The sequence below is a fragment of the Colossoma macropomum genome, unplaced genomic scaffold (assembly GCF_904425465.1).
Source record: "Colossoma macropomum unplaced genomic scaffold, Colossoma_macropomum, whole genome shotgun sequence".
Lineage (NCBI taxonomy): Eukaryota > Metazoa > Chordata > Actinopteri > Characiformes > Serrasalmidae > Colossoma > Colossoma macropomum.
The window spans coordinates 200570-329248 of record NW_023495946.1 but is presented as its reverse complement, the minus strand read 5'-3'; the positions used below and the strand labels follow the sequence as shown (position 1 = coordinate 329248).

General features: G+C 40.7%; 1 protein-coding gene across 1 annotated transcript; it reads right to left on the bottom strand.

The window, feature by feature from the left end:
* Positions 1-44126: 44126 nt before the first annotated feature.
* med23 (mediator complex subunit 23) lies at positions 44127-124708 on the bottom strand. Its single transcript, XM_036564162.1, is given in 31 exon segments — positions 44127-44873; positions 46552-46683; positions 52342-52462; positions 61970-62184; positions 64410-64469; positions 64471-64483; positions 65055-65220; positions 66410-66646; positions 68275-68491; positions 73679-73849; positions 78564-78744; positions 83370-83575; positions 88381-88505; positions 89692-89855; positions 90472-90646; positions 92007-92149; positions 97189-97434; positions 99418-99563; positions 104185-104328; positions 107198-107398; positions 114598-114615; positions 115403-115498; positions 116995-117107; positions 117550-117619; positions 119290-119391; positions 119669-119767; positions 120180-120291; positions 121814-121938; positions 122075-122162; positions 122991-123022; positions 124526-124708. Coding segments are annotated over 31 exon segments (4161 nt in total). The 5' UTR covers positions 124577-124708; the 3' UTR covers positions 44127-44681.
* Positions 124709-128679: the final 3971 nt, after the last annotated feature.

The following is a 128679-nucleotide window of genomic DNA, read 5'->3' as shown; positions in this document are numbered from 1 at the left end:
GAAATCTGAGGTACGGAGCAAACATGGCAGAGACACCATGAGCTAAACACCACACACACACACACACACACTCACACACACACACACACACACTCACACACACACACACACACTCACTCACACACACACACACACACACACACACACACACACAAAGAGAGAAACACAAAGATCTAAAGAGACAAACCGAAGATCAGACAGCCGTTTAGACAGCCGGGGTTCAGAAGCGCCTGCTCATCCACTGGGTTTTGTTGCTGACAGTGATTCATAAAGAAACGGAGAAAAAGTGCATGTAGGAGAGAAAGAGAGGTGCTTTTGTCTCTCTCCTGTTTTTGTCGGTGCGTACTTTAAGGGAGAGATTACAGTCTGAACTTAAGCGACAAAGTAAGAGATGAAGCGATGAAGACGGAAACTACAACCTCCACATAGATGAAGACACGCAACTGCGTCATTCTACAGAAACGTTTAGAGACACACCGATCAGGCATAACATTATGACCACCTCCTTGTTTCTACACTCATTGTCCATTTTATCAGCTCCACTTACTGTATAGGTGCACTTTGTAGTTCTACAGTTACAGACTGTAGTCCATCTGTTTCTCTAATACTTTGTTAGCCCCCTTTTACCCTGTTCTTCAGTGGTCAGGACCCCCATGGACCCTCACAGAGCAGGTACTATTTGGGTGGTGGATCATTCTCAGCACTGCAGTAACACTGACGTGGTGGTGGTGTGTTAGTGTGTGTTGTGCTGGTACGAGTGGATCAGACACAGCAGTGCTGCTGGAGTTTTTAAACACCTCAGTGTCACTGCTGGACTGAGAATAGTCCACCAACCAAAAACATCCAGCCAACAGCGTCCTGCGGGCAGCGTCCTGTGACCACTGATGAAGGACTAGAGGATGACCAACACACACTGTGCAGCAGCAGATGAGCTATCGTCTCTGACTTTACATCTACAAGGTGGACCGACAAGGTAGGAGTGTCTAATAGAGTGGACGGTGAGTGGACACAGTGTTTAAAAACTCCAGCAGCACTGCTGTGTCTGATCCACTCGCACCAGCACAACACACACTAACACACCACCACCACGTCAGTGTTACTGCAGTGCTGAGAATGATCCACCACCCAAATAGTACCTGCTCTGTGAGGGTCCATGGGGGTCCTGACCACTGAAGAACAGGGTAACAAAGTATCAGAGAAACAGATGGACTACAGTCTGTAACTAGAACTTTGTAGAACTACAAAGTGCACCTATATAGTAAGTGGAGCTGATAAAATGGACAGTGAGCGTAGAAACAAGGGGGATATTTTCCCATTTGAGTGAAACATCAATAAGAACTCTTTTTGATGCTTATTATAGATTATAAGTAGATTATACATTTTGTACAACACTTTCTGATGGTGTGTGTTTTATACTATACTTAGATGAATTTGTTTCTCACCAAATGGAGTTTATTTCTTGGAAACTGCAAGATTACAGAGCCTGGATGGGAAAAAATGACCTCAAAAACTCCTCAAAAAAAAGGAAAGGAGTTCTGCCAGCTTCTGTCTGAGATTCAACTGCTGTTCTTGCTGCACTGCGGAGGAATTACGCTTTGAGAAAGCACTAGTTAAAAAGGCAGTAACATTACAACAGTGCTCAGGTTGGACCTGTTTTATTCATCAACATCAGCTACATGACCTAAATAAAGCTGTACACCAGAAAACATTTAACCGCTTAAAATCCCAGGCTTCTGACAGACTAAGGCTCATTATTCAATAACAACAGGGACCTCAATGAAAACTGGCTGAGCTGTTCTCAGGTTATAGAAGTGTGTAATAAAACTAGCCATTGAAGGGGGTAAAGTAAGGATGCTGCTCAGTCTAAACTGAAAAGAGGATTAAAAACATTGTACGAATGTTTAAATCTCAGAGTTGTCCATCTGTCTGACCTCTGGTTGTCTGGTCCTCTGAATGAACACACTTTTCATCCTTTATGCTTAGAAAACTGTTTGTCCCAGCCATTTTGGTCCAGTGTCAGTCCAGAGTGTGTGTCTGTCTGATCTCTTTGTGGATGATTTCTCTACGCTTTCCACTCACACAGCTTTAGTAAAGCTTTGGTAGCTTTGGTAAAGAGAGGACAAAAACTGGGGTACATATTGGATGAGAATTGGACAAAAGATTGAGCAAGAATTGGGATAAAGAGTGGACAAAAACTGGGGTATATGTTGGATGAGAATTGGACTACAGATTGGACAAAGATTTGGGTAAAGAGTGGACAAAAATTGGCGTACATATTGGATGAGAATTGGACTAAAGATTGGGCAAGAATTGGGATAAAGAGTGGACAGAAATTGGGGTATAAGTTGGATGAGAATTGGACTACAGATTGGACAAAGATTTGGGTAAAGAGTGGACAAAAAGTGGCGTACATATTAGATGAGAATTGGACTAAAGATTGGACAAGAATTGAGATGAAGAGTGGGCAAAAATTGGGGTACCTATGGGATGAGAATTGGAGTACAGATTGGACAAGAATTGGATAAAGTGTGGACAAAAATTGGGGCACTGATTGGATGAAAATTGGACAACAGATTGGAAAAGAGTTGGATAAAGAGTAGACAAAAATTGGGGTACAGATTGGATCAGAATTGGGCTACCAGTGTCACTGCCAGGTTGAGAGTGGTCCACCACCCAAAAATATCCAGACAAGATTGGCTCTGTGATCAGAAATTGACCACTGATGAAGAGCTATAGGATGGTCAACACGAACTACGCATTAACAGATGTGCTTTAGTCTCTAACTGGACACCAGCAAGTGACCAGTAAGAGTGTAATCCAATAATGTATTAAAGGGTCGGAATGGTATAATATCTAACTGGCTCTTTCTGAGCTGGCTGGGTTTGTGTTTGTAGTCCAGCCAGGCTAAGCTCATTTAGTGTGGTCAGCACACTCAGCCATGTTAATGACATCAAAAGATTACAGCCTCTCTTTCCAAGGTCAGACACAGACAACATCCCAGAAACTGCATCTCCACATCAGCAACTTTTCAGGAAGGCTTCCTAGGAATCAGCTATACGGTCATTTGGGTTCAGCCGCTTCAGGTTTTTTGGTCCTGGTGAATTGATAAATGAGAAAAAATGAAAGGCCACAAGTGTTTCCTCTAAAATGAAGGGTATTGATGGTGAGTTTGTCCTCCTTAAACTACTCTTCTGGGAAGGCCTTACTCTAGATGTTGGGACATTGCTGTGAGGATTTGATTGAGCATTAGTGAGGTCGGGTACTGATGTTGGATACTCAGTTCTGGAACTCCAACTCATCCCAAAGGTATTGGATGGAGCTCCATCACTCCAGAGAACACAGTCACACTGCTCTACAGCCCAATGCTGGGGGGCTTTATATCCCTCTAGCCCATGCTTGGCACTGGGCATGGTGACTTTAGGATCTCCAGAGCATCTCATTCTAATGGTCAATGCTTTTCTGTGGAGTTTATACCAGCTGAGTGCACCTTAAAGTAGCTTCATTCCAGACCTGTTTGACTTGGGAGACCCTACCAGGAGCATACTGCTCCAGACGACTTAGCTCGGAAGATCCCTAGACCACACAAGCCCTTCCGCCATGACAAGGCCCCGATCCAGGAAGGAATCCACAGCCCTATCTGGATTAAGTGGTTTAATAAGCTGATGATGATGCTGATGATAAGAAAGCACCCTGAATGGAACCGAAATAAAATTTTAGAGAAAGAGACAGTGAGAGAGAGAGAGAGAGAGAGAGAGAGAGAGTTACAGAAAGAGTTATAGATGTAATATAAGGGTGTTTATGCTAATGATGCTCTCGTTTTCTTCAGAGCATCATCTTAATCACTCCTAGTGCCAAATAAACGACCCCTCGCTGCGGTTTGGGTTAAAGTGATCTCATCTCTAAGTGTGCAAATCTCCATCTCTCATTGTCTGTGTAACTCTGTGCAATGCCAACTCAATTACCCCCCGTCTGCGCCTTTCACCCCCCCGCTGCCTGGCCTCCCGTCACCATGGAAACACCGACCAGGCAATTACAGCGGGCGCCTTTTCTGAATGCATCTATTTATTCATCCACAGAGTGAGGGATAGGGGAAGAGGAAGAGAGGGATGAGTGCAGGGAGGGAGGGATGCTGTGGGGTCCTGTGGAGAGAAGGATGAGTGTGGCACAGTCTTTCGCTTCACTAGTGTCTGAACGACAGACTGCAGTGTCATGCATTTCATCATCATCATCATCGGTATCACCATCATCATCAGCTGCAGCAACATTAGCATTAGCATCATCAGCCAAGTCAGCAGCAGCAATAGCATTAACATTAGCATCAGCATTAACATAATGATCACCATTATCATCACCATCTTGAACAGCACAAACTTCAGCATCATCTTCATAATCATCATCATCCTCATTACCATCATCCTCTACATCAGCAGGATCAGCAGCGACGCCATAATTCATCTCATCGTCATCTTCATTATTGTCATTAGTGTCATCAGTATCAGAACGAACGTCATCACATATCATCATTACCACACATCATCAGCAGCAGCCGCTCTATCAAAATGATCAACAACAGCATAAGCTACACCATCAGCAGCAGCAACACTATCATCACCTTCATGATCATAAGCATCAGCAGTAGCATCTGCTTCATCATTAGCAGCTCCATTTTTATGATTATCAGCAGCAGCATCAGCTTCATCATCATCATCACACAGCATCAGCTTCAGCTTCATCATCATCATCACACATTGCAGCATCATGATCAGCAACAGCATCACACATCATCAGTATCATCACAGCATCAGCATCATCACACAGCATCATTATCATCATCATCATCACACAGCATCAGCTTCAGCTTCATCATCATCATCATCACACATTAGCAGCATCATGATCAGCAACAGCATCATCACACATCATCAGTATCATCACAGCATTAGCATCATCACACAGCATGAACATCAGCTTCATCAGCATCATCACACATCATCAGCACAGCATCATCACAGTATCAGCATCATCACAGCATCAGCACAGTATCATCACAGCATCAGTGCCATTACACAGCATGAGCATCAGCTTCATCATCATCACACAACATCAGCACTAGCACCATTGCAGCATCAGCACCAGCAGCAGCATTACAGCATCATCATTGTCATCACACATCATCAGCATCAGCATTATCACATTATCAGTATCATCACAGTATCTTCACACATCATCAGCATCATCACAGCATCATCACATGTCATCAGCATCAGCATCATCACAGTATCATCACACATCATCAACATCAGCGTCATCACATTATCATCATCACAAAACATCAGCATCAGCGTCATCACATTATCAGTATCAGCATCATCACAATATCAGCATCATCACACAACATAAGCCTCAGCTTCATCATCATTACACAACATCAGCACTAGCATCATTGCAGCATCAGCATCATCACAGCATCAGCACCAGCAGCAGCATTACAGCATCATCACACATCATCAGTATCATCACAGCATCAGCATCATCACACAGCATGAACATCAGCTTCATCAGCATCATCACACATCATCAGCACAGCATCATCACAATATCAGCATCATCACACATCATCAGTATCAGCATCATCATCATCACACATCATCAGTATCAGCATCATCATCATCACACATCATCATCATCATCATCAGCAGCAGAATCATCTTATATGAATTCTGAACTTGATTGGGGATACCAGTATGACACCAGTGCTATTTTTCCTTCTTCAGTTTAAAATCTGCAAACCTCACTGTGTGGAATCACTTCTTTATGCACAGTAACATGAGGCTGAACAGAGTCAGAGAAAGAAAGTCAGAGAAGGAAAGTGGGTGAGACAGAGAAAGAGATTATTTCTGTGTCCTCAACAGAAGCTCTTAATGCATTACCCTGAGGACAGAAGGGACTCTAAGCTCTTTGTCTTTGGCCGGAGATTTCTCTGATGCTGATTAGAGACAGAACAGGCCCAGAGCAACACACTCAGCCACTGACTGCAAACAAGAACACAGTCTATCTCTGACCATCAGAAAAGAGGAAAAGAAACAGAACACAGAAAACACAAGGAAAATCTCTACAAGATAAAATCTCTACATGTAATGTGAAAACAGCCCACGCTGAGACCTTTGATTGTGCACACTACAGATTTCAATACACCATCGAAACATCCAACAAATGGACTGAATGAAGAATGAAGGGTTTCCGGCGTGATGGTCAGTCCTTGGTGATTTCCTGAGTGTCCATTGGTCAGTTTCACACAGAATGTAGACGGACACATGAATCCACCAGTTCCACACGGTGAGAGGCAGATGACGTGTATCTCAGCCCCTCTTCATAGGCTCATAACTCCGGATGTGAGTCTTGTATGATCTCGTGATAAGATGGAATGGAAAGGGTGACTCTACAGATTCAGGAAGTGTTTGAACTGGATTTCAGTGCTGGATCATCACAAAGATACAGAGATACAGAAAAGAAACATTGAATTTGACTCACGGGTGAGTTTGCAGAACCAGGTAAGTGTGAGGTACAAACTCCAAAGTACTTATTTAAACAAAGTAATTATTTGGAGTAACCAAGACAGTTTGACTAAATAGCCCTGACTTGCCCTGCAGGCTCTAGTTTTTACTATTATTATGTTTATTATTACATATTATTATATATTTATTGCTTTGAACAATGTCTAGAACCTTTTAGGTATTTCATTCTTACCTAGTTAGACTCTCTGGTTGCTTACCCTCCCATTTTACCCAAAATACTTACCCAACACCCTGTTCCACACACAAACCAGTGATAAGTAAAATAAAAGCCTGGAGACGAGACGGGGTGTGTGGAGTCAGTACAGCTTAGAACATATCATTTCAGTGGATTATGGTTCAGTTATGTTCCCTGACTAAAGGGACTGAGATGGACCCTTGAGGGTCCCACCAAGACCAAGACCAACACCTTAATAAACTCCCCATGTGTGTTCTGTACAATGCAGTGATACAAAAATACATATAGAACCTGAACATTGATGTATCATCACACCCAATAAACAGTAGTCCATAGTAAACAGTGTGGACACCGAGTGTAAAAGCCATTGCTTAAGCCTGTGTGTAGTTTATGTCTCTCTCCCTCTCTCTTATTTGCAACAGCTCAAATGTTTCACAACTACGCTTATAAAAAAAACCCTTTATAGCCAAACATAGTCTATAAAATGTCTCTCACTCTTTACTAAACACAACTGCTTCATTGTCTCCCTGAAACTGACCTCAGACCACCCATGAACACCTCATCGCTGTAACTATAAACAACGAGCAATTTGAGGCTTCTGCCAGGCGAATGGAAAGCTACAACTCTAAAAGCTATTACACTCCAGAGAGCAGTTTAGCTGTCATGCCTTAATAGCTCCATCGTAATTACTGAGCTGGACACAATTTATGTGGAGAGTCCCCTAGAGATTGCCAGCACATGCTGTCAGAACTGGCCAGGACAGGTCTGACCAAGATTCACCATCCTTTTTTAAAGACAGGTTTATTTTTTGCCAAATTATGTTATCAGAATCCTGCCTTCCGCTTAATGGCTGCTGGGATAGGCTCCATCTCCCCCCCACCCCCGCGACCCAGAAGGATAAGCGGCTTAGAAAACGTGTGAGTGTGTGTGTGTGTTATCACAAACTAAAAACAGCCAATTGAAAAAGAGCTCTTTGGAAGGGAGCTGGGAGGGAGTAATGCGCTCACCAGCTGCCAATTTAACTCAATTGCCACCAAAAATGTCACACAAGTACACTTTTGCCATGGGAGCTGAGTGAGATGTAAGCAAAGCAGTTCAGAGCAGTTTGGCGTGAAATAATCCATTGTAGATGTCTTTACAGTGGTGGTGATAGGAACCAGGTGTCGCCATGACTACAACAAAAACACAGACATTTAACCGCCTAAAATCCCAGGCTTATTACATACTAAGGGTTATTATTCACTTATTCCAGTTTACATTACTTGAGCTATTTTAGGTTACAGACGTTTGTGATAAAACTTTGGACCCGCCGGTGGACCTTGGCCATCGAAAGGGTTCATTTATTCACTAATTCATTCATGTGCCATAGCAATGCCCCAGCGGCACCTTAGCAACCACCTGGGTTACCTGGGGGATTTCATATTAAACGATCAAAAAGATTTGATTACATCTTTACTGTTTTGTTCTGCAGAAACGTTGAAAAAAATTCCCCTTTAAGGCCATAAAGAACTTGTTTGTTTTAACAGGTCTGTATGAATAAAATAATCTTACTTAATTACAAACTCCAGAGAAGTTTGCTGCAGATCTCTTTGCAGACTTCAGCAGAAATACAGCTTACATGTGAACCCTGAGAAAGAAGATGGCCTTTTTTTAGTTTTGCACTGGAGTTGTGAAGCTAATGTAGCTAACAAGTAGTGGAAGCCTATGTACACTAATTAGCCCGCTGCTCACTGCATGCCTGAATCATCACATACTGGCCTCAAACAGTGTGGAGCTGTTCAGTAATTATTAATTACGCGGTTTCTGACACTGTATGACTCATTTGTATGAACACAAACTAAAATTCAGGCTTTACAATGGCTGCTACTGTTTTTAGCAATGTGACATAATTGTGATCTCATTTATGATACTTTTGATCTCATTTATGCCTGGTTAGAACTAGATCTACGGCTGAGGATTAGGCTGGGCTTAACATTAAGTTTAAGGTTGAGGTTTATATAAAGGATTGTTCTAACTCCATATCTGAACAGGTAACACTTTATTTGAAGGCTGCCTACTTAGGAACTTCATAGCACATGCATATGCTTAAATAAAGCAATACTTGAATGTTTAAAAACAGCTTATGCCAACATTCACAAGAAGACATAAGAAGTTTTCAGAACTACATGTCATTGGATTGATATAAAGGGTCTTAAACTAAAGTGTTTGACATTTGTCCCATTTATAACGCTGTTATGAAGTAGCATTCCCAAGTCATTGGGGGCCACATGTCAGGAAGATTGTTCATACACATTTTTCCATTTGCATGAATGTACATAATCCCATACAAAACATCTGAAAGTAGAAATAACCTTGGTAAGATGTTACTTCAGGAAAAGGAAGCTTACTGTTTATTTCTACTTTACAAAAATAAAAAAATAAAGTTATGATTTTGGCTTGAAAAAGGTCTCTTACTTTTCTTCGGTTTATTATTTTATGGTTTTTGTTACCGTTTTTACAGGTTGCAACAAGCTAGAACCAAAAACTTTGCAGGATCGTAGAACCTACATAGCAACTGTGTGCTTGTGATTTTGGGACCGATCACAGTTTTAGTACAGTGTTCACTTAAGTACATTTTATGTCCCCACATAATAAAATGAAGGATGAAATGTTGAGAAAATTCAAAGTTAACTGGCACAAAAGATGTTACTCTCACACTGACCCTCATAGACATTAAACACAGACTCTCACACATACTAGCACAAATATATACACACATATTAGCAACCACCTGGGATACCATGGCAACAGCCTAACAAAACCTGAGCAACCACTTGGGATAACATAGCGATGGCTAAGCAACAACTTAGCAACCACATGGAATACCATAGCAATGCTGTGGCAACACCTTAGCAACCACATGGGAAACCATAGCATGACCTAGCAACACCTTGGCAACCACCTGGGATACAGTAGCATTGGACAAGCAACACCTTAGCAACCACCTGAGATACTATAGCAATGCCCTGACAACACTTTAGCAACCATATGGGGAACCATATCAATTACCTAGCAACACCTTAGCAACCACATCAGATACCATAGCAAAAGCATAGTAATATCTTAGCAACCACATGGAATACCATAGCAATGACCAAGCAGCACCTTAGCAACCAAATGGAATACCATAGCATTGCCCTGACAAACTTTAGCAACCACATGGAGAACCATAGCATGACCTAGCAACACCTTAGCAACCACCTAAGATGTAGTAACATTGGACAAGCAACACCTTAGCAACCACATGGAATACCATAGCATGACCTAGCAACACCTTAGCAACCACCTAAGATGCAGTAACATTGGACAAGCAACGACTTAGCAACCACATGGAATACCACAGCAAAGCCCTGGCAACACCATGTTGCATTGCAATTACCGGCATAAGCTGCTCATATTCAAGCACTGCTTTATATGTTGTTCAGTGCGTAGGAGTTATGAAGGCCCTTGTAGGCACCCTTCAGATAAAGTGTTGCCCCTCGACATCAGCAGTAATTAAGCAATGAGGAAGTTGCAGACACACATCAACACATACATTTTCTGCCTTGCTTGTCTTGAGCATCTCTCAGTGCTCCACACTTCCTTTCACCAACACGCTTCACTGCCACTCTGTTCACCTACAACAATCAGCACAAAACAAATGGCTCGATAATAACGAAGCTATTTTCCGGCAGCTGCCAGCAACTCGTTTGTGAAATTAAGCTTCGGCTGTGGGGGGGGGAGGGAAATGGATTTGACTCAAAATGACTCAAATTCAGAGTTAAAAGGGCAACTACTCTCCACTAAACAAACCAGTAACACAGAGGAAGAGGAGAGGAGACCAAACGGCAGCCGTTTCAGCGCTATCGGCTATGAATACTGCAACAGTACAAATGCCAAGCTGAGCAAAGCCAGAGTCTTTAATACGCCTGCATCCCTCAGGAAGAACCTGGTGACTCCAGTTTACACTTAAAGGAAGAAGATGTCTTATACAACACCAAGAAGAAGCAGAAAGCACAAGATAGGTTTCTAATAAAGTGGCCAGTTAGTGGAAGCACAAGTAGGTGTTTCTAATAAAGTGGCCAGTGAGTGGAAGTACTAGGTAGGCGTTTCTAACAAAGTAGCCAGTGAGTGGAAGCACAAGTAGGTGTTTCTGATAAAGTGGCCAGTGAGTGTGTTTCTAATAAAGTGGCCAGTGATTGGAAGCACAAGGTGGGTGTTTCTAATAAAGTGGCCAGTGACTGAAAGTAAAAGCAGGTGTTTCTAACAAAGTGGCCAGTGAGTGGAAGTACTAGGTAGGTGTTTCTAATAAAGTGGCCAGTTAGTGGAAACACAAGGTAGGTGTTTCTAATAAAGTGGCCAGTGAGTGGAAGCACAAGGTAGGTGTTTCTGATAAAGTGGCCAGTAAGTGGGTTTCTAATAAAGTGGCCAGTTAGTGGAAGCACAAGGTAGGTGTTTCTGATAAAGTGGCCAGTGAATGGGTTTCTAATAAAGTGGCCAGTTCTTGGAAGCACAAGGTAGGTGATTTTGATAAAGTGGCCAGTTAGTGGGTTTCTAATAAAGTGGCCAGTTAGTGGAAGCACAAGGTAGGTGTTTCTGACAAAGTGGCCAGTGAGTGGGTTTCTAATAAAGTGGCCAGTTAGTGGAAGCACAAGGTAGGTGTTTCTGATAAAGTGGCCAGTGAGTGGGTTTCTAATAAAGTGGCCAGTTAGTGGAAGCACAAGGTAGGTGTTTCTGATAAAGTGGCCAGTGAGTGCAAGTACAAAGTATGTATTTCTAATAAAGTGAACCAGCATAAACGTCTACTTCCACCAGCGCTGTCCAGCAACATGCATTAGTCAGTGAACTGGCTGTCTGCAAATGGCACCTCAGATGACACAAAATGGTTCTGGCTGAATCCCAAATCTAAACTGGGCAGAACAAGGACACTCCGGGGCAAAGACATTCCACAGAGCACCTCATCATCCGCGCAGCGGAGCAAAGCACACATTCCACTGAGCCGCTTATTAGAGTGGAGGCAGTGAGGACTTGTTTTGGAGCGACCGGCTCGCTCAGTTTGCTCTTCCTCTGACATCGTACACTTTAGAGGACGCTGCACTGAGCCCCTGGGGCTTAGGGCTTAGCGTAGCTCAGGGCTACCTTAACGTCAGCTCACCCTGGGCAAAGCTTTAGGCTAAGCGTCCTGAAAATGTTACTCATAGAACGGATCTAAAACTATGACCAATCTGACGTCGGCAGCAGTGCTGCTGATCTTCAGTGAGGACAGTGTTGAGGACTGCAGTAGCAGTCAAAGGTACAGGCGCAGCTCATTTGAATGTAGCCTTAATCTTAAAGCTGTTTTCATGTCAAGGTTTATACTTAAATGATTGAAGCTGATGTACAGGGGTGGATCCAAGGGTGGGACCCAGGGTCAAAATCTGATTGGCCTCTTAAGTTCCCCTCTGCTATCTTTCACCACTTACAAGAACGTCACTGATTGATATGCAAACTTTTCCTTTTTTGGCAAAAGTGACCATTTTGAATGTTGAACATGCAACTCGTGAATCGTGTAGATTGGACAGAATTCTGAAGAAGGATCGCCATCTCCCAGCAGTGGATCATGCTCTTTTATAAATATAGTAGTTTTAGACGTGTAAAAAAGTGGTAAAGTTGGTTTCATTTTCACAAATATGATTTCTTTCTTCAATAACTTTTGAATGGCGGTGTAAAAATGTTCATATGTGTATGAGATCATCATTTACAACCAAGACAAGCAGCTACCGCTTCGTTTTTGTCTGAAGTTGATGTCAAACATGTTGGCATTGTTATCTGGAGTGTCTGCTGAGAGTAACTGTCTACAAAGTACATCGCAAGTGGCAATCATCGGGGTCCAAGCACAACTTGCCTTATGCTGTCAGTATAGGTCTGTTGGCAGGTAGGACACCAATGGTGGGTGGAGGTTTTACTATGGCCTCTATTTTTTATTTATTGTTGAGGCAAAAGCAGATATCTGCCAAATTTTGCACACACTGACCTATTAAGTTTGGGTTGATAAGCAATAGGTTTTTAACAAAAAAGTCTAAATACCTGGAAAGCGACATTTTTTTACTTGACTTGTACTGGCATAGCTGTTGAACTCAACAAACTGAATTATTCTACCGAAATTACTTCTTTACCTGTATTTTATTCCCAGAATGCATCAGACTGCTGCTTAATTTTCATGTTTTCCCTTAAATGGCCAGTGCCCACAGACTGGCCCAAAGTTTTATTACACACTTCTATAACCTAAGAATAGCTCAGCCAGTTTGCATTGAAGTCCCTGTAGTTACTAAATAATAAACCTGGGATTTAAGGGGTTAAAATGTTCTCCTGGGGCACCAAGTCTCTAGAACCAAAAGGAGAAAAACAAAGATGGAGAATCATTACAGAGTAATACATAGAATGGGCTCTAACAGTGTGGTTGATGCTTAATAAGGTGTTCTCTTTATATGTATAGAGATATTATTGAGATAACAAATGTATTCATGGAATTATGGAGCTCCCTGAACTTGAAAGCATTTATTTGGCCCCTGAACAGAAACTATGGCCCCTTATGGTCCCATCTAAACACAAATTCTACAACCGTCACTGCTTATCTCTGAATTTATTTCTGAAGTTGATTGTCTTAATCAGGGCTGCCCAAAATGTACAAAATGTAGTTTGATTTGGCTGCCAAAAGATCAGAACAGACATATTTTCATACTACATACAACTTTTTAAATTTCTATTTCCCTTTTAAATTGTACTTTGGAAGCATTTTAGTAGCAAAATACAACATAATGCTATAAAATACATTTTAAAAACATTCTTTTGTGCATCCTATATACAATCAATGAGTGTGTATACCACATATAACCCATATAGTCAGTGAATGTATATAACATATATCTGATTGTCAGTGAGTATATATATAATATATATCTTATATACAGCCAAAGAATGTATATATCATATATATCTTATGTAGTCAGTGAGTGTATATTTCATATATCTCATATAGTCAGTGAGAGTATATATAATTTATATCCTATATACAGTCAACAAGTGTATATATCATATATATATTATATATATACAGTCGGTGGTTCAGCTCTCCTTAAATGGTGCATCAGCCAGAATCTTGTTCGAATTTTCCAGTTCCACCTTAAATGGTGCATCAGCCAGAATCTTGTTCGAATTTTCCAGTTCCACCTTAAATGTTGCATCAGCCAGAATCTTGTTCGAATTTTCCCATTCCACCTTAAATGTTGCATCAGCCAGAATCTTGTTCGAATTTTCCCATTCCACCTTAAATGTTGCATCAGCCAGAATCTTGTTCGAATTTTCCCATTCCACCTTAAATGGTGCATCAGCCAGAATCTTGTTCGAATTTTCCAGTTCCACCTTAAATGTTGCATCAGCCAGCTTCTTGTTCGAATTTTCCCGTTCCACCTTAAATGGTGCATCAGCCAGCTTCTTGTTTGAATTTTCCCTGTTCCACCTTAAGTGAATTTGTTCACAAGCGGATCTTGACCTTTCCAACATGGCAGACGCGTAGACGTATCGCCTCAGATAGAGAACAACAGGCAACGTGGCATCCAGGTATGTATATCTATGGGTCAAAGGGTCAAACTAATTAGGGTGTTGCTAAAAAGCTAAAGTTAGCATCCATTATAAAAGTACAATGCGAACTTTGCTATGCAATACAGATTAGCCTTGTGCTAGTGTGCCATAGAAAACAGAAGAACCCACAGTGCCTGGAGGAGCTCATGGCTGGATCTGCAGACTGAAGTGAAGGTGAGGTCAGCTCATGCACTGATTGCTGCTCTCCTCAAAGGTGCGTTCAGAACTCCTCACAGCTGATTAGCACTTGATGCCAATCACCAGCGCCATTCAGAGCCTAATGAAGAGACGCTCCGTTCACATGGAGACCGATTAACCAGCCTGGACTACAGAGACCCTCAGATACAGAGGAACCAGCATCCACTCCACTGTCCACATCTGGGGCAGCTGTTGAGGTGTTTGTGGGGCTTTTGTTGGGGAGAAAAATCTTGTTTTATATACAGTCAAAAGTTTGGACCCAGCTGAAGCAGCGCCAGGTCCACCAGAAATCAGATGGTTCTTCAAGGGTTCTTTATAGTAAATGGTTCTATGTAGAACTATGTACACTCAAATAACCCTTTGCATGATTAAAGGGTTCTTTGCATCATGACAGAGTTCTTCAGATTGATGGAAAATGTGCATAAATGTGCTATAGATGGTTCTATGTAGAACCCTTTTGAAAAGGGTTCTATGTAGCACCAAAAATGTTGGGGTGGAGGTAATTATAACCAATAAATGCGAACCTAGATGTATATCTGGGTCAGAACCTTGTTATATGTACACACCTGAAAAATGGTTCTTCAAGCGTTCTATAGTAAAGAAAATGGTTCCATATAGAACCATGAACACTCAAAGAACCCTTTGCATGATAAAGGTTCTTTGCATGATGAAATTGTTCTTCAGATTGATGAAGGATCTATTGCATATGGTTCTATATAGAAACTTTTTGAAAAGGGTTCTATATAGCACCAAAGGGGTTCTTCTATTGTTAAGATGTCAAGCTTCACTCTTAAAAAAGATGGTTCTTCAGTGGTTCTGTAGTAAAGAAAATGGTTTTACATAGAACTACGAACTCTCAAAGAACCCTTTGCATGATTAAAGGGTTCTTTGAGTCATCAAATGGTTCTTCAGATTGATTAAAAATGTGTATGAATGTGTTATAGACAGTTCTATATAGAACCTTTTTGAAAAGGGTTCTATATCGCACCAAAAAGGCTTCTTCTGTTGTTACAAGCTTGACATCGTAACAATAAAAGAACGATTTTGGGTGCTATATAGAACCCTTTTCAAAAAGGTTCTATATAAAATCTACAGCACATCTCCATCAGTCTGAAGAACCCTTTCATGATGCAAAGAAGCCTTTAATCACGCAAAGGGCTCTTTGAAGGTTCATGTAAAATGGTTCTATATAGAACCTTTTTCTTTACTAAAGAACCCTTGAAGAACTTAAGTGTGTACTTATAGTGCATGACAGCATTCACATGTACAATGTTCTTCTGAATAGATATCATAATGCGTCATGAAACCTGACATTATGAAGTTACTCTTGTTTTACAAAGTGTTATGCATGTAACATTCTAAGGAATTATGCACACTATGCCAAGCATTATGAGGCATTATGTTTGCCATGTAAAGCCTTATGAATGCATTTATTAAGCATTATGAATACAGGATTCACGGGAAGTGTTACTGAAACACATTTGTTTCTCTTAAGAACTTTTTAATCAATGGTTCTTTTTTTAAGTTTAAGGAAAATCCACATAATGTGAAGGCCCTAAACCAATTGAATGGTTTTCCTAGAACCCAGTGTTTTGTAGAATATTGTTGCTGTCCAATGAAAACCATGTATCTCCATTTTTGGTGATTTTTACTTTTCTGCATCATTTGAGCTCAACGGATGTCTGTTACATTGTATGAAAATGTTTATGACCATTGTACCAATAAAAATGCCCCAAAATTCCTTAGAATAAAATCTCTTTTCATTGACTTACATTGAAAGTAAAGAGTGTTTTTGCCTTCTCCTGTAAAGTTACTATTTTGGAGATATTTGTTTTTTGTAGGACAGCAACGATATGCAAACACCTAATATACAAATGATCATCTCATATAACACTGTTTTGTCTGTATTTTAATATATTAAGGCTGTAAAAGACTTTGGCTCAACGTTGGTTGTTTATTTCAGACTCGAGAAGCTGCAAACGTCCTTGCAGACATCAGCAAAAATACAGCTTATATGTGGAGCTGAACTGACCTGCATTGGTATAGAGATTCGAGTTAAACTGCTGAGTGCAGAAATTGCTTTGGGAATGTGCTACTTTCAGAACTACAAACTCAAAAAAGTTGTGTCTACAAAGACAAGATCTTTAATGTTTTCAGTAAGTAACTTTATTGTTTTTGTATATATACACCGATCAGGCATAACATTATGACCACCTCCTTGTTTCTACACTCATTGTCCATTTTATCAGCTCCACTTACTATATAGGTGCACTTTGTAGTTCTACAGTTACAGACTGTAGTCCATCTGTTTCTCTGATACTTTGTTAGCCCCCTTTTAGCCTGTTCTTCAGTGGTCAGGACCCCCATGGACCCTCACAGAGCAGGTACTATTTGGGTGGATCATTCTCAGCAGTGCTGCTGGAGTTTTTAAACACTGTGTCCACTCACTGTCCACTCTATTAGACACTCCTACCTTGTCAGTCCAACTTGTAGATGTAAAGTCAGAGACGATAGCTCATCTGCTGCTGCACAGTTTGTGTTGGTCATCCTCTAGTCCTTCATCAGTGGTCACAGGACGCTGCCCACAGGACGCTGTTGGCTGGATATTTTTGGTTGGTGGACTATTCTCAGTCCAGCAGTGACACTGAGGTGTTTAAAAACTCCAGCAGCACTGCTGTGTCTGATCCACTCAGACCAGCACAACACACACTAAACACACCACCACCACGTCAGTGTTACTGCAGTGCTGAGAATGACCCCCCACCCAAATAGTACCTGCTCTGTGAGGGTTCATGGGGTCCTGACCACTGAAGAACAGGGTAACAAACTGTAGAGCTACAAAGTGCTCCTATACGGTCAGTGGAGCTGATAAAATGGACAACGAGCGTAGAAACAAGGAGGTGGTCAGAATGTTATATATGTGTATATGGAGGTTAAAGCATAGTTCGGAGACAAATGAATGTAGCTAACAAGTAATGACAGCTTATTAACTATGTAATTAGCTATTTACTCTGAAGTAGTGAGGCTGTGCCAAACACTAACAAAACTGAAGACCTATAATATTATAATATCTATGTTATATAGATATATTATATCTATAGCTATAATGTACCTGTATACCTAAAATGATTATGCACACAGTGTTAGAAACCGCATAATCAACAATAATGTGGTGTAAATTTGATCGATTTTGTTGCAAAACTGTTACTTTAAGGTCTGATTCTCACTGCAGGCTGGATGGGCCGCTCTGAAAATGTGTTTGCTCTCTAAACTAATTGTCCACTTGCAGCGGCCGGTCTGTGTGGGGTCGAGTGTTCGAGATAAAGTCCTGCTGCTCTCTCTAATCCTCAGATCTGAGCAGATTGTCCTCAAGCTTTCATCAAGATCCTGACGAGGACCTTCACACAGAGCCTGGCAGCTAACATCGATCAGAACATGCTAATTCACACTGTCCAGCTCTCTCTGCCTCCCCTCCACTCCTCTCTCCCTGACCTGTCCTGTCATTTCTCCCTCGCCCGCTCTGCACACCTGACACTAATCACCAGCTGCTCAGAATCGACCTGCACACAGTCACTCACTCTGAGAGCGAGAGCGACAGTGTGTGTGTGTGTGTGTGTGTGTGTGTGTGTGTTGGCCCGGAGCAAAGCACGAGATACTAAAAGCAAACAGCAGACACACGCTCTTCACGATGCTCCCTGTTGCCATGGATACGCTGACAGGATGGAAAATGAAACACTAAAGGACGAGGGGGGGTCGCACTTTCCCCGTTTCCCATTCAGACTGGAATAACGGGGGTGGAGAGAGAGAGAGAGAGAGAGAGAGAGAGAGAGAGAGAGAGAGAAAGTTAGTGAGAGGCGAGAGAGAAAGAGAAAAGGAGAAAAGAGAAGACAGAGATACACAGAGAGAGTGTGAAAAGAGAGACAGAGGCCGAAAAAAGGGAAAGCGAACGAATGAGTGGAAATAGAGAGGGGTGGAGAATGTTGATGAGATGAGAGAAAGAAAGAGAAGAAGAGAAAAAAGTGAAAAAGAAAGAAAGAAAGGGTGAAAGAGAGAGTGAAAAGAGACAAAGGCAGAGAAGAGAGAGAGCAGAAAGAGAAGACAGAGAAAGAGAAAGTAAGTGAGTGAGAGAGAGAGGCAGAGAGACAGAGAGAGTGATACAGTGACAGACAGAAAGAAAGAGACATGATAGCGATGATGATGATGGCGATGATGATGGTGATGAAGATGATGGTGATGATGAAGATGATGGTGGTGATGGTGATGATGATGAAGATTATGGTGATGATGATGGATGATGGTGATGGTGGTGGTGATGGTGATGATGATTATGATGAAGATGGTGGTGGTGGTGGTGATGGTGATGATGATGATCATGCTGATGATGATAGTGATGATGATGATGATGGTGATGAAGATGATGATGATGATGAAGATTATGGTGATGATAGTGATGATGGTGATGAAGATGGAAATGATGAGGTGATGATGATGGTGATGATGGTGATGATGATGAGGTGATGATGATGTTGATGATGATGATGATGATGAGGAGCGACCTAAACTGCGTAAAGTCAACTCAAATCAGTTTAAAGCCACGTGTCTGAACTACAGACATCATCTGTCTGTCTGTCCGCTGTCTGGGATAGCTGCGTCTGCCTCAGACATCATGACTAAATAAATAAATAAACGATAAATAAACAGACTCAATGTGTCTGATGAAGTGGCCCTCACATCCTCACACATGTTGCCAGGTAACACGACCTGTCAGCATCTGAGACTGAACAACAAGAGAGGAAGACAGAGACACCTGGCCAGACCCAGAGAGAGTCAGAGAGAGAGACAGAGAGAGAGACTGTTTCAACTTTGTTTGCTTGTTTGTGTAATACATCTTTTGGTATTTGTGTGTGTGCTTACACAAATACCAATATTAAAGAGAGAATGGCGTTTCAAATAAAGTGGCCAGTTAGTGGAAGCACAAGGTAGGTGTTTCTAATAAAGTGGCCAGTTAGTGGAAGCACAAAGTAGGTGTTTCTAATAAAGTGGCCAGTTAGTGGAAGCACAAGGTAGGTGTTTCTAATAAAGTGGCCAGTTAGTGGGAGCACAAGGTAGGTGTTTCTAATAAAGTGGCCAGTTAGTGGGAGCACAAGGTAGGTGTTTCTAATAAAGTGGCCAGTTAGTGGAAGCACAAGGTAGGTGTTTCTAATAAAGTGGCCAGTTAGTGGAAGCACAAAGTAGGTGTTTCTAATAAAGTGGCCAGTTAGTGGGAGCACAAGGTAGGTGTTTCTAATAAAGTGGCCAGTTAGTGGAAGCACAAGGTAGGTGTTTCTAATAAAGTGGTCAGTGAGTGGGAACACAAGGTAGGTGTTTCTAATAAAGTGGCCGGTGAGTGGAAGTCTTATGATGATTAATAATCTCGTTGACATTTTTATTGTTCCGTTTCTGTTTCTATTTTCGTTTCTTCTCCTACTTATGTTTATGTAAATAACTTTGGCAGCAACACAGCTCATAGAATTCATGCCAATAATGCATAAAGCACTGAGAGAGAGAGACAGAGAGAGACAGAGAGAGAGAGAGAGAGAGAGAGAGAGAAATGAGAGAGATTGTTTATCTCCAATCAGTCTCTCTCAGCCGTTCTTTCTCTAATCTCTCTCTGATCCTCCAGCTTTCTCAGCCTCTCTCTCTCATACCTCTGATTCTTCTGAGTCTCTGGGCTTTAATCCATCAGATTAACGTCTCTTCCATCAGCCGCAGATTACAGCTCTAAGTCTGCCTTTACTCCCTGAAACTTTCATGCAACTTTAGCTGCTTTGTTTTGAAACTCAGTGTCATGTAAAGCCTCCTGCAGTTCACTTGAATCAGGTGTGACTGAATAATTAAAATCTCAGTGTGTGAAACAAGCAGAGACGCTGGAGGTCAACTATACAAGAAGCAAACATTTTTCAAATGTCACGGTATGTGCTGTGTACTAGGGGTGGGAATCTCTAGGCACCTCACGATTCGATCCGATTACGATTCAGAGGCTGCGATGCGATTATAAAACGATTATCGATGCATCTTAATTCATCTTTTTTCAATACAAGATTTTCTTACTGTCTGACTTGGTAGGTTTAAAGCAAAGTATTTGTAATGATCCATAATGAATTTACTTCCAATATCTTTTATTAATAAATCAAATGGAAGTGATGCGGTAAGTGAACTGGAAGGCTCTCATTCACTACTCTTGTTTGGGGCACATGAGACGCTGCTGCCACTCATCTGTGATAAAATGCGCTGTTAGGGTAACATAAGATCCAGTGGTGATGGACGACCACACAGCGCGTTACAGCCGTCCTGCCAGTTTTATTCAGTGATTCCATAACTTCGGTTTTGGTCTCGTCCGTGGTAGAGACGAGAAGGGGGGTCCGCTGTGTCAGTAAAATATCTTCGAGACGGGTCGTGTGCAGCATAGCGACTGAGAACTGGCAGACTGCAGGTCACCTAGCAACGATGCGTTATTCGCATTTATAAGCAGCGCAGTTGATTCCTGGTAAGTTAAATCTGCAACAAGAGACTCACACACAAAAGTTGTGAAGATGACGTCAGCTTCTCTTTCAAATTCTCCCGTTCCACCTTAAATGGTGCCGCATTTACATTCAGCGCCTCAGGCAGAATTTAAGGTGGAACGGGAAAATTAGAACAAGAAGCTGGAGAAGGAGAAGCGACTTCAGCCTCGGAAAACAGTCGAACGCTGAAAGACATTTTACGAGAAACTGATCTACTTCTGAAGAAACGTTTTCGGGCGGAGTTGGGAGGAAAGCGGCTGTAGCTAAAGCTTAAAGCACAACAGAGTAAGTCTGTGTTTTCGTTTATATTGTTTAGTCTATACTAGGACATCAGCACACACTGAGACATACTGGACATAAGTGTTGTGGCTGCCAAGGTGGTTTGATTTTTGTTGAAAGGTCAAAATGTCTCTTCTTATCATTTGTGCTGTGACTCCTGACCTAACCTGGCTTTAACGCAGAGGGAGCCAGTCGGATTTCTCGCTCATCCAGTAGTGTTTTTGTTATGTGCCCCACAGACTGTCCGGGCGCTGCACTTCCCCACTTCCAGTTCCGCCTTTTGCGTTCCGTCAACATTACGATATAGATCAAATATTTAGAAAATCGATTTTGACATTTGTGAATCGATTCAGAATCGTTCACGTCCGCATCGCGATGCATCTAAGAATCGATTTTTTCCCTGCACCCCTACTATGTACGTCTATTATAAATCTGCAGTATTGACATGCTGTTTAATACCTTTTATTACAGAGTGCTGAACTGCTTCCTTCTCCAACTGTTGGCTGATCTATGGGCTCAGATCTGGGTGTCCGGAGTGAAAGTGAGAGCAGAGCTGTGGCTGTTTCTGATCCTAGAAGTGGCCTAACATTATTTTGGTTGAAAAAATGAACTTACCTAATAATTTATCAGGTACTGAAAATGTTATTTGTTGGCTTCAACCACTTCATCTCCCACTCAGTGTGTTGGAGAGTTGAATCTATAGCTTGACCACAGCACAACTAGTTTACATGCACCACATATCAACAGCGATTATTATTTTTTTATTAATATTAAAATTATTATAACAAATACATTAACACGTCCTCTACAGAGAACACACTTAAATGTGGTATTTTTCTGCACAAGTTCTATTTTTTGCTGAGTTTAATATATTGGAAAAAATAAAACATAAAATCTAAAATGTGCCACAACTTTTTCACAGGCCACATGTTATGTTTTATTTTTTGCCCAGTATGTTACATTCAGTAAATAAACAGTAATTGTGTATTAAAATGTGCAGAAGTGTGTGTCTGCGGAGGACGTGTTCAATCAATAAGTCAACAACAACATGGAATTCGAGCAGGGGCGTGCAAACTTTGCATATGACTGTAGGCTAAATATTCAAAGTTATGCACTTTTTTTGAGTTTTGAGTTTTCAAATTATTCCAAAAAAACATTTTCATTTTTATTCACTTGTAAATGGCATGTATGTCTGATAAATAAGGTAAATAAATAATAATAAAAATAAAAAATAAATAATGACCAAAAATAAATAATCAACAAATAAGATAATGCAAAAATTAAAATAATGAATTTGATAAAAATAAACAATTTAAATGAGCAGTTTATAACATCATTATCGGCCACAATAAGGTGTCTATAATCAAAAACTCCACATCAGCTGTATTTGTGCTGGACTCCTGGGAATGAACGTGGTTGTATACAAGCAGATGACCTTGATCAGGGCCTTCTCACTGAGCCGGATCACAGCAGCGCTGAGGATAATCTAGACTTAATCAGGGTCTAAATTACAGCTCTTTCCCAGCATGCACAGCCTTTAGATCATGTTAAGTGCAGCAGAGAGGATTCAGACGAAGCTGTCTGTTAAGAAGCGTTTTTGGATATCAGTGATGGACTGTAATTAATGCTGGACAGAAGCTGGCAACACTTACAGTACCTTAATTCTAGGTGTTAATTAGGTAAATATGAGGTACCGACTTCAAAGTACTAGTTAGTTATTTAAAGTAGCATGTTGGCAGGTTCCAAGACAGTCTAACTAAATCACACTGGAATGTCAAACAGGTTCTGGGTGGTACATGTGGTACAAATTCCACAGTACTGTTTAATTTTTATGTTACATGGACAAAAGTATTGGGACACCTACACATCACACCTACATGGGACTTTTATGACTCCCATTCTAAATCCACAGACATTAATATGGAGTTGGTCCCCCTTTGCAGCTCTAACAGCTTCCACTCTTCTGGGAAGCTTCTACAGATGTTGGAGAGTCTGTGGGAATTTTTGCCCTCATCCAGAAGAGCATTTGTGAGGTCAGACACTGATGTTGGACGAGAGGTCTGGCTCACAATCTCTGTTCTAGTTCATCCCAAAGGTGTTTGATGGGGTTGAGGTCAGGGCTCTGTGAGGGTCAGTCAAGCTCTTCCTCACCAAACTCACCCAGTCAGGCCTTTATGGAGCTGCTTTGGTCACTGGGGCTCAGTCATGCTGGAACAGGAAAGGTTCTTCCCCAAACTGTTCACACAGAGTTGGAAGTGTACAGTTGTCCAAAATGTCTTGGTGCTGAGTCATTAACATTCCCCTTCACTGGAACTAAGGGTTCTAGACCAACCCCTGAAAAACAGCCCCATATCATCATCCCTCCTCCACCAAACTTTACAGCTGGCACAGTGCAGTCAGGCAGGTAACGTTCTCCTGGCACTCGCCAAACCCAGACTCGACATCAGACTGACAGGTAGAGAAGCTGATTGATCACTCCACTGAATACGTGTCCACTGCTCCAGAGTCCAGTGGCGGCGCTTTACTCCACTCCATCCGACGCTGGGCATTGTGCTTGGTGATGTAAGGCTTGCATGCAGCTACTCGGCCATGGAAACCCTGCCATGAAGCTCCTGGTGCAGTGTTTGTGCTGATGTTGATGCCAGAGGAGGTTTGAACTCTGCAGTTATTGATCAGCAGAGCGTTGGTGACTTTTATGCTCTGTGCTCCTCAGAACTCAGCGACCCGCTCTGTAACTTTACATGGTCGGACACTTCGTGGCTGAGTTGCTGTGGTTCCTAAACGCTTCCACTTTTCAATAACAACACTCACAGGTGATCCTGGAAAATCTAGGAGGGAAGAAATTTCGCAGACTGACTTGTTGCACCGGTGGCATCCTGTTACAGCACCACGCTTGAGTCCAGTGAGATCTTTAGACCCATTCTTTCACTAATGTCTGTAAAGGCAGGCTGCATGGCTACCTGCTTGATTTTATACACCTGTGGCAATGAGACTGAATGACACACCGGAATTCAATGATTAAGAGGTGTGTCCCAGCTTGTTACTGGGAGGAGTTTCTGATTTACTGTCCTGCTTAAACATGACATTACAGTGAAATTTAGTGTATGTTTGTACTGACCACGCTTTTACTGCAAATATTTTTGATATTTTACTGTCCTTTATCATCTTAATATCTAGAACCTCTATTTCAGGGTAATTTCCCATCATCATTTACCAAAATTGTTACCTTGATTAATACCAAGAACTTAAGGGACTGTAAAAGAGAGCTTTACTGAGTAACTGTGACTGTAATAACTTCCTCTAAATCTCAGTCAGTAAACACACTATAAAGAACTGATGCGCTTTGTTTCCACACAAATAAAACAGATACATCACCGCAGTCACAGCCATAAGGAAGCCCGAAGATTATGCTGATGTAATATATTGTATTCATGTAGAAATGATGTACAGATACGAGTCAAATCCATTCCAGTGAGTGTGGCTGTTGTTTTGAGCGTCTGAGACTCGGCAGTGAAGCAGACAGTGAGAGGTTAGGCTTGAGCTCCACGTTCACTATTGATCTAATCTACACTTTCTGACATTTCCCAAACAGAAACAGTCGGAGATGGAATCGTGGCTCAGCGATAAAGCAGCCCTGCACATTTAGAGGAGAAATAAATGAAGCTGTTTAAACTCTGACAGAAATAGCAGCTCAGTGTGAATCCAGGATTACACCATTCAGTCACAGCAAGGGTCAGTCTAACAGCCTACACCGACTGGACTGGACATACACACTGATTTGCTTTAATACAATGTTGTTGTATATATATCAGTACAATGTTGTAAGTATCAGCACTTCATTATGACCACCTCCTTGTTTCTACACTCACTGTCCATTTTATCAGCTCCACTGACCGTATAGGAGCACTTTGTAGTTCTACAGTTTGTTACCCTGTTCTTCAGTGGTCAGGACCCCCATGGACCCTCACAGAGCAGGTACTATTTGGGTGGTGGATCATTCTCAGCAGTGCTGCTGGAGTTTTTAAACACTGACGTGGTGGTGGTGTGTTAGTGTGTGTTGCGCTGGTATGAGTGGATCAGACACAGCAGTGCTGCTGGAGTTTTTAAACACCTCAGTGTCACTGCTGGACTGAGAATAGTCCACCAACCAAAAATATCCAGCCAACAGCGTCCTGTGGGCAGCGTCCTGTGACCACTGATGAAGGACTAGAGGATGACCAACACAAACTGTGCAGCAGCAGATGAGCTATCGTCTCTGACTTTACATCTACAAGGTGGACTGACAAGGTAGGAGTGTCTAATAGAGTGGACAGTGAGTGGACACAGCGTTTAAAAACTCCAGCAGTACTGCTGTGTCTGATCCACTCATACCAGCGCAACACACACTAACACACCACCACCACGTCAGTGTTTAAAAACTCCAGCAGCACTGCTGAGAATGATCCACCACCCAAATAGTACCTGCTCTGTGAGGGTCCATGGGGGTCCTGACCACTGAAGAACAGGGTCAAAAGGGGGCTAACAAAGTATCAGAGAAACAGATGGACTACAGTCTGTAACTGTAGAACTACAAAGTGCACCTATATAGTAAGTGGAGCTGATAAAATGGACAGTGAGCGTAGAAACAAGGTGGTCATAATGAAGTGGCTCATCAGTGTATATGTAATAATATGTCCCATATGTATTATATATGTATGTAAGCATCTATGATAATGTTACTTATATAAATTTAATATAACTATCTATATGTTATAAGAACATGCCCCATATGCATTATAGGTATCTATATGTAGTAGCCTATATGTATATATATATATATATGAAATACCTACATGTAATAATATAGATAATAATATATACTAACACACACACACACACACACACACACACACACACTCCCAATGGTGTCTGAGCAAATCTCTTTCAGTAGTTGGTCTGGTGGTCAGCAGGGTAACCATGGCAACAGTGTCCGTCCAGGGCATTTGGGTCGCTGATGCTGCTTAGTGGCTTCTAAAGAGGAAGCCGGTTATTTTCTGATAAGGCCTGTCCAGACACGGCACGCCCACCACACACACACACACACACACACACACACACACACACACACACACACACACACACACACAACAGACTGCTAGTGTGGGAAGATAATTATAACTTGGCGTATTGTTTGGCAGGTCAGTTGTGTGTGTATCATAATTCAACTTACAGGGGAACTCCACCCAAACAGCAAATTTTGTTTTTTGAAGAAAAAAAAAAATGATTTGAATATATTACTGCTGTCACAAAACCTGCCACTGTATCTTAATAGGAGAAAAGAGAAAGCACTGAGTGCGTTCACATGCACTTAATAATCTGATAACTGCAGAAAATCAGATTTTGTCAGTAATCCAATCAGCGCGTTTATATGCGCTTGAGAAATTGGATAATGTGAAACTCCAGGTCTACATGAGTCAGACAGTAATCAGATTTCTGCTTACCACCAGCCAATAAACTCACAGAAGAAGACGTGACGTAAACATAACAACAAACTCAAACTTCATGCCGCGGCTTTTTTTAAAAAAACATCGAATCACTTTACTGAAAAATATGAACAAACATCATCTAGAAGATGAAGAATATTTAAATTCCTAATTTTGTCAAGCATGTATTTGGTTTCAGCGTCGCTCCAAAAGTGTTTTGCTGCGTCTCACAGCGATGCTGCTCGCTTTTTCCGGTACTGCCATCTGTTTCACACATGCTCAGACTGAGAAATCTGAAAGAAATCAGAGTAGGAGTTCACTAAGAAATCTGATTACTGAGCTCAAATCCAGCCTCGGATTTCTGAATCAGATTTCTAGACCTTACTCTGATGTGAGAAATCAGTGTGTGCCATTCACATGACCATCTGAAGAATTAGATATCTGCAGAAATCTGATTATAATCAGATTATAGAGTGCATGTAAACGCACTCATTGTTAACTCTAATGTTAGGAGAGGTGGAGACGTTCACAAGGTGTATCAAGTGAGCCTGAGCTGAGTCTGAGTCAAGTCTCGAGCCTCTGGGGTGCGAGTCTGAGTCTTGCCACTGTTTCACATTGATTTACCAGACCGCAGTTACAGTTACGACTAAAGCCGCCCGTGAGGGGCAGCTGCAACATTTGTACTCGTCGCTTTTGGCTGAACCGTTTATAAAATCAGTTCATTTTCATGCTATTTTGCACAAACCAAACCGTGTTAAGTTTGTGCCACAATAACAGTCGATGCTTGTTGGATTATGTAGGTTTATGCCACTTGTCGTGAAAAGCTTATGCAGGGTGTCGTGTAGCCTAATGAATGACACCCTTCAATAAAGTGTTGCCCAATTCTCAGTGTTTAACTTCTGATCATATTCTACTTAAACCATTTATCTGTCATAATTAACCTTAATTTAACGTTCCAAAAGACTTACAGTGAACGGTTATGAGTTATGATCTTTCAGCAATCTTCAGCTCCCAAACTGCTCTATTACCATCACAACAGCAGAAGCTCATTTAAAGCCATATGGGGAGACGGCGTGTAATGCCACTGTAGGCCAATGGCATTTTAAATAGTGCGTGAAAAACATTTGCATTGGCTTTGGAGTGAAATCTCAGGGGGAGGATAAATTAGCAAACGTGTCCTTTTAATAAAGCTTCCCTCAGGACTGTGTGGATGGCTGCATCTCTCTCTCTCTCTCTCTCTCTCTCTCTCTCTCACAACACAGGCCCAGTCTTCGTTCTACAGCAGAGGTTCAGTTCTACAGTGATTTGTTTGCTCTTTAATAATAAAGGGCTTCACTGTACTTGAGTCAATGTAACGCCTCACGCTGCTGAGGTTAAGTCCGTGTTGCTGGGGTTGATGACAGTCTGCAGCCAAAAAAATCCAGCCAAGAACAGCTCTGAGGTCAGAAACTGACCACTGATGAAGGGTTACAGGATGACTAACACAAACTGGGCGTCAATAGACAGACTACATTCTCTAGACTCCAGCAAAGGAAGGGTTTCTAGTAAAATGACCAGTAATGGGAACGGAGAAGAGGGAAGCTGTACACCAATGATCTCAACCTCAAGTTACCTGGGGGTCTCTAGTGAGGTGGTCTTCTCCAACATACGCACTTATTTAAGCACATCTTAGTCACTGTTTATTAGCCATTCTTCTGGTCACCACAATCTGTTATTATTGTTAGTATCACACAAGATTTTATTATTATTATGATTATTATTTTAGTAGTAATAGTAGTATAAATACATAATGTGTAATTTTATTTGATTATTTTAGTACTCAATTTAATCTAGTATACACACTTAAAAAAAGAAAAGGTTAAATGTAGAACCATGAACATTCAGAGAACCCTAGGTATGATTAAAGGGTTCTCTGCATGGCAAAATGGCTTTTCAGACTGATGGAAAATGTGCTGTAGATGGTTCTGTATGGAACCTTTTTTAAAAAGGGTTCTATATAGCACCAAAAAGCGTTCTTCTACTGTTACGAGGTCAGGCTTGTTACAACAGAAGAACCCTTTTGGTGCTATATAGAACCCTTTTTAAAACACTTCAGTGTCACTGCTGGATTATCATCTACAAGGTGGACCAACAAGGTAGGAGTGTCTAATAGAGTGGACAGTGAGTGGACACAGTGTTTAAAAACTCCAGCAGCACTGCTGTGTCTGATCCACTCAGACCAGCACAACACAGGCTAACACACCACCACCACGTCAGTGTTACTGCAGTGCTGAGAATGATCCTCCACCCAAATAGTACCTGCTCTGTGAGGGTCCATGGGGGTCCTGACCACTGAAGAACAGGGTAAAAGGGGGCTAACAAAGTATCAGAGAAACAGATGGACTACAGTCTGTAACTGTAGAACTACAAAGTGCACCTATATAGTAAGTGGAGCTGATAAAATGGACAATGAGCGTAGAAACAAGGAGGTGGTCATAGTGTTATGCCTGATAGCAAGTGTTTCTGATAAATTGGCCATGTGTGTAGGTTGGTTTACCTAATAAACGGACAACTCACTGTAGTCCGAGTGCACGGCATCCAGAAAATTCTTGTCTTTGACCTTGAAGTGCTTTCAGTCTGGAAAAGAGAGCTTTATTAGACTCGAGAATCGATACACTCTGGGTGCGATCACGAAACACACTGTCCCAGTTTATACTCTCACGCCATTCTGTTCACAGAGAGAGAGAGAGAGAGAGAGAGAGAGAGAGAGAGAGAGAGAGGGAGATTGATTGGCAGCGTGTCTATGCTACACTGCACAGCCTCTAAGCTTTACCTTGTCATGCGGACAATGTAAACACTAATGAGCAAACAGGCCATGCAAATGGATTTCCAAGCTCCAGTGAACTCCAGTGTGTTTACGACGGGTTGGGCGGGGCTTATTTTTGATGTTTGTACTTCTCTTTTTTTCTACACAATGACTGAACATATTACACTGCAAAACATGGCGTCTTGTCCAGTAAAATTATCTTAAATATAGTCAATAAATCTAATATTTCTCCTGTTGAGATCATTGCAAGATTATTTAACTTATTTCTGCACATTTTGTGATTATTGTAAGTAATTTTATGAAGTAAAATGATCTCATTATACTGGCAGATACCTTTGCTTGTGCTTGAAACCAGCAAAATGATCTGACCGTGTATAATTCGATCATTTTACTTCATAAAATGACTTAAAACAAGCACGAAAATGTCTAGAAATAAGTTAAACAATCTTAAATTAAGCTTATAACAACCTCAACAGGAGAAATATTAGATTTATTGACTTTAAGATAACTGTGCTTGACGATATACCATTTTTTGCAGTGTAGTCTGTAACAGGGCTGTAAGAGTCCAGCCCATAGATGGTCACTAAATACCAAGCCGATAAGTCACAATTCATCTGCTGCTTATTACTAGTTTATTAAGCAACATCTACAGTGAAATAAGCACTTTTTATGTCCGCTTTCCCCAAGGTCTCCTCCAGTCACATGATGCTACCAAGCTGGGTGGCTCGATGCTAACACATGCGTCCTCTAAGGCACGTTAAGCTCCACCACTTCTTTTTAATATGTAAATCGTAGCACACTTTCATGTCACTGGCTGTGTTTACATGCAAAGATGTTTGCCAATTCCGAGTGAATACATCCCGATTATAGATTAAGACTGAGGTGTTTATTCTCACTCTACTCAACACTCTGATGAAAATCTTCATTTACATGTTCACTGCAACTGCTTTGTGTAGATGTTACCATGACAACGAGCATCATGTGAGTCCAGTCAGAGTGAGATGAGCAGCAGTGAGCAGCGCTTGTGTTTGTAACTGCTTTAAAATGATGTCAGACTCAGGAAAAGGAGAAATGAACTTGAATGCAACTACAGGACTAATTCTAAACTTATTCTTCTAAAAAGCCAGAGATTCTGAACCCTTTAACTCTCTGGGGTCCACAAACTCACCCACACGTCAGATTTGATGATTCTATCTCTGTTTCTGTATCTGTGTGATGATCCAGCACAGAAATCCAGTTCAAACACTTCCTGAATCTGTAGAGTCGCCCTTTCCATTCCATCTTATCACGAGATCATACGAGACTCACATCCGGAGTTATGAGCCTATGAAGAGGGGCTGAGATACACGTCATCTGCCTCTCACCGTGTGGAGCTGGTGGATTCGTGTGTCCATCTACATTCTGTTTGAAACTGACCAATGGACACTCAGGAAATCACTAAGGACTGACCATCACGCCGGAAACCCTTCATTCTTCATTCAGTCCACATCGGAGACTCATGTGAAACGGCATGCAGAGAGTTTACAGCTGCTGAAGCTGCTGCAGCGGTTTTGGAAAGTAGTGATGAAGATAACGGAGCATTTTGATATGAAACATATGAGGATCATGTTGTATGAAGAGCCTTTAAAGGAGAGTTAAAGAAGAGATGAACAAATTGAGAAGGTGCTCTCAGACCCCAGAGGGTTAATGACTCGTGAAGGTCATTCCACATTGACTGGACGTCACACAATAAATATTTTAAGGCAGTAAAGGTCAGTCTGCCTCTTATTTTTAGCAGTGATGCTTCAATATCAATACGATTCAATTTTGTGAATTGGGCTCAGAGCAAAAAGGTGAAACTTACAATTGAGATTTGAGTCCCAGCTGTGCCACGTGACGTCAAGGATCATCTTTGAAATAAATAAAACTAAAACTTGGCTACCAGTGGACAACAGTGTCTAGGATAAAGCAGAGTCAAGTAACTTGATTCCTCTTTCTGTGAGGGAGCTTTCAGAGGTGGACGTCTGGTTCCTATCACCACCACTGTAAACAGTTCTGACTCAGAATAACTTTGCTTACATCTTAACCGTTTAACAATAAAATGAACAACAGACTGTGAAGAAATAACAGTTTTGACGTCATGTCAAAGACGTCTCTGTATCGTGTTGTGGAGATATCTACTGAAGTTAATATGCTAACCAGGTAGCACCGGCCCGTGCTGTCTTGTAATACCACTTTGTACCTTAGGAGGCGATAGCGAGCCACTGTAGCATCGAGTAAATGCAACAGTGGCTGAAGCTCTTGGTAAGTGACCATTAGCTGCGTTCCAAAGCCTGGGCTGCAACCGAAGTAGGACTCATCTCTAGTAGCCGATTAGTCACACAAATGGAACAGTCCTAACAGCTGTGTGGTGATGTCACTAGAAAGGCCCCGCCTCTTGGAATTGCAGCATGAAACTGGTGAGGAAACTGGTGAGAGAATACGGAACCCGTTGCATTGAGGTTTTTGCTTTTTTCATTTCTACACGTAATTGGAGGTGATGTTCTTATGTACTACGATAAACTACATACATACAAATACTTATAAATACAATACAATATATGGACGATATACAACAGAGGTCACTAATAGGCGGACCACGGTCCGAGTCCAGACCCAGACGCTGTCCTATGCGGACCTGGGTCTATAACCGATAAACTAAGAAGAATTATTTAATTTTGGTGGGGTGGTCCTATTTTAATCGGCATAACTTTTATAGCATTTACAGCAGATTTAGCGGCCCAGGAGACTCACGGACCAATCGCATGCATTGTAAAAATCACATAACGCTACTCAGCCAATCAGATCTGATGAGCACTGAGACTCCAGTGAGTGGCGCACACACAGGGGAGGGACGAGGCGAGAAACAGCAGTCAGAGAAGAAAGTGAGTCAGAGGGAAGTTATTTCACACGTCGTGCTCTAAAAAGAGAAAACTGACAGTAAATATTGTTGAAATATGACTGAACTGTACTTTATTTGATTTGACATTCAGTTGTTGACTGTATAAGATGTTGATATAACTACTAGGCTACTTCAGTAAACAGTATATGGCACTGAATCATGATGTAAGTTAGACGTTATGATGTTCTGGACCTTATTGAATTTTAATTAAAGCCCTCTGATATACAATATATGTATGAATGCTTTAATGAATCATTTTACACTGTATAAGGTAACGAAGACGAATTCAAGGACGTGAACAACTTACATTTTAAAATAAGCTCTTCTCCAACGTCTCCGTCTTCCACCATTTTCGTGGTGCTGTTTTTTTTCCGCATAGAACTGTGGGTAACCGAAGGCCTGGAAGGATACATCTGTTGTGTCAATCAGAATGTAGGCTGCATTTCTAGGCTGTATATGAAGGGTGCTTCACTTTGGAATGGCCTTCTATGACACAGTGGCTGAGAAGTGCAGCCCAGACTTTGGAACACAGCTAGCATCAGCACCACCACCAGCTCCTGGCGAGAAACCACATTCAGCAGCAAAGAAGTGACATAAATAGAAGCAAAACAAGAGTTAGCATTGGCGCTGCTTTCCAAAGCTGGAGCCTGGAGCTCTCAGTGAGTAAAGGGATGTGGTTTGATGTTGAACTTCTTCTAGACTGGTAAGTAAACAGTTGTTAATGCTAACATTACGAAGCCCTGCTGGTGACATCCCATATAAGTAAAAATAACGTGTGGCCACACCTTATTAACGCGTGGAAACGAGATCCTCATGCGTGGCCACAACTTAGTAAGGCATGGGAATGAGATAATTAAGTCGTGGCCATGACTTAGTAAGGCGTGGGAACAAGATCATACCCTACTACGCATTAGGATCTCGTTCCCAAGCCTTACTAAGTCGTGGCCATGCATTAGGTTCTCATTTGAATGCATTTGTTAAGGCGCGGCCATGACTTAATTATCTTGTTCCCATGCCTTACTAAATCATGGCAATGAGTTGTTTTTATTTATACAGGATGTGACCAGTGGGGCTCCGTAAACGTTGGCTATTTAGTGATAGCAATTCAGCGAGGAGTGACGAGGGAGGATGGAGGACTGTGCATTTCCACGTTTCTTACAATACGGGGGTCACCACAGCTTTCTAGTGTTATGTCGCCCCCTATTTGTTTGGAGTGTGGAGTATGAACTTGACATGCTGCATCATCTTACATATTACTCCTTGAACATTATATTGAGATATGTTTGAGAGATTCTGGTTTTGTTGTGGCAGTGACAATATTTACAACGCAGATTTATGCTACTGATGTAAGATTTCCTCTGCAGGATCAATAAAGTTTGTCCATTAATCAAAGAAATCTGTTCATTTTGACAAACTGCACCGTCAGCTCACTCACCACTGCGCAGTAGCAGTGAGAACCAAGCCCAGCTGTCAGGGTCAACACCTAAAGTTCCAGCAGGCGTCAGTATAAAAGCTTCTAAAGGGAATAAAAAGCATCTGAGTTGTAATGAGTTTGCTTTTCAGACCTGATCTTCCTAACGCTGAACCCAGAGCGCTCTCCTTCTCTCCACTACACAAAAGGAGACACTAATTACCTACAGAAACTCAATAAAGCACTCAGCCCCATTAATGGTGCTCTTGTTGAGAACAGGCCCGAACACCGGTCAGCCTCATTGTGCTCCCCACGCACTCCCCTACGCTAACGCTCAAACAGCAATAACCGTCATGCTCTGATTGTCCTCACTTAAGGCCGTATTCAGTCAGACGCTGGAGTGGCTGGTACAGACGCTGGATTTAAAGGGCTGAAGCACTGAGAGATTAGCTACGAAGCTAATGTAACAGAACTCTGTGACATATAAAAGATTTTGGGTTACATAGACTTTCATCACTTGTTAGCTACTTTAGCCTCGTAGCTTCAGTGCAAAACTATAGAAACTTCAGACATCAAACATATCCTGGCTGACCGACTATACTTGGGCTAAAAGCTGAAAACTGTGTAGATTTTTCAGTGAACTGCCCCTTTAATCAGAGCTGCTTTAGGCCTTCAGCAAACTGTCTGAAATAAACACCAGTGTAGGTTTATACTGGATATCAAAAGTTTGGGGACATAGCTTTTCAAAACAATTTAATATGTGAACAATTTCTTTGTCAACTTGAACTTATTATTACTGTCTTAAATTATTCAGGTGTTAAATTATTATTCAGACCAGGTACAGTTAGGCAGCCAAATGACAGATTTCCCTTGTAGAACCAAAAAGTACATAATTTAAATCAACTAACCATTATAAATTTAAAAATTCAGTAACTCTTATGAGTTATTCAGTATACAATATAAATTACTCAGTGACATAAATTATTATGTAACTCTTATGAATCAGTCAGTAAATTATAATAAATAATTTAGTATCCACTATGAATTATTTAGTATCCACTATGAGTTATTCAGCAACTAATATATATTATTAAATAACTACTATAGATTATTCAGTATCAACAAAAAAATATTCAGTATCTACTATGAATTATTTAGTAACACTACAAATTATTCAGTAACCACTATGAATTATACAGTATATATAACAAATAATTCAGTAACCGCTATGTATTATTTAGTATCTACTATGAATTATTCAGGATCTACTATAAATTATTTAGTAACCACTATAAATTATTCAGTATCTACTATGAATTATTCAGTATCTACTATGAATTATTCAGTATCTACTATGAATTATTTAGTAACACTACAAATTATTCAGTAACCACTATGAATTATACAGTATATATAACAAATAATTCAGTAACCGCTATGTATTATTTAGTATCTACTATGAATTATTCAGGATCTACTATAAATTATTTAGTAACCACTATAAATTATTCAGTATCTACTATGAATTATTCAGGATCTACTATAAATTATTTAGTAACCACTATAAATTATTCAGTATCTACTATGAATTATTCAGTATCTACTATATTTTTTATATCTACTATGAATTATACAGCAACTAATATGAAATATTCAGTATACACTACAAATTACTCAGTAACCTCTATGAATTATTCAGTATCTACTATGAATTAGTAATACAGTGCCATTCATTAGTGATTCACCATTGGAAACTCTGTTCAGTCTAGGATTAGCCCTAATCTAAGATCCTACCACATGTACTGAATTAGGAAAACAGGCTTTCAGATATGCTGCATCATCTGCCTGGAATTTGTTATAAAAACGATATTACACATGTAACTATTTGTAACATTATTAGTGACCAAAGGCCTCATTTTATCACCTTCTTGTGATGTCAGCACTATCAGCACTCACATCTTTCAGCTGTTTGCACCAAAACAAAAATTACACCATTATTTTAGGCAAAACCTGCTTTTCATAGGATGAAAGACACTTTTCTTACTTAACTGAAATCTTTCAATCATTAATCTGAAAAATGTAGGAGTGCGCAAGGTGTCCCCAAATGTCTGATGAGCAGTGTACCTCTATCAGAAAGCAAGCTTTAGCTAGCATCAGCGTAGCGCCTGCAGCACGCTGCGCTCTCGTTCTGGAACTCAGAGACTCTTCCTTTCAAACTGTGGACGTGCTACATCAAAGGAGAGAAACGGAGAGAAAGTGAGGCAGCAAAAGAGAAAGAAAAAGCGAGAGAAGAATCGATGACTCTGAGTTTTCAGAGCACGAATTCATGTGTATTCCTGCAGTGCTAAAGGCCTTGATCTCCACCAAGGACCTTCAGAGAAGCAGCACCGTCTGCGCCTCAGCACTGCCAGCGTTTCACCCTGCATACACGCACAACCCCCCTTTAGAAACCTCTCCCACTGAAACCTACATCTCTCAGCAAAGACTAGCGCCCAGTTTAATCGGCTTCAGATTAAGGGTCACTTTTCTTACCTAAGGGAGTTAAAGACGTGTAGCATAAAACGTTAAATACTTGCCTTAAGTAAAGGAAAACAGTGTTTTACTGTGCTTTTCTCCAATTGTGAAGAACACGGTTAGCTTGATAGCTCACACAGGGCTTTTGTGCTAATATTTACAGTTGAGCTACATTAAATAAAACATAATTAAGGAAACATGTTATTTATTAAAAAAAATCATTTTAATTGCTTACTTCTCTGGTGCCGAGGTCGTCTTCATCATCGTCCTGTCTTTCACACTCTGGAACAGGTTTAAAGTTTGCAAAGGACAGTAAGTAACGCAGTGCCCTGCAAAAACCCATAGAAACCATTAAGTGTTTCTGTTGGTTCGTGATAGTTTTGTAATGTGTTTTGGCTTTTTTAATGGGTCAATATTACAGTGTAAAGAATCCTAATGGTTTACCAGGAGACCAATGGCTGATTCTGAATGCATCTAATGGTTTCCTAATGGGATCTAAAGGTGTTCTACAGGAAACTAGTAATCTCTATTGGAAACCATGACGCCAATACCCATTAGAAAGCAATACCATTAGGCTTTAATCAGAAGTTTAACGCCACCAATTCAGCCTACAGTTGTTTAGCCCTACCTATTCAGCCTACAGGAGTTTGGCCCCTCCCATTCAGACTACAGTTGCTTAGCCCCACCCACTGCACACCCATTGATGACTGCAGCCTTGCAAAGTGGTTGGAGTTTATTTTTTCCCATGTCCATTAACAAAGTCTGAACACCCCTGCTCAAATCACATCAGATTTTTAAGTGGAAAAAAGTTGATATAAACTTAAATATGGTCATTTTCTGTAAAGTTTTCAGACCACAGGACACTTTTCCACTTCACCTCAGTCCACCATAAATGAGCTCTGGCCCAGAGAAGGTGGCGGCGTTTTGGATCCTGTTCATATATGGTTTCTTCTTTGCATGGTAGAGTTTTAACCTGCATTTGTTGATACAGTGACAACTTGGAATCTGACCAGGGAGCGCACAAACTTTTGCATTCGACTGTATATCAGCCTTAAATGTACGCTAACAAAAACTGTTTTCTACAGGATAAAGAGAGGACAGAAAATGATCAGTTATGACTTATGTGATACTTAAAACCACACAAACGTTATGAAGGGAATTTAATATGAGAAAAAGGTTATGGACCCTTTTAAGGCCTCTTTGTGCAACAGCCTTAACTCTCGAGAGTTTTCTTAATGGAAAATATAAGATGTTCTACACAGAGCTGCAGAGGTTATGGATTTCCATCAGGAATGTCTCATCTCCCTCTGCTTTGTGTGTGTTTTTGTGTTCACCTCTGTTTCTCCAGTGCAGCAGTGGAACAGAAACATTGACCTCACTCTGAACTGGCCTCGACGGCAGAGCTGAGTGTGTTTGTGTCTGGCCAATAAAACACAGCCATCTGGGTACGACCCTGAGCGACCAAGGCCTGGACACACTTACATAAACACTGATCTGAACGGAGGGACCCACAAACAACAGCAGCACAGACTGCACAAGCGCGTGAACACGGCGTCACAATGGGAGAGTCCATTCACATGACAGTGAAGTTGGACACAGTACCATTACTGCTGACGTTTAACTGCATTCTAAACAGTTCCCTACACCCTATTCACTACACTGGAGTTCCTTACACCCCATTCACTACACTGGAATTCCCTACACCCTATTCACTACTCAGGAATTCCCTACACCCTATTCACTACACTGGAGTTCCCCACACCCTATTCACTACACTGGAGTTCCTTACACCCTATTCACTACACTGGAGTTCCTTACACCCTATTCACTACACTGGAATTCCCTACACCCTATTCACTACACTGGAGTTCCCTACACCCCATTCACTACACTGGAATTCCCTACTCCCTATTCACTACTCAGGAGTTCCCTACTCCCTATTCACTACACTGGAGTTCCCTACACCCTATTCACTACACTGGAGTTCCCTACACCCTATTAACTACACTAGAATTCCCTACACCCTATTCACTACTCAGGAGTTCCTTACACCCCATTCACTACACTGGAGTTCCTTACACCCTATTCACTACACTGGAATTCCCTACACCCTATTCACTACACTGGAGTTCCCTACACCCCATTCACTACACTGGAATTCCCTACTCCCTATTCACTACTCAGGAGTTCCCTACTCCCTATTAACTACACTAGAATTCCCTACACCCTATTCACTACTCAGGAGTTCCTTACACCCCATTCACTACACTGGAGTTCCTTACACCCTATTCACTACACTGGAGTTCCCTACACCCTATTAACTACACTAGAATTCCCTACACCCTATTCACTACTCAGGAGTTCCTTACACCCCATTCACTACACTGGAGTTCCTTACACCCCATTCACTGCACTGGAATTCCCTACACCCTATTCACTACACAGGAGTTCCCCACACCCTATTCACTACACTGGAGTTCCTTACACCCCATTCACTACACTGGAATTCCCTACACCCTATTCACTACACTGGAGTTCCCTACACCCCATTCACTACACTGGAGTTCCCTACACCCCATTCACTACACTGGAGTTCTCTACACCCCATTCACTACACTGGAATTCCCTACACCCTATTCACTACACTGGAGTTCCCTACACCCCATTCACTACACTGGAGTTCCCTACACCCCATTCACTACACTGGAATTCCCTACACCCCATTCACTACACTGGAATTCCCTACACCCCATTACATACACAGGAGTTCCCTACTCCCTATTCACTACACTGGAGTTCCCTACACCCTATTAACTACACAGGAGTTCCCTACACCCTATTCACTACACTGGAAAATCACATTGGAGATCCCTACATTGAAGCACTATAGAACACTATTATACGGAACTGAAAAGGTCCCCTAATCACTATTCCCTACATTTGACACTATAGAGAACACTATTATAGGGAACTGAAATGATCCCCTTCTCACTATACCTTACACTGGAGCTCTACAGAACACTATTATGGGGAACCGAAATGGTCCCCTAATCACCGTTCCCTACATTAGAGCACTATACAGAACAATACTATGAGGGATTCATGGCTGAAGTACATTTTTTTTTTTCATACATTAGCATCATACCACATGCCATTGCTACAACACAATGCATTATGGGTAGTGGAGGCCTAAAACTGAGACTACTTAAACTGTCGAATGCTCTAAATGTGAGTTCTTCCCGTTCCAGTGAAGCTTTCACAGTGCAGTACCTAAACACGGTCGGGTCAATAAAGCTCACTGAATTGAATTACTGATGTCAGCCTGCTCAATTTTATCCGCGCTGAAGGTGCCTGGATTTGGTCTAATTTAACTGCGGAGTGGATTGGAGGGAAGTTGAATGGTGGACTGGCCGGAAAAAGCTGCCAATCCAATATCCGCCGGAAATTTGATTTGCTGGAAGAAAAATCATTTCAGAGCAATTAGTATTCCAAACAGCTTTCCCAAAAGCCATAGCCGACTCCAGTCATGTGCAGATTATTCTGATGCATAAAACGTCACGATATCAGGCGCTAAACCTGAACACTATGGCCTGCTGTGAGATATTACTGCTTTAGACTTGATTGAAATTACATAGTTACATAATCAATCAGTCACATAATGGCTTACATTCTGTATCAGCAGATTTAAGCCAGCACTCCTGACATTTTCTGTGTTAAAAAGACAAAAACATGGCAAAAACATGAAGAGTGCTTTTAATAAAATACCTCCTCTTCTTCACTTTAATGTGAGATGGGTTAAAAGAAAAGGCATCAATGTACATCAATGACGTCAGTGAGCGCGAACAGCCAATGAGCTGCTCCGCTCACCAATCATCACGCTCTAGCAGTAATGCCCCCCTCCTGCTGCCCAAAACCGGTTTTCTGTAGTAAAAAGGAAACATACTGGTGAGATTTCTTTGTTTTTTTAGTGAAATTCATTCTTCTACTTTCTAAAATTAAAGAAAGTTCTGGTTCAGAGATTAGAAACTATTTTAACTTTTCGTTTTTAGCCATTGAGCTCCATTCACTCCCATTCATTGAGGACTGTGAATTCTACTAATTCTTTTACTGTTCTAGTAAAGAGATTTTTCGAAAATGTCATTTTTCTGATTGCTTATTATAGTTTTCATTAAATACTTTATTGATATTTTTTGCCCGTTTTCTATTTGAGTTTCTTTTTGTCTTGATGATTTTATTTTGTTTCAGTTGGTAAATTTCATTTCAACCTTTTCAATCCTTTGTAATTTGCTCGGCTACATTGTAAATGAGGGTCACCCTCAATGTATTTCCAAGTCAAAATAAAGGTTGATTGATTGATTCATTGAAAGCGCGTTAGATCTGGACATCAAAGACTTCAGAGTAGGGCTGAACGATTCATTTATATATTCGTTTATATATCACAATTTAAAAGAGTGCAATTTTCAAATCGTAAAAGCTGCGATATTTGTGGGGAAATTTAACCTAGTAACACAGAGCCTGTGATTGGTCTAAACCTCCAAGTGTTGTGACATCACAACCACAGCTTCCTGGCAGTTTGGCGCACTATATTCAGGGGTCGAGCCTCAAGCCAGAAAAGGCTGATATTCTGGTCTTCTTGGCCAAAAACAGGCCTGAACCTCAATTTATAGAAAATAATCGCCATTTCAATCGCAACGTAAGTGAGAAAAATCGCAATTAGATATTTTCCCCCAAATCGTTCAGCCCTACTACAGAAAGCTTGCCTGAAAGACGGACATCTGAACTGCTTCATGATCTTATGCTCTTGTGCGTTTGGGACGTCTCAAGCCCTCTTTACTCTATTACTCCTGGAAAAAAACCCAGATTTTTACTTTATCAAGACACTAGGCAACAACACACCTGACACAAGCTACAAATGTTTTTTTTTTATTTAAAAAAGGCAAAAAAAAAATAGCAAAACAACAAAATATTCCAAAAATAACACACCACACAATCGTCTCTGCGTGTCTCATTTTCTCGTTTTCCTCATTTTTAGAACATCAGTTAACTGTCATTTATAACTGAACACTGTTTAAAGAAATAGTTCACCCAGAAAATGCGAGTGGAATTGCCTTTGAACAAGGATATGCACTACCTGACCTGATCCAAACAGCTTTCATTCATTATTAGCGACGTTCCAGGGGAAGTACACCTTTAAGGAGTTCATCTTCACAGCTAAACTGACCAATGTGATTCATCGTAACTGCCCAAGAGTCTCGATTTCATCCATGATTTCTTCTTGACCGGCGTTCTTTTGAGACAGTGGGGCAGAACTGCCTCACCAAAGCACCGAACTGAATCCATGCTTTTCCATAAAAACATCACTGGAGAGCTGAAGCTAATATAGCAACAGCAGCTGGGACTTTCACCTGGAATTCGAGATACAAACTGCCCTTCTAGTCTGCTTACTTAACCCCTTAAACTGGCTACACTCTTAAAAAAGATGGTTCTTCAAGGGTTCTTTAGTAAGGAAAATGGTTCTATATAGAACCATGAACACTCAAATAACCCTTTGCATGATTAAAGGGTTCTCTGCATTGTCAGTGTTCTTCATATGGATGGAAAACGTGCACAAATGTGCTCTACATGGTTGTATAAAACCTTTTTGAAAAGGGTTCTATATAGCACCCATAGGGGTTCTTCTACTGTTACAAGCTTGACATTTTAACAACAGAAAAACTCTTTTGGGTGCTAAACAGAACCATCTACAGCACATGCACGCACACACTCCATCATTCTGAAGAACCCTTTAACCATGCCCAGGATTCTGTAAGCATTTAAGGTTCTAAATAGAACCATTTTGTTAACTAAAGAACCCTTGAAGAAGCTTCTTTTAGGAGTATATATAGCACCTTTTTTGAAAAGGGTTCCATATAGCACCAAAAAGGGCTCTTCTTGGTGCTACAAAGAACCCTTTTCCAAAAGGCGCTAATTAGAACCATCTAGAGCAAATTTGTCTTTAATCTAGAGACCCCTTTCATGATGCAGAGAACCCTTTAATCATGCACAGGATTCATGGTTACACAGAACCGTTCTGTTTACTAAAGAACCTTCTTCTTAAAGAGTGTACGTATAATAAAACGTACTGTTCGGTTATTATGAATGCGGAGGTTGTGTAGTTAGGAGAGTGTGGGATTCAAGTGGGGACCCACACACAGACCTGCAGAGTTTAAGGGGTTAAACTGCAGTTGAAACTGTGTAAAATGCCGTGTGAATTATTCAGCTCGACTGCTTCATCTGAGGTTTGTGATATTGTTTTTTTTGCTTTGTCCTTCATTCAGTTCTGGTGAAATAACTCCCAGGTGTTCACCAAAGAGCACGAAGCTACACCGTTACTCAAGCTCGACAGCTGAGTGCTGTAACCATCAGTGTCCATGCTTCCCCTACAGATGTGCTCTTCTGTAGCTACTGATGCAAGGCTGGTAAAAATCCCATTCAACCGAACGAGAAACTGAAGCACACAGTCCGTTTTCATCAAAACATCTACATTAAATTCAGCGTTTCATTAATTTCTAATGGTATTTATACTGGCAGACGTATAAAAAGTCACTGTTAGGACAAATTCACCATTGCTGTTTCCAACCTGCCCAGTTTTGATCAGCTGCTCTGGCTGTAAATAACAAAGGGCTGTACACCTTTAAAAAAAAGACAGTTCTCCAGTTTTTCTTTAGTAAAGAAAATGGTTCTGTATAGAACCATGAACACTCAAAGAACCCTTTGCATGATTAAAGTGTTCTTTATCATGTATGGATTCTTTAAATTTGATGGAGAATGCGCATGAATGTGCTATAGATGGTTCTTTTCTTTTTGAAAACGGCTCTATATAGCACCAAAAAGGGTTCTTCTATTGTTAAGAAGTCAAGTTTGTAAGAATAGAAGAACCATTTTGGGTGCTATATAGAAGCATTTTCAGAAAGGCTCTATATAGAACCATCTACAGCACGTTCTCCATCAGTCATCATGATGCAAAGAGCCCAATGGTTCTTTGAGTGTTAAAAAAGATGGTTCTTCAAGGGTTCTTTAAAAAGAAAATGTATTTAGAACCATGAACACTCAAAGAACCTTTTGCATGATTAAAGGGTTCTTTATCATATATGGATTTTTTTAGACTGATGGAGAATGTGCATGAATGTGCTGAAGACAGTCCTATACAGAACCTTTTTGAAAAAAGAACCCCAAAGAGTTCTTCTATTCCTACAAGCTTAACATTGTAACAGTAGAAGAACCCATTTGGGTGCTATATAGAAGCATTTTCAAAAAGGTTCTATATAGAAACATGTACAGCACATTCTCCGTCAATCTGAAGAACACTTTCATGATGCCAAGAACGCTTTAATCATGCAAACTGTTCTTTGGGTCTTAAAAATAATGGTTCTTTAAGGGTTCTTTGATAAAGAAAATGGCTCTATTTAGAACCATGAACTCTCAAAAAACCCTTTGCATGATTAAAGGACTCTGCATCATGAAAGGGTTCTTCAGATTGATGGAGAAAATGCATGAATGTGCTATAGACGGTTCTATACAGAACCTTTTTGGAAAAAGAACCCCAAAGGGTTCTTCTATTGTCACAAGCTTGACATCGTCACCCTTTTGGGTGCTACACAGAACCAAAAAGCTTTTATATAGAAACATCTACAGCACATTCTCCATTAATCTGAAGCACCCTTTCAGGATGCAAATAACCCTGGTTCTATATAGAACCATTTTCTTCACTAAAGAACCCTGGAAGAACTATCTTTTAGGATAGTGTAGGATCAGCTTTTTACAACTTCTACAACATATTTTCTCCTCAGTGGACGATGTGCCAACACATACAAACCAAACCGTCTCGTTTCACTAAAATTTCGTTACTTTTCTCTGTAACAAATACTCGAACAGTGATTTCAGTTCACGAATACTGGCACCTTCGACGGGTAACCGGGTACTCGAGTATCTGTGCACATCCCTACTCGGTAGCGTAGCATTATAAACCGGAAACTCGATATTCATCCACTCTAAACGAAACTTAAACACTGTCCAATATGAATAATTAATGTACTTCTGTAAACTAGTCCAACCTTGCATCAGTAGCTATTTATAAGCTGAGCATGGCAAGGAAGAGATTGTGATGGGTTCATCTGAGGGGTCACTGGGCAACAGATAAGGGGATGTTAGAGGGTCCTGGTCCGCTCTGAGGGGCAGGCGAGGAGACCGTGGTCGGCTGGGAGGCAGACGTTGCTGTAGCGGCGGCCGCACCTGGCTCCATCACGCTGATATGCGTGATGAAACGGAGGCGGAGCTTCATGGCTGGTCTCAACGTGCAGATGATCTTCTCCACCTGGGAGATAAAGGACAGCAGAACATTCATTGGCCCACAGCAAACGGCTCGGTGATAGTGCATGCAGTGAGTGACCGCTAATGAGTTGAGCTCCTGCTGATTCTCCTGCTGAGTTTTATTGCAGCTCTAATCAGAAACACCTGATTCCTCCAATCAGACGCTCCGGAAGGCTTCAATTAGGCGTATGGAACGAATTAAAACCTGCTCAGGGTAAGAGAGTGTTATCAACGCAGAGTGAAGAGGACTCTTCTCAGAGAATGCTCCAGATAGGCCTGTCAGAATTACGACAATACATTTGTTTTAGATCATTTTTTAATCTGACTGCAGTCGTTACACCTCACAGTCATTTAATGCTGCGATAAACTGAATGTGAACTGGTTGCGCTGAATTGAGGCAAATTAACATAAAAAGAAAGCATCAATTTTTTTTCTTATTAAAACTTCTGAAAACAAAAGTGTTTTAAGTTCTAACTTGATGCTCTAACATGTTTTGTGTGCAGTAATATTTGCTTGTTTATAAGCAGATACCTGCTGTTTTTAGCATGTATGCTGGCAGAATAAATGTTTTTTTGCTTGTATTATTATTTTTTTTATGTTTTTTTCCAATTTTCCCCCCAGTTTAGTCATGTCCAATCCCACCCACTAGTTAGGACTCCCCCAGTCACACAATACCACCAACGCTAGGACGCTGAAGGCTAGCACAGGCTTCCTCTGAGACCTGTGAAGCGCCACTGCATCTTTTCAAACTGCCGCTGACACAACGTCACTGGACAGCTGAACGCCCTCAGAGGAAAGCGCCGACTGCCAGATCTGTTACGTCAGCTAACAGACGCCTGCGCTGGCTAGCATCACCCTGAGTGATTGTGGGAGACGGGGGCCATCCTACCCACCCAGAGAGAGCGAGGACAGTTGAGCTCTCTTGAACTCCCAGCCACGGACGGCTGTAGCATCACCAGGGATCGACCTCGCGATCTCCTGACGTCAAGGCCAACGCTTAGACGGCTGCGCCACTTGGAAGCCTTTTTTTGCTTATATTTTTACTCTTGTGAAGAACTTGTAGCTTTGCTTGACTCTACACATGATTCTGTGTGACTATACATGGTTCACTTAGTAGCTAATAACAATCTGGTCACTCTGGGTTTGTATTTAAATGGCTGCAAACAAGAAAAGTCAATACATCATTAATTGCAACAATATATATAATAACGGTAAGCTAAAATCTAATGGCCGCGACAGCTGTAACTCTAGAGTAAGAGCACAGCACTGCAACACCAGTGGAATATTCTGGAACAAACTGCTTTGGCTAATCTGTGTTGTCAGTTTTTAGCAAACTCAATACTAAAATTGAGACTTTTTGTAAAACCTGAAGCTTTAAAAATCACTGCTTGCTTCCAGCAAAGACGGTGAAGTTTTCCACCGTTCTCTTTGACTCCATGTGGTGACCTTGAAATCCACAGTTAATTAAAGTAGGCTATGTTTTCCCACATCCTGGAGAATTTTCAAATAAGTTTAGCCTCAATTTCTTGTACCATATACTAATCAGCCACAAAAACACATCAGGACCAGGATTTGGGATCTACGCTTGGCTGTCTAGTGGCTGGCTTGCCACTGCACAAATCATAAAGGTCAGCAAACAGACAGACGAGAGGGCAGGCCAGGTGTGTGTGTGTGCCTGTTACCTGGTCTTTGACGCTGTCCCCTGTGAACATGTATTTCATGTGGTAGAGAAAGTCGCAGATGGGGTCCATATACGCCAGGTGTTTACTGTGGAGGTCCACCGCCTGCAGCATCTCATAGAATGCCACTCCAATCTGACAGAGAGAGAGAAAGAGAGTGAGAAATCGCTATGATTCACATTCACACAGACAATAAAATCCACCACCAAGCACCAAGTGTTTCTGTCCATTCTTTCATATTTAAAAGAATGAGAAATGTATTTCGTCCAAAAATGAGGGCAGACTTTACTGAATGTTACTGAAGCAACAGAATATTAGAGGGAGTGTGTTATGAGAAATAACATCATGGCTGAGATTAGGTTGTAGGTATGAGCACAATGTTGCTCATAATAACACTCGACCAGTGTTCAATCGCTTTTATGAAACAGTTCTGCAAAAGTACAACAAGGCAAAGAAGCACCGAACACTTTGCTGAGATACTGAGATTTACATGCACTCAACAATCCAATCATAATCAGATTTCTGCAGTTATCTGACTTTTCAAATGGTCGTCTAAACAGCACACTCTGATTTCTTGGATTAAAGTCTAGAAATCTGATTAAGAAATCTGATAAAGGGGCTGGATTTTAGCTCAGTAATCAGATTTCTCAGTGCATGTGAACTCTTACTCTGATTTCTTTCTGATGTCTCAGTCTGAGCATGTGTGAAAACAGACCGTGGTACTGGAAATAAGCGAGCAGCGTCGCCGCGAGACGCAGCAAAACACTTCGGGAACGACGCTGAAACCGAACACATGCTTGACGAAATGAAGGATTTAAATATTCTTCATCTTCTAGATGACGTATAATATTTTCAGGTAAAGAGGCGCGAGGATTTTTTAAAAAAAGCCGCAGCATGAAGTTTGAGTTTTACATTACGTTTAAGTCGCGTCTTCTTCTGTGAGTTTATTGGCTGGTTGTAAAGCATGAAATCTGACTACTGTCTGACTCATGCAGATCCGGAGTTTCCCCATTATGTTTCCTCATTATCTGAGCATGTAAACGTGTTGATTACTGAGAAAATCTGATTTTCCGCAGTTATCAGATTACTAAGTACATGTAAATGGACTCATTATCTATTCCTTTTGCCAAAAAAGAAGTACTCATTGGCTGTGTTCACATTACGAGGTTTAAGTGGCACAAATCCAATCTTTTCAATCTGATCTTTTCATATTCGACCTGAGCCACTTTCATATGTGGAACCAGATCGGATTCGCATCCAATTCGCGGCCATGTAACCTTAATGTGACGCTCAGATTGGAATTTCACATCTCACCTTTTTCTCCTTCGTCTGGCTCTAATAATGAAGCTGAGAGCTGATCAGAGTTAATCATCTTCTCAGCGAAGCTCGTTCTGCTCGTTAGTTTGTGCTGATGATGGTCACGTGATTCATTCACGTGACGTTACTGAGTAGGATGAGCTCATGAGGGTCATTTCAGGACACTGGTTCGTCACATTAATTGACAGATTTGAATCACTTACCTAAACGAGTGTGAACCATCGAGGCAGAGAGATCAGATTTGAGCAAAAAATCAGATTTGATCAATGAGGCTTGTAATGTGAACGTAGCCAATGAGCCATTGAACTGACACAATATCAGGTTCAGCTCAGCTTTTTAAACGTTTGCCAGATTAACCTGAACGTAATTTGCTGCCAGTCAGTCTGAAAAGCATTTCACAGCCCAAATTGTCCATCTGTTCATTTCAGGCTAATTTCATTCTGTTTAGCTGTTCTTCAAAATCTGACCAAACAGGCAATTATCTTACAGAAGTTATCTAATGTATCTGTTTTCTGTTACTGTGTGTATTAGCATTAGTAACAGCTGCAGTGTCAAGTGAACAACTGGTGCTCAGTTGTCAAACAGTTATTTTGTGATTAAAGCTGTGCTGTTTTCAGAAATGACAGCACAGATAGAGCTGATTTCAACCAATCAGATCATGCTGTTGGGACTAACAGATTAATACATTCTGACATTCGAAAAACGATGCAAATTAATCTCCACCTTCAGACGCAGTGATGCATTTTTACACTCAAAGTAGATGCAGAATACAGAAATGGACGATGGGACGCTCGTGCACACACAGCTGGTATTGTGAGGAATAATAAACAGGTAATATTGTGAAACTGAGGAATTTCATGTAATTCAAGCCTCACTGTGTCTGTTCTGCTGTTACTGTAAAGGGAAAATTCAGGGACACATTTTAAAGTAATGTTCAATTCTACACCTACTGTGTGTGAGAGATAGAAATAGAGGCACAAACAGGTTTGATGAGAGTGGGGGCGACACTGATTCAGTGGCTTTATATGTTGTTATGGACACATCTGTCGTGTGTGTGTGTGTGTGGGTGTGTGGAGCAGGTGTGTATGCTCAAAGTCTGATGTGTGTGAGGAACAGGAGCAGGTGTTTCTGTGTGTTTATTACTAGGATTCGGTGCCAAAGATGGTCGTAATTGTTTGTATGTATGTTCCAGTGAAGATGCACTCTGTGGAGGATAGAAATGGCACTGAAACAACCAAATACACTTGTGTGCACACAGGAAACACCAGTGAGGTCTGGCACAAAGCAAGGGATGAAAAAAAGGTCTAGGTCTACACTTAACACAGATAATTAAATATACCAAATATATATAATTAAATAGACCAAACAGGTCTAAGACCCAGATAAAAGAACAAGGACAAGTAGATACAAATGTACTGAACATGTAAACAGCTGTATGATTTGAGATCAGTATTCTGGGCTCTGAAGATCACAAAAACACAAATTTATTAGATAGATAGATAGATAGATAGATAGATAGACAGACAGATAGACAGATAGATTAATAGACAGACAGAAAGACAACTAGGTAGACAGATAAACAGATGCATAGCTAGCCAACTATTCAGATACGCAGACAAAAAGCTAGTTATATATATAGATAGCTAGAGAGACAGCTGGCTAAACAGACAGACAGACAGCTAGTTCACTACCAGGTATGCTACCAGGTATGCTAGCTGTCTACATAGTCAGTGTGCTAGCCAGATGAACAGATAGACAGACAGACAGCTAACTAGCTAGCTAGAGCAGATACATAGATACATAGCTAGCCAACTATTCAGATACGCAGACAGAAACATTGTTAGATATATAGATAGCGAAAGAGACAACTGGCTAGACAGACAGACAGACAGCTAGTTCACTTTGGTAGACAGACAGCTTGCTAGCTAGCAAGACAGATAAATAGATGCATAGCTAGCCAACAACTCTGAGATGCAGATAGAAAGCTTGTTAGATATAGAGATAGCTAGAGAGACAGCTGGCTAAACAGACAGACAGACAGACAGCTAGTTCATCTGGTAGACAGACAGCTACCTTGCTAGCTAGACAGCCAACTACTCTGATATGCAGACAGAAAGCTTGTTAGATATACAGATAGCTAGAGAGACAGCTGGCTAGACAGACAGACAGACAGACAGCTAGTTCGCCTGGTAGACAGACAGCTACCTAGCTAGCTAAACAGATAAATATATACATAGCTAGCCAACTACTCAGATATGCAGATAGAAAGCTTAGACATATAGATAGCTAGAGAGACAGCTCACTAGTCAGACAGACAGACAGACACACAGTCAGACAGACAGATAGTTTTCCTGGTAGACACACAGCTACCTAGCTAGCTAGACAGCTAACTACTCTGATATGTAGACAGAAAGCTTAGACATATAGATAGTTAGAGAGACTACTGGCTACACAGACAGACAGACAGACAGCTAGCTAGCTGTCTACATAGTCAGTGTGCTAGCCAGATGAACAGATAGACAGACAGACAGAGAGCTACATACACATATAGCTGCAGAGACGGCTAGACAGACTAGCTAGCTAGATGGACACAGACAGACATCTAGACAGACAGTTGAAAGACTTTCAGACACTGAAAGAAACTGCAAGATTACAGCAGCAACAATAATACAATAATTAATAATATCAAAAATAAACAACATTATGGTTTCCACATAATGAACGCTTGAACGCATGCAGCCATTTACATTTGACAGAACCTGAAGGAAGTAAGATTAAAAAAAGGAAAAGTTAAAAATGTATTTCTGGCTACTGTTACATGCAGAACAGACACTCCTGCTCGGCCTGACAGCTGACGCACAGCTTAATGGAACGGCTTTTGAATTAGCCTGAATTCGCCTGCTGCTCAACCAGAAACACAGACAGACAGGGTAATTAAATTACCTGAACAAAAAGATGGAGTGAGGGGAATAAGCTGAAATGAATCAGTCTGCCAGAACCGAAAATAAAAACCCAGAAACGAGTGATGTGCCGGAGTAATTAAAATACCCAAACAAAACGAAGGTGTAGTGAACTGAATGTCACTTGACAGCCTCGCAGTGACTGGCTGTGAATAAGAACGCTCGCTCTTATGGGAGAAATTCAGTCCTGTCGTACTGATTCACCTCGCTACGTCCCAAATTCATGTCCCAGTCATGATAAAGCAGCTGTGAGCTAATCTTCTGGGTATATTTACCTTCAGCACTCAGTAGCTTTCGACTAAATGATGATTTGACAGTTTTCTTTTCCAAACTAGTGTTAAAAGCTCATATTGAAACACTTTCAACGTGCTGACATCAAAACAACAGGATAAAACGTGCGGCCTTTGGCTTTACTTAAGGTACACACTTAAAATTACGGTTCCGCATCACTGCATCATTAAATCGTTCTTCAGATGAATGGAGAACGGGATGTAGCTGGTTCTATATAGAACCGTTTTGAAAAGGGTTCTATATGGCACCAAAAAGGGTTCTTGTATTGTTTCAATGTCAAGCCTGTAACAATAGAAGAACTCTTTTTTTCAAAAAGGTTCAATATAGAACCATCTAAAGCACCTTCTGAAGAACGCTTTAAGAACTCTTAATGGTTCTGAAGAAACCTTTAACCCTTTAAGAACCACTTAATGGTTCTTTGCATCATTAAGTGGTTCTTCACATTGACAGAGAACGTGCTGTAGATGGTTCTATATAGAACCTTTTTGAAAAGGGTTCTATATAGCACCAAAATGGTTCTTCTATTGTTACGATGTAAAGCCTGTGACAATAGAAGAACTCTTTTTGGTGCTATATAGAACCACTTATATCTATATAGCACCAAAAAGCGTTCTTGTATTGTTTCAACATGAAGTCTGTAACAATAGAAGAACGCTTTTTTTCAAAAAGGTTCTACATAGAACCATGTACAGCACATTCTCAAGGAGCCTTCAGTCATGCAAAAGGTTCTTTGCACCATTAAATTGTTCTTCATATTGATGGAGAATGTGCTGTCGATGGTTCTATATAGAACCTTTTTGAAAGGGGTTCTATATAGCACCAAAAAATGGTTCTTGTATTGTTTCAGTGTCAAGCCTGTAACCATGAAGAACACTTTTTGGTGCTATATAACCGTCTAGAGCACATTCTCCATCAAGCTGAAGAACCTTTACAATGCAAAAGTAATTTTATGATGTAAAAGAACCCTTCTATCATGCAAAGGGTTCTTTGAGTGTTCATGGTTCTACATAGAACCATTCTCTTTACTAACAACCCCTTAAAGAACCATCTTTTTTAGGTGTGCAGCACTGTTACTAACAGTGGCCCTTGATATTGATTTCCTTTAAATAAACCTGCTATTCTTGCAAAGGACAAAAAGATGCTGATTTGTATTGAAAGCATTTTAAAAATCTATGCATCTTGTCTGATGGCAGACTGTCCGTGCCTGTGTGTGGATGATGTGTACCTCCAGCATGCAGCGCGTTCTCTCCTGCTGGAAGCGCTGTAAGAACGGTCCCACCAGGTGGTAGATGTAGAGGAGCTGGAACTCTGTCTTCACCAGCGGCTTCAGCACCTCCGACAGAAACCTGACAAATAACAACAAGCAGTTACTAGATGTGCACTGTGGCCTGACGAGACAGTCTTTCAGACTGTTTTTGGAAATAATGGACATCAGGTTCTCCTGCTCGAAGAAAAGGACCATCCAGGTTGTTACCAGTGTAAAGTTCATAAGGCTGTGTGTGGGGATGCCAGGCTGGCCTCCATCGCAAAAGAAGGCTAAGCATAGCTGAAGACTTGTATAAAGAAAGAATGGCAAAAAAATCCACTTTCAAACCTGGATTAATCAGCGTCTTCAGTCCCCAAACGATTAATAAGTGTTAAAATGAAAGGTGATGTATCATAGAGGTAAGCATGCTTCCGTCCCAACTTTTTGGGAACATGTTACCAGCGTCAAATTTATAATGAGACTATATTTACAGAAATAAAACCCACAAATAACGAAATAATCAATAAAGTTCATTTGGAACAACATCAAATATTGTGGTTTTGTATAGAGATGCACAGATACCACTTTTTCCCTTCAATACCTGATCCTTTAGTATTGGCTGATACAAAGTACTGATTCCGATACTAACTCTGTCTAACCTAACTCACATATTAGTCCTGATATTTATACAACTACATTTTTAAAATATTTTATTTTTGGTAAAATCTGTGTTCTTCGTCACAAATAAAACACTTTCAACTTGTCTAGATAGTATTTACTTGTTGGAGTATATTTATTAGATGCTTAAGGAAACTTATTTTTGTTCATTTACTGTATATGTTTAGTAGTTACTATTATATAATTAGTAATAAGAACCATATTTAACAACTTAAGTAAATGTAAAATATCTTTATCGTGTAAAACAGTTAAAAAACAGTAAACAGATAAACCTGTGGTGTTTACACATCAGCACAGCAGCTTCTCTGGCTGGAAAACGGAGCTGAATGTTGTTTCCCATCCAAATTTTTCTTGAGCCTCATATGTGCGTCTTGTTCACTCGCGCTGCATCCCTGAGCGTCAGTTCAGTAAATATCACTGCTGTTCAGGCTGTCAGCATCAGCAACTTTCAGTGTTTTGTCTGGTTTGGTTGAAGCGACGGGCCACGAGACCCCACTGCCGAGTGATACAGCTGACTGATGGAGGGCTATTGGAAGCACAGGCCTGGCTAGCGGGCTGCTATGCTAAAGGCGAAATCAAGGCTAAATGCTCATTATGCAGAAAGTTCGGTGGCTCCTTCGTCTCTCTCAGTAACATTAACCAAAAACTGCCGTTACAGATTCTGCCATCAGCATTTTTCGTCCCACACCACCAACGTGTTGTTAAGTTCTGTCTACTGGATCGCATGCATGCATCAGAAATTGCTTTGTGATATTGATCATATGTATCACACTGTGTTTAAGTGCCAGTATCCGCGCTGATACAGATACAGTATCGGTATTGGTGCAACACTAATTTTATAGTGTTAACTTAATACTCACTGTTAATCAGCATTTCACATACTGTCCCAACTTTTTTGGAACTGAGACACATAAAATATTGATAAATGAAACAAATCTTGATCCCAGAATTGAAAATCGTATCAAACCTGGAAATATGTGTATCATTACACCCCTAGCCATTTGCGAATGAATGTTCCAGTGTATAAGGATAATTACAGTGAGGCAACTCTGAATCCTACATTAGTTTACTGTATATGGAAAAAGGAGCTGATGTGAGACACATTCTTCTGAAGACTAGACACTGCTGGCCACATCGGTCTGAATTTCTGCACGAACTGCAGAAGCCTCGGGTCAGCGAGATGACAGCCCTGCTGCACTCCATCACCGAAAGAAACGTTCAGGGTAGACAGCACAAAGGCGAAAGAGAGAGAGAGAGAGAGAGAGAGAGAGAGAGAGACAGAGAGAGAGAATCTGAATTGCTACAGTCAGCTTTGGATTGCGTCAGTTGAGTTGGGTTATAAAAAAAGGTTTTAACTTCGGAAAACATATTCTCCAGGGCTGCTCTCGTTCTCTCTCTCGCTCTCTCTCTCTCTCGCTCTCTCTCTCGTCTCCGAGTGAGCTAGAGAGAGAAAGAGAAATGTCATCAGACATAGCAGACACACTCAGATGCCTGTGTTACAGCATGTCTCTCCTTAAAATCTCTGAAAGAGAAAATTTTCATGAAAACACCTGAGAAATCACAACCCCTGGAATTCAGAATTGATATAGCTCGCCGCCCACTTGTTTTCCATTTTTCATTACAGTATTTAAATCATTACATCTTTATTCACAAGAAATGGTTTAGCTCTTCTGGTAAGCCTTGTGTTGCCTGTGCAGTTTATCCCTGTCTTCCTCTGGTTTCCCTACAAAGTCAGGAGATCTGCCTTAAAATGTATGAGAAACAAAGGCGCGTGTGCTGACAGCAGAAACCCCGGTGTGGAACGCGAGTGTCATTTTTGGACAGTTGTGGCAGGCGCATCAAAACAAAGCAGGAACGGCACTCTCACAAGAGCGATGTCCTCCTCCCTCGGAGACCAAACAGACAGATCCATAAACTGCTCAAGGCACACTACAGCTCTTCACATGCGTACTAACAGACTGTCACTGCTGCGGTCTAAACACAGAAAAATACACGTCACGGTTAAAGTCACTCGAAGCAACATCAACACCGGGCCAGAAACATTCAGCACCTCAGACGTCCTCAAGAGGGAAAGTCAAAGTTATACAATAAGATTATTTAGCAACTTGACATGGTCAAAGCAAGCACATGATGTGGGGCTAAAAACACTGGTTACTAAAATTAGACCTTAGAACTTAGAACAGGTCCGTCTGCTATACTTTTCCTCTCTTCTCAGTCACCACTCCATTTAAACGTACAGAAAAATATGGTGCATCATAATCCTGCTAAACACAATTATATATATGTTAGCAGGGGTGTGACGATACGCTCAGCCCTAGATTCGATATTCCCATGATATTTTGTACAACATCCGAATGAAGCAAAAATCATGACCGTATCCGCGTTGCTGCACAGTGAGATAAACGCAGACAGGCGGGAGGAGTGTGGCGTATGGTGTGAGCATGCCAGAGTGAGGTGTTGATTGGTGCTGCTTGTTTGTGAGCATATGCCATCTAATGTAATTACATTAGTCCCTGCCAATTTAAAGGGCTAAAACTAGTTGAGTTCAGCTATTCAGAAGCATTCAGAGTGCTTAAAGGTGCAGTGTGTAAGAGTTAGGGGGATGTATTAGCAGAAATGGAATTTAGTAAAGAAAACTATGTTTTCGTTAGTGTAAAAAAATCACTTGCAACAACGATTCATTGTGTTTTCGTTAGTTTAGAATGAGCCCTTCATATCTACATAGCGGCTCCTCTTCCAACAGAGGCTGCCGCCGCCATGTTTCTACAGTAACCCAGAACGAACAAACCAAACACTGGCTCTAGGGGGCGCCTTTCGCGTTTTTTACGCTGAAGCAGCAGCTTAATTTGGTGGAACTGTAGCTCCAGTTGGAAGACGTGGAAAGAAGAAGAATCAGTGGTTGCTCGCGGTGCTGACTGACCATTTTGTGTCATAAGTTTGAGAACCCAAATTCTAACAATCATACTTATTATTTAGCACAAGAAAAAGCGATGGAGGGTGAATCCTCCCTGCCAAAGGAGCGAAAGCCTGACGACTACTGCAGGTTCTACTTCTCGCTTGGAAAAGGGAGGGGTTAGGGAGGAGTGGTCAGTTAGTTTGGTTCCAATCTGCAACCTCACCACTTAATTAAAGGGTTCTTTGCATGGTGAAAGGGCTCTTCAGATTGATGGAGAATATGCTGTAGATGGTTCTATATACAACATTTCTGAAAAGGGTTCTATATAGCACCAAAAGGGGTTCTTCAATCATTACGATGTCAAGCTTATAAGAACAGAAGAACCCCTTTTGGGTGCAATACAGAACCCTTTTCAAAATTGAAGCATCTGTAGCACATTCAAGCTCATTTTCCATCAATCTGAGGAACGCGGTCATGATGCGAAAGAGCCCTTTAATCGTGCAAAGAGTTCTTTGAGTGTTCATGGTTCTAGATAGAATAATTTTCTTTTCTAAAGAACCCTCTTTTTTAAGAATGTAGCTTTCAAATGGTGGGCAGCAAAAAGTTTAACAACCCTTGGTTAAGAATCCTTTGCATGATATACAACATTTTTGAAAAGGGTTTCTATATAGCAAGCTCGACATCGTAACAATAGAACAACCTTCCGGGTGCTAAACAGAACTCTTTTCAAAAAGGTTCTATGTAGAACCATCTACAGCACATTGTGAAGAATGCAAAGAACCCTTTAATCATGCAGTTCTTTGAGTGTTCTTGGTTCTACACAGCATCACTAAGATTCCTTACAGAACCATTATTTTTAAGACTGTGGTAACTTAAGCCAAAAGTAAAAACTAAGATTTTTCCTCTAACGCTCTAACTTTTCTCATCCTTTCTTTTTTGTACTGCATTTTGTAGCTCCCTTCACACAAGACATCGTTTCTAACGATCTCTCTATAGAGATTCAAGGCAGCCATGCAGAGATGCACGGCTGTACCTTTCTAAAGCAGGATAAAGCGCTAGTCTGTCAACCCAATGTGCCAGTTAAACCATCCACACGTCAGCACTCTGTCAAAGGACACAGGACAAACTGCTTCCTACACCTGAGCCAGGATACGGAGGCTATTACTCTCAGCAAGCAGGCAGGCTTTAATGTGAAGACAGAGTCTGGAGATCATCACACTCTGTAGCCTGAATCTGCCGGGACGTCTACCACTGCTAAAATAGAGCAGATGGAGAGGAAAGGTCAGTAACAGTAGAGCCCAGTCCCATTTCTTATTATTATTATTACCCCTACCCCTTGTTTTCGAGTGTCACCTTGCCCCTGGGTTAAAGGTTATTGGTAAAAATCTTCCCTCTGAAATGGGACCCTCAAATAAAAAGGGCATTACTTCATTAACAGCTACCAGTGCTGCTCTGTAGGCGACCCTGCCAGTCTGCAGTGACAGCAGAGGAGGGTAAAGTTCAGCTCCTCACTGCTGGGCTTTAGTTACATTTAGGGAATCATATGACTTCAAAGAGGAGGGCAATTATTTATTATCACCCACCCCTAATTCTTCAGTGATATGAAGCTGAAGTCAGATATTCACCAGATTCTTGTTCGAATTTTTCCGTTCCACCTTAAACGGCGCAGCAGTTACATTCTGGTGCTTCAGGCATCAGAACTGCTGGACTATTTAAGTTTTTTTGCTCATTATGAAGAAAAGGAACATGATACACTGAAACGACATTAAACTAAGATAATACAGTGGTTATCATGATTGTTGAAAATTCTCACATTTGTGTGTTTCTTTGTTTTCTTGCTGGTTTTTCATTTTTCCCATAACACTGTTTGCAGTGTGTCTCTGAAACACCTCCGTTTGAAGGGCCATGCAGTCCTAACACTTCACCCTACCCCTCTATTGCAAACAACAATTAGGACACCCTACCCCTAGACGTGAACGCACAAGAAGGAGGGGTAAGGGCCAAGTGGTAGGGGTGAGGGGTGAAATGGGATTGGGCCTGTAGACGTAACCATACACATATTTTCAGGTTTGCTGAGTTTTGATTCTGGTGTCAAGATTCAAATTTTCAATATTTTACGTGTTAAAAACGTCTCCATACTTTCATTATATACTCCACAGACCGTGAATGTGTGCATATCATAAGCTCTGCCCCAGCCAATACACTCTGATATACCCAGATGTCTAGTTTTAATCACACAGTATTTTCTCTGAAAGACTGTAAATGAGAGACGCTCAGAAGAGCGAGGGGCCTAACAGCCATACAGTTCTACTTTTCCATAAACTGGTCCATGCACTGCACTCACTGTTTAAAATTCAATACTGTACCGAAACTGGTTCACCGTTAATAACAGGCTGTCCAGCTGCAGCAGAGGTGCAGTCAGTGTTATGGCGGTTTCACCAGCTCAGAAACACAAAACCCTGTTCACTACATCAGAAGGAAGTTCACAAAGGGGAATTTCTCAGTTACCTACACTCTTAAAAAATGGCTCTTCAAGGGTTCTTTAGTAAAGAAAATGGTTCTATATAGAACCATGAACACTCAAAGAGCCCTTTGCGTGATTAAAGGGTTCTTTACATGGTGACAGGTTCTTCAGATTGATGGTAAGTGTGCTTTTTTGAAAAGAGTTCTTCTACACAGCACCAAAAAGGGTTCTTCTATTGTTACAATCTAAAGGTTGACACAAAAGAAGAACCCTTTTTTGACTTGGCCCTAGTTTATCTAATCAGGGCTTCATTAAATTTTCTACTGTCTGCATTTAACCTGGTGGCCGTGGTACATTTTATTAAAAAAAAAGGCACCCCATGGCGTTAGTTTTTTACCTGCATTTTCAAACAAGCACCAATTTGGCAGGACAACTGTGAACCTGGCAACTCTTCAAAGCAGTAGCGCTACTGGTATAGGACGCAAATTCGCATGCCAAAGTCCATCTTGATGCAAATTGTGCGATTGAGTTGTTTTCATCCTGCAATTCTACAATGCGAAATCGCTCATCGTGGTGAATTTCACTGAAAAACATGTATTTTCGCTGGCAGTTGCAAGTGTGGGCCTTAAGGCTGCAAGTTACAGTGATTTTCCCACTGTAAAGAGTTGTTATTCGTGACACGGCGTAATGCGGAGCAAAATCACTAACACACTGCACTTTTAAAATGATGACAAAATCCAATTAGATACACAATCAATTAATAATTTACATTTTACTAACAATTGCAATCAACGCTTCCACTATCAAGCAATGCAGTTCGTTTACAGTAGCTACTGTCGACATGCAACGATTCTCTAAATATCTATGTGGCAACATGACGTCTGTGATCATCAGTATTTTATACTGGCTTTAAACATGACAATCAATCTAAACACCCTCTCCTCCCATTTAACTGGCCTGACTTTTGGCTTAAGTTACATGGCTTATTGAAAAACACTGCTTTCTGAAATAAGCCCCCTCCCCACCCCCCTAAGGGAGTAACAACAACGGCAGTCAGTCAGTCTGTCTTGATTTATTAGACTGTGATGTGGAACGAGAATTTGCTTGAGGGACGCTCGTCATCTTTTTCTAGAAAACCAGACACGTACGGTGTGACTGAAGAAAAGAGGTGGGAAATATAACAGCAGCATATCACATGTACAGTCATACAGATTAGGACTTCCTGCTGAAAGACAAGAGAATACACCATCATAATCAACCAGGTAACACTGCTTATATTCTTTCTTATAAGTACTTTCACAGAAATGAGAGCTACTGTGGAAGACGCATATAAGCTTCGCTATGTCTAGAACTGGCATCTCCTACATGTTACTGTACAGCGTTCAGTGCTTTTTCCAAAACTACGACATGGTAAAAATATCTCATAGTTCTTTACTTCCATAGTCTAGCATTACACTGATTACACTGCCTACAGGTATATCAGACTGCACCTGGTAATTTGACTTCAATAGGCAGAGACACGCCCACTGGAATATCATCACTGTCGGACAAAAACCCTGGATCTGACACATTATTAGCTTTCAGTGTAAGTTAACGTAAAAAAGATTTTATTGCAAAACAATTTTGGACCATTTCTACTGATCCACTCAACATGAAACCTTCACAAGTTTTCAAAATTATGTTTTTCAAAAAATGAAAAACAACAAAAGCGGAGATATAATTCCAACAGCGACAATATACAACGCTACAGTGCTCAGTTCTGAGTTACACTACATGGCAGCGTTCTGTAGGGCTGAACTTTGGTGGAAAAAGTCCTAATAGCAATTTTCTGATTAATACTGCGACCGCGTTTTAAATGGCGATTATTTTCTATAAATTAAGGATTAGGCCATTTGGCCAAGAAGTCCAGAATATTCATTTTCTGTCTTGAGGCTTGACCCCTGAATGTAGAGTGCCAGACGGCCAGTAAGCTATAGCTGTGATGTCACAACATGGAGGTTTGGTTGGCTCTGATTGGTCTATCTTATCTCCAGGCAGTTCACAAGCTCTGAAATATAAAGTTAAATTTCCCCTCTTAAAACTTAAGACAACATTGTTGATAACGTACATGATAATTAAAAACAATTGCAGCTCTTGCGATTTGAAAACTGCATTCTTTTAAATTGTGATTTCGATGCAAATACGATGAATCTTTCAGCCTCAGCGTTTCGTAATCCAGAACAACATAACTTTCCTGCTCTAACACTCATCATTTATATCCAAAAGGCTTGACAACAGATAAGCTCAGCATGAGTTTGAGCAGGAAGACACTAAACTGCAAAACCCATAAAGGACTGGAGGTAAACGCTGCATTTGGATGCTTGTTAACATTTCTGACTCTTAAGCCTCCTTTCCACACATGGACTTTCACACAGTAATGTTAATTAAACAAGAAGCTGTTAAAAGACCACAAGCCAGAGTAAAATCCCAGTAGGAATGATACAGATAAAGTCCTAGTGCAATTCCCATCACTGGGAGAGACAACAAGTGTCTTGACTGTAGTTGACAGAGCGAACCATTTTGGCTGTACAGAACAGTTTTGAGTTCTTGCAAGGACCTGATTCTAGCGGCAGAAGCTGCAAAAAAACTGCACTTCATGCGTTTGTGGCTACTACTGCAGCAATGCAGCATAGCAATGTGACGGCCCTTTTTGAACAGTTTTCAGGTTTTGCGTGAGAAAACGCCACAGGGGGTATTTTAATTAAGCAGTAGAACCCGAGAGGGAGAGTATTATGGCAAAATAACATCATTTAGTCGCCGTAGATCATCACAGCCGTGATGTTATTGGCGATAACACACTCCTCGAGTGTTCTACTGCTTTAATACAACAGTTAAATAAATACAGTAATAAATTAATAAACTGGGTCGTGAACGCGGCGTTTAATATGTTTTAATGTTCGCAGTTCCTTCACCAAATTATAGTTCCTTAACGAGCAGCTTGTTGCTACGTCAGAGTAACGAGCTCCGCCCACTCGCTGCACAGCCGGCAGTTCGTTCTCCAGCTCCACACAGACCAACTGACAGTTTGGGAGTTTAGTGTCGTCTCATCCTCAGAGTCTGACCAAACCGGCTGTCGGTCAAATGAGATCTTAAAAGTGTCCATTTTCTGTTTGTGGCAAAGTAAGAAGTAAAAACGTTCAAATGTCTTGAGCGTCTCCTACAGCTGTCAAAGTTGTTGCTTAGCAACAGCGTCTCAGCGGAGTGATACAGTGTTTGTGAAAAACCTGTGATGTTAGGTAATAACAGTACAGTTAGAGCGCTTCTCAACCAATCAGCTTGCTTGGCTGGAACGAACTGCTGTATAAACATCACTCAAAAACTGAAGTATCTGTTGGCCCAACATGCTGAGGATGTCAGATGCAGTTAAACGGCCCTTTCACAGCAAATGTGAACTAATGCACCGCAGTAAAACACCCCTTCAGGACTGTTCTGAATGATGCAAAGCATTACTGGTACAGCCTTCACGGTAATGTCCTGGGGTTCGGGTGTGAAAAGACTTACAGGGTGATAATAGGGACTCGGCCTCTTACTTGGGAATGAGGGAGAGCTGTCCGATGCTGGAGTGGTGCCAGACTGCGTGGGCTAGTGCCAACACGTAGCTGCAGTACATCTCCGAGTAGGACTGGTGGCAGGCTGTGAAGTCCAGCAGCTGAAATGGGTAGCCGACACACTCCATCTCTGATGTCAGTGCAGGGCTGCTGATCACGCTAACAATGCGATCGTGCAGCACAATCCAGTACGGCTCCTACAAGACAGGGCGATAGAGGATGCATCTCAAACCAAGCATTAATTAATACTTCTATTAATAATCATAATAATATTCAGCATGCATTTAAATCTTACATTTTATTTTTTTATTAATTATCTTATTTTCTTTTTTTTATTTTTAGGTATTTTTGTTTTTCCTTTTAAAAGACATTCTGTCAATCCTACAGTATTTCTAACATTCTCTTCTTTATTTACACTCTTCTACTGTTTATTTTAAAAGCATTTTGCGCTGCATTTTACTGTATGACGACGATAAATAAATTGTTTTTTGTAGTTCTGCACATAAATAAAATGAAATAAAACCATAAGGACACTGACTTTGTCTAACACAGCTTTTATCACTACAATTTTAGGCTGCTGCCACAGTACCAAAAACCATTTCCATGTGTTGTTTCACATTTCAGTGATGCTTTTCAGTGTTGATTATATTAATAATATTTTAGATTTGTTTCAGCAGGAGTTCACACACTGCTTCACATTTCAAGGTTCTGATTAATAGACTGTAAGTGTGTCAGACATGCTGGGTTGTCCATGGAGAATGCGGAGAAAACAGCAGGGGAAAACATTCTTGGAGGAGATTAACGTATTGATACAGACAGTCTGGAGTGCATTTTGGCAAGAATAGGATGCCCAAGTTAAAATAAAAAAAAACCAGAAGAAAAGTAAGATGTTTTTCCCCCTTTAACCGAGAACATTCCAAACTCAGCTGCCAAGAGCTCAAGTATGTCAAAGGAGCGTAATGGAAGTGATGAATGCAGCTCCAGAGAGAAAGAGGAGAAAGAGCACAAGAGAAAGAACAAGCAAGAAAAGATGAATGATGGTGAAAGAATATATGAAAAAAAGGAAAGTGAAAAGTGACTTTCTGGGGGAAAGTCAGAAACGATGATTTTTATGAGCAGGCCCAACAATTATTACATAAATCATCTGACAGAAATTACTCTCCATAGTTGTTAGCTTTTACAGACATATGTTTACGTCAAAACCAACAGGAATGTGAATTGAGTGTGTTTTTGTTGGGTTGTAAATAAAAGAAGTGAGGCAGGTCACATTTCTAAAGGCCAATTTATAGTCCAGGCGACAAGTGCCGCTCAACAAAAAACCTGTGGTCGACAGATGTTGCACCACTGTAGACACGATGTTGGAATAGAACATCATCTGCAGTTTGCATGAAAACCTGTACGACGATGCAGCGAATGAAAAGCAATGAAACTGCACAGAAGAGAAAACAGCTGCTACAGTGAAACTGCATTAACAGTAGATTTTCCACACGCCTGTGTTTCACTCACGAGTTCTTTTGCCATCTTGCAGGGTTGCCAGATTCGTGGTTCTCCCAAAAATTCTGGCTAGTATGAAACTGCAATGTGGGGGGAAATTACACTGTCTTGGGTGGGTTTTCTGCCTGGACAACTTTGTAATCGCAGTCGTGGAAAAATGTTTGGAAATTAAGACAAATCGTCCTATAAATGTATATGGATCCTAGTTCTGAATAGCTGGCAACCTGGAAAAGCAAGAAAGTAGACACAGCCCACGGCAACAATCCAGAACGCAGAATTTTGAGTGCCATCCAGTCAGACTCAATCAATCTAATCAAAATTTTTTAGAGTATGCGACAAGGTCTGCAACCCTAGCAGACACAACTTTGTCTATTTTGTGTCATTTTTGTTGTCTGGACTATAAATCGGCCTTTACAAAAACAACACATATTTCAAACAATTCAGGCTGGTGCTACAACACCTTTAGAGGGCAGCGGTGAGTGATGTTTGTTTATTTGAGTTCGAGCTGAGTCTGTCGTCAGTTTGGTGGTACTAAATATCGACAGCTACGAAGTAAAATAGTCGACCAGTTTGGCCACTTAAGGCTTGTACTTAAAATAAAAATAAAACAAAAAACTATTAAATTGCAGTTATTTATATGGCGGTTAATCATTAGCAAAAATTTCATGATTGTGGCCTAAATGCAAGGAGTTTCCCAGGAAAGGTGCTCATTTACTTACTGAAGATATTTATGCATTTATTATTATTATTGTTTTTTAATTGTGTATCTGAACCTGGCCAGCAAGCAAAAAATGAAGATTACAATCAATAATGGCATGACATTGGATCTAGTAAGTTTCTCGGTTAAAAGACTGCAAGAAGGAAGGGGGCGGGGGGAGAGAGAGGGAGAGGGAGAGGGAGAGGGAGAGAGAGAGAGAACTGGCCGTACAGGCAGAGCAGTGATGACCAGCCCAATAGCGTTCATCCACGCTGTCACGTTCTCACGAGGGAACCAAAGGCTGACTGTAGGAGACACAGAAGACAAAGACCATCAAACTACAAATCAGTGGCTTTTCATAAAGAAGGCCCGGCTCCAACAATTAGGGCCGAGTCGATAAAAACATTTTGTCACTAATGCCGATTATAAGGAGGTAATTATTGATAATCTACAATATCAACAAATATAATGTGATACAATCAAACCTTAGACAGACTCCTATCGTTGTAATTAAAGCCCTTTATCCTGCATTTTTCTTGTATTTTATATGCACCAAAAACAGTCAGATTATTTTAACATGACAATTTTCTCAGCTCTTTTTAGCCTTAAAAGGCCATTTTTGTTTTTGTGCCTTTAAAGACTGACACAATAGGCTGCCCTGTATTGCGTCTCATTCAAAAACTACTCAGAACTTCATCATGAAAAGGTGGTGCTAAACCGCTATAGACTGAACGGGTGGATTTCTGTATTTATTGCAGCTTAACTTCCATATATGGACCACATAGAACTAGTTTCCATGCTCCAAGGAAAGGTTTTCCATGATAAGAGCCCTTTAAATCATTTTTTTAATGAGCTGCTGTGATGATGATATCAGACCTCTTGAGCACAACGTTGAGCAGCGCGTTTCCCACGTCTTTCCCTGGCACGGCGAGGGCCATCAGCTCTACGCAGGTCACGTGAAGCGCGTGTGCTGCTGGATTCGGAAACTCATTAAAGCGCCAGTCACAGTTGGGAAATGGACCTGGAGACTTCCCAGCCATCGGTAGCACTCATTAAGGAAAAGACTCACAAGTCTGTAGGGGCATGTACAGTATATACACTTCACACCTGATTACACATAATATTGTCTATCTGGGTATGTAGACTGCCCACCAAAGACAGGGTGAAGCTTTTCTAAATGCTTTACTGCACATGAGCATGATTTCTGCCAGTCCACAGCACTACGTGTTAGTTTTTAGTTACCGTTCCAAATATTTGCACATGATACCCTATCAGATAACCCTAGTTAGCCTTAAATATGTTAATTTTCTGCAAACTGACAAACAAAATGTACTCGATTGTATTAGAATCCCTTTGGAAAGTGAAGGCCCAATCCCATTTCACCCCTCGCCCCTCCCTGTTCACGTCTAGGGGCAGAGTGTCCCGATTCTTTCTGAGATAGAGGGGTAGGGCGAGGTGTTAGGGTTTTTCAGAGACTCACTCCAAACAGAGTGTCGCGATAAAAAAAGAAAACCGGCAAGATGGCTGAGAAACAGACCAAAGAAACCCACAAATGTGAGAATTTTCTCTGTTAAAAATCACGATAATAATTGTTTTATCGTAGTTTAATGTTGTTTCAGTGTATTATGGTTCTGTTCTTCATAACAAGCATTAAAAAACGCTCATAAAACGCTGATGTCTCGGTAGTTAGCTCACTAATTTTCCCGTTCCACCTTAAATGGTTAACGGCAAATGGGAAAATTTGAATAAGAAGCTGGTGAATATCTGACTTCAGCTTCATCACTGAAGAATTAGGGGTGGGTGATAATAAATAATTGCCCCCCTCTTTGAAGGCATATGATGCCCTAAATGTAACTAAAGCCCAGCAGTGAGGAGCTGAACTTTACCCTCCTCTGCTGTCACTGCAGACTGGCAGCGTCGCCTACAGAGCAGCGCTGGTAGCTGTTAATGAAGTAATGCTCTTTTTTTATTTGATGATCCCATTTTGTAGGGAAGAATTCAGTTCCAAGGGGCAAGGAGACACTCGAAAACAAAGGCAAGGGTAAAAATAAGAAATGGGATCAGGCCTGAGTGTATGGTGGATTACATTGTACAATGCAAACAGCACCCTCTACAGTGAACTCGATCAGTGCATGCACAAAACAGAATTCCTATAATATGTGACAACAACTTTAAATCTAAAGGCACTGAAGAATTTTTAGCAGCTCCCAAAGCGGCTGGCTGAAGGATATTGTCGACTAGGCGGCCGATGAGTTTGCAGTAGTAGGTGTCATCTGGGATCCAGACGTTGTCGTCGCGGGGATTCATGCCGAATTTGAGGTAGGTCTCGCTGAGGCACCAGCCAGGCGTGCGGTTATCCTTCAGTGAACTCATGATGGCGTGCACCAGTTTGCGCTTCAGATTGGTGCGGTCGCGCAGGTGCCTCTCGTAGTAGTGCAGGGTGTTGTAAAGGTACGTCACCGGCCGATCTGAACACACATCAACAGCAGTTACGCAACACGGCACCGATCTGCTTAACATTACATGTTACGTTACATAAAGTGGTTCTATGTACCATACAGGGCATGAAAACCATACAGAGCTAAAGGCAATGATCTGAGTCTCTATTACAGGAGTCTGGAACCCAAATGTTAAGAAGAGCCATTTTGTCCTTTCAACAAAAATCTAAACACCTTGGGAGCCTCAACACTTTATGTCCATTTTACCATCTTGGCTGTAAATGTGTCTCAGTGTGTGCTGATGTGCCAGAATAGACTGACAAAAAATACTATAACAGAAAACAGACTTACTTCGCTCTGCTTTAAGCTTTAGCTCAGCTATAGCTGCTTTTCTCACATCTCTGACAGGAAACTTTACACAAAAAGTTGAACAGTTTCTTGTAAAATGCCTCTCAATGTTCGCTTTTTACGAGACTGTAGTCGCTTCTCATTCGCCAGCTTCTTGTTCAAATATTCCTGTTCCACTTTAAATGACACCTGAGGTTCCAGAATGTAACGACTGCACTATTTAAGGTGGAACGGGACAATTCGAACAAGAAGCTGGCGAATGAGAAGCGACTTCAGCTTCGTGACTTTGTAGTGTTTGTCAGTTTCTCGTTGCAGATTACACGTATCAGGAAACCAGCAGGAGTGATTATAAACACAAATAAGTCCATTCATCTCCAAATTATCGATGTTCATCTTAAATCTCTCTCTTTGCCGTTTCGTTAGCTACTAGCTAGGCGAGACTGTTGTCTGTGTTGCTATGGTGACCAGCGGTCTGCGCTGATCTTCAGGGTTAAAGGGTGAATCAGCAGTTCTACATTAACTCCAGAGTTTAAGACCATTTATTGTTAAACTGTGTTGAACGATCAGCAGAGCTTTATTTTACTGTAAAGGAGGATTATTTTATTTTTACCTACAAATCTGATTCAGCTGTGGAGCCACAACAGGACAGTAAAAGAGCCTCATGTTGCTAAACACTGTCCTATTATCCTTGGCGTCAGTTTAATGTCTCTAAATAAATGAATGACATAATTTCTTACTTCATATTTAATAAATATTCCTAATTTAATGGAGACAACTAGGTAAAGATAAAATAGACATGATGATGGGTTTAATGTCCTGTACACATTTTGTACGCATCACTGTTCTTTGAGGTCAATTTGACCCCAGGCTTTCGGTTTAGGTTTGAGGTTATAAAAAGTAAGAAATGTCAACATATTACACACATATATTTTGAAATTTTGGACACTGAGGTCATTATAACATGCAATTTTGTAATCTTTAACAAACTTCCCCTTGCTTTAAAGTCCTAACCTAACATCTCCATAGTTGTAGTAGTGCGAGAACCACACCACACGGGGCTAAGGAGAACAAAACTCCCACTACAACTTTGATATTGATATGAGGTTTGATATTTGATATGAGGTTTAAATTGAGGGATTTAACTTACCCCAAGGACAAAAGATGTTAGTAAATCTGAGGATAACAGGAGGGTTAACTAACCTGACTTGTACGGCTACAAAGGTAACAGTGACCACCTACAGTTCTCTGCATAACATCACCTGCTAAGCTTTTCATTAAATCGTTAGACTTTTGAATCACTTCCCCCTCACCATGGAACTTGTAGAGGCCCCCAAGGTGGTCCAGCAGGGTCTCCAGGGACTTTGAGACGGGCAGCAGCTCCAGGAAGCGATGGATGACGATGTCGAAGACGGGCAGGAAGCGTAGACACACGTTCCCGAAGTAGATGGGCAGGTACTGTGGCTGGAGCTGCACAGGGGGGTTCACCTGCTCCGCCAGACCCTCAAAGTACAGCTTCTCTGGGTACTTCTGCATGTGGAGAGAGTAACAGAGAGTGAGCGAGAGAGAGAGAGAGAGATCTGAAAGCTGCCACCAATATGGATACTGATTTTAATTTAAATGTAAATTAAATGTAAATTCATATGGTCAAAACTGAAACAGACTCCAGTTTCAGCTAAAGTCCTTTTCTGACTGATATAGCTGTCAATGTGCAATTGTCACATTCACCAAACAAGCAAAACCTAAAGCTGATGCATTTTGCATATTTTTGTCATTTTTACCATAACCCTGCATTCAAACCGGCAGATGACAAAGCGGCCAGAGGTCATTTTTTCCAAAGAGAGCTGCCGATTTCCAGCAACAGGAGGCAGTGCAAACACTGGCAACGCGCAGTGGGCGGCGAGGCGACAAAGTGGAGCGGAGATTGACTTTATGTAAATAAGGAGTGAAGCGACATGACGATTACCAGCAGGAATTGAGCGTTCAGCCAGAGCCAGTTTATGAGGAGTCTGGCCACTTCCTATTTCCACCGTTATATCAAAAACAGGACTGCAAAACAGCAGAGGGCGCCCACGAGCAAGTGGGAGCAAATGCAGCTCAACAGCTAAAAATGGAAAGTAAAAATAGTTTCTAATCACTTACACAGAACTTTCCTTTCATTTTAGAAAGTAGAAGGATGCATTTCACTAAAAAAGCAAAGAAATCTCACCTGTATGTTTTTTCTTTATTCTACAGCAAACGGGTTTGAACAGCAGGATGCCAACATTACTGCTACTGAGTGCTGACTGGTTGGCTGTTTGTGCTCACAGACGTTATGAACGTACACGAGGCTCCGTTTTAAACTCCTATAATTCGAGTTTAAAAGCTCTTAAAAATATAACAGCGGTGTTAAAATGTTTTATGCTGTTCAGGAAATGAATGTATTCATTTACATTAAAATATTTAAGCATTTATAAACTACAATTTTGCTCAAATGCTCCATATTAACCCATTCATTTTGTACCTGCTCGGGAGCGCCCTCTAGTGTCTGAGAAACCCGGAAGATGTTACAGAGTGGAAATTCTCCTCTCTACAAGTTCTCTGGTTCAGCAGCGAAGTACACACAATTTTTTTTGGCTAAAAATTGTTCCTACTAGAGATGGAATAATGGTGGTGCAGCAAACAGACAGTAATCGCTAAATTAAGACCAAACAGCGTTTTCCTCACCGACTGCACAGACACGGGGACTAAACCATAGCAACCAACGGAACCAACTGGAGTTCAGAAATGCCAACAGGCGATGAGCGTTCAGCGATTTGGGCGACAAGAGGTGAGAAGTCGCTGCAGGTGTGAACGCAGGGTAATGGTGTTCTGGTCTGAAGTGAACCGGTTAAGCCTGTATTGCTATAAGCAACGGCTGAATCTTAGCAGATTCTACTCCAGTCACAAAATCACTGAAGCTGTTTTTACAGGCCAAACGAGATCAGTCATGTCCTGGGTGGAGCTCAGGACGGCTCATTCCACATTCTCACTCTAGTTCACTCTGAAGGATGAAGGCTTTCTCCCTCCAGAACAGCAGAGCATGTATTTTTCATCTTTTCGCCAGAAACTCTACAGTTCCCAGTTTTCTAGTTTGACCTACATTTAATTTGAGACACCTTAAATAACATTTACACAACAGGCCAAAGGAATGAAAGCGAATGGTGAATTTTTTTGGTGACGTTTAAAATAATATTTTGCACCTAAGCAAAATCTGATTTGTGATCTCTCTCTGGATTGTTGGGACTCTTGAACAGAGCCTGGTTACTTCCTATAATAAACTTTGAAAATGCATCTGCATGCTTAAAGGGTTCTTTGCATGATGAAAGGGATCTTCAGAATGATAGAGAATGTGCTGTAGATGATTCTATAGAGAACATTTTTGAAAAGGGTTCTATAAGACTTCTATTGTTATGATGTCAAGCTTGTAATAGAAAGAACCCTTTATGATGCTATACAGAACCCTTTTCAAATCATACAGCACGTTCTCCATCAATCTAAAGAAACAATTTCACCACACAAAGAACACTTTAAGCATGCAGATGGCTCTTCGAGTGTCCATGGATCTTTGTAGAACCATTTTCTTTACTAAAGAACGCATGAAGAACCATCCTAAACATGTATTTGAAGCTAGTAACAGACATTTAAGTACTTTAGACGCTACAGTTTGGATGTGAACATCTTCAGTAAAGCCAGTGATGCATCAAGCAGTAAATCCAAACAGCCTCTAGAATCAGATGCTTTCTGTAAAAAGTAACATTTATTTTAACTTAAAATTTCACAGTTTCTGGGATGGCAGACCGAAAAGCGATCTGCAGATTTTAAAATACAAATTTAATCACTTAAGACCTTTTTAACACTTCTAAAAGGACAAAATAATACCATTACTGTGGCAAATCTACAACCTAGACTACAGTATACACTGTTAAGTTATTGAGTTTTACTGAATTCAAAACAGAAATACAGGGTGATTCAAAAAGATTCATCCGATTCCATATTTTGTACACCCGTGACTCATGTAGACCTGGAGTTTCCCATTATCTGATCATTCAAGATCATGTAAACGCGTTGATCAGATTCCTGAGAAAATCAGATTTTCTGCAGTTATCGGCTGATTAAGTGCATGTAAACAAACTTAGTGTTGTGGGATATAAAATGAGGGTAAAATGACTTCATTCTGCCCCAGATCAATGGATGCCTCCCCCTAACAATCCCAGATGATCAGACATTTTTAGACCTTGAATATCAAAAGCTAAATTTATGTTTTCAAGCTTTTTAAGGTTCCACAGGGACATAATACATAAATGTCCAATAAAAAACACCATTTTTAAGTCTACCAAAGGTTTTTAAATCAGCCTGAATCACTTTCCTTACATATCCTTTGTCCCATTGTTAGTGGAGAAAACGGTGTACCCTGCTAAATGAGGCAACGGATACACCCAGTCCCTTCACTGCTCTAAGGGTGAGACGAAGGGGTCCGGGTAAGGGGTCAGGAGGTGGTTTGGGATTGAACTTTCTTTCACTAACATTTACCACAGTTACACAGCGAGCAAAGCGAGGGCAGACGCTGCAACTTCTGAAATGTCAGCGCAATAACAGAGCAGAGGGGAAAAAGGAGCCAGAACTGAACTGTTGGTATTTCAGAGGCTGCGTGCAATCTGGGTAATAATATGCTCTGAAGGGCTTTTTGTTCTGAAATGTTATTCATTCGGCTGGGAGTATCTATTCAGATGAATGCAGCTAGTCTGGAATACATTATTAATACATTCATCAACTACAAACACACTCCTGCGTCTCTCTGCAATGGCAGGCACTTGAGCTGGTCACAGGAGTACTTCACCAAAAACTGCCAATAATGAATGCAAGCTAGTGAGGTCCGGCTAGCATGAGAGGCTTTGAGCAATGCTAACAGGAACCCTACTAGCATCCAACCAGTACTGGCAATGTTGCCGACTGTGTGTTGGGTATAGTGATCCTACAGATCTCGACGTGTCTGCTATCCCATTATCCCAAACACTATTAGAACTACTAGGATTAAAACCTAGAACAGCTTTAGATCATCGCTGTTGTCAGAACAAAACCTCGTTTTTGTCGTTTTTCATTTTTTGACATAATTTGAAAATGCTTGTTGCAGTTTATATTGTGTGAAAATTTCATGGTGAATGGACCAAAAGAAACGACCCAAAATTACTTGGAAAAATTTCTGGTTCCACTGACTCACATAATAAGTAAATTATGTTCTTTCCTTCTCCTGTAAAGTTACCATTTTGGAGATGCGAGGTTTTGTTCCGACAGTGGCGTCATATTAGAAAATGCATCTAGAATCATTCACAGGTCACTTGTTAAACCATTAGTATCCTCTACAGCCCATGTGTCAAACACAAGGCCAGATCAGGCCCTTGACACAATTTTCTACTGTGTAGTATTTTTTTTTATCTAGTATTTTAATTTTCTATTAATATTAGCCTGTTTTACAATGCGCTGCACTACAGTCCCCAGCATGCACTGCAATGTTATGTTCACACCGACTCTCCTACCCCAACAACTGTCTATGGGACAGCGGTTACACCTCAATTCTACACAGTTGCACACCAGGCATATCACCAAACACACTAACTGCATTTCAGCAGCGGTTCAACCAACATAAACACCAAATGTCAGCTCAGCTGACAAGTCTAACCTCTTATTCTCCAGAGTATATTTTGGTTTTTCCATCTGAATTTACATGACCAAATCGTAAGGCAAATTATTCAGTAACTGCATGAATGTACATTTTTATTTATTTATTTATTTATTTTGTAAAAAAAGCTCCCCTCAAATTAACAGAACATGTGTTTTATGATCACACATATTGCTATATGCTTACAATTTACTGCTGAAAGCCAAAAATCTGAGACGCTCTTTGTATTTTTTTCTAAAAATATTTTGTACAGAGCAGATCACTGAAGAGACGCCATCTGTTCATAGTTTATAGCCCAGATTTGTGGAAAAATGGGTCGACTTTCAGTAGAAAAGTTCAGCTTCTTTTATTATAAGGGTTTAAAATGACAACACCCATCTATTTGACTGGAGAGAAGACAGTTACAGCTCTCATACGACCCCCACCTTTAGAATGTAGCTTATGAAATATGAAAGTTACGAGGAATATGACGAAGTGCGTTTTGGAACCACCGGTGGTCTCAAGGAGTTGAAAAGGCTAAATGAACTTGCAGTAAAGAAAGGATGGCAGGTGTCTAGTTCAAGCAGATAGGTAGATTTAAAAGACTGAGCACCTGGGAACATTTACATTTTGAATATATCATGTATTCATGTAATGTTTCAAGGTCTACTACAAGTGTCTGTATTTTACTGTTGATATTTTTGCAAATTTTGAATAAACAATGGCCAGTTGTGGTTGCAGCACATCATTAATTAAAAATGAAATAAAAACATTTTTTCTTTGGCCCACAGATTTATTGAGACTGACCCTTTTACTCGTTGAGTTTGACAGCCCTGCTTTACAGAGTGATCTCAACCTGCCAACTAAAGCCAAAACACTTTACAAAACCACCAGGAACCAAGAGAAACATTTACATTTAATGTTTTCTATGTTTTCTGTTTCTCAGAGAAAGACAGACTGGAGCAACCTCTGAAGGAGTGAGGATTTTGGGGGGAGGACCCTGTTGGTAGGATCTGTGCTGGGGTCTTGGGTAAAGTTACCTTGTGGTAGGTCATGTGTTTGTTGTGCCAGTCACTCTGCAGCCAGTGCTCCGGAGCGTTCTCCTTGACGAAGTCGCTGACGCGGTTGCGGAAGTCGTTGGGCTTGAGGAGAAGAAGCTGGATGATGAAGTAGCAAACCTGCGCCTCGTTCCCCTCATGACTCCTCATTGCCTAGGCAACAACAAACAGAGAGGACGAAAAAAAAATTAATCACAAATTCCATAGCGTGCAAAAATCCTCACAATGAAGCTGCACAACATCCAAGACACGACTCTCAATTCAAGGACCTGAGACTGTTCTGCTGGATCAATGACACTTTCCGTGAATAGAATTAGTTTTATTTCTCGAAACACCTGAAAATTGTAGTAAAATATCAATCAAAGTAGGTAAAATAGTCATTAAACATAATTAAATAATTATATATAACTAAATTAGTTTATGGAAAATAAAATAATTATTTCCTCATAAACAATTATTAACATTCTGAACGTTATTTTCCCACCTCAGGTGGCCAAAACAGAGACGATTTGCGCCGTTTTACCATAAATGACTGGGTCGAGATCATATTCCCCATTAAGTCAATATTAATGCACTGCAAAAAACTAAGTACATAAAATTGAGCAGAAGGGAAAGTTGAAAATTTGCTTTAATCAAGATGTTTTCATTAAAATCTTTGTTTCAAGCCACGTTTTATTTCATTTCCACTGAAAATATGTTTTACCCATGCAGCTTAATCAATTCTTTGTGTGTAAACTGAGAAAACAGAATAAGAAAACTGATCTGTCATTTGGTCATCCTGGAGAAAACAACAATGTGATGCAGCTTTCTGTATATTTCATAATAAATGGAATGTTATATTTATTTTACGAGGGGAACAGGTTTTGGGAAACAAGGTATAAAATGTGTGACACAGGTTAAAATACCTTTTTGCTGAATTAAATAAATTCAAAAGGAAAAATCATTCTAAATTCATTTAACATGAAATAAAATGAAACAGTTCCAAACTTACAAATAATGTAATTATGGTGTTTCTGGAAGATTTTAATGAATAGATTTCACAAAGAAGGTCAATGTCAGTGAGGTGGAACGGCTCGAAATCACTATATGAAAGGTGGATACAGACATTTTAGGTGGTTTTGATCAGTTTAATTTTAGGTTAAAGTACTGATCCCTTCACTTTATACAGAAATAAAACTAGTCACTTTATTGCTTTTAAAAAGATAACAGGACATAAATTTAACTATTCATGGAAAGTTCCCACTAAGTTTCAAAGGACTATGTGGTCATATTTGAAGATTCTCAGCAGCATAAAAGTGTAGAAAGTGACATATTTGGTGAATTTTTGAAATAGATGACACAAGTCGCTGCTGTCGGAACAAAACCTTGTATTTCCATTTTTGTCGTTTTTCAGTTTTTGACATAATTTGAAAATACCTGTTGGCCTTTACATTGTGTGTAAATTTTATGATGAATGGACCAAAAGAAACGACCCAAAATTATTTGGAAAAAAATCTGGTTCCAGTGACTTACATTAAAAGTAAAGTATGTTTTCCCTTCTCCTGTAAAGTTACCATTTTGGAGATACGAGGTTTTGTTCCGACAACAGCGAAATACTGGATTAAAATATAATGTACTATAAATATATAAAAGTAAATATCAGGCTCTTTAGCCAAAGTAAGGCCCCCCCTAATACAGCGCAGAGATATTTCAGTGTATTACAGTGTGAGAGTAAATGGGTCATCCTACAGAAACGTCCACTTTTTTCATCTATCCATAAGAGTCACTGGTGTTACTGATCCTCATCGGTGTTACACATAATAAAAGTAACACCTGAGACATTTTAATGAAAAATGCATTTTACCAAATAACTGCTACAGAGCATCAAACCTCATGTTGTCAATCATGGAACATCCACTAAAATATGTAATTTAATCCATTTATATTCCATTTTTTCACAATTACCTCAGAATAAAGTCGGTCACACCAGTGACTTCAGCTAAAAGCTTCATATGAAATCATGAGCTAAATGAGAAAATCTCTGATAACTGAAAGACACAGTGGACTCACCATGTGCTTTTCTTCATAGATCCTCAGAAAACAGGTAAAAGGAGGTCGTGACGTCATCAGTGTGATGACACGACTCCTGGGGCTTTCATTATATATGTTATAATATTTATTTGCCATTTGTTTTCTTTATGTCATTAAATTTATATATTCCATGGTCATGTATAGATTATTGTAGTTAAAATTGCAGAAAAACATGTTTTTTACCTCAAAATATGGCCTCAGTCTTCACACATGACTGTGAGGACGAGCTCTTCTGTGGTGCTTGGAATTCTAGATAATTGATTTAAAAACCAATATTGCTAATTGAGGCTCAAGAAGATGTAACTGCTAAAATAACTTATTTTATTTTAAAATATAAAGAAATTGTAACCCTAACGTGTTTTTCAAGTGTAATATATCTGTAAACACTAGGGACACAAAAATGGACATTTCTAGAACGACCCAAATAACAATACAGAAACATCCTGTCTGGTCTTTAATACCACTGAGCAAAAACAACTGATCTGTTTCACCACAGATTCCTGCAGCTCAGTATCTGAGGCTCCTCAGAGCAGCTTCAGCCTCTCTCTATCTTTAAAATTCACACAGTACAATTTTATCGCTGCTCTTTTTGGTACAGGATGATGTTTTACTACCACTGAGTCCAGACAGCTCTGATACATCAGCACATACAATGTAATAAAACCCTGTTCAACAAACGCCTCATTTATCAATAAAGGCCCATTCGGCTGGGGTCACATGCTGACAGCAGGGAAAGCTTCCCTGGTAATTACTCCTGACGTTCTCCATCGATTGGGAGCTATCAGAGCGTGTGGTGTATCGTGGGAGAAGTATTGATCACTCAGCTGAAACTCTTGCCCCACAGGTGGTTCACAGGGGAACAAATCAGGGCAGGTGTGTTCAGCAATAAAATGACAGAAACGCCTGCAGTGATTTCTTTTTGTTAATTATTTAACACTTTTTTTGCTGAAAATACTGACTCCACAGTTCTGTTGACGGTTCCACATGTTCTGCTGCTGAAAATCCACTCCTTGTTTCTTACTAGTCGCCCCTTCCATCCTCCTCATTCTAAAATTCAATGCAAGGCACTTTGCTATTCATTGCTTCCAGCAACGCTTTGCATGTATTAACTTCTCATATGACCACAAGATATGCTGATATATCGATCAGTTCAATCGATCCCCCAACAAAGGACTGAACGTCCTTCTGTGTCCACAGGAGACTGAAACGATTTCAGCAGAACTGACACAGCTAAAGATGGTTCTCCAAGGGTTCTTTAGTAAAGAAAATGGTTCTATATAGAACCAGCACTACTCAAAAATCCCTTTGCATGATTAAAGGGTTCTTTCCATCATGAAAGGGTTCTTTGGATTGACGGAAAGTGGAAAAAGGTTCTTGTACTGTTACAAGCTTGACAGAACCCTTTTGGGTGCTAGATAGAACCAATATTTTGTTTTTTTTTTACTAAAGAACCCTTTAAGAGTGTAGCTATTACGATAGGTAATACATAAATCTTACACACTTCTTTGAGGGCTCTTCAGTAAAGAAAATGGCTCTATATAGAACCATGAACACTCAAAGAACCCCATGCATGATCATGAAAGGGTTCTTCGGTTTGATGGAAAGTGTGCATCAACGTGCTTTAGACGGTTCTACATAGAACAATATAAGAACCTATTTGGGTACTATACAGAACCATTTTCAAAATGATTCTATACAGAACCATAGCGCATTCTCCATCGGTCTGAGGATGCCTTTCATGATGCAAAGAACCCTTTAATCATGCAGTGTTCATGGTTCCATATAGAACCGTTTTCTTTACTAAAGAACCCTAGAAGCACCATCTTTTTTAGGAGCGTGGCTAAAATGGCTGCTGAAGAAGCATTTTTACTAATACGAACATAAAAAGAGGGACAAAAACATCCACATAATGGACCTGCTTAGTTCTTCATGTCAAATTCGAAACCCAGACCCCCGTTTCTTTCCATCATCACCCCCCACGCAATCATGTTAAACGAATGGCACTTCAGAGGTACTTTAAAATCCATTAGTAAAGAAAAGAAAATTGCCGGCAAATGCTCCACACCGAGCTGTTTTAGCTGGGTCATTCTACAGAAACGTCCACTTTTCTCTCTCTCCATAGGAGTCACTGGTGTTACTGATCCTCACTGGTGTCGGTCACACCGGTGACTTCAGCTGAAAGCTTCATATGAAATCATGAGCTACATGAGAAAATCTCTGATAACTGAAAGACACAGTAGACTCACCATGTGCTTTTCTTCATAGATCCTCAGAAAACAGGTAAAAGGAAGTCAAGTGATGTCATCAGTGTGACTTTTATTTCAAAATAAGAGATTTTTTGTTACGCGGTAACACCAGTGACACGACTCCTGGGGACTTTTATTATATATTTTATAATACTTATTTGCCATTTGTGTTCTTTAAGTCACTTAAATCATATATTTCATAGCCATGTATAGATTATTGTAGTTAAAACTGCAGAAAAACATGTTTTTTGCCTCAAAATATGGCCTCAGCCTTCACACATGACTGTGGGGACGAGCTCTTCTGTGGCGCTTGGAATTCTATATGATTAATTTAAAAACCAATATTGCTAAATTGAGTCTCAAGAAGGCGTAATTGTTAAAATAACTTGCTGTTTTATTTTGAAATATAAATAAATTGTAACCCCAACATGTTTTTCAAGTCTAATATATCTGTAAACACTAGGGACACAAAAATGGATGTTTCCATAGAAAGACTCAGCTGTACGTTTCTGTACAGATTTTGTGACCACACAGTTTTGGCGATTCCTCACCAGACAGAGGATGAGGCGGTCCAGAGTGACGATGTTGTATTTCCACACCATGTCGTTCAGGATCTCGATGCATTTGTTCAGCTGCTGCCCCCCCGCTGACGTGGAGAACTCGTACACCAGGAAATCCGCAAACGTGCGGACATGCGCCACCAGCGCTCGTGCGCCTATCCGCTCCAGAACCCTGTCAGACAGACGAGAGGAGAGAGGGACGAGGGACAGCGTTAACCCAGCAGAGGACGGGTTACGTTTACATTCCTATAAGCAGATTTCACTCTCGGGCAGGAGAGCGGTTCGGCCATATTTCCAACTTTGTGTTGACTGTAGTGGTAACAGTTGTGTTGTAATGTTTTTGGCAAACCGAGCTCTGCTTAGCAGTGAAGAGTCTGACTTGGCAGTGGTCAGGACAAGATGTCCAGAGCTCTAAATAAATAAATAAATACATAAATACGTACAAACATACTGCACAAGGTCAGTAATATCACTTATCAAGCTGTGGCTACTCACTGGCCATTTGCACTGAATCTGTCAGCTGTGATGTTTTATTCTGAATTCATGAATAACTATCAGGATAGTTTAATGCACAAGTGAATATGAATGCTTGAAGAAGCGCCACATATGCTGAGTACTTACTGGCTGCTGACATCAACTTCTTTATTTTTTTTCTAAGTAAAATTTTAAAGCATTTACTCAAATTTATTTAGGCCAGAACGTCATTAAGATCATGCAAAAAATACACAATTAATCAGGTGACAGGTTCTCAATGTATTTTGGAGATACAACCAAAAGAATGGCATACACTCTGCATTTGCTAGTTCTATATAGAGCCTTTTTGACAGTGGTTCCATATAGCAACAAAAAGGGTTCTTCTATCATTGCAAGCTTGACATCGAAACAGCAGAACTCTTTTGGTGCTGTATAGAACCATATACAAGGCAAGGTGCTACCGTATACAAGGCAAGGTGCTATTTATGTAGCACCTTTCACACACACTGCTGTCATTCAAAGTGCTTTACAAATGAGAAAATACATTTTAAAAAGTCATTTAAAAAATAAAGGAGAATAGAAAAACAAAGTAAAGGAGAAAAGAAATTAAAAACTTGATTAAGACATGATTAAAATAATAGATTTTAAAAGAAAATTCATAAAACTAAAAATCAAATTAGGATATTTATAAAAATCGAATTAAAAATTAAATTAGGACAGTTAAAAATCAAATTAAAAATAAAATCAGGATAAATTAAATTAAATTAGGATAAAAAAACAAATTAAATTATCATGGTTAAAATTCTAATTACAAATAAAATTAGGATAATTAAAATTGAAATTAAAAATTAAAATAGGACAGTTAAAAATTAAATTAGGATAATTAAAACTCTAATAAAAAAAATGTATTAAATTAGGATAATGAAGTGCTGTTGCAGAGGAGAAGGGCCAGAAAAGCGAGAAGTGTTGTAAACTAAGCTGAACAGCAACACATTCTCCATCAATCTAAACCATTTCACCATGCCAAGAACCATTTAACCATGCAAATGGTTCTTTGAGTGGTCCTATATGGAACCATTGTCTATATCAGGGGTCGCAACCCAAATGCTAAGAAGAGCCATTATGTTCTTTGGGGGAAAAAAAAAAATCAAACCATTTCGGGAGCCACAACATTTTATGTCCATTTTATTGAAGTATGTTTCACCATTGTGGCTGTAAATATGTCTCAGCATGTGCTGATGCACTAGTAGAGGCTTCAAACACAATATAAATGAAAACGCAGACTTACTTTGCTCTGCTTTAAGCTTCAGCTCAGCTAGAGCTGCTTTTCTCGCATCTCCAGCAGGAAACTTTTCCTCAAAAGTAGAACAGTTTCTTGTCAAATGTCTCTCAATGTTTGCTTTTTACGAGGCTGAAGTCGCTTCTCATTCACCAGCTTCTTGTTCTAATTTTCCCGTTCCACCTTAAATGGTACCTGAGGTGCCAGGATGTAATTGGTGCACCATTTAAGGTGGAACGGGAAAATCTGAACAAGAAGCTGGCGAATGAGAAACTGACTTCAACTTCAGGACTTTTTAGAGTTTGACAGTTTCTCGTTGCAGATTAAACGTACCAGGAAACCAGTTGGAGTGATTATAAACACAAATAAGTAATTCGTCACCAAATTATCAATGTTCATCTTAAATCTTTCTCTTGGCCTGTTTTGTTAGCTACTAGCTGGATGAGACAGGGCAGTAAAAGAGCTGCATGTAGCTCCAGAGCCTCATACTGCCAAACCCTATTCTACACTAAAGAACCCTTGAAGAACCATCTTTTTTAAGATTGTAGGCAAGTCATTCTTAGCAGCGAGGTAAGTGGGTATTGGGCAGACTGGCTTAAGTTTAAATAGCCCTTATGGTGCCCCAGTGTGCGCAAGAGAGCAGCATAGTATCTCACAGGTATATGATTTTGGCATCATGGCCTTTAGGAGACTGTATATTTATGTTTTATGTAACTCCACCAGCATAGACTCCATTCATTACACTGTCTCGGGAAAAACCTTGAGCTGGTCAGCTTTATGAGCTCTCACGCATTTATGAACCCTGCGGTGCTAAACGTAGAGAGAAACGTAGAGCGCAGAGAGACTGAAAGCCTTCCATTAAAAGCGTTCTCTCTACCCAGTGACGCACAGCAACGAGCAGGGAGCTATTCTCATTCCACAGTGATGAGACAGAGAGAGAAATAATAGGGGGAGAGAGAGAGATAGAAACACTAGAAGAAGCTGAGACAGGCAGTAAGACAGCGAGAGGAACAGTCCAATGACTATTAAGTTATTTTCTCAGGATTTATTTCTAAGAAGATATTAGATTGCATAAGGGACGAGAAAGTCAAAGGAGAATAACAGCTACAGAGAAAATGTTCCTCCTAACAACCACCTGGAAGAGCTGGTAGCCCCCAAAACTGCCCCCATCAGATAAACAGCACTTAAAGCTCTCATCTCTGAGAGAGAGGAGAAAATCAAGCTGCTTCAGATCTGAAAACATCCACAGGTGTTTCTGTCCATCCTTCCACTGTGAGAAGACGACTCAGCGCTGTGGGTCTGAAAGGATGTGTAGCTGATCAAGAAGAACCTCACTGAGAAAAGGAGACGGACACATCAAACAAAGAAGCTGAACGATGGACTGACCACCCCAGGGTCCAGACCTCAACACCACTGAATGTGTTTGATTACTTCAGAAAATGATCAACCAGCTTCTAAGACTGAACTTTGGAGGCGTGGTCAGTTAAATATGTTTTCTGCTTTTTTTCTGAAAAACGAATAACTTGTGCTAAACAGGCGTTTTGGCTGGAAAATAAATAAATAAAAGGTGGTCTCTGACTTTTGCACAGCACTGTGCACCCCCATAGCCGTTGAAAATGTATCAATGAGTGTCTTTATATGCGCTCAATAATCCGATAAATCAGATTTTATCAGTAATCTGATCAACGCGTTTATATGCACTTGAGTAATTAGATAATGGGGAAACTCTACATGAGCCTACATGAGTCAGACAGTAATCAGATTTCTGCTTTGCAACCAGCCAATAAACTCACAGACTCACATTTCGTCAAGCATGTATTTGGTTTCAGCGTTGCTCCAAAAGGGTTCTGCTCGCTTATTTCCGGTACCGCCGTCTGTTTCGCACATGCACAGACTGAGAGAATCCGAAAGAAATCAGAGTAAGAGTTTACAGCACTGAGAAATCTGATTACTGAGCTAAAATCCAGCCTCTTTATCAGATTTCCCTTCGGAGTGTGCTGTCTACATGACCATTTGAATAATCAGATTGCAGAAATCCAATTATGATCGGATTATTGAGCGCATGTAAACACACTCAGTGTCCCTCACACGCACACACTTTTCTACTCCCTCTCTGCCACCCCCACCACCCCCTCCGCTGATCAGGTGCTTTAGTCTGAACACTGGCTGCCTTATCAGTGAGAACTCGTGCTCTGAGTCATAAGAGCAACACAGACAGACACTAATGACACTCAGTCCAACACAACAGGGCTCAGTACAGCCACCACCAGCTGCAGCCGCACAAACACGCCTGTTTCAAATCAGCCTGGGTGTGTAACGTCATCGTGCCCATGATTATCATTTAATATGTCAATTTTCATAAGGAGACAGATGAGTCTGCCTGATCTTTGCTTACCTTGTATGATATAAAATTAAGTTCAGGACATAAATCTTTTAAAATCTTTAAAAAGCAACATGCAATCTGTTTTCGTACTCAGTTTAGCCGGTTTACTGAATAAACAGCCAAGTTCTTATCCACTGCTAACGCAATGGTCCGAGTCTGTTCCATCATAAGAGTGAAAACACTTTTATAGGTAAACATTTCAATGTTATTTATAGTAGATTTGTTACTGCAATCAACCAGCTGGAGTGATTATAAATGCAAAAAAGTCCATTCGTCTCCAAATTATTGATGTTCATCTTAAATCTCTCTCTTTGCCGTTTCGTTAGCTACTAGCTAAGCAAGCTTGTCATCTGTGTTGTTACAGTGACCAGCAGTCTGCGCTGATCTTCAGGGTTAAAGGGTGAATCAGCAGTTCTACATTAACTCCAGCGTTTAAGACCATTTATTGTTAAACTGTGTTGAACGATCAGCAGAGCTTTATTTTACTGTAAAGGAGAATTATTTTATTTTTACCTACAAATCTGATTCTGCTGTGGAGCCACAACAGGGCAGTAAAAGAGCCACACTTTGCTGACCCCTTATGGAAATAATGAACAAATACACAAGTATTTGAATTTTTCCACTCAGCTCTAGTGACTGTATATTAGAGCGCAGCAGCTACCTGAAGCCAATTTGGTTGATGTGGTCAGTTTCTAGAAGCATCTTCCACAGCAGGCAGAGGAAGAGCGGAGGAGAGCCCTGCATGGAGAAGTGCGTGATGATGTCATTCTCGTTGGTCATGGACTTCCATTTCCTATATTCTTCCTCCACGTTCTTCTTCAGGTTGAAGCGGCTCTCCTGAGGAACGTTGTTCTGCTTGAAGAACGCCTGCAGTGACGACAGGAGAGAGGCGAAATTTTGTTCACAGATGGAATTTATGCACAAGGTGGCAACTGAATTTTCTGAAAAACTACAAGCAAAAGTCGGAAATATGTTTCCCTGCAAACTGCTTGATCATGGATTTAGGGCTGTCAGCATTACAGCATTACTGATATTACCAATTATTTTAAATTATCTCTATGATAATTTGACAATTATTATAGAACATATTATTTTTAGTAGTAGTGGCAATAGTAATAGCACTAGTATTGATAGTATTATTAATTATTGTGACAATTACCAGATAAATTAGAGTTTAAAAAAATGCCAAACAATAAAAGTTAGGGGTGCAATGTATTGTGAAATCATTATATCGCAATTCAAAACTGTGACAAGGGGCAAACGATCAGCACCAATCAACAACTTGCTCCAGCACCCCTCCTGCCTCCCAGCTGTAGCATCATTAGTGAGCTATGAAATACGATTACAGATCATTTTTCTTTGTTTGAATTTTGCTCAAAACATTGTAAGAATATTGAATCTTGAATCCAGTTTCATGAATCAAATCAAGTGCATCATTACACCCCTAACAAAAATGCACTTATCTAAACAATAACAAACTAAGCAGAGCCTTTCAAAGATTTAAAAATATTGATTTGAGTAAAAGAGTAACTAAGAAACATTTCAAAAGATTCAAATATTTAGCTCTTTCTTTTTGTAACCGCACTGCAAGAAATATTATCAAGTCAAATGATAAATCTAGTCGACATAAATATTTCTCATTTTGGAAAAGTTGTAAGGTGATTATAAGATTATTTAACTTATTTCTAGACATTTTGTACTTTGTAATAAGGTACTTTTATTAAGTCAAATTTTTTCACTATATTGTCAAATAATTTTGCTTATTTTAAGAAATATGACAAACGAAAAAAATATCTGCCAGTATACTGAGATAGTTTAACTCACTAAAATCACTTAAAATAAGTAAAAGTCCAGAAATAAGATAAATAAGCTTTCAGCAATCTTAAAATGAAGAATATTACATATATCGACTAAATTTCACCAAGATATTTCATGCAGTGCATACATGAACACTCATGAGCAGTTCCATAGCAACAACAGTGTGTATGAAATCTCCTTTAGAATCCCACTTCTGTTCGAAATAAAGGCTGTTCTAAAAACTCAATGAGATAAACTGGCTTCATGAGGCTCAACATGCTTGGACCCCGAACATTGCCACTTGCTATATAGACTAAATAAATGGAAGCTGACCATTTTGCCCGCTAACAATGACAATATACAGGTTAACCTTTTTGTCGCACCGTTTGAAAGCTATACTCTAAAAAAGAGAGTTCTTCAAGGGTTCTTTAGTAAAGAAAATGGTTCTTTATAGAACCATGACCACTCAAAGAACTCTTTCAATGATTAAAAGGTTCTTTGGATCATGCAAGGGTTCTTCGGATTGATCGAAAATGTGCATGAATGTGCTATAGACGGTTCTATATAGAACCTTATTGAAAAGGGTTTTTCTATTGCTACAAGCGTGACGTCGTAACAATAGAAGAACCCTTTTGGTGCTATATAGAACCATTTTCAAAAAGGTTCTATACAGAACCATCTACAGCACGTTCTCCATCAGTATGAAAAACCCTTTCATGAAGCAAACATCTCTGTGATCATGCAAAGGGTTCTTTGAGTGTTTATTGTTCTATATAGAACCTTTTTCTTTATTAAAGAACTCTCTTTTTTAGAGTGTAGTGAAGAAAGAAATGCAAAAACAAAACTGGTGATATCTTAGTTCTGATTGGCCAATAAAAACTGAATACTGTATTTGTAGGTTGGCTTGAATATGAACTGCTGTTGTGCTCTGTTTTAGCTTCTATGCATCTTCAGCTAAGATGAGGTAGGCTTGTTCCTTTAAAAGCAATTTTAGAGTTGAGGGCAGGGAGACTGGTACAAGATGCTTCTCTGCAAAATCTGCTCGTTCTACTTGTCTCTCTCTGCACATCTCAGAGCAATTTCCTCAGAAATAAACTGTTGGGACAAAACTGCACATCTTGACTTTTGTGTCAAACACTAGGCAATAAAATTTCACAAAGACAATTCTTTGTGCTCAGAAAACACTCCGCTGCGCCACTAACGCGCGGCTTTAAATCACAGAGAGAGAAAAGTGTTTTTATCCCTCCAGGGAGCTCAGCTTTGTCTGGAGTTCAGCAGGCAGTGAGAAACGCACTGTCGCGCCGCAAACAGACGAGAGCGCTAACACAAAACAACAAATAACAGATTTTTTTAGTGTTTAGACGCGACAAACATACGGATGCAGCTGTAGATGCCACTCAAATTATTCCACAGCAAACTTCACTCAGTGGCAAAACAGAAGAATTCTTCTCCATGTCATGCCTACAAAGTCATACCAGCTCTGTCTTAGGCCCAGTCCCATTTCACCCCTCGTCCCTACCACTTAGCCCTACCCCTCTGCTTTGCGTGTTCACGTCTAGGGGTAGGGTGTCCCAATTTATGTTGAGCTAGAGGGGGAGGGCGAAGTGTTCGGGCTACATGACCCTCCAAATGGAGGTTTTTCAGAGACTCCAGAGTGATATGAGAAAAAAAGAAAAACTGGCAAGATGGAGAACAAGACATTAAAGAAAACTTTTTTCTTCATTTCTCCTTTAAAAAATTATGTTAACCATCGTATTAGCATCCTAATGTCTCGGTAGCTAGCTAGCTAATTTTCCCGTTCCACCTTAAATGGTCAGAATGTAACTGCTGCACCATTTAAGGTGGAACAAGAAGCTGGTGAATATCTGACTTCAGCTTCATATCACTGAAGAATTAGGGGTGGGTGATAATAAATAATTGCCCCTAAATGTAACTAAAGCCCAGCAGTGAGGAGCTGAACTTTACCCTCCTCTGCTGTCACTGCAGACTGGCAGGGTCGCCTACAGAGCAGCGCTGGTAGCTGTAAGTAACTCCTTGTAACTCAGTTAGGGGTTAGGGTGACACTCGAAAACAAGGGGTAGGTGTAAAAAGAAGAAATGGGATCGGGCCTTAGTATCTAGTGAGGTTTCCATATAGGGAGGATTTTAACCCACCAAATTCAAAGTGATCCCATTTGTAGGTTCTTATAAACCTTAAATATGCTCCTAACAAATAAACACACTCTTTATCCCAGTTATAAGAGAGCATCATATATCTTCTTCAATTGTAATGCAATCCTATAATACAACTCAACAACAAGTTTCCTAGAAAATTTACTTGAAGTTAGTGTACGAACGCGATGCAGCGATCAACAAAACACTGTTTGAACGCTGAGCACAAGCAGTAATCTGTTTACGTTTATTTTTTAAGTAGAATATTTTCGGATTATTAGCTACTAGGACTTCAGAGAAAGACTAATATGCTTATTTATATCTAGCAATCTACATCGCAAGCAGGGGTGAGAATGACGTGACAAAATCAGTAAGGCTGCACGATTAGGGCAAAACTCATAATCACGATTATTGTGGTCAATACTGAGATCACGATTATTTAACATGATTCACTGAAGCACTGACTTTGGAAACATCATGTAGGTTTTATCTTGATTATCTTCTTTTCATAATCTTTGGAAAAAAAAATCCTAATTGAAAAAAATTCAATTAATTGCCCACCCCTACTAATCGCTAACTGAGAGCATCGGTTAAAGTGTTGCCCATGTCAGCAGCTGGCAGCAAGGTAGCTCAGCAGGCCTAAAACAAGGCCATCAACTTCAACACTGGACAGTTCTCAACAACAATACTAGGAGCTTCTCAACTACAGCCCTAAAGGCTTCTCAGGAACTTCTCAACTATAGCCCTAAGGGGTTCTCAGGATCTTCTCAACTATAGCCCTAAGGGGTTCTCAGGATCTTCTCAACTATAGCCCTAAAGGCTTTTTTCAGGAACTTCTCAACTACAGCCCTAAGGGCTTTTTTTTCAGGAACTTCTCAACTACAGCCCTAAGGGCCTTTTTTCCAGGAACTTCTCAACTACAGCCCTAAGGGCCTTTTTTTCAGGAACTTCTCAACTACAGCCCTAAGGGCTTCTCAGGATCTTCTCAACTATAGCCCTAAGGGCTTTTTCCCAGGAACTTCTCAACTACAGCCCTAAGGGCTTCTCAGGATCTTCTCAAATACAGCCCTAAGGGCTTTTTTTTCAGGAACGTCTCAACTACAGCCCTAAGGGCTTCTCAGGAGCTTCTCAACTACAGCCCTAAGGGCCTTTTTTTCAGGAACTTCTCAACTACAGCCCTAAGGGCTTCCGGGGATCTTCTGAACTACAGCCCTAAGGGCTTCTCAGGATCTTCTCAACTACAGCCCTAAGGGCTTTTTCCAGGAACTTCTCATCTACAGCCCTAAGGGCTTCTCAGGGTCTTCTCAACTACAGCCCTAAGGGCTTCTCAGGAACTTCTCAACTACAGCCTTGTGGGCTTCTCAGGAACTTCTCAACTACAGCCCTAGGAGTTTCTCAGGAACTTCTCCACTTCAACACTACAAGCTTCTCAATTTCAGTACTTTAAGCTTCTCTGATCAAGTGGTCTTTGTCATTCCCTTAATATAGAAGGTATATACTGGAACAAAACTGTCCAGAAACTGTCCAAAAAGACTGAGGTCTTACAGCAGCTTTCAAATAGCTGATAAAATTAATTGCAAACTACAGCGCAAAATTTTGCTCACTGAACTAAACAACATGTTTATCTTTCATGACCAAAGTAAACCCAGGGCTGGCTCAGGGCTTGATGTGCTGGTGTTTGTGCTGTTCCTGACTGGAACGGTCAATGATAAGGGCGTGGCCTACCTGCAGGGGAGCAGGGAAGCAGCTCAGGGTATGAGAAGCCCAGTTGTGAGGGGTGAAGTTCATGATGGTCTGCAGAATGTCCTTACACCACGTGCCCTGGATGGAGTCCGAACCTGTGAAGAAATCTAGACCAAGAGGAGATGAATTGCTTAACCTAAAGAACTCTTATTAACCCTTTATAAACCCATATGTGGGTCCACCCTTCAAATCCTCATTCTCATATTACATATTAGTTTCATAATAGCTACCAAATAATTTATAGTCGTTACTGAATAATAAGTATTGAGATAAATGATAATAAGCCTAGAGTTCAGCATCAGAACCAACATGTATGCAATTTGCCTATATTACAGTGGGTGATAAATATATCCTACACACTTAAAGCTGATGGCTCTTTAAGGGTTCTTTAGTTCTGGTTCTACACAGAAATATGACCACTCAAAGAACCCTTCGCATGATTAAGAGGTTCTTTCTATCATGAAAGATTTCTTCAGAGAATGTGCTGTAGATGGTTTTATACAGATCCTTTGGAAAATGGTTCTATATGGCACCAAAAAGGGTTCTTCTATGGTTACAAGCTTGACACTGCAACAGCAGAATCCTCTTTGGTTCTATATAGAACCATACACGACACATTCTCTATTAATCGGAAGAACCAGTTCACCATTCAAAGAACCATTTAAGCACACAAGTGGCTCTTTGTGTGTTCATGGTTCTATATACACACACACATATATATATATATATATATATATATATATATATATATATATATATATATATATATATATGTGGAGAACGTGCTGTAAATGGTTCTATACAGCACCTTTCTGAAAAGGGTTCAAAGTAGTACCAAAAAGGGTTCTTCTATTGTTACAAGCCCGACATCGTCACAATAAAAGAACCTTTTTTGGAGCTATGTAAAACCATTTTCAAAAAGGTTCTAGATAGGACCATCTACAGCCCGTTCTTCGATCTGACGATTGCCTTCGTGATGCAGAAAACCATTTAAGCATGCAAGTGGTTCTTTGTGTGTTCATGGTTCTATATATATTTTGATGGGGAATGTGCTGTAGCTGGTTCTATACAGGGTTATATAGGGTTCTATATACCACCAAAAATGGTTCTTCTATGGTTAGAAGCTATACAGAACCATCTACAGCACACTCTCCATCAATCTGAAGAACGATTTCACCATGCAAAGAACTATTTAAGCATGCAAGTGGCTCTGTGAGGAACCATTTTCTTCACTAAGGAACCCTTAAAGAACCATAATTTTGAAGAACTATCGTTTTTAAGAGAGTAGTGTACCGGTGATGTGTGTGGCGCGGGCGAGGGTGAGGATGAGCGCTCGGTTCAGCTCCTCAGACTCAGCGGACAGCACCGTTTTGGGGTCACTGAGGAAACGTGTGAACTGTGGCTGGACCTCTGAGCTGCCCAGCGCTGTGATCAACCTCAGGGCTGTGCTCTCCACACTGAAACATACACAAATACACAACACAGATTAGAATCACATAAAGGGAAAAATGTGTGCAGAGGAGAAACATATTTCATGCTCTTCAGTACTCAATGTGGTTCACATTCAAGAACCAAACCACACTCGTTCATACAATTCAGTGCATCTTTGATGTTCCTGTATAGCTGCAATTACTCCATCATTCATCTGTCCAGCCATCCATCACTATTTATTCATCATCCATCAACCTGCATATCCATTCCTCAAGGCATGCATACAACCTCCAACAAAAATCCACAGGTGTTTCTGTCCATCCTTCCACTGTGAGAAGACGACTCAGCGCTGTGGGTCTGAAAGGATGTATAGCTGTTTAAGAAGAACCTCACTGAGAAAACTAGATTTGCATCATAACACCGAAACAGGCGTAAGTTTTTTATGCCACGAACTTCTAAGCCCGAAACTTGGAGTGTTTACAAGAAGCAGGGAAAACAGCCCTGCAGATTTCTTAGAAAGTCTCCAGGAAAGAAAGTGAGCTTTAATAAAGGCAACACGAAAGAAAGGGTGACTCTCTGACTTTTCAAATCCTGTATACATCCATTCATCCATCCACAGGGTGTAACTGTGAAGACTCTGACCAGAGGTGCAGCTGGTTCTGATTGGTCTGCGGTACGGCAGCGAGCGAGTGGAGGTGAGAGAGGAGCTGGACTCGATAGTGCGGCTGGATGTGGTGCATCCGGTAACTGAACATCTCCAGCAGGGTGTGCAGGATCCCCCATGCATGGCACTTAAAGACGTTGGGCAACAGCTGACCTGAGAGAGAGAGAGAGAGAGAGAGAGAGAGAGAGAGAGAGAGAGAGAGAGAGAGAGAGAGAGAGAAAATACACAAAACATGAGGAACCAGGCACACACATACATGCAGATGTTTAGAACAGAGGGAGAACAGCTGGCAAGGTTTGGAGGAACCGCCTGGGTGAAAGTGGCTGCAGAGGAATCTTTCCCAATTAATTCAGCTCTAATTAACACAGCTCAGACTACACCATGTGCATCAAACTCATGAAAAGGCCTATAAATCAGGCATTCAGATACATGAAAAGTCCTACAAATTAAGCATTCAAATACATGAAAAGCTCTACAAATCAGGCATTCAGATACATGAAAAGCCCTACAAATCGAGCATTTTACTGTCAAATTAACATACATGATCCACCTCTTTCAGCTAATTATGTATTTTATCTTTAACTTTGTTTTGCTTTGAGTGTTTATATAATCTATACCGCCTATAATTTGCAATAACATGTAATATCTATATCGATAATCTGCAATTTAAGCAAGACTGACACTGCCTCTTTTTCGCTGAGGTTACGCTACACAACTTTTCCCCCGATTTTAGCCCTGATTCTCAGTCTGGCTGAGTCTGAGCTGGTCGGCTCTAGTCTGCAGATTTTTGGGTCAGTCTGAGTCGACAGTTGGAGAGAGAATAGAGTCACGTGTGAGGAGCGCAGACTCAGGTTTACAGCCTCCTGATCACCTTTCAGACCAGTCGGAGCTTATCAAACGTTTGATTTTCTGAGCCGACTCTGAGTGTAATCTAGTGTAAACTGATCAACGACTCAATCGGAATGGACTCCTGCAACAGCCAATGAAAACTGAGCGCGCGAAAGAAGAAAAAACAGCAAGTAAACAAAGAATAACCGTGAAAAGTCTCTCACGTGTGGAGCGAAGCTTTTTAACGAGACACAATCGAGTTTATGTACATTTAAAACTATAAAAAATACCAAACTGATCACATTTTTAAATCCATGACCCTCACTTAAACATGTTTACCCGCTGCTCTTTACTGTATCAGCACAAACGGCAGAGAAAACAGCAGCAGCAGATCCATGTTTGTTTATTTGCGTCTACTAGAAGTGGGAGAATGCGAGAGTTCAGTGAGTTCAGTTCGGTTCGGCAGCACCTGAAGTTGAGTAGTGTGCGATCCCTAATCGTTTAGTGTGGATCCCCAATATTTCAGTCTCCAAATAAAATCTGCAAAAGCCAGCCGGACACTGTACTCTAAAAGTCGTGTAGTGAACCCGAGGCTTTACCCATAGAGGATACACAGAAATACACTGTTAGAATATCGAGGCTGCATAGTGTGCAGGTGTGTTAAACTCAGCAAGTCCAGCCTTACTGATGAAGCCTTTGATTCCAAGGGACTCGATCTCCATGTAGACCAGCAGGCGGCTGTACGTCTCCACCAGGGCAGGGGCCAGGGCGATACTGGACTTGGCTTGGGCCAGCTTAATGACCCGTGTGGCTATACTGTGGATCAGACTAACACACAAAGAGATAAAGAGGTCAGTATGGGCATGTCTGAATGGCCAAAAACACTTAACATTAAACCATCTCCCACTATATAGTGATGGAATCATGCTTGGAAACAACTTCTTGAAATATCGTTAGTGGACAGCAGCAAAATTAATGAGGCTCCGCCCACAGGTTTACCCTTTAAAACCTTCCCTCAAATTCCTTCAGTCTGAGCACTTTTAATAACTTTTATATCACTTATTGTTATCATCATCATCAGCAGCAGCTCTGAGACTAAATAAGTTGGAATAGACAAAATAAAACCTGCAGTGTCACAAATACACACATAATAAAGTAGTAACAATAATAATAATAATAATAATAATAATACGTACAACATCACTGATTTAAATCTGATTAAACTGGCCCAGTTATGCTCACTTTGCAATGAAACATGCAGTCAGTGTTCTTTAAAGGGGAATTCCACCGATTTTTTTAAAATTTCTACATAATGAAAAAGTTGAGATGCAAAGTCATTCAGAGTGGTTTGGTGTGAAATGCTCCGTTCTAGAGGCACTCACCGAGAATTGTTCACAATGGTGGTGATAGGAACCAGACGTCCACCTCTAAAAGCTCCCTCTCAGATATTTATTACATGAGATGGTTATGAATTCACTGCTTAAAGTCTGAGACGCTGTTTAGGTTTTGTGATAAGGTTTTGGCTTAAGATTATGTATTTTAATCCATTTATTGGAATCCATTCATGGCGGATGGATACATTGATTCAAAATAGTCCCCAAAGAAACATATTTTTTCAAATTTATGACTATTTCCCATCATCAACATCCCATACAAAACTCAGAAGACTCGTGTAGGTTCACTGGTGGTTCTGGATAGTAAATAAAATGTCTATATTTGTGTTGTAGTCATGGCGACCCCTGGTTCCTATAACCACCACTGTAAAGACATCTGAACCATTTCACACCAAACTACTCTGAATCACTCTGTTTACATCTCACACACTGAGTTATGCAGAAATTGGTGGAAAAAATGGTGGAATTCTCAATTGAGTGCTAACGTTATCCACAATACGGTCGGGAAAGTGTATTGAGACAATTTATCATGATGGTGATAAAATATTGCAATATTGACCACCCCTAGGCTGGTTTAACAGTATTTTTCTTGGAAGAAGACCCCAGTAACATTCCCACCCATAAGCATTCCTGTTACAGGATCATGTCCGGCCCTGCAAAACTAGTGAATGGTGAGCATTTTGCCAACAGAAACGTCTCTGAGATAATGAACCACAAAAGTAAATAAACACAGTAAACACAAACACATCTGTGAAAACTGGTCACTTCTGTTTATCAATGAGCCTGTATGAAGTGTCCGTTTCTCATTTTCTGCTTCTCTGGACAAAATAACAGAAGCACAGTGTTGAATTTCATTCCTTAGCATTAAAAATAAATAAATAAATAAATAAATAACTGAAGATGGCATGGCCCTGGAGGTGCAAATTAAAATGAAAATTCATAATCTCTTAGTCATTTTTCTCTTCCCTTAGTCACCAACTCTACAAGCCTGCTGACAGCAGGACACACAACTGCTCCACACACACGAAAACAGAGTGAGTCAGTCGGAGAAAATGAATTCTCCTTCTCACACACAGCGAAACGCCTGTGAACAGACAGACAGCAGCGCGTGACATCAATCAGAGAGGTAAATGGATTTTATTGTGTGCTGAGGCAGAGCAGCAATTAGATATTTAACTAAACAGTTTGGGAATTTTACTATTTATTCCATAAAATGAGAGCAAAATGAACATGAACCTCTTATCATTCCAGGTTTATCACAAACTAAGGCTTATTATTCAGCAACTACAGTAGAGGCGCAAGGATTATTTGACTTAGTCGACTAAAATCGACGATCAAATTAGTTGGCAATAGTCGATTAGTCATCGTCACGTGTTTCTCGAGCCAGCAACGTTTTGACATGGCAATGGCAGCCTCAAGAACAAAATCCTCAAAATTGTTGGAGCATTTCACGATTAACTTTGAAAAAAAGGTTGTCAGTTGTGCTGTTTGTAAAGCCGACCTTAGCTGGCTACGGGAGCGCATCCTCACTGTTGGAGCATCTGAAGAAGAAACGCGTCGGCTCACTGGATGAAGAAGCTTCATCTCGGTAAGACAGCTGCGCTGTCCAAAAGTTAGCTAATGTTAACGTTAAAAGCCGTTACACTTCATGTTATGAACTGTAGCATCTGTTTCGAAATGAATGCGCTCTGGAATCGTTAATGGAGCTGGAACAGAGAACCAAGAAACTATTATTCACAACGACCCTGTTCACTTACGAACGTACAGCGCAGCTAGACGAAAGGTTACCGGTGAAATGAAATGCTTACACAAAATCGTTTAAATTTAACTCTTCATAGAGAACAAGTTCGCCACAAACGTTCACCAGCGCTCGCAGAATTTGAACAAAACTCGCGTTTATGGCTGGAGATGTTGCTCATAGATATACATACCTAGATGCCGCGTTCGGCCTAGCCAGCAACGTCAACGGCGCCGCCATTCTGGGGCGGTCAACATCGCTGCTGGACTGCATTCAGTACCATTACAGAGCGGCAGTTTAAGAAAGATACTGTCCAAAATTACACTATTTCAAGAATATTATACTCAGGATGAGGGATAGGATTATATAACGGAGGGAACGCAGTGATCCACACTCATGTTAGTGTGACTCGTATTGTTTGTGTCATGTTTATGTTGTGTGGTTGGTGATGCACAGATTGGTGTGATTAAACACACCAACACGTCCTCCAACCACCCGGCCATATCTACACATAGACAGATATTATAGTCTACCATAACGGAAAACTGATTTAGTTTTGTTATATTTTATTGCTGCTACTTTGCACATCCTTGATTTTACATTTTGACATCAAAAAGATGTTGTTTTATTTCTATTACCTTTTGTATTAGCAGCAAAGTTCATTACAACTGGGAATAAGTTATCCATCTCGTCTTCATTGTTAGTTAGTAAAGAGTTATTTGGTAACTGAGCGATACATAATCTGAAAAACTGATTACTCGTTTCAATAACTGATAAATTATACAACTCAATAGTCAAAATAGTTGTTTGTTGCAGCCCTGAACTACAGAAATGCATAAAGCTACTCTTAGGTCACAGCAGTGGGCCCATGGCTTATTAAGTGGTTAAAGCTACTTTACTAAATTCAGGAAAAAACACATGAATGATTTTAACGCTAAAATCCATATCACTGAATGACAGACATGCTGTGCAAGATGTACAGAGCTGACCTGCATAACATGATGCTGTAAATGCACAATAAGAAGCACTGCTGTGAACCCACAATGCCGTTATGTGTCTATAACAAGAACACCCGCAATGCTCTGACCACAGTATTTATATAAATTATGTCCCCCCATAATCAGAGACTGACAAATGGCTGGAGAATCACTTTCCTGCTGTGATGAGAAAAGTAAGATCCATTTATATTATATAAAAAAAACAAACAGATACTATATTTCTCAGCCCAGAGGTTAAAATGCAGCCCAGTCAAGGCTCTAGAGAGAATGTAAAACTAACAGGATCAGCACAGTGGGCCGTGGAGAGATACTACTCAGACCCTCATTAAGCCTTTGCACAAAATCTAGGAGAGAGTTCAGCACCAAGAAAAATCCTTCCAGCAATTCTGCCATAACTAATGTCACTGGGGAGACACAAGTATGAACTACAGCTGAGGACTAACGATCATTTTTATGCGTTTTTATTCTCAGCTGCATTTTTAGCTCGAACACCATCGCAGACCCACTTGGACAAACTCTACCCAGGCTTTTCCAGCTCACAGCGGCCTCGTTTCCAGGGACGAGAGAAACACTGATACAATTCGAAACAGTACTGATACACGCAGGCTGAAGCAGCGATACTTTGTTGTTTAATTATTACTATATTTATGCGTCGAGTCTATAAGCAAACGGGTTATCAAAATGCACGTCTTTATCCACAAGGTGGCGCTGTTTCTTTCTGGTGAGACACGGGCTTCTGTCAGCGTTAAGAACGGAGAGTTTCTCAGTCTCATTTAGGCCCCCAACAAGTACTACATCTCCATAACTCAGTTTGATCTGCTTTTTGAGACGCAGATCCACACGAAGCACAACACAAACGGGCAGAAGGTCTTCAAGTGCAAGTAAGATCTCATTTGCTCCTCAACGATTAAACTCAGGTGCTTGTAGCCCAATTTGAGCCCCATTTGGAGCAGCTTTTGGAGACTCTGATCCTTTTCACGTTTGACCTGTGTCCTGTGGGTGATAATAAATAATTGCCCCTCCTCTTTGAAGGCATATGATGCCCTAAATGTAACTAAAGCCCAGCAGTGAGGAGCTGAACTTTACCCTCCTCTGCTGTCACTGCAGACTGGCAGGGTCGCCTACAGAGCAGCGCTGGTAGCTGTTAATGAAGTGATGCTCTTTTTGTTTGAGGGTCCCACTTCGTGGGAAGATTTCAACCTCTATCCCTTATAACTCAGTTCAAAACAAGGGGTAGGGGTAAAAAGAAGAAATAGAATCGGGCCATGCTATTGAAGGGTCTCCACTCCTACTCTTTACCTCCTTCTCACGGTAAAGCAGCGTGGTGAGTAGCGAGGTGCAGCAAGGTATGGTCTCTTTTCAGAACTAAGAATTACCAAAGAAAAATTACAGCACTGACAGGAACTGATGCAGTGGGTCAGCAATGGAGCACCATGTCTGTAATAAATAATAAACATGCTTGTTGTTGTCACTCCCTATTCTGCTGAATGACAACATGGAGGATTTGGAATTGTAGTCTTTTTGTTCTTTGTGAACACAGCACAGGATGGGGTCATACAAAAGTGGCCTAGATGTAAAACTAAACAGCCATCCTACTCAAACAGCTCGTTTATCTAAGTGGTCCAATGACAGACTGGTTAGAAATGCCGCTGAAAGGTCAGACCGTTTGGCCCTACAGAGGAACAGAGTGCTAAAGTAAACCAGCTCTGAGAAGTTTCCATGACGGACTGCTCTCACCTCATTTTGGCATGGACAGTGAGCGAATCGAGTAGGTTCATGGGCAGAGGAGTGACGGAGCCGGACGCCACGCAGTTGGTTCCCGGCAGTGACATGCGCACGTTCCCGTTTCCATAGATGGTCTCCACCAGGACCCCCATGGGCAGCGTGAAGCACTCCGAGTTGGTGGAGTAAGCATTACACAGCAGCGCTATCTTGTAGTCTGTCATCGGCAGACTCTTGTTGCGTAAGCTCTGCTGTAGAAACCTGAAACAAACAGAGAACAAGATTTAAATAAACTCTAACACAAAAATGATAACAATCCTCAGGTTTGGTGTAATTTCAAAGTCAAAGTCAAGTTTATTCACATAGTGCTTTTTATAACAGACGCGGTCACAAAGCATCTTTACAGAAAACCCAGGTTCGAGCCCCCAAGGGCGACAGGGTGGCAAAGAGAAACTCCCTAAGAGCAAGAGGTAGAAACCTTTAGAGGAACCAAGACTCAAAAGGGGAACCCATCCTCCTCTGGTCCACACCATGAACAGAGGATAAGCTTTAACCACTAATATATTAACTAATTATATTAATTAAAACACTGAATTTAGAGAAAAGGAAAAGCAAACAACCCAGTTGTTTTTACTTGGATTTCTGTTGTTGGTATATTTTTTTTTTAAGAAAATATTTTTAAACTGCTTAACTCCATCATGGGACACGATGTTCTAGTGAGCCAAAAAAGGGCTCCAAAAATAAAACATTCATTAAAAAGCATCAGCAGCAGCCAGTAAACATTTACAAGCTGTAAATGGCCTCTTGTACCACAATCAGTAGAGCTTCTGAAATATGCAGAACACCCACTAGCCCAGAGCGATATAATGCCACCAGCTTTCATTTATAGTGAACACATACACTGTGAGTGAACAAACGGGGTTATAAAGTGGGCCGTGATCAGGGATGCACTGATATGGGAATTCTGAGACAATGCCTACAAGCAATATATTGTAAATGTCTGCCAATGTCGATGCATAAATATTTACAGAATGAAGAAATTGGAACTAAACCACGTGTACTAGCATTGCTCTATTTTTAGAGGGTTAACAAAGCAGTAAAATGAATAAAATGTATATACTTTAGGGCAGTAAGTGTAGCCTAAACGTTCTGCTAGCAGTTATCTACCTATACAAACACACTATATGGACTAAAGTATTGGGACAACCCTCCTAATTATGAGTTCAGGTGTTTCAGCCAGACCCATTGCTGACAGGTGGATAAAGATAAGCACACAGCCTTGTAGTCTCGATAGACAAACACTGGCAGTAGAGGGTCGAACTGATGAGCTCAGGGACTTTAAACATGGTACGTAAAAGTGCTAACAGCTCAGCCACGAAGCAGCAGACCATGCAAACACAGAGTGGGGCGGCTGATGGCGTCTATAGAGGTGTCTATCCTCTGCTGAATCACTCAAGAGTTCCAAACTTGCACATTAGGAGCTTCACGAAATGGCCGAGCAGCTTCACACAGGCCTAAGATCAAAATGCACAATGCCAAGCGTCGGCTGGAGTGGTGTAAAGCGCCACCACTGGACTCTGGAGCAGTGGAAACATTCTGTGGAGTGACGAATCAGCTTCTCTATCTGGCAAGTCTGATGGACGAGTCTGGGTTTGGCGAATGCCAGGAGAACGTTACCTGCCTGACTGCACTGTGCCAGCTGTAAAGTTTGGTTAAAAAACGGCTAAAAATTCCCAGACTCTCCAAAATCTTGTAGAAACTTCCCGGAAGAGTAGAAGCTGTTACAGCTACAAAGGGGGACCAACTCCATATTAATGCCTATGGATTTAGAATGGGATTCATAAAAGCTCCTGTAGGTGTGACGTGTAGGTGTCCCAATACTTTTGTCCATATAGTGTATGATTCCCATATCATCGTACATCACTAGCTGTGAGCTCTACCATAAAAACAGACCTGAGTTATAGTTACAGAATATCTCTGGCACCAAATTCAGAGCCATACAAAAGATTTTTGTTTTGTGCCCATATGTTACTCTGCTGGAGTAAGTACAGAACGACGAGCTCACACTGTGTCTACATGTGTGCGAGTAAATGAGTCATTTGTTAGTGTCTTATTTGTGAGTGCAAACGCAGTATCTTGCTCACGCTGGAGTTTGAATAAGCGATTGAGATCTGTGGGGTGTCTCGTGTGTGTGTGTGTGTGTGTGTGTGTGTGTGTGTGTGTGTGTGTGTGCTAGTCACTTACTCGTGGTGCAGTTTGAGCGAGTGCGGAATAGGAATCTGGAGTTTAGAGTTGTCATTCTGGGCTTTGCGGTTAAGGTGGATCCAAATGCAGGTCATGGCGAAGGCGTGGGTGGACTGGGGCTTGTTGATGTCTGGAACTGGAATGCACTGCAAAAGAAAGAGCACAAAACCACTCTCCACATTAGGAAAACAACAATACAGATGATGTAATTTCACTTTTGCCATTTTAAAACAAGTTCACACTATAATTGTAACATCCTGTCTTGCATGCTTGGTCTCTCCTTGTTTCTGTCTGTCTGCCTTTGTTTGTGTCTTGTTCTATGTGCTGTTGTTTACGTAGTCCATGTACTTTTGTTGTGGCTCTGGTCTTTGTCTCCTCCCCAGTCCTGCCTTATTGTCATCTGTCTCACCTGTCTGTTGTCTGTAGCCCTCTCATTAGTCCCAGGGGTTTTTTGGTTGGTTCCGTGTGTATTTATACCCCTGGGTGTGTGTTTGCTTGGTGTTTTGTGTTCTCAGGCCCTTTTTTGATTATCTCCCGTTTGTTTTCTAGCCCTCTTCATGTTCTTTAGTCTGGTTTCCCTTCTGTTGAGGTGTTTTGCCAGTGAGTTCTTATTGTTTTATTACTTTGTGTATTCTTTCGTCACGGCTTTCCATGAAAACAAGGACTTGCACTTGCATCCTGCCTCTTCATCTCCCTCAACGTTACAATAATGCGTGTATAAGTGCAGTGAAGTGCAGTGGGCATAAGGTTAAAACTCTAAGGATGTTAGTTGCTGATGTTAGCTGCCGCATATTCTTTAGGCCAGGCGTGTCCAGTATTATCTACTAAGGGCTGGTGTGGCTGCAGGTTTTCATATCAATCAAGCTGCAGCAGACCTAGCTCCACTTTTTTGGTTGAACATTTACCGGTAATAAATCGCCTGCTGTCGAGTAGATCAGCATTTGACTAATAACCAAACCTTTAAATTTAATTTTTAATTGTATTAGCTAGTCCTGAAACTCTTATTGTTCAGTAACAACTATAAATTATAACTACTACGGAACTGTTGTGTGAGAGTGAGGAGTTGAAGCAGCGTTCTTGAAGTTTAAGGCAGGGTTTCTCAACCTGTAGGCTGCAGACCACCAGCGGGCTGTGAAGCACCCTCTAGTGGTCCGTGTGCCTGTTCTCAGAGGGAGGCAGTAATCCAGGCCGGTAACGTTACAAAAACATACATACATCCATCATCTAAACCGCTTATCCTTCTGGGTCGCGGTGGGGTGCTGGAGCGTTACAAAAACAATTAAGTTAATAATTAAAAATCTGTATAACCAATATAAATATTAATAGAGACGTACAAATAAAAACGTTGCAGTAGTGGCAAATTAAACCTTATCAGTCTGAGGCAGCGCAGCCGCGGGTGGGCAGTGAAGACAGTGAGCCAGAGATGGAGAAGTTTCTCAGCGTGCTTTGTTTGGTGCTTATTACATCTGTTTTTTGACATATGTGAACACTCCACCCGTATTTAGGTCTGCAACAAACAGCTGAACCGGTCTGGCAGAAACCACAGATCTCGGTCCGCTTCAAACCCAACCCTGTTCAGTTCACTACAGATGGAAACACGCTCTGTGATCAAACTTTCCAAAGCACGACGGCGCCATACAATCAGCATAATAACTGTTTTAATGACTGACTCTTTAGACTCTCAGCACAAGCTGCTGTTAAAAACAACAAATGAGCCATAAAACAACAGAGAAGAGCTGCGTTTGATTTCAGCTCATGGATCGCGGAGCGTACATTTGGCCGAGCTTCATCGACCTGAGTGGTTAAACTCAGACTAATAAACCAATGACAAAGAAGCAGATCTCAAGTAAGATTCATCATTATTGTTGACTGTGATGACGCTAATTCAAAAGCCCGGTGAGTGGAGTGAGGTTTATTTCAAATGAATCACAAAAACCCTCAAAACTAGAGAGACATCTCGACAGTCACTCTTCTGGAAAAGCCAGAGTATTTTCAGCGAAAATACGAATGTTCAGGTTTTCAGTGTCAGCATTTAAGAAAAGAAAAATAAAGATGTATTTTAAAAAGCTGATTTCAGTTTTCCTGGGGGCCGCTATGCTTTGTAGTTATACACAGGTGGGCCTCGGGGTGGAAAAAGGTTGGGAAGCCCTGGTTTAAGGCACATGACAAACACAAGGCCTGAGGGCTGGGCCGGGCCGGGCCAGGCCAGGCCAGGCCCATGGCACAATCCAATCTGGCCCGTGAAATTATTTTTATTATAATTTTCTATTAATGTTAGTCTGTTTCACAATAAACTACAATAACGCCACCCCAAACAATACTTTATGGGACAGCAGTTACGCCACAAAAAGAAAAGATGCCAGGTGTCTAGGCAGGTTTAACAATCAACCTTGAGTGGACATTTAAAGAGGTTGAAAAGTTATCTGTGGCTAATAAAGCCCATTGTTATTTTCGAAATAGTTCTATATTCATGTAATATTTAAAGATCTGCTAAAAGTGCCAGTTTTGCTGTTGCAGTTTTGGAATATTCTGAATAAACTGCTGGTTTGGATCGCAGCAAAATCTCATTTAAAAATTAAATAAAAACAAAGGAGCTATCTGTCTAGCGGATTTGTTGAGGTTGTTAAACATGGTCCTTTTAGTGGTTGAGTTTGACACCGCTGGTTTAAGGGGTTAAACTCATTTTCATGTACTGATGTATGAAAGAACAGATGGGGGTATTTATGAACAGAAAGATGGATCCGTCGTTTGTAGGAATTTTTATGTAGGAATAATGGTTGACAGAGCGTCTGTCAGAGCTCACTCCGCCTGATGAGTAGGCTCACTCTCATATCATCAGCACTGACACACTGCAGAGGGGCAATCAGAGACCGTAAGGGAAAAAAATCGATAGGAGAAAAGATACACAGAAATGCAGCACGCAGAATGTTCTATCTGTGGTAGAACATGAGTATAAAAGAATAGTGTATAGTATAAAAGACTAGGAAAAATGCCTTTGTTGTTTATCAGTTTGATCTTACACTGAAAATATGACAGAAATCTACCTGTCAATGAAGTACATATCACTGCTGTCAGAACAAAACCCTGTATCTCCATTTTTGTCATTTTTCAGTTTTTGACATAATTTGAAAATATCTGTGGTCTTATATATTGTCTGAATGGACCAACAGAAACGACCCAAAATTACTCGGAAAACCGTCTGGTTCCATCGACTCACATTAAAAGTAGAGAATGTTTTTTCCTTCTCCTATAAAGTTACCATTTTGGAGATACAAGGTTTTGATCCGACAACAGTGATACACTAAAAAAAAAAATCTTAAAATCTTAAAAAAGGCTTCAGGAAAGCATTTACACTCCTCACTTTCCTCCGGGCAGACTGAGTTACTGAACACTGAAAAAAATTCTTTTTTAATGCTCTTTTCCTCTGACATGCTACTGAGCCAATTCAGAGCACTGCTGGTGTCATGGAAGAGTCTGGATGCTTTCAGACCTAAAACCCCTTTAAGAAAAAAAGTAAAAATGAAACTTTAGTCCATTCTGGCTTTTCATCAAGGTACAGTGTAAATGTTCCCTCAAAGGTACAACAGTGGTTTTAAGGTCCAACTGCGAACCTTAAATAAGTTTTTCCAGGTAAAAAGTTTGTATTTGTATCTTTTTATGATCTAATGTTTTAAAACAATTAAATAAAAGCCTGGAGACGAGACGGGGTGTGTGGAGTCAGTACAGCTTAGAAAGTATCATTTCAGTGGATTATGGTTCAGTTATGTTCCCTGACTAAAAGTACTGAGATGGACCCTTGAGGGTGACACCCCAGTGACAAAAGGGGTACTGCCCCAGAGACAGTTTAGTACCTTTATTTCTGAGAGTGTATGGGGCAAAACTACAACCCATGTCTTTACAAAAACTCCAGCAGGTTTCAAAAAGTGTAACAGACTGCATTAGGAGGGAACACAGTGAAGCAGAATGAAGCACTAAATACTATTTATAATATTTATAATATAATATAATATTTATTTATGATATTTAATGAAATAATAAAACACACAAGCAAAATATTAAGTACCAAAATGTCCAAATAATGAGAGTTAAATCAAATTTAATTTTTCAAAAAGATTACTACCCATGTTTACTCATTCTGATATATGTATTACTGTATTACTCATTTTGCCAGTTTTTGCTCTAATTTTTTCTGTTTTTCCTGATATGATTTTTTGCTTCTGAAATCTTTCTTCTGCTTCTGACTTCTGGCACTTTTTGACAGGGGGCGGGTCTTAGAAGAGGGCGTTCGCCTGCACTCTCTACTGGTCTCCTAATTTGGAGTGACAGGTCTACTCAGCCACGCCCACTCAGTGGGCCGTGACCTGCCTCGAACATGGCGGAGCTCTTCGTACTCAGTGTACGAACCTCATGAACAATGCCGGTCATATATGTTAATGTAACACACGCTCAGGGTCCGGTGTAAAATCAGAAACTGAAGTATATTAAGTAAACTTAGCTGTTTGCAGCTGCTAGCGCTACCTAGCATAGCAGTGTCCGCTACAGCTAACTAGGCGAGCTCTGAAGCTGTTTAAATCAGGCTTTATTAGCTCTGCTTCTGGAGGCAAGAGCAGTAGGAGAATTTTAAAAATGCTTTATCATAACAACCACCAACTAATCGCTGATAATTTATTAAAAAGTTTTAATCATTATTTTCCCCCTAAACCTTTAGAGGAAGTGAGTCTAGCCATCAAACTGGTGCCGTGCTGAAACAGTACTTACTGATCTTACCTCTTTCTCAGGGTAGAGCAGGTCAAACAGCTTCATGACAGGCAGGAAGTCAGCCAGCGCGTTCTTCTGGATGCTTCCGGAGATGAACTGCAGCAGGACCCACATCAGGTGATCTCGACCTTTAATCAGACCACGACCGGCCAGCTGCAGAGAGATTCAGACACACATATACATCAGGGATTCATCTCTAACACTGGATGAACTGGAAGCAAAGTCTGTTAACCCTATCAAACGAAACATCTCATCGGAGATCTAGTCTTGATTAAATCTGCCCCCTGAGTAGGTGGTGTGCACGCAGGGAGTTTCAAATACAGGGAGATTCAAAAAGATTAATCCGATTTCAAAGTGCCATATTTTTACCACAGTGAGGTGCCTAGGAACCAATCACAATCCAATTGAAAGAGGGGGTCATAGAGTTTCTGACTGTCGGTGGAAGATGGTTCCCTTCAGTCTGAGAGGAGATGAGACCCCTGAGCAGAAAGCGTTCTGCGTTCTCCACTTCAATAAGAGTGAATCCGTCATAACTGTGCAGCGTGATTTACGTCAGCAGTGAAGCTCCAACAGCTCAGAGCGTTCGTCGTTGGCTCCACAACACTGGATGATCTCCGAAATCGCACTGAAAGAGCCGTGAGTGCAGCGACACCCGACACGCTCAATCCAGTATGGGATGAGTTTGACTATGGTGTTGATGTTGTCTGTACAGCTGGAGGAGGTTCATACTGAGACCTTGTACAATTACATAATACACTTTATGCTCATTTAACCCATTTACAGTTCACTGTATTGATCTGTAATGATTTACAAGTGAAATAAATCATTTTGAAATCAGATGAATCTTTTTGAATCAACCTGTATTAGCCTATTTGTCAGAATGGGGAACTGAACCACAAATTTCAGTGTGCAGATCTATGACATTGGTGTCCTTAAGAGCTTTACAAAGCCATCTTTATGTTGCAAGGCAGTTTTTTTTACAATAAAAAAAAAAATCATACACTTATCACCCCTTACAGTGAAATTCTGAAAAATAGGTGGAATTCCCCTTTGAGAATTTCACCTATTTTTCAAACTGTCATTTTCAGGTGGTCTCTTTAAGAGCTTAACATAGCCTTGTATATGTTGCAAGGCAGTTTTTTTACAATAACAAAAGTTTTTTGCACTATTTCATCACCCCATATTGTGCCTCTCACTTTATGAACTCCTTAAAGGGGAATTCCACTGATTTTTCAAAATTTCATTCAGAGTGATTTGATGTGAAATAATTAATCTATAGAGAAGCTTACCAACGCTTATTGTCTTTACAGTGGTGGCGAAAGGAACCACAGGTCACAATGTCTGCGACACAAATGTAGCCATTGTATTTACTATCACAAAACCACCAGTGAATCTACACGAGTCTTCTGAGTTTATATATGCAGTGTTGATGGGAAAATCAACGGTCAATCTGAAAAAAATTTTAAAAAGTTTTATTTTAGGGGACTCAAAAAACTGTGTCACAGAACTACTGTGAAACAATCTCTCAGACATCAGGCAGTGAATTCAAAACCATTACATGTAGTAACTGTCTGTGACGGAGCTTTTAGAGGTGGACGTCTGGTTCCTATCACCACCACTGTGAACAGTTCCAACTCAATAAGTTCCTTTGGAACGGAGCGTTTCACACCAAACCACTCAAAGACTTTGTTGACATGTTAACCATTTAATGATGCAGAAATTTTGAAAAAGCCAGTGGAGTTATGTTTGGTAGCTGATCATCATGGAATGCAATGTTTTCTAAAAAGAGAAATTATTTACACTTTGGTGATCAGCAAATCCGTTACTGGTCAGTGCTGACTAATATGAAACCTAAAGGAGACGCCCAAGGATGATGACCTATGACACCACCCTCCTAGCTCTACTGCTGGACCGAGGGTTTCAGTCACGTTGTGTTTCTATTGAGGCCGCCATATTTGAGATCGAATTTGTGGCTTCGCTGCTCCGCACGAACATAACTAGAGGTGAAAGACGACTAAAATTGCTCTCCTTACTTTGGAAGAGTAAAAACGTTCCTCAACAAGGTCGATAAAATAGTCTGTGATCCTTATACAGTTTCCCCTGAACTCCTGGTCCCACTTAAACTGACGGAAAAGCAGCCAAATTTGTTTTCCTGACATCTATATTGATCTCATACTCAGCCCCTCCCCCTATTCTGGAGTCTCTCAAAGCATTTAAAAGCACAGAAGCCCACCAGCTCTTCACGTCAGGGTGGGTAAAGGATCCCATGGTGTGAGAGGAGATAAAAGCTCTGTGATCATAGGAGGGTAACGACATCAGCTAATTAACACAGATGAGATCAATGCTGGCCTTTAGAGAACTTTAGCTGATGTTAACAGCCGAGAGATGAACAGTCGTCCCCCTAACGGAGCTGCAGACAGCCGGCATAACTTTACTCTCTGTTTCTGATTTAAATGACGTTTGAATGGAGAAACATAAGCGTTAAATATCAGACTGAATGTCGTGGGTCGGAAAACGACGTCATGTTTCGACGGACGTGATTCTGTAAGTTTGCTAGTGCAGTTAGTTCAGAGTTCAGCTCCAGTCCTGAAACCCTGTACTGCATAACTGTGGTTTCCTGGTTAAAATACCTGATATTATTAGCTGATTAATCCCTTCTTGAGCTGAACGAGGTGAACAGCAGAGAGAAACACTAAACTATACAGTGCAGGAGCTCCAAGCCTGGAGTTTGTGTAGTCTCTCATCATTCTCGGCTTCTGTCGCATTTTGCAGGTGAATCATTCACAAAGCACAGCAGATTGAAGGCGTGCAGCGCAGTCACTCCCTGATTTGGTCCTCAGAATGGCGGCGACCATACAGTGTGACGTCAGGTGAAACCCGAGAATAAAACCAATACGGTTGCACACAGATGTATAAATCATTTGAAATATGATGCAGCAGGTCTGCACTCTAAATAAATAACCGAAAGCTGAAAAAATGTAAACATTATTAATAATGTATGATTCCACACTCTGCGCAGCACCTTCTGATGCAGTGAGAGCACCATGTGCGGGAAGCTGGCGAACTGGAAGAGGACGAAGAAGATGAGCTGGCTGGACAGATGCTGCCAGAGCAGCTGGCTGGTTCCACCATCGTCAAACTGCTCCTCCGTCTCCGAGCGCTCCATGGCGTAAACCACCAGGTCCACCAGCTGCTCCTCCAGCACGGGGCAGCGCTGCTTATGCTACACACCCCGCAGGGCGAGAGACACAGAGACAGACAGAGAGAGAGAGAGAGAGGAGAGAGAGAGAGAAAGGGGGGAGAGAGACCCACAGGACAGATACGCTTATGCATGGGTGACCTCCCAGCTCTAAATACAGCACATCTTCAGAAATAAATTTGTTCTTACAATATTTAATACAAATATATGGATTTTAAATCAAATGTTTTAATATAATCATCAATACTCAAACTGTTAATATAAAGGTGAAATTTGGGGGGTTTGATTTTCTATATCTAGGCAGTTATTAGAAAGAAGGAAATTCCACTAAAGAACTAAATTCTACTCTATTCCATCAGAAGAAAGCCAGTGTGTCTGCCATACTGATGTCAAAATATATACAATTCACTCCCTCTTACATACATCAGGATTAAAGAATGAGATAAAGTTCAAGACAAATACAGAGAATAGATACAGCAGAAGAAGTTTTACTTGTGAGGAGAACAGTAGCTCATTTCTGTATTTCACTAAAGCAATGGTTCAGTTAAAAACCAAAAACACAATTTTCCCCCTAAAATCTGCCCAAATCACAACAAAACTCAGGCTTCAAGAAGACCAGCTACTGTCTATGTGTACACATAAGCCTATATAACCCTGACATTATTGAGCAAATTGATATGGTCTGAGGTAGGGCTGGGCAATATGACCAAAAATGTTATCACGGTAAAAAAAACCTTCGTATCAGTCGATATCGATACATATCGCGACAAATGTCCAATTGTTATTTCTTTGAGTTTGAAGGCTGATTTTTGCTCCTGGGTGGTTAATAAACTGTTTTAAACTATCCTTTATGGTCAGAACACGACAAACACTCACCAAACAGTGGAACATTTCACAGATCTGTCATGAGAGAGTGGGAGAAAGTGTCTGGTTGGCTGGTTTTACCAGCTGGAAAAGCTGGAATTTTTGTAAAAGTCACAATTTAAGAAAGAAAATAGATTATTTTAGCTGTCTGGTGACGAGAGCTCGGCTATATGGTTACAAGTGCTAAACTGTTTAGTTTCTCAACAACGTCAGCTTAATACAAACCACAAAACATTAGCTGGCTCGGTGGGTCGGTGATGGATCACACCGCCTCACTGCCATCACTCCTACCACATCCCTGTCAGAGCCTATCACAGTATTCAGACACCAGCTAGCGACGACTGGGTTTCTCTATTCTATCGTAGTAGTTTGAGGGGTGAACTGCAGTATATCTGACGCTCGCTGTGTAAAAGCATTAACTGCAGTGTGAATCTCTCACACCAGACAAACAGAGTCCTCCTTTTAGCTAAGTTTAAACTGAAAACTGCTTTTTTGTCTTGTTTGATCTACAGCAGCATCAATTCGCCGTGCTGTACGAGTGACAGAGCGCTGCACATACAGCATCCTCAGTTTACCATCATTTAAATCAGTGCAGCGATCTTTGTTTCACTTTTGTTTCTTGGGAATGCACTAATACTAAAACATGACTGAGCGCTGTAACAGTGCTGTAGTTGTGAGGAGCAGACGTGATTTAACGCTGCTAAAGCTGGTTAGGATGTTAGGAAAGAGGTGAGTTCGCTGTAGGACAGTATAGTTACACCACTGACCTCGTCACTCACACTCGCCGGTCGCTCCACTCAAACAGGGAGTGTATAACTCCACGTTTCAGACGCTGCTAAAGTATACACCCTCTCTAATCATGTTGAAAAACTCGGAAGTGCGCCCTCTTGTGGTGACAGCAGAGTAGTGTCGCTTTCCTTGCAGTAGAAAACGCCACCAGGGCTGTCACTAGAACGTGGAAGTGTGAGAATGGTGTATCATATCGAACATTTATCGAACATTTCTTATATTTCTATCAAGGAAAGTTATATCGCGATAATGATCGTTATCGTTTTATTGCCCAGCCCTAGTCTGAGGCCAATGTGTGAAGATTTAAGCATGCATTTTTCATGCTAATCAATGTAAACAAGCTTATTATTCGTTATATCATTCGCCTCACAGCTTCAGTGCAAAACTAACGAAGCAAACGTCAGATAACAAAACACGTCTTGGTTGATTGACTACATTTGTGGTGGGTGGGGCTCTGGAAATTTGATTTTTGGCAGAACCATCGCTTTAAGATACAGGAAACCACTGGCTTTTGGGCCATATGCATAAACCTCACTTTCTCACAGGAAATCAATACCTTACAAGCCATCTAACAGCAACCACAGCTCGGAAAATACAGCCACAGCACAGCCACACATGAAACATGAAAGTGCAAAAGTGTTCATAGCACTCACAGACACACACACACACACACACACACACACACACACACAGACAAGAACAGGGCACGACAACTGCACAGGCGCACACAGAAGCCCTGACTGCAGGGAAAGCTGCAACATATCGCTCAATCTGTTCACTCCCTGTGCTTGAGAGAACACTGGCCCACTGGTTCCATCGCAAAGTTCTCAGGTTTAAACACAAAATGGTGGGGCTGAATGGGCAGACGTGTTTCTCAGGGAAGCGCTGCCCCCTTGTGCTAAACATTATACATGACAACATGGAGATTTAAACCAACCATGATTATTTCAGATGCCGATTTAGCTACACCGAAGTGATTTGGCTGATTAATAACCCCACTGACGACATAATTTGGTTTAATGCTGCGGTAACACTTTATTTTGATGGTCCACTTGATTTTATTCAATTAAATATCTAAATCTACCAGCTAAATTCACCTTAATAAGGAAAGTGGCTCCCTAACACTCACTCTTATCCCAACCTAAACCCATACAACTGTTGTGCTATACTATTTAAAAATAATTACACTATTACATAATAATTACACAGCTGGATGCATAATAAATTACGTTTAAAAACAAGAGTACGAACAACGGCGACTATCAGATTTAAGTCATAATGTTATATCTTTACTTAAAAACACAGCATTGATTAAAAGTTCAGGCGTCCACATTTTCCACCCAATTTCTTGCCTGCTTCAATGAGCTACGAGTGGAATAATTCTTATACAATTACAAAATGATTTTGCTGTCAAACAGCAATAACTTAAAACTTATAATCTTAAAACATGACATTAGAGCTGCTGAACATCATAGTTAGTTAATAATGTAGTTTAGATGAGCTACAAAGGACCAATATAATAAAGTGGAACCAGTACGCTCTGAAAGCCAGTTCAAAAAAAGAAATAAATGAATATAAATAAATATAAAAATCATCTCTAAAACCTCTGCCCCGGTGTAGGGCGCTCCCTCCTGTCTCCCCAGATACACTGCAGCTTCCCCTCTGAGGTGGCATGCAGGGGATTTGTTGCACTGACATTTTCGGGCACTGGCTGGGGTGGAAGGTAAACTGATATGTCTGTGGGGTAAAAGCACTGGTGTTTGTATCTGAACAGTGTTTTGATATGTCGGATTGTTTTGCAGGGTTTGTTCGACCAGACTGACCAAGTGATTTTGAGCTGCTGATGTGCGGAAAGCTAAACTGCTCGCTATCGTTAAAGTGATAATTCTGCAATCAATCAAATTAACACAGCCCCCACCCCCACCCTAAACGTAGTTAAATCAGCCAAGACCTATTTGGTGACTCGAGTTTGTTTCTTTTGTTTTGATGTGCAGCTACAGGGTTAATGTAGCTAAGACAGGCCTGGGAAATATGACGATACATCTACAACCTATATATATTTACAAAATACAGGGAGATTCAAAAAGATTGATCCGACTTCAAAGCGCCATATTTTTACGACCGTGAGGCGCCTAGGAACCAATCACAATCCAATTGAAAAAGGGGGTCATAGAGTTTCTGAGTGTCGGTGGAAGATGGCTCCCTTCAGTCTGAGAGGAGTTGAGACCCCTGAGCAGAAAGCGTTCTGCGTTCTCCACTTCAATAAGAGTGAATCCGTCATAACTGTGCAGTGTGATTTACGTCAGCAGTGAAGCTCCAACAGCTCAGAGCGTTCGTCGTTGGTTCCACAACACTGGATGATCTCCGAAATCGCACTGAAAGAGCCGTGAGTGCAGCGACACCCGACACGCTCAATCCAGTATGGGATGAGTTTGACTATGGTGTTGATGTTGTCTGTACAGCTGGAGGAGGTTCATACTGAGACCCTGTACAATTACATAATAAACTTTATGCTCATTTAGACCATTTACAGTTTACTGCACTGATCTGTAATGATTTACAAGTGAAATAAATCAATTTGAATCTTTGTGAATCACTCTGTATTTATCATGATCAATTCTCTCACAATAAAGTACAATATGCTTTTCATATTGTGAAAATCGTCAGTACTTGTTGAAAACCAGCCAGCTGCATGTTTTACTATAAAAGTGCAAAATTAATCCTGTTTAACTGGATTTAGCATCAAATATTGAATAAAAATCAGTTTTTGATAGTATTTTTTTTTAAATGTAGCACTGCTGGCTTTTTTCTCTCTGTTCCAACTGATCAGATTTCTGAAAAAATAATTATTTTGAATATTGTATATCGCAAAAATTCCTGGCAGTCACAATATTATATCACCCAGCTCTAATCTAATATGTAATTCAAGTTTATACCCGTCATCTTTCATGTGAAAAACATTAGCTTCATAGTGCCAATGCCAAAAAAGCAAACTTCAGACCCCAAACATCTCTTTGCTGATAAACTACATTTTTGAAATCAAAAAATTATTTTTTAAATTGTAAATTGTAACTTAGATTTGCTTTTGCCAAACCATCGAGTTAGCTTTTACAAACATATTTCAAATTTACATATCAGGCAAAGAAAATACAGAAACTCCTTCTGGACGCCTATGGAATCCAAATAAGGTCAACAACTCATCCTCATCAGCCAAAAGAGGATGCAATAACTGTGCTGGGAACAGTGGAGTGAATGTTGTCAGATGACTGGAACTGCATTTAACACAGGACACGGGTTCAGCCTGGGTCTGATCTGAGAGGATCTGTTTACAGTGTTTACTGTTTATCTGATCACAGTCTGACATGCACTGCAGATCAGGGCTCGAACTTAAAACTATCTTCATTCTCAACATCATTTATTGCCTCATAAGCACACAGAGGGCCTGACAGCTGAGGGTTTCTTGTGGATACAGGTGTCAGATATGACGATATAACGTCAACATCGTGATAAATTAGATAAGGTCACATAAGGGCCTTAAACTAAAGTGACCAACATTTGTTCCACTTCTAAGAAGCATCGTTACTAATAGAACTGAGGCAGAGTTCAAAATATAGTCAATCCAACGTCTTTTCCTTGAATAGCGACATCAGCTGTTCAAATGCTGCTTTTAAATATGTTATTCAATGCTTTATGCATGCGTTATGAATCCCCCCATAGTTAGATTTCAATAGTGCTATCAAAATAAAGTATAATTAAAAATAATGATATTTGTAGCACTCATAAACACTTAAAAGTGGCACTACTAATGCACTGTCCCTCTTACAACTTATCAAATGTGGAAAACTAAATGTTCTTAGGTCATATAATGTTAGATTTTTGTCGCTGTTCATCGATATGAGCCAGTATCATGGCAAAGCTAGTCCCAGTGCTGAAGCATCTCCGCACTTATACACCTAATTCTGGCAAACAGCTTCCAATAGAGTTGTTAATCAGCTATCAAGCCTTATCATTTACGCAGCAGAAAAGGAAATAAGGGAACTGTGGAATGATATGGTCACTGCAGGAATGGAGCTTTTTATACTTCACATGTGGCAAAACCTGCAGGGAGTTTTCAGCTACGATCACACAGCAGGTAAAAGTGGCCCAAATCTGATTTTCTCACCAAATCTGATTTCTTGTTTGTCTGTTCAGATTATCTTTTAAATGTGATCTGTATGAGACATCAGTCTGAACAGATCAGCTCCTAAACTGACCCACATGCACAAAAGAACAGAGCGTCACGCTGCTTCACGGCTCATCCAGAGGTAAACAATCACGACCGCCAACGAACGCCAGTCGCTCCCAGAGGATCAGCTTCATCTTCACCAGCATCACAGGAGCCATCATGAAGCTTCACTGACTGACAGCTGGGCTCGTCACCCAGAATGTGTTCGAGCCGTAAAAAGGGCGCGGTCACTTCTTTGGTTCGCGTCCTCGGATTCTTTAAACTTTGCTTTCAGACTTTTAGCTGTTCTTAGACGCTGCAGCCTCGTTCTCCTGCGGCCGCGTTCGGACATTTCTTTAGAAATCTCTTCAAACACGGAGGGTTTTGGATGAGTCTCTTCTAATTTTGGTACAGAAACATCAGCCTAAACGTTTATGAGGTCTCAGCAGTGCGAAATCATGACGAATGTTGAGTTGGATTGGTGTAAAAGTTGCATGAATTCCAATCTGGCGCATTGCTGCAGATCGGATACGTTTCGGATTTCAGTGCCACATGCGAAAGCGTCTCAAATCGGAATTGAAAATGTCAGATTCAGTGTGTTTATCTGTTCACACTGACACACAGACACACATCTGTGTCACATATGAGGAAAGAGATGGGATTTGGGCCACTTTTACCTGCTGTGTGAAAAAGCCTTAGATTTAGAGCAGACATCACAGTCAATCCGAGAGGACAACCATCTCAGAGATGTCTTTGCTCTCTGTTATTTGGATTGCTGACTTAAAACTTTGAGTTAAACTTATGTTAAAGTTCCCTCTCAACAATAAGGCTCAGTAATGTTTCAGCACAGCTTAATAACCTGCTTATGAACAGTACTATGCAAGAAACAGCTACTGATTCTGTTTAAAGGAAATACTTTAATTTGCCATTTGCCTCACTTGTGATCATCAGGATTGAGGACTGGACTTCACTGAACGATCTTTCGCACTTTTGGGAGGGGAAAGAAATACAGCAAACCAGGTCTGATTCAACAGCTAACAACTAGAATGAGGAATTAAACGTTTAAAATTAGTGGCTTGGTTTCTCTAAAGCAGAGGGATCAAAATAAAGCGGTCTAAAGGTCTAAAGACTGTTCTTGGAAGTCTGGATTTAGGAGCAGCAGGAATTTCAAGGTCTGTGTTTGTATGTTTATTCCTTTTTCTGTATGTATGTATGTATGTATGAATGCACTCGTGGCTGTAAATGTGCTTACATGTGTGCGTGTATGTGTGTCTTGTCGTAAATTAGATGAAATCAGTCTCGACTATGGAGAAGCTTCCATAGAGTCTGGTTAGTCACAATACAACAGTAAGATTTATGAACATACCTGAGCAATGTTCAGGGTCTAGAGCATTGGCGCAAGGTGGGCGGGGTAAGACAGGACAGAACAAAAATAAAGGAAGAAAAAAAAGAAGACAAATAACAGTGACTAGGAGGCCAGCTCCAAGTACCCCCGTCAGTCAAGCCAAACCACACCCCCCCCCCCAAACAGACATGTATCAGAGAGACAGGCGGGGCTATACTCCCTGAGACAGCAGAGCAGAAGAGCATGCCGTTGGCCGAAAAAAAAAAGGACAGACAAGACAGCTAAAGGCCCCGCCCACCCCCACCCGGAGAGAGAGAGAGAGAGTTTAGCACAGCCAAGCAAAAGGCGGCAAGTTCGGAAGTGCGCTGGCGTGGCAGGGAGTATACTGGAGGCTGGCCTTGCAGAAAACCAAGCAATGCAAAAAAATCACTGTCATTCACTTAAAACACTGCAATCGCCTACTTCAGTGGGGTCTGACACCAAACCCACCGACTAAAAAAGGGCTGCTGCGTTCTGTCTCTCTTTCTTTTCATCTTCTCTCTTTCTCTCCCTCTCCACAGCATCTGCTTTAAACTAAGGAAGACCCACAGAACAGAGGAGAGGGAGAGAAGGAAGGGAAACGAGCGGGTCAGAGAGACAGAAAGACAGAGGCACAGGAACATAGAGAACGAGAGAGACTGAGAGACTGAGAGAGAGAGAACGAGAGAGAGAGAGGGAGAGAGGGAGGGAGATGGAAAGGGAGTGAGAGAGATGAAGAGAAAGATAAGAGAGAGAGGGAGAGAGAGAAAGTAGAGAGGGACGAAGGAAGGCAGGGAGAGAGGGGTACCTGTTTGTTGAGGCCGAGCATGTTGCAGACCATGTCTCTGGAGTAAGGCTGCTCCAACACGTATCTTAGCAACCCCGTCTGGGGCTCAAACAGGTCCTGTAGATGGGAAAAATGTGAACTTTAAGTCCTGAACTGTGTCAGCACACCACTGCAAAATTTGGTCAACCAAATTAGGCCAGTTTCAAAATTCGCAGTTACTGTAGGGCAACTAGGGGAGAGCGGGGCACGACAAGACACATTCGGTTTTTGTTGAATAATTTAAAAAATATTTAAGTTGGAATAATCATATTTTTATACAAGCAACATATACATCTCTGCTACAAACGAACACTTCAACTTTGTTTCAAGCACCAACTGTTCATGTACAATTCCACCCAAAATAATGGGAAGTGCAGTGTTACAGTTTAGCCCATGGGTGGGTTCACTGTAACAGACCAGAGCTCGGCAACATGCGGCTCTTTTACTGTCCTGTTGCTCCACAGCTGAATCAGATTAGTAGGTAAAAATAAAATAATCCTCCTTTACAGTAAAATAAAGCTCTGCTGATCGTTCAACACAGTTTAACAATAAATGGTCTTAAACTCTGGAGTTAATGTAGAACTGCTGATTCACCCTTCAACCCTGAAGATCAGCGCAGACTGCTGGTCACCATAGCAACACAGACAACAGTCTCGCCTAGCTAGTAGCTAACGAAACAGCAAAGAGAGAGATTTAAGATGAACATCGATAATTTGGAGACGAATGGACTTATTAGTGTTTATAATCACTCCAACTGGTTTCCTGATACGATTAATCTGCAATGAGAAACTGAAACACTAAAAAGTCACAAAGCTGAAGTTTCTCATTCGCCAGCTTCTCATTCGAATTTTCACGTTCCACCTTAAATGGTGCAGCAGTTAGGCCTACATTCTGCCACCTCAGGCACCATTTAAGGAGGAACGGGAACATTCGAATGAGATGCTGGTGAATGAGAAGCGACTTCAGCCTCATAAAAGATTGAGCACAGAGACATTTTACAAGAAACTGTTCTACTTTTGCGGAAAAGTTTCCTGCTGGAGACGTGAGAAAGGCAGCTACAGCTGAGCTAAAGCTTAAAGCAGAGCAAAGTAAGTCTGTGTTTTCGTTTATATTTTTTAGCCTATACTAGAACATCAGCACATGCTGAGACATATTTACAGCCATGATGGTAAAATGTTACTTTAATAAAATGGACATAAAATGTGGCTTGATTTTTGTTGAAAGGTCAAAATGGCTCTTCTTAACATTTGGGTTGCCAACCGATGCAGTGGCGGCTGAGGGTAACTACTAAGCACTACTAAGTACTACTGTACTAACTATTAGTGTTTAACAGTATATATTACTTTGCTACCACAAAAACTAAATGCCAATAATTTTATCAATTTCAGAGTGTAGAACTGAAACGTAAAGGGTTAAAAGGACACCAGTATCGGTACATTATCAGCCGACAATCTGAATTCAGATATCAGAATCAATTTCGGAAGAGAAAGAGTGGCATCTTTAGTGCTGCTGAATAAAACTCTTCGAGGGACTGAAAGGAAAAGCAAGTGGCAACATATGAAGGAGGATTTCACCTTATCGTAAGGCAGCATGCCTCTCAGAGGGAAGCGCAGAGTGGAAGGATCCAGCTTCCAAGAGTTACAGATCGCTCCAGAGTTGTTCACCACAGGGAGGAGACTGCAGCGGCCTAACGAACACACACGGGAGACATTAGTCACACAGATATTACCATCAACTGAAGCCTGATTCATTCAAACACCCACACAGACCCAGGCACAGATATACAAGTTGTCTGACCCCTCTGAATTCACGCACACAGACAAATACACGAATATGCAACTCAACCTTTGCCCGTTCAAAACAGGGCTTTCTGTCTCGTTCTGACCTTTTCAAAGAGACAATTAAAGCCCTTGTGTCATGGTTTGTACAAACAGAGGCTTTTTATTACATAAGCTGATGCTCTGATACTTGGACAACGCATTATCTAATCATATACTGTTCATATGCTGAGCAACTAGGGCTTCCTGGAAAGTGAACTGAGCTATTTTTTTTATCTTGTTTGCTTTTGTCAGGTCATAAATATCTTGGTAATAAAGGGGGAATTATCATGAGATAGATGTTAGTCTCACCACAGATGGAGTTCATCCTCGCGGTGGGACGGAAACTGTCCACAAAGTCTGATATTAGGCTGCCCAAAAGCTGAGGGGAAAACGAGAGACAAAAACAGAATTTAAAACAATCGTTTTTCGGTAGAACTATTTCCAACGAGACAGCGGTAATTTCTCTGTGAAAGCAGGCTTATACTCAGGCTTAGAGAGGGTGTGTGTATCTATGGAGAATGAATATGGACTGATGTGTGTGTTCCTTTCTATCATGTAAGCAATATAGCACAAGTTCAACCTCGTCTCTGTCTGCAAGATGCTCAGAAATTGATCCATGCGTTTGTGTTTTCTCGACCTGACTACTGTAATGCTTTGTTCATAGGACTTCCTGCAAGTACAACCAACAAACTACAACTTGTGCAAAATGCAGCAGCAAGAATATTAACACAGACTAGAAAACAGGATCATATTAGAGCAGTTTCAGCATCACTGCACTGGCTGCCCGTCTCGTTTAGAATTGACTATAAAATTTTACTACTAGTTTTTAAATCTCTTAATGGTTCAGCACCTTCATACATTTCTGATATATTGCTGATATATTATGTTCCTAATCGAGCTTTTAGATCATCCAGTGCGAGCCTGCTCCATATTTCACGTATGAAACTTTACTTTAGCGTTTAACTAGTTTTTTATTGTTTCCTTTGTTTTTACTGGAATATTACTATTACTCATGTTCTTGTTAGGTGTTCTTGTTTTTTTATTGTCTTTCTTTTTATTTACACTTTTATCTGCATTTATTAATATATCCATTTTCTTCTATTTATTGTTTCTTATATTTTGTTTTTATTTTTGATCATCTTTTCTTCCTCCGTTGTTTTTACTTTGTACTGTGAAGCACTTTGAGCTGCATTTCTAATGTACGGAAGGTGCTATATAAACAAACATTATTATTATTATTAGTAGTAGTAGTAGTGGCGCACAAGTGCATGATTCAATCCATATTATTCTTATGGGCAAAATTTCTTGTAAATCATGAACATTAAACGCTCAGAACACCCTAACATGATAGAAATGTGGGAATAAATAAAAATATAAATAATATCTATATTTATAGGCTGGAATGCTTGTGTCCTGATATATGCAATTTCATTTAAACATCGTGTGTTTACACTGAGAGTCAGGCAAAAATTCATAAAGAATCGCAGAAATCTGTTCTTAAACCAGTGTTTTAATAACACTCCTATTTTCACCAGGGTAAATAGCTATGTTAGCATCAAGCTAGCAGTTTTAGTTCTATTTGAGATTTTTTCAGCTCTAGTGTAAGTAGGGATATTTTTAGCTCACTCTAGCTAACTTTCTTTACTTTGCATATTTCAGTTTTTTAATAACACCTTATTCAACAGCTTGAACCTGAGGTCTGTCTTTTACTATTATAGCCTGATAGCCAGTTAGTGACCTTCTCAGCCTACTAATGAGGGCAGAATCCGGTTATCCGAGTTGCATAGCAAGGCAAGAAAATAGAACTATCAAGAAGAAAATTAACAAACGAGCTAAAAGTAAAAGGTATTAACCTTATTAATTACTTAACAAGGGCACAGCTTGTTACCTACTACCATATAGACAATACATATAATACTAAAGATAAAAATATATACTCAATTCTTCACCGCCCCCTCCCCCACCCCCCCAAACACTACTATCTGTATGTATATACAAACTCTCACTGTGTGACTCTGTGTGCTTGTAAACACTGTGCGAGTACCGTACCCAGTGTGAGAGCTGCCCCTCAGGGTAGAGCTTCCGGATTTCATTCACAGCAAAATAAGCAGGCAGGAGACACGCGTTCCTGTCCAGGATGTACTCCACCACCTTCAGCATGACCAATAACACACATCATTAGTAATAACGCAGCAACTCCCAGTCCGAATCCTTGAGACCCCATTTTCGGCATATTTGGTTAGGCTAGCACACATACAACGTACCAAAACTGCCCTACGGAAGCTTTCAACACTAAAAATATAAAAATGATTCATATTTCTGCATTAGGCTAAAATAATTATACTTTAGCTTGCCTACAGTGCACTGTGAGCATAAAACAGCAACAGAACAAATCAGCTTGGGGCTGTCACATTGGGGTCAACTGTACCTCTCTCGCCGGCAGGAGCTGGTGCACCACAGCCGAGCTGACCAGGCTGGGGATGGTTTGAATCTTATCCAGAACGGCCTTCAGCAAGTCTCTCGCAGCCTGCCACAGCAAATAAGGGTTAGTTAGCTAGGAGATTTTAGGTCTCTGCCCAAGAAATGTTACTCAATTTTATTAATTTTAAACTAATAGTTTTTAACTTCAAGCTGTCAAAGTACATGTTTTGGCCAACACAGAGAATAATACGTTAAAATACTTCAAAACAACACTGTAGTTAATGGATTAACAAATGCAAACACAAATTGTTTTGTAAATGACTGGATGAGACAATCATTAATGTGATGTTCCAGACAGTTTGAACCATTTAATATAAAAAGCTTTTTATATAATCTCTAATTCACTGAGCTATGGGTAACAGATGTAGCTCCATTTGCAGTGTAACTCGATTCAAACTAAGTACCAAGAGAAGAAGAGTATTAGAATTTCCCCACTAGAAGTTCAGCTTCCACTGTACCTTATAATCAACTCCACCGATGATTTTACGGACCAGTTTGAAGGTCAGAGCCCAGAGCTGGGTCCGTTCCCACTCCAGAGTTTCAGAGTTGATCAGTGCCTGGCACACCATCCTACACACACATTCACAGAACAGTGAAATAATCACATATTAAAGACACAAAACTCTGCAAAACACCAATGAAATGAAGTAAGTGGATATAACAACCAAATACAGTGATACACAAATACAAATAACTGACACCAATAATGGAAAATAACAACACATTAGCCTTCATAACTAACTTCAGTGGTTTCCGGCTGTCAGAGAAACATGGCAAACAAAACCAAGCTTTTATTCCATAACTAGGAACATTTTATTTGGACAGTCCACTTTAGATGCTTTGTAGATACTCACTTTACTTTCAAGATAGATTCAACTAAATTGACCTTAATTTTAACTCTAAACCTGGATCTAATCCTAACCCTAACCTCAACCCCCACCCTGGTTCAAATCCTAACCCTAAACCCACCACTGTTTAGAATCAACTGAGTTTCAACAGATAATTCGTTAACATTTTTAACATCTGTAGAAAATCTATAGGGAACTATAGTGGACTATCCAAATAAAGTGAGACCTTACTTTATATTGCACTGTTACTATGTTAAAAATTGTAGGTTCTATATTATTGTTATCATGATAAAGTATGTCACAACAGGCTTTTCTGAGTACATCATGGCTGCTGTCCATACTTCTAGAACAGTGAATAACTGCACGTACCATAAAGAGGATAATTTAGAGAACGAACAGTGTACAGTAAAGTTATGGTGTAGTATTAGATTGACACCCAATCAGTTATGCAGTTTATGCAGTTCTAGATGCCCATTATGCCATCATCTTATTTTATTCATTAATTTTTAACAATTTGATCCTCCTGATTTTTCTTAAAAATGTAACTTTTATTAATGCTAATTATTTTATATACTTTATATACTTGTTTTTCATAAATTACCACCACAGTACCTTTTTACCTTTTCTGGCAAAAGGTTTCAAAGCATTTTACACAGAACATGTTGGTTTAGTAACACTACCTATTCTTCCGCGATCAGACTTTTAAGCTCCACTCCACAATCTAACCTTATTTTATGTCAATTACTTTTTTTGAGATTGTGTATGTTTTGTTTATGAGTGTATATTGTTTGTGTTTGAGCAGCACCAAAATAAATTCCTCTCAGTCAAGTACCGACTGACACGGCAACAAAGTACTGAACTTGGATTAATGCATCACTACTGTTTTGCTGATGCATTTGCTCCCCATTACAACTTGTCTGCAAACTTTAGAATAACTAAATATTGTTTATATTACACGTAGTGACAAGAATTACTGTGTGTGGGTATTTAAATGTACAAGGTTGAAAATGACTTTTGTTTTTGCATTAATTATGCGTTCACTAGACACTGCCGCCTTAGCAAATGTACTTTAGGCAAGATTCACATCTACACTGCTTATTTACCCCCCGTTCTGTAATGAAAATTTATCGGAATGTCGGAATCTGAAGGCATAACATATCCAGAAATTTGTGAACTGTGACAGCCATAGCCCCATGTATGGTTGTAATACTCTCCTGTAACCAATCGTGTATATGTGTAAGTACCTTGGTGGCAGCAGGCTGGTCTCCACAGCCATGGCCAGGCAGTCATAGAGGAAGGAGACGCGTTTGGGGCTGTGCTGGCTGTGAATGAACCTCACGATCCACTGCACACACTGCTCGTGGGACTCCTGCAGAAAGAAACAGTAACACCACTCACCACAAACGCTCCAACCGATATTCTGGCTGGTGTGCCAATCTCAAAAGTGAATAAAAGTGAGTTCTGTTTCCAAAAAGTCTCAAAGCCTAGTCTACATCGACACAAACCTGAGGAAGTGTGCTCCAGTACTGCCTGAAGGCCCCTAAACAGCTGATCAGTTTGGTCCTCTCATCTTCAGGGGTGTCCATGAACATCCTGCAGTTTTAGAGACAACCACAGAACATCCACATGAAGCTCAGAGGATCACTTGACAAAAGCTACCTCCACATTACAAGCCTCATTGCTCAAATCCGATTTTTTGCTCAAATCCGATCTCTCTGACACGATGGTTCACACTTGTTTAGGTAAGTGACTCATATCTGTCATTAGTGTGAACGAACCAGCGTCCTGAAATGACCCTCATGCGCACATCCTACTTAGTCACGTGAACGAAACGCGTGCATCACACGCATCATCGGCAAACAAACTAACGAGCAGAACGAGTGAAGATAATTAACTCTGATCAGTTCTCAGCTTCATTATTAGAGCGAGACGAAGGAGAAAAAGGTGAGATGAGCTGCTTTTCCACCGTTTACAGGCTTTAACTTCTGTTCGGCGCTGCTGCCATGGTAACGCTGAATGATGGCACATGCGCAGTGGAACAGAGGCACGTGAATTCCGATCTGAGCATCACATTAAGGTCACATGACCACGAATCAGATACGTATCCGATCTAGGACCACACATGAAAGTGACTCAGGTCGGATTTGAAAGGGTCAGATTTGCGTGTCCACACAGCTCTGAAAACATCAGATCTGAGTCACATTAGGGCAAAAAATCGGATTTGTGCCACTTCAACCTGGTAATGTGAACGCAGCCAAAAACATCTGTGGAATACATATTTCTGGCAAGCTTTTCAGACACAGGCAAAAACGTTCACACCTTGTTTACATAATAACTTTCACGCAATAGTTTCATTGTCAGTAGGCTAAAATCAGGACCTGCTGGAAGGTGTTCAGCTTTATCAGGTTCATCACAACTTACCCAGCAAAAGCCTCCTCAATGACTTCTGTTTTCTGTTCCAGAAAAAAGAAAGATAAGTACAATTAGTGAACTAAAATTAAACACATATCTGCACAATGGTGATAATAAAAAGGTGATCAAGCAGCAAGACCATAAGTTGGCCTCTATATCAGAAACCTCCTTGTATTTACACTCACTGTCCATTTTATCAGCTCCACTGACCATATAGTTTCACTCTGTAGCTCTACAGTTACAGACTGTAGTCCATCTGTTTCTCTGTGTACTCTGTTATCCTGTTCTTCAGTGGTCAGGACCCCCATGGACCCTCACAGAGCAGGTATTATATAGGTGGTGGATCATTCTCAGCACTGCAGTAACACTGACGTGGTGGTGGTGTGGTGGTGGTGTGTTAGTGTGTGTTGCGCTGGTGCGAGTGGATCAGACACAGCAGTGCTGCTGGAGTTTTTAAACACCGCAGTGTCACTGCTGGACTGAGAATAGTCCACCAACCAAAAATATCCAGCCAACAGCGTCCTGTGGGCAGCGTCCTGTGACCACTGATGAAGGACTAGAGGATGACCAACACAAACTGTGCAGCAGCAGATGTGCTATCGTCCCTGACTTTTCATCTACAAGGTGGCCGGACAAGGTAGGAGTGTCTAATAGAGTGGACAGTAAGTGGACACAGTCTTTAAAAACTCCAGCAGCACTGCTGTGTCTGATCCACTCAGACCAGCGCAACACACACTAACACACCACCACCACGTCAGTGTCACTGCAGTGCTGAGAATGATCCACCACCCAAATAGTACCTGCTCTGTGAGGGTCCATGGGGGTCCTGACCACTGAAGAACAGGGTAACAAAGTATCAGAGAAACAGATGGACTACAGTCTGTAACTGTAGAACTACAAAGTGCTCCTATACGGTCAGTGGGGCTTATAAAATGGATAGTGAGTGTAGAAACGAGGAGGTGGTCATAATGTTATGGCTGATGTACGTTATATGCATACAAAGCAGGGAAACACCACAGCACGCACGGCAGTACTGTATTATACAGACCACTGAGCTGTATTTCTGAGCTAGTTTGCAACAACATTATGTGAAAACGAACAAAAGCACAGGCTACGAAGCTAAATTTGGCTTCCTATCCGAATTTTCCGTTCCACCTTAAATGGTGCAGCAGGTGCCAGAATGTAACTGCTGCACCATTTAAGGTGGAACGAATAGGAACCCAGCTTCAGCTTCGTAAGCTAGCTTGTTTTACTGTTCCACCTTAAACTGTGCAGCAGTTACGTTGATGCACCATTTAAGGTGGAACGGACAATTCGAATAAGAAGCTAGCTTCAGCTTCGTGAACGGGCTCTGCCTTTGATTGAATAAACACAAAAACCGGGTTTAACGATCATACTTAACAATTAACCGGACTCAGCTTTGAAATCCAGTGATTTTCCGATTATTATCGCGTGAAAAAATGAGACTTTATTCGCAGGAGCTGCTAATTCTGTTAGCATTCAGTTCAACACTTAGCGTTAGCTACAAACACACAACCACGTACCACTACATCCTCGAATATGCTCTGAAGCTGACTTTCCATTGGAATTGCCATGATTTCAGCACTGCAGGGTGGAGAAAATCTCGGAAATGTTTGGCATTTGTTTAATTTTTACATTAGCAACGTTAGCATGCTCAAACAGCGGCGGAGGCTGCGAGCGCGCACCTCTCAAAACAAACCGATAAACCCCGCAAGGTTGAAAACGATGGTTCCGCGGTTACTAACTCACTCACTGAGGATTAAAATACCGGCTATATTATTATTTTCATTCTCATTATTATTAGAACAGTCACTGTGGGTTAAAAGACCAGCTATATTATTATTTTCATTCTCATTATTATGATAACATTAACTCTGGATTAAAATACCGGCTATATTATTATTTTCATTCTCATTATTATTAGAACAGTCACTGTGGATTGAAATACTGGATATATTATTATTTTCATTCTCATTATTATTAGAACAGTCACTGTGGATTGAAATACTGGATATATTATTATTTTCATTCTCATTATTATTAGAACAGTCACTGTGGATTGAAATACTGGATATATTATTATTTTCATTCTCATTATTATTAGAACAGTCACTGTGGATTAAAAGACCAGCCATATTAATTTTAAAAAGCTCACTATTCTCATTATTATTCTAACACTCCGTATGGATTAAAACACTAGATGTATTATTATTCTCATTCTCATTATCATTAGTATAACACTCACTATGGATTACAACACATCACACACAAAACACATTAAACTTAAAATATCAATTAAAGAGAGAGGTTTATTGTTTAATTAGTGTAATTGTTTAATTTTTAATAATACTTAGTCTAAGCACAAGAAAAAAGGCAAAGTACAAAACAGATATAGGACATGGGCCCTTTAAACCACATGAACTTTCGTACAAACCCTGCTGAGGAAATCAGTTTAAACCTCAGGCTGCTGTATCAGTCTGGCCATCAGTAGTTCCACGGCGAGCACGGAAGAGAGACTGTCTAAAGTGGTTTAGACATGAACAGACAAATATTATATATATTCTATTTTTGCTACATGGAGCTGACACTCATTCAGGAAAGTCTATCATCTTTGCAGTAGCATCTTTTACTGTCAATAAAATAGGCTTGAAAGTAGTACGTTCTGAATGTGAATGAAATAAGCCTGCGTGAATGACACCAACACTTAAGTGCTTTTAATACCATTAAAATGTATCATAACAAAGGCAAAACTGAAACCTGGCACTTCGCCAGAACATTTTTCATCCCCACCTTTGCAAGGTGAGGCACCTGGACGAGTCAGAATAAATACCAAAAAGTCATCTTAGTTCAGATACAAAACAAGAGCAATAAAAAGCATTTATTACTAAAAGTTAGTGGAAATTTTCTGCTTCTATCCATCTTTTTTAATTTGTTATATAGTACTGCATGCATGGCAGTCGAATTCAATGTCACATTTAAAGACACAATAGCTGTATGATTTATTGTGGGTACATTGTTCATGAAACGTCCTGTTTTGTTCCTTTTATCTTCTGTTTGTCTCAAATTCAGCGATTTAATTTTTTTATAATATTTGTCATTAAAGATTAAAGATTACTGTAAGAAACAAACAATTAAACATATCAAGAATCTACTTCAGTTTATTTTTCTATGGTTCTCATTTAAACCCATTCAAACCTGGCATGAACGAACAGTAGAATGCAAAGGTTTGTGCCCCCTGGTCAAATGACCTTTTTTTGTTACTTTTGTTTTTTATTTTTCTCCCAATTTTCTCCCCAGTTTAGTCATATACAATTCCACCACTAGTTAGGACTCCCCCAGTCACACGATACCACCAGCGCTAGGAGGGGGAAGGCCAGCACAGGCTTCCCCTGAGAACTGTGAAGCGTCACCACATCTTTTCGAACTGCCGCTAAAACAACTTCACTGGACAGTCAAATGCGCTTGGAGGAGAACACTAATCACCAGTTCTGTTACGGCACCAGCATTGGAGTGATTGGGGGAGACGGGGCCATCCTGCCCACCCAGAGAGAGCGAGGCAAACTGTGCTCTCTTGGACTCCCGGCCACAGACGGTATAAATGTGTGCATCATTGAAATCTTGTCGTAAGTGACCACTGGAGATGCCAGGTGTAAACAGCCGTACTTCTAACTGTCCCCTTATGATCATGTCACTCAAGACAGATGTTAACACCAAATGTAAACATTAAACTTATCAAGAATCTATTTTAGTTTATTTTTCTTTGGTTCTCATTTAAACCTTTTAAACCTGGCATGAACAAACAGTAGAATGCAAAAGTTTGTGCGCCCCCGGTCAAATTAGTCGTATCCAATTCCACCACTAGTTAGGACTCCTCCAATCACACGATACCACCAGCGCTAGGAGGGCAAAGGCAAACACAGGCTTCCTCCGAGACCCGTGAAGCGAACCACCGCATCTTTTCAAGCTGCCGCTAACACAACATCATTGGACAGTTGAACACGCTCCGAGGAGAACACTAAACGCTAGTTCTGTTACGTCAGCTAACAGATGCCTGTGCTGGTTCGCATCATGCTGAGTGATGGGGGAGACGGGGGGCCATCCTGCCCACCCAGACAGAGCGAGGCCACCTGTGCTCTCTTGGACTTCCAGCCACAGATGGCTGTAGCGTCACTGGGAAAAAAAAACTATGTCGAAAAAATTGACTCACATGCCCTGAAAACACTCTTTGGCACAGATCTCTTTAAAACGCTGACGAATCGCTCTGAATTTTGGTTCGAGACTGCGGCTAGGAAATTTGGTAATGTCGGCACAAATAGACGACAGTGAAAGACCACAGACATTGATGCGCTATGCAGGGACTGATTTACAGACAAGACTTGTCTCTAGCAGTTTTATTTTTAGGAATGTGTCTGGTTTGTGCTTGGCTTCAGTGAAACCATGTCGACAACCAATTCGGGGCGACAACAGGTGAAAATTCGCTGCCAGTGTGAGCACAGGTTGAGATGGTTGCACCACATGGGACATTTTTGTCTGACAACAAATGAGTCATAAATGTGCGCGTCATTGAAATCTTGTCGTAAGTGTCCACTTGAGATGCCAGGTGTAAACAGTACTATACTATACTTCTATCTGCTCACGTCATCAAGACAGATGTTAACACCAAATGCGAACATTAACTTAGATCACCTACTTAGGTTATCTGACCTTTATATCTCCCCGTTTGTATATTCAAATCTTCAACTGAAGGTTTTCATAGTGAATTGGTCACTACTCACATACAGGCTAGAAAAACTGACACCGATCGGGTTAATCTTTGGGTGATCTTATCAGTGTGTCTACTCTTCTGTACACACGCAAGCATTGAAGCCATTGTTGTCCCATGAAAGCAGTTCCTTTTTCAACTGACCACCCGGTGGAAAAAAAAACGCTCTTTTGTCCTCAGGACAGAGAGATTTAGAGGAACTAGCGTGGTTAAAGATTTAACACACAGCTTAAAGGGAATGTTGCTGGTAGAGAAACAGAGGAACCTTCAGCTTTGAGTAAACAAAGAAGAAATTAGACACGCATGGCTACTGCAGTGATGGGCGTTCAGAGATTATAGAGGCAACACCGACCATCAGAGAAGAATAAATGAAGGTGAAAGACAGACAGAGTGCACAAAATAAAACATACAGTACTGAAAAATACAGAAAATTATATTTAAGCTATTTATCTGTGCAGTAAACAGTTATTTGCTTGTACGGTCATATTAGATGTTTCAAAGGTGCATGAATGTGTGCAGCAATCGCTGCTTATCTTAAGGTGTAGTCTGTACTGCTAACATCTCAATGTGACTACATGGCCAAAAGTATGTGGACACCTGGACATCCTATCCCAAAACCATGGGCATTGATATGGAGTTGTCCCCTGTTGTGGCCATAACAGCATCCACTCTTTTGGGAAGCTTATGACAAGATTTTGGAGAGTGTCTGTGGGAATTAGTGTCCAATCAGCCTAAAAAGCATTTGTGAGGTCAGGCACTGATGTTGGACGAGAGGGTCTGGCTCACAATCTTCGTTCTAGTTCATTCCAAAGGTGTTCAGTAGGGTTGAGGTCAGGGTCTGTGCAGGCCACACCATACTGGTCAAATCATAACTTTATGCCCTTCGCTTTGTGCACAGGGGCTCAGTCCTGCTGG